The sequence below is a fragment of the Pelodiscus sinensis genome, chromosome 1 (assembly GCF_052426305.1).
Source record: "Pelodiscus sinensis isolate ZL-2025 chromosome 1, ASM5242630v1, whole genome shotgun sequence".
NCBI lineage: Eukaryota > Metazoa > Chordata > Testudines > Trionychidae > Pelodiscus > Pelodiscus sinensis.
The window spans coordinates 179,066,014-179,210,192 of NC_143052.1; positions in this window are offsets into that span (position 1 = coordinate 179,066,014).

The following is a 144,179-nucleotide window of genomic DNA, read 5'->3' on the forward strand; positions in this document are numbered from 1 at the left end:
TTGGAAGATAATAGTGCTCATGTTGAACTCCTTGAAGTATCTTATTGTATAATGAAAATTCCCAAATGTGACTGAGTCAAAGTTATTTTGAAAAGCAAAATAATCATGGAAAATAGTGTTTTGTGAGATATTTCCCCTAAGTTACTTATCCCCAGATATATGTCACACAAATGCAAAGAAGTTCCTTTGTTGAGGTCTTTTTAGTTTGGCACTTAAGCTGAATTTTATTAGAGGCTATCATGATGAAGGAGATAGGGAGATAATATTTTTGTTAAGCATAGCAAAGTACTTCTTTGAGAAAGCAATAAAAATAAACTACACAGATTCTTGCTTCCATTTTCTTCTTAAAGAGCACTAATAATCTAATTGCTCTTTGGAAAAGGTTTGCAGCACACAGAATAGGAAAGATACTGTTGAGAGAAATATTACAATATTTTTGGAATAACTCTTTAATATGTAAACCATGATCTGGAATGTTTTCTTTCTTTAACTGTTAATAATTTAGTATAACAAAGGACATTATTTTAAACTATAACGGACTCAAATTAAATGGAAATAAAAATCTTAATGTTATTTAAATGTTCTAAAGAAAATGTATTAAAGTTTATGCATTTCACAGACCAATGTGATTACAGTGCACCATTTATTTAAAAAAATAAATAAATTCTTTTGAGATATGAGAAAGAGGGAAGTTACATAAATCAAAATTTGAAAAATGCAGAAGCCAATTGGTTCCATTCATGCTCATCTTGCATTCTTTGGACATGGAAATCAGCAGGAATTTTGGTAGCAGAAAGAGTGCACTCTGGATGACTACATTATGCAAGAAAAATCAGTATTGCAAACAGTACCAAGCATAGTGCTGATGCACATTATTAGATCCAGGGGAGGACTTCCACAGAAGTACTCAGGAATGTTTATTGTTATTATTTATACTGTGATAGCTACCCAGAGGCTCCCATGGAGATCACGGCACCCATTGAAGTAAGCATTGAAAAAACTGTGTTAAGAGAGAGCCTCTGTTCTTAAGAGCTGACCATTTATACAAGAGACAGATAAAGGATGGGAAAAATCAAAAGGCAGAGAGGTGAAGTAACTTCACACAACAGGTCAATGGCAAAGCCAGGATTAGAATCCAGGTCCCTTTACTTTTAGTCCAATGCCCCTACACACTCAACTACCCTACTTCTCTAGGAAGCACCATGCTCATGTTCCATCTTACCAGTGAGAGTCTAATCATATTTATTTTTCAAAGTTTAGGATCAGGGCAAATAAGGCTAATTTGGGGCTAATTAAGGAGTACTGGCATATAAGAACAGGTTGGTAGTCTAGGAAACTTCTTCAGCCTTCTCTGACCAGACAGTTCTTAGCTCTAATGAGCACCATGCACAGGAAATTGGTCGCATAGCCTCCTAAAGTGTTTCATACATTTAAGTTCAGCACTGTGTGTGTGGAGGGCAGGGGATGGAAGGCTTGAATCTGTACTGAAAATGAACTGGCCATAGAATGAGATGGAAGAAAGGCTGCAGCAGAAGGAATGAGCTGATTCAATATAATGTTCTCCCAGTTTCCATTTCCTTACCTTGTTGAGACAACAGGTTTGCAGATTACCTCTTCACCCTTCTGCTACCCCTACGCCCCCCATGAATGTGGGCAGGAGACCTGTGGGATTTAATCTATCAGGATACGTTCCATGAGTCATGTCAAAAGTTATCTGCACCACCATGTTTCTTGCTTGTGAATATTTCCTTCCCCAGTCCCATGACCAATATTACAATCCAGCTTCTGCCTTTATTTGTGCCAGTGCAGCTTCTGCAGTGTTCTGCCCATCTGTCTGCCCTCTGTTAGTCCATTCTCTGACATTACCAGCATTCCCTGCCCCCTCTCCCACATAACCCTTCACCCACATCTCTAAACGCAGACCCTGACACCACTAATTCTTCACCCAGAATCAAGTCATTCTCAGGTATTTCCTGGTTCATACTCATACCTCTCAAAGCTTCCCATCTAGTCATTGCCTGTTTATTTTCCCCATCTTTGATTCCTGAAATCAATTTTCTAGTCTCCAATCCATTCTCTAAGCTGTTCTCATCCTCTTCCACAAAAATTGAGAAAATATAGATGACGCCCCCTTGTTCCTCAAAAGTCAGTTTTAACAGACACTGAAGACAAAACGGAAGACCTGAAACAGGAGGAAAGAGATTCAAAAGGAACACTTGTCCAAAAGGAACACTTCACTTTGAGTCATTCAATGGCAGGAGAAGAGGAAGTCATAAGCTCTTTGATGAGGATAGGTAGAAAAAATAGCAAGATTTTTTAGGTCTCAAAGGACACTTACAGAGGCATTCCATCAGCCTAAAAGTGACAGTGACAGTGGTTAGTTGTCTGAGACCAAGACCACAGAAAAGTTCATTGTTAAGAATCAAGCCTTATGGGAATCATGACAAAAGGAAACCAGATTTCAGCATAACTATGACATTGATCCAGGAGAGTGGAAAGGTCTACTGTGTCAAAGGCTATACTTAAATCAAACAGACTGAGAATGTGCTTTTATCAGCAGAAGGGAAAAAGTTATGAACTATACAGAAAGGAGTGCCATGAATACCAGGGAAAAAGGACAAAGTTCTTATTACTAATGACTAGCAAGAGTGCTTCGCTAATGTGACCAGAAAAAGGAGAGAAACTTTCCTGAACACATTCCTAAGGGAAGGCTGAGAGAGAATTTGGGAATTAGAATTATCAATAGTAATGAAAGTTTTTTATGGTTTGTATATCAGAATGTTCTTATATTAGTGGGACTTTGCTTGCTTTACATGGCCATACGAATGACTAAAATGCAATTAAGTTGGTTGCTTTCCCCACCCAAGTATGAATAAAAAAGAAAAAAGACTATTGATTTGAAGATAGAAAATGTATTAAGGTTTATTCCAGCTATTTATTTTAGGTGCTCATATGGGGATACTATCTGAACATGCCACAATCTATTGTATTTATCCTTCCAATATCCCGGTGAGGCAGGGAAGTACTATTATTTTTTCCTATCTCACAGAAAGGGAAGTGAGACACAAAGAGGCTAAGAGAAAGGCCTACAGCAGAGCAAGGGCCTAACCTCTGGGCTCTTGAGTCACCTAGGCTAATGCTCCAACCATTGGACCATCTTTCTGCCTCATAAGGTGTCTGACCAAGTTTTAGAAAATATAATGTGAAGTTAACAAAGTCAATAGGCACAATAGGGCTGCCAATGTGGGGTAGGGAGACAGGCAAAAGCGGGAGCTGGTCTAGGACCTGGTGATTGAAAAGGACCCGGGGCTCCCGGACTACACTGATGCTATAGCAGGAGCAGCCAAAGCCCCGGGTGTTTAAATCACCACCAGAGCCTCAGGTGGTGCAGGAAGGGACTCCGTCCCTTCTGAAGGCCCATCTGTGCAGGGGCCTGGCAATTCTGTCAGCATCCCTATTTAGGTGTAAGCATTCAGAGTTTTAGGGTTAGTTCATTTTTCTCTCACTCATTTTTGACTTTTCAAAGACAAAAATAAACCAGGTTGCAATTCATAACCCATTTGATAATATATATCTTTCCAAAAAGTGTTTAGTTTTATGCCATATCAGTTATCACTACCATGACTCCCAGTTGCAAAAATGGGGCACAAAAGATCATTGAAAAAAACATTAAAATCAAATCAAGAAGTTACACTGAACAAAAACAAAATGGCAAAAGGATAATGAAGAATATAGATATATTAGTTCTAACTGAATTTAAAAAAAAACCTCAAGAAAGCCACTTCATTTTATTTAAAAAATGAATAATGCATTTGGTTCTGGGGTGAAGGCTTGTGAAAAATATTCAATAGTCAATAAACTGATTTTCAACTTTAGCCTCCCATGTTTACAGAGTCCTGTGGAGATAAGCAGATAATTCAGCAATGCAACAAATCCGTGAAAATATGTATCTCAATTCCAGTTCATCTGCATTCAAAACTGCACTCATTACTGAACTTACAGAATGTCCTTCATAATATATCAGACATTAATATTACCGTGTTTCTGTTGTATGTGATATTCCTGCTACATGTCCTTCCTGAAGTAGCTTAACTGTTTTGTAGGAATCCTAACTAATACTGATTTTCCTTAATATATACAGGCAATTAATTAACCTTGAATCTTATATTCCCATGGTATTTAACCCCACCCCTTTTTTCAGATTTAGGATGAAATCAAGGTGCCTATAAATTGAAGGCAAACTTTACTGCACTAAGACTTAATTAGGTATTAATAAGTGTAAAGTGGATCCAGTCAATAGCACTGAAAAAGGCCAGTTTTCATCACTCATTAATATATTCATAGCTCTAAAAATATTCGCTGACAGAACAGGCAACATTAATCTGTTTATACTTGATGTTCAGCGGGATAAGTGAAGAACCTTATCTTGCAGTTTGCAGGTAAAAAGTTCACCTCCCCCATCCCCAATCCCTATCCTTCACAGCATGAAGAGTTTTAAAAGTGAAGAGAGTGCATAAGATGAATGGTAATCACTACAAATCATGTATAAAAGTGGGGAGAATAGCAAATACTCAAAGGACTAAACAGTGTTCTTTCTGAATAAATATCTGATTACTATTTGCCGTGGTAGACCAGTTATATAAAATATGATTAGGTCTAATGCTTTATTGATATATTGTAGGCTAAGAGAAAGTTAATGGTATAGTTAGCCTGGGCCTCCCTGCCTTTCTTTTCTCATTTTCTAAGTTGAAGTGTAGCATAGCCTTTAGACAATATAGCAACTCCCTACTGAGCATGCATTAAACTGAACAGATGAATGGCAGATTTTAAAGCAGATTTGATAACCTAGACATGGTTGTGGGTTTCAAAGAGGCCACATCAGATAAAAAGAACTAGTGGACACTTGAGAGCTGACATTCGTCTAAAAAGAAAAGATGTTGAGAAATCAAATGGGCCACAGCGAATAGTCAAAAAAGATCAAGTAGTGTAAAAGTGTTTTCCATTTCACTGAAGAAACATGATATGTTTAGAGGAAACACACTCACTTGCTAAGACATATCTAGTATTTTTATAGCACTCCTTTTATACAGAAATAAATGTTCTATAGCTAATACAGTGGTCTAAAAAAATAATGACTTAATGATTCACCATAAAACTGTAGGCAGAAAGTAAGCTTCAAACCCTTAAAATAAAATTAGCGGACTTACCATTTCCTCAAATTATAAGCTAACACAATTTCTTTTATGTATGCATAGTAGGACAAGTTTTATCCTAGACCTAGAATTGATGGGAACTGCACAAGAAAGCATAGTAAATACTGTTGGTACTCAAATATAACACAGTGATTTGCATATTTTGGCTGGGCAGGAGGAATGGGTGTGTTTTAAAGAAAGGAATGTCATTCTCTAATATCATTTTGTCATATGTGACAATTCTAAAGTGTCTGTGCCTGCCTTTGCATTCTTCACATATGGAATAAACTTAAAATAACATTTAATGATACAGACTGATAATTAAATGAGCACTTATGATAGACACACACTTTGGCTTGGTGAGATTAAACAAATCTATTGACATTTAAGCTTGTTAAATCTAAAGAGGAAAAAAACAGATTGTACGTGTATTTATCAGAATACCTTAGAGCAGAATCTGGTTGTTGCTCTATTGAATATTGGAGGCTGCTGCTTTCAAGGTGAAAATTCTTCCACGTAGCATAAGTCTTGCATATAAATGGCCTGATGCTGCCCCTGGGTATAGAGGGTATAGGAGGGTAATTGGAAGTGGGGAGGAAAACAGCCTATAAAAACCCAGGGCAATGATGTCATTAAATAGAGCAGCTAACCAGACGTTTCCTAAGCCATCCTGATGTTTTCCAGGTAACCTGGAACCATTAAGATGCCCAATAGTTAAACTACATAATTACAAGGGTATTTTTTATTATAATCCTTGCCCTCCAGACCCAATCTCCTTCAGTACTGAATGCTTGTCATTAGATTGTTAGTTTTTTGGGCAGGCACAGGCTGTTTCTTCATACATGTTTATAAAAACATAAATTCAATGGGGTATATAATCCTGATGGCAGACATTAGGTTTGCAGTAGTAAGTAATGATAATTATTGTCTTGGTCATAGAAGAAAGGATGGTTGGATAGTTGAGTACCACAATGCAGCTCTTCTTAGTGCTTCTCTTTGAAGCATCAATGTGACCCCCTCCTCCACACACACACACTCTCTCTTTCTTTCTGCTTGAAGGGAGAACTCTATAAACACAGACTATACTCCCAGTTGAGAGCCCCCTCTTGGGACTATGAAGTACTAATGGGGATATTCTGTACATGTATACTGAGGCAATGGGGCATGGGAAAGAGGATGCCAACATTCTCCACATACTTTTTTTTAGCAAACCAGGACAGAATCTTGATTTTAGGGTCACAATGCTAATTAGACAATCTCAAAATATCTTAACCAAGCCTAAAGCTAGATAATATTTCAAACAAAACTAGACATGAAGACAACTGAAGTCAAATACAATCAGAGAGACTCTATTTCCTATGGGTAAAGTTATCTGAGACATTGTGTTGGATAGTTAACATATTGAAGTATTGTCACCTGGTGTTAATTCACCTGCACAAAGGACATTTTAAAATGCATACATCGGTATGAAAGTGAAAAGAAATACATATTTCAGAAAAAACTGATTGTTTAATGACTTTTCTGGATGCTGCTAAAGCTGATAGTCCCATATTAAAATGGCTCAGAGTTGTATATAATCAGTTTGGAACTGCTGGAATATCTTTGAAGGGTTATTATTTGTATAGTTTTCTCCACTGCAGAAAAGTTCTGAGGCACTATTTTTTCCCATAATGAAATGCAACATTTTTAGTGCAGTTTGCACAATGCGGCATGACATTTCACACAGCCCCTATGACATAACATAAGATCTTGTTTAATGTGTAAGTTGTTTTCTTTAGAAATTATTTTACTGCCATTTGCTTTTCCTTCTCTATTTTGTTTCTATTGTTCTTCATCTGCATATCTCCATCTTTTATCTCTTTTACATAGGATTTGATTCCCAAAGGCATACAAACTTTTGTTTATTATACTTGAGAGGGATTCCTATAGTCTTTTGGTTTCTCAGTCAAAACAAATAGGGATTTCTGGGTAATTTAGTTATGTGAATAGTTTTTTTTAAGCCAATGAACAGTTTTATATCAACTGAAATAAAGATAAATGGATAACCAGCTAGCTAACTTCTAAAGGAAATTTTGTGCTTATAGGGCCTAAATATCAAAAACAGAATAATTAACTATCATCTATATTTAAAACTATTCTGCATGAAATGTACATATTAAACATTAAGGTATTCTGGGCACAGATGATCTATTCTGCCTCCATCTTCACACATTACATTCACAAAAAGGAAACAAATCAGTTCCAGTATATAAAGCTTCCTGACCTTTTGGAAGTCATTATACAGTCAGTTTGAGAAACCAGAAATGGGCTTCAACAATTTCAAGGAACTCCTCTCGATCCTTTTCTGTATAAAAAACAGTGAAGATAGCAGCTGTAGAGTTACAAGAACTAAAGAACAAGCACCAGGTGATACCATCTGAACTTTTTAGATCAGCACACACATATCCCACTTGTGAAAAGAAGCACATCTCTCTGCATGTTGCAACTAATGTGTGGAACAACACTATCTTGATTGCAACTAGGGAAGTAAATACATGAAAGAAAAACAGAAGGGAAAAGTTGTACTTTTCAAATCCTTTTCACTCTTTGCAAACATAGCACCTAATTTTTTTTTAGATCAAAAAGGAAAAAACAAAAAAACAAAAACAAAAACCAACACCTTACAAGTTAAACACTCATGCAGTAACTTGGGGGGAAAAGTAATCCTGTAAAACAATTGTTGAAATATGTGGCTACTACAGATATTTGTCCCCAGTAGGTATTTTATAAAGTTAGTGAACAAGGCTTCAAAAGACATTTGGATTCTCTCTCTCTCTTTTAAGATCAAACGTTTATTGAATTAATACATGGAAAGAGTCAATGGTGAGGAATACTGTAGGCAGTAAACAAAGAGAACTAGATAGGAAATATTGATTTTAAAACCTTTGAACTTATTTCATAATCCTTCTTGAAACTTAAATGTGCTTTTTACAAGAAGTTATTTAAGTTAAATAAGCACTTATTTTATGCTAAATCTACTTCAATAACAGTGAGCCAAAGCAATATTTATACAGCATATTTAATTTTAGGAAACTGAACATGTTCCTGACCATCTTATTGCTTTTTCCCTTGACTTTTAGAACTTCCTTTGGAACTCTGAACACTTCTGTATACTTCTTTGGATTTTGCCTCACCTTCCAATTGGACTGCTTATTCCCTGAAGTCTACTAAAGTACACTTCTTTTTCCTTAGAGGGAAAAGCTTTCCTTTGTCCAAGATATTTAGAAATGCCCACATTGAAGTGGATATTTTACCATTAATTTGAAGTTGAACAAATTCAGACTGGAAATAAAGGAGTAAGTAAAAAAATCAACAATGAACAGTGTTAACCACTGGCACAATTTACGAAGAGCTCTCGTAGATTATCTGTTATTGACTGCTTTTAGGAGATGTTCTATGGCATGTCTTATTCAGAAGGTCAGACTAGGTAATCTTCTGGACTTAGAATATATGGGCATGTTTGCTATTAGACACCCATGGCTGACTTGGTCTGACTTGGGTTCATGAAGTTCATGCTAAGGGAATTTTAATGGCAGTGTAGACATTCGGGCTCAGGCTGTACAAGTTGATATCTTTAAATATATAAAATAATGATTTTGGTAAAAATAAAATAAATCTCAATATTCTCAATGAAGTATTTGTATTGAGGTACTGTTTAAAACACTGTCATTGAGGTTGAACTTTTGATAAAAATCACTAGAAAAAAAGTTTACTGTATTTATAATCATCTTCACTGGAGATGTGGATTTTAGCACCAGGACTTCATTTGAAAGCACAGTGTTTCATGTCTTCATTGGAAAACTCAATGTCCCTAAAGGGAAGTTCTAATACACCAACCAAAATCTTTTTAATGTTACTATTCTTTGATCTGAATATTGGCTACTAGAGAGAAACAGGTTGGCTTTTTCAGGAGTTGACACCATAGCAGCAAACTGGAAGAAAAAGTATAATTTTTAAGATACAGGATAGCAAATTTTGAATGAAAAAATGTTGATAAGAAAACAACCCAGATGAAAAGATGGGAAAAGGATTTGAAAGAAATTGACCTTCTTGGTGAGTGGGTCTCTATATTGTAAAAGAGATATACAAATTTAAGATATAAAATGTTTGCATTATACAAATTATTAAACAGAAGACATTTGATTCTAGTTAAGAACCATAATATTTTTGCTACTAGAGAGGCACTCTGTTGGATTAATTGTGGAGAAGTGCGAATATACTTGCACATCCAGCGGTTGTGGTCAGATATTAGAAAAGAAAAAGAAAAGAGGCATTTTATAACAAAATTTCACCTTTCCAGTGATCCTGTGGCCTGCTTACTTAATGATCCAATAAAGTTTTAAGACAAGATGCACTCATCCCTTTCTTCCCCCATGGTATCTCTGCCTGGACATCCTGGGAATTAGCTCTGTCCTCATGTGGGGCATTTTCCTCTGATGGAATTCCACTGTCATCACTTCATCTCCGGGCCAGTGTCAAGGCCATGCCCTCTGGCCATGATGTGCTCTATTATTTCTCCCCTCTTCTTGGGGAGTAGCAGTTCTCTATCCTACCACTTGCCTCAGTAGCCCAGTTCAGTCATCAGTCTAGGCCCTTGCTCCAGGGACAAGCACACTTATTTGTCCACTCTCAGTCTTGGCAAGGGTGGACATATAGGCAAGCTCCATCCCAGTGAGCCTCTACTAGCAATCTCCCTCTACTTTCCTCCAACTTTCATCAATTTCCTGCATCCTGAGGCCACTACCCTGTCATATCTCCATAGTACCTTTCTCTAGCAGCCCCCTAAAGGTGGGTCTACACAGCAGGACTTAACTCAAAATAAGCTATGCAAATTGAGCTACATCACTTGTGTAGCTTATTTCAAAACAGCTAATTTCTACACAGAAATTATTTTGAAGTAGAGTACTCTTCCTCCAACTTCCCTTACTCCTCATACAATGAGGGTTACAGTAGTCAGAGTAAGAAGTCTTCCAGCTTGACAGTATTTCAACATTATTTTGAAATAACTGCCTGCTGTGTAGATCCAGACTAAGTTATTTTGAAATAATGTTGCTGTGTAGACGTACCCTAACTGTCCAGCACTGCACTCTCCAGGGTTCTGATGGGCCCAGTATTCTTCTCCTTGGGCTCCCCTGAGGGAACTGAACTTCTCCATCTCTCAGCTCCTTTTATACAGGGCTTGCTCGGTTCTGATTGGTTGTTTTTCAATCCCTCTTTCTATCAGCTGTTTTCTGATCCATCCTCATATTGGCTGTTTGCAATGATTAAAGGCAGGCCCACGAAGGCTGAACCACAGAGGGCCAATGTAGGACCAGCATCCTGTCACAAGAATCTACTCTTTAAAAAGATTGACAAGTCAATGCCTTTTTGTACAGAAAATTATTGGAAAAATGTGACCTCTTACTGAACTGTAGTATATTAAAATATGAACTGCCCTTGTAATGGCAATGCTTTCCACAGAAGAAGCACCAAAAGGACGATAAGGTCTTTTGAAGATTCTTGACTCTTCCTCTTTTATGTACTTCTTCCAGTCTGTTATTACATCTACTTATGGCCCAGTATCTATTTTGGATGTCATGCAAGTGCCATTTATGCATATTTTTATTAGCTAATCTTTTCAGTTTTTAACCTTCTCCATTATTGATCTTATGAATAACCCTCAGTCAGTAAGCCAGAATCTTTATCCAGGTTCCAAATATTAAAAAGATCTAGAACAGTGTTTTTCAACATGAGGTCTGCAAACCATATGTAAGTGGTCCACAAAAGGTCTGTGGACTATGTCTAAGATTCCCAAAGGTATCTAAATTGTGACACTATGCACCCATGTTGTATGAAATATGTTTTGACTATGAATATGAATCACTTGAATATGCTTAATGAAAACTGAAGAATATAACCTGCATTGAAAAGCTTGTAATCCCTTGAACGTGTATATTTGTGTGCATGTATCATTCTCATATCTGAAGTTAAAAACATGAAATATAAACCTGCTTGTGAATGTATTTCTTCTAGTGAAAGCCATTAGTGATACTTAAGGACCTTACTGGCCCAGCGCTCAAGGCAAAGATCTGTGAATAATCTTGTTTTTCTAGTAAGCCTGGATTGTGGTTGGTCCTACAAAGTCAGGTGACCATGTCATCTGCTGCTGGAATCCATCTTGAATTGTGTACTCTTCCAGAGGGGTGGAGAATTTAACAAAGGATTCCGGCCTTGGGGAAATTCTATTTAAGGGATGGGAATTAATAATGACTGTCTTCATCTGGCTTCACAGATTGCTCCCCGTCACAAGAAGACATATAAAGATACCCAGAAACACAGAACTCTAATGGGTGAAGGAGAAATAGCTGGGACCAGGTCAGAAAAAAAGCCTACCTCGGGCCTGAAGAACTTTATCGGAAATAAAGAGTAGAATGAGAAATTACAAGTTGTAAAAATTTATCTCAGTGCATTAGGATTAGCTGAAGTGTTTTGTTTATTTTATATTAGTAATTTACTTTGATCTGTCTGACACCATTTGCAACCATTTAAATCCTACTTTTCATACTTAATAAAATCACTTTTGTTTATTATTAAACTCAGTGTACATAATTGTGATCTGCGGGGTGGGGACAACAGCTGTGCACATCTTTCTCTGATAAAGGGAGAGATTTTTATGAGCTTTCGCTGTGTAAAATTTTATAGAGAGTAAGGGCATTTCTACATTGGGGAGTTATTTTGAAATTTCATAATGATAAGGCAAGTGTCCATACTACCAAGCCTGTTATTTTGAAATAAGGGGCTTGTTATTTTGAAATAATAACTCCTACTTGTGAAGAGGAATAAGCTTATTTCAAAACAGTTATTTTAGGAGTTATCATTTTGAAATAATTTATTTCAAAATAACCTGGTAGTGTAGACATAGCCCATTTGGGATTTTAGTCCTTTTGGAGAGCTGTGCTCCTGGGTGCTGTGTCATGTCACTATAGCTGAGCCCTCCCAAAGCTAAGCTGTTCTCGTTGTCTGTTACTCTGCTGGGGGGCTGTAACCCCAATTCTGTCCCTTGGCTGTGGGAGACCAGAGCTTCTTTCCCAGAAGGATAGAATGGAATGGTATTCCCATTGGGCAGCTTGGCAGGCTCAGTGGCATGATCAGCACATCAGATAACAGTCTTAACCCTGTGACAGACACCATAACTTTATATTCAGTCACATGGCACATATCCCATTATGGGTATCCAGAAGCATGATTAAATACATTTAGGGGCAGATCATATCATGCTGTGTGGAAATCAATGGAGCAAAGAGAGCAGGCCACAGAAGGGAAGGAATAGATCCACAGATGAATATGGGCAATGATCCCTCAATGTGCCCTTGTAGATATTAGCTAGTCAAAAGACATCAGGAATGGATAGGGCGAGATTACATTAGGTATGTGATGCATATACATTGCTCATTGCAAAGGGTCAGATCAAACATTCCATGAAATTGCCAAGTAACCCCAAATAGAATCTATTTGGATCTCTTTCTGAAAGCAAAGCACCCTGCATGCCCTTCAGTGTGTTCTCGATTGCAAAAGTCAGTATCTTGCCTATAATCTGCATTTTGTAAAATAAAAGTATTAAATAAAAAAGAATGGGGAGCATGCATGCGTAACCCACACAGCTTCTGAGGGTGGTCCCATGTAGTGGCACTTATACTAGGTATAGAGAGAGAGTGTGAATGTGTGTGCTCTATAGACTTATCAGAGCCAGCTGGCTTTTAGCTCATGCATTATGCTCCAGAGATCCCAGGTTCAGTTCTTCCTGTTGATATTACACATTCATGCAAGGTTTGTAGTTTATCAGCCATTAAAAACCTTTCAGTGGAAAGATACAGAGTTCCTCACAGTAATAAAGAAAACAATCTTTATAGATTTTTGAGGTCCAATAGAGCCATGTTTCCTATCATCCTTTAAGATGCATTCATAGTTTAAAGTAATCCTTAGACTATAGTAAAGCAGAAAAGACACTTTCAGGTCTTGAACAGCGGTTATGGTAAGAATTTTAATGGCACTTTCTTCTGATTTATTGCTGCCTTTAGACTTGGATATTTGATTACTCTTTGTCTTTCCCTTACAGCTTGAATATTGCATATTTCTTCCTTCTTCCTTATTACATACACAGCTTAAAAAGTTGCAAGTGTTAAAGTGAAGTACTGAAATTCCTGAGACAATACCATTTCTTGAGTGTGGTACAATGTCAATTTTAATGATAGTATAGTGAAATAATACAATACATACTATTTTTATTGTGCAATGTCATAACAAGCTGACGTGTTCTTGTCCTCTCATAATCCTTGCTCAGAAGGGCTACAGAAATAATGAACTCTTGGTTTAACTTTTCTACCTTGAGTCAGAATCAAATCTAGTAGAATGGAACCAAAGCTAATAGCTTTCCAATTGAGCTCTAAAGAAACAAAGTGAGATAAAAAACAAAAATAAAAACTTTATGTCCTTCACAGATTAGATTATCAAAAGTTAATAGTGTAAAAAATGGATTTTTTTTTACCAGTTTGATGATTTATACACACTTCAGTCAGTTTAGATAATAAAATCCATTTCACTTTCTAGTTTTATTTTCTCCTTTCCTTTGATCTGTGAAGTACCTTAAGGGATTATTCTATAAATTTAAATATACCCCAGAAGCAGTGTTTTCTTTTCTCTGTTGCTTATGGGTTACTATTACAAAAAGAATTTATCCTTTCTGTAACTCCATGTGCCTCCAGGATGCTGATTCCTGCCTGTCTGTCTAAATTTCCAGTACTGTTAGGATGAGGAGGCATTAGTTGCATCTATTCCTCTTCGCGGGCATCCTTTTTAGTGTCAGGTGTGGTACTTCACTAATCCTGAGGAGAATCTCCCTCAGACTTCCACTCAGACTGGTGTCTGAGCTACAGCATCCTATGCAGTTCTTACACTGCAGGTCTGACAGAGATCGGGCACCTCTGGGTCCTCTATTCAAGCATTTATGACAGTGGTGAATATAGTGAGCAGACAGTCTTCTTACAACTGAAAGACTGTTTAATTAACAGTGGGAACAAAGCATTAAAGAGGATTTTTAAACATGTAGGTTTTGCTATTTCCTGTAGGTAATCTAAACAGGTCAGGGTGGATTTTTGTGGAGGTATTTTATGGGTCCTCAGTTACAACCACATTTGTAGACTGTCTGGAGAACAAAGAATAAAAGTGATCCATTCTGTTACTGTGCTTGTCACAGGGTGATTCCTTGAGAGTCTTTTCGTACTTCAGTTACTGGCCACCACAGGTCGAGGTGTTCTTAACCACCTCTGTGATTTATTAGATCCCTTCAGCAGGCCACAACCTGAAGTCTTATTTACAACTGATATCCAGTCCCCCACTCTTGCTTTTGGAGCATAGTATTTGGAGTATTATTACTAGCAGCAGCAGCAGTCATTGGCAATCCTACTTCATTCCCTCACTCCTGCTTGCCTTCAGCACTTCTTTTTCAGCACCATATGTCTCCCAGGTGCTGGGTTTACTTCTACCCAATTGGCCTCTCAGCTGTATCTCCACTCTGTTAATTGGCACCCTCTGCCTATTTATCTTTTCAAACAGGCCCCAGTCAGTGACTATTGATGAGGGCGTCCTGTCTCAGCAGACCCTGTATCAAAGCTTTGGTTGTTTAAGTGTCATTTGATAGGTGACTATCTGGAGCCAACTCAGGCAGTCATGCTGCGTCAATGGATTATTACAGGACTGTTCCAAATCCAACACAATTGGAATAAAGAGAGAATTATTGGTTACCATATAAAAACACTAGTACCTGAAAATGGATGATGAGATGGAGTTCTCAGTAGCTTGGAAGCTATTTTGCAAAACTGAAGAGCTTATCTAAACAAAGGATTAGTTTTAATGGTCTTAATGAAATGCATAAAATATTTGTTAGGAAATAGGATGCTGTGCTACTGTGAAATATTTTTTGAATTAAGGATTACTCTGCAAATGGTGATTATTTAAAAGGTTTCTCTGTTTTTACAGTTGCACATATTGACATAGCTCTGTGACATTTCTAGTAGCTGACAAAACTTTTCCAAATGTTTTACATACATACCATATTTTATAAATATTTCCAGCAAAAAACATGGCACAGTTGATTTCAAGACAGATTTAACTATATACTAATTTCAAAAGCTAAACCAGTATTGGACAACTAACTAGTATTAGGGCAGCAACAGAAGAGGGGGGGAAACCCAACAGCAAACAAAAAAAGCTGAATTGAATATACACAATGAAATCTATACATTTTTAGTTTGGAATGTAATTCTTCAGACTATTCCAATCACATTAGATGATTAATAGAATAGAAAAAAAGTATGAATGCTGTTGATTATATCTAAAAGTGAAATTTAAATCTTTCTTCATAAAATAGGTGTTAATTCTTCATTGCTTACTTCTCAATCCTTATTCATTAAATGTTGATGGAGAAAGAATTGCTGGCTCTTAGCTCTTAGACATTCTGGAAAATGATAATATTCAAACAAAGCTTAGAATAAGATGTACATACATGCACAATATGCAAGTTCTCAGTGTCCAATCAATTAAAGGATTTTGTGGGCAGTGACAGCCTGTTTGTAGTGGGATAATGAAAATCAGCAATGAATTTTTATTTACAATATTCATCAGCTAGAAGATCTCTACGTGACAAAGTCTTATTTTAGTGATGAAAGGATGGAACTTTAAATTAAGGCCTGTGATCTTAGTCACAGTTCTATGTGATGTTTTATCCTTAGCATTAATGTAAGGGAGCAGGGTTAGCAAGAACCACCAACTTTTGAATTATCATTGGGACTGAGCAAATTACAGATCCAGGTGTGTGGGGGTGGGGAGAGAGAGGGAGTAAGATGAAGCAGAAGATGAGTGCCTTCATGAGTGAGTAAAGAATTCATGGAACCAGGACACCACTGTACTCTACATATTAGCTAGCAGAGCTGAACAAGCATTAGCAGGGAGAAGATATGTGACTCCCCCTGAAAAGGAGTAAAAACTTCCTTCCCATGCCTACAGATGAAGGGGAAAGAGGATACCAACTGTACCTCAGGGTATGTCTAAATTACAGCTAGGAAGGTACCTCCCATCCCAGGTGGACAGGCTTACACTAGCAGGACTTGAGCTAGCATAATGAAAATAGCAGTATGGATGCTGCACCTCAGGGCCAGTACAGGCAGTCCCCGGGTTACATGGATCTGACTTACATCGGATCCCTACTTACAAATGGGGTGAGGCAACCCCGCACTAGCTGCTTCCCCCCAGCAGACCAGGGAGACGCGAAGCTAGCACCCTCCCCCCCCCCCCCCCGCCCCAGCAGACCAGGGAGACGCGGAGCGGCTTTTCTCAGCAGACACCTCAGCTTGAGAATAAAGGACTGAAGGAAGTGAGGTGTGGGAGAATAAAACTGAGCTCTGGAGAAATGTTTGGCTAGAGTTTCCCCTACAATATGTACCAGTTCTGACTTACATACAAATTCAACTTAAGAACAAACCTACAGTCCCTATCTTGTACGTAACCCGGGGACTGCCTGTACTTTTCTGCAGTCTCCTCCTGAGGCAGCACAGCTACATGCTATCCACTACATCAGGCTGAACATACAAGCACAGTCTAACCCATGCTATCTTCCTGACCTCACTATCTCTTTGATAGGCTAATGCCCCACACCAGCCTGGTGAAAGTGAGTGAGGATGGGGACAAAAGGGGATATAGTGAACAGAGTGAGGCCTTGGAGAAGGGGTGGAGCACTGTCCATGGAGACAGTGTAACATTCCATTGCACCTCTCTATTAAACTTGCCATGGTCCATCTTCAGAATAGCTTAGTTCAGAAGGCGAGAAAATTCATCAGAAGAGAAATTAAATTTTTAGCATTTGGGATTACCTTTGTTTTAACTTTCTTCATCAGGGAAGTTTAAAAATGTGTGTGATTTTAGGTTTTCAGAGTCTTAGCAGACTTTGGGTATGTCTACACTTCACCATTTTTCCAGAATAATGGCCATTATTCTGGAAAAACAATACTACCATTCACACAGAAATTGTATTATTTTGAAAGAAAATCAAAATAACAGAGGGCTTTTTCCAGTGTTGGCAAACCTCATCCCATGAGGAATGACACCTGAACTGAAAAAGTTTTTTGGAAGAGGGTGTGTGTGGATGCTCCACTACTGCTATGTCGAAATAGCTCCTCATCAGGGCCATTCTAAAGTTATTCCTCCTCAGTGCCTCCTGGTGCTCTAAGTCGAGATTTTGAGGTTTCCCTGTAGTGTGGATGCTTTATTTCGAAATAAGCTTTTCTGGAAGATATTCCAGAAAAGCTTATTCCAAAAGAAGCTTGCAGTGTAAATGTACCCTTAGTAATAACATCTTAGGCACATTCTGTTGAAATAAAAAACTATTTTTTTCCTGGGAATTGTATCTTTGGAGAATATCAGGTTTCCAAAAGCCTGGAATTAAAAATAAACACGAGCTATTTTGTTCATAACAATAGAATGATCTACTTTAAATGTTTATGGACAATGTTTCTAAAACATAGGTAGGGAAAAATATATAGGAGGTGGTTGGCAGAGTAGACAGCTATAGTGTCTACTAAAACTTATCTTCTGACCCATTAAATAGAATCTTGTTTACCAGTGGGTTATTTTGAAATTTTAAGGGACTGATCCTAGAAATCACCTTGGCAATTCAATCACAGAGATGTGCATGCCAAATTAAAATGAAACTTGGGGTGAGTCTCATTCTTCTAAGGAGTTAATCTGCTCAATAAATATATTACCCTACAGCAGAGGCCTACTGTAGAATTAATCTGTGCACATTACTGAAAGCTCCAAAGGCGAACATCAGTTCTTCAGGCTTAAAACAGGGAAAGAAATTAAGCTGACACCATCACCTTCAGCATTTTTCCTTGTTTGAATATCAATGAGTACATTCTTGAAGTCACATTTTCCCTTGACAGAACTTTCACTACCATTTGTACACAAGTAATTTTTCTTTCTATACATCCCAATATCATTTGGTTCAAAACACATTTATCATTATGGAATGTGATACAGGAAGAGCAAATAGCAAGTGATACTCATCAGCCGAGTCTTTATGAAATGACTGCATATGAAAGATGGCTAGCGTGTGAAACTGAGAAAGTTATTTTACAATATTTTGCTATTGCTATGGGCCTACACATATCAAACTGGAGCTTAGTCACGTGATATGCCTTATATTAATCTTATACTGTGAAACATCTGCTGGAGGTGAGGTGTTGAACTGAAAATTATAGTTTAGATGCTATAGCTAACATTTCATTATGAATATTCCGACATGTAGTGCTGTATATCAACTAATAAAGTGCTTCCAAAGAAGTTCTATTTTCTAATATAACCTGGAACTTTAGTAAATATTAGCAAGCTGTAAGTGCAACCTGATTTTATCAAATAAACACCAATAAAGCACCCTGATACAGGTGGATAAATGAAACTGGAATCTATCCAATAAATATTGTAAATGATTACTTGCTTCTTAGGGTTTATCTATATGGAGCAGTAAAGCTGACTACAAAGGTGTGATTTCTAAAGCACACTAATGTGTTACTCATTAGTTAATCTGTGTGGACCCTTTTGATGCACACTAAAGTTTCTCTAGTGCAATTTGTTATACTGCCATTTGAAACAAAACTACCTTAAGTTCACAAGAGAATATTAGAAAGAGATTGCTTATCACAACCGCACATCCGATAATGATAATGCATAATATATAAGTTATTAAAGTGTACACAAAAAGCCCTGAGCCCCTCCCCCACATTTTTTTATCTACAAAAACTACATGTAACTCTCCTTGTGAACCTGTACACTAGTGTAAGAATATCTTTTTTCAAGTTAGCTTATGTTTCTTTGGAATAATTTTAAATTAAGTTATGGAAAAATACCTTCTTATTTCATAAGAGCATACGCATGAGGAATGTGTAGTAGTGTACCTATAGTGGTTTAATTATATCAGGAGTATGACTGAAAAACTCATACCATAAGATCACTCAAGCTCATAACATCACAATTATGAAGCATGGCTGATGTACTGCAAAGTGAAGCATCACCTGCCACCACCATACAACTCTTTGCATAGCTGGAGAAGCTCCAGTCTTCCCAACTGAATTATGTGCAGGCACCACTGAGAAAACTTCTGGTTCTACAGCACGTACACCATAGACAAAACAAATAGGTGACTCAATGCAGAGATTATAAGCAGAGATGAGTGAATATTAATTCAAACAATGTTTAGAAATCCAAACAAATGTCCATTGTCAACCTTATTTCCATCAAACTCCCCACAACCTCAAACAGAAATAAAATCTACAATTGTTCAGGCAAAATGTTTTATTTTTCAGATTTGCGATTTTTAAAAATGAAAAACAACTACATTTTGTATTGTGATTTCAATGAAAAATATTTGTCAATGTTTTCTACATAATTTTTTTTTAAAATCGAACAATACTTCCTGAGCAGCAATAATTACAGGCTAAAATACTGAAATGCATGCAGGACTATGGGGCTAAGTGGGATCACATGCACAATCTCCCTCCAACTCTCTGCTGTTTTTCCAGGCTCAGCAATAAAGTAATGGGAAGAGGGCTTATGGACCTGGAAATGTTGAAAGGGTTAGGTCCAGAGCTTAAGTGTGTGGATCTGGCAGTTAAATAGGAAGCACAGGGAATGAGGGCTTAGACATATTTGAGTTACTAGGGGTCATATTTCAGTGAGCTAATGGGGTGGATTAAATTAGCAAAGCTGAGGAGATGGAAAACGAGGTCAGTAGGTGAATGAGGGTGAGAAATAGTGTTGAGTGTGTGGAGATGAGATGGTAGGGTCAGTGTTTAGATGGAGAAGCTGGAGTCACAGGAAGATAGTAAAACAGACACATAGAAACAAACACTCTCATATCCCATCTCAAAGTAAAGAGACCCAGCCCTCTGTCTGAAAGCATGATGGACCTGAGGGGGGACAGTGAGTGGTAAAAATTACTAACATCAACTGGCCATTTATTTTCGGTACTTTCTGTCAATTCACAGCCACAGGGACCATAGCTGTTGGTCTGTGGTAAAATAAATAAATATTAAAATCTCCTTTAATATGTATAAACCTATTAATTGTTGAAAGCAGAATAAACACACATTCCAGAACTAGCTATTGTAGTGTGCTTAATTCACAAGTTAAATTTTTTTAAATACGATTAATACATGTTAGAGTATAAAGACTGGAAAAACATGAACAGACAGGAAGAAAAAAACCCCCAAAGAACAATTTCAAAGAACAAGGAACTATGTGGGCAAAAGACCCATGCAATGTTGAGTATCTATGAGGCAGCAGTGAAGCCAGAATCTTGACTCAGTGAAATATAATAAATTAATTTTTATTTCTGCTGCCTTCTATTCGTTAATTAAGCATCAAAAATTAAGTCAAAATGACAAAGGTGGTTTGTTTGTTTGTTTGTTTATTACTAATCACTGTGTAATCAGTACTGTGCAAAGAAATAACCAAGGTTGAGGACTTGTAAGCATGGGTACTCTTCTGGTAAAGTCCAGGATAAATGCCTTGTGTGTCTGTTGGATGCTAGGGTGAACCTAAATTCAGAAACCCATGAGACTGAGATGGTCTCTTAACTTATACAATGTAAATAAAAAGATAATTCAGGAACACACTTTCCCCTCATCCTCAAAGAGCATTATTATTTGTACTCTTTTTTAAATAAACAATTTAGTACACAAATATGTAAATACTGTTTATACAAATAAACATTGTTGGTATTGTTCTCACAGGAAATACATATATTTAAAAGTGACATAACATAATTTAATGTTATGATGTATTTTTCGTCCAGATTTGTCTATCTTCATTTATACATCACCAATATGATGTGGCCAAGAACTTGTTTTTTCTTAAGACTGTAATTTCTGTAGTTTTATGCTAATAGACCTTTATACATCTCTGTTCTTGAAAGAAATGTTAACACAGGAGGTCTCTGGGGTGAGGAGGGCACAGTGTCAGAGTTCATTCACTATATAAATCTTAGATCAGTCTTTCCTTAAACTAAAAGGCATTAATTCCTATGGTTGCGATCAGCTACACCTGTTAGAGCAAAGGGTAAACACAGGTCGGCATCACTCCGGAAAAAGCGCAATGAAGCTCTCTCTGAAATGTGTCCTGTAGCTGTAGCCCACCAGCATGCTGGAGGAATGTATGAATTTCTACAGGCCTCATGTGCTGATCCTACTTCATGCACCTAGAGGAATATGTAGCCACTTGTTTCATATTCACGCCATGAGTCCCAAGTGGAGTGGGGATGGAGCAATTTCTGAATACCCCAGGGCATGGCAATTGCAATTCTCATCTTCATCAGTAGGAAAAACTATTTAAGACACCCTGGAATCTTATAGGATCAATAGTACCATCTGGAAGAATCAGGATTCGTGCCTATTCCATACCTACTGATTACCAGAGAAGCACATAAGGAGCAAGGTATGTGGAAGGTGAGGAATGACAAAAATATATATAACTTGGAGCTCAAATGTATGGAAAAATGCTGTATTTCCTCCCTTTCTTTAGGCAAGATGTTCGACTTTTTTTCTGCTGATTTGAAGGGTTTTTTCTGCTCAGCTTCAAGGCCCATTCACTCACTGTGGGTATTCATTCACACTGCACACTGGCTATCCTTTTTCTGATAGTTTTTTTTCTACTTTCTTCATTCAATCAACTGCCAGGAATGCCAAGCACATTGGCAAGGTAGACAAGCTCCTCATTTCATAGCTCATGGCATTTTCACTTGATAACAGAAGGAGCTCTTTCATTGGTTCAATCTCTACCCTCCTTCAGAAGCTATGCACATTGTTTCATGATTCATAGCATCCACTTGGTACAGAGGACAAGATGGATATTTGCCTTAGTTAATCTTGTCTGAGAAAGATGATCATATGGCTAACTCAAAGGGGAATTGAAATCTATGAAATGTCCATAAAATATTCAATTATAAGCTAATGATGAGTGGAATATTAAAAAAAGATGTATGGATATTCCAAGTCACATTTAACTCCAAGACAACTAAACAAAAAGACCCGTGACAGTTTTTACTTGTGCTGAAGAAAGAGCTTAATTGATCCATGCAAGTTGGTTATATTATTGAAAGGTCAACAAAAGACAGGGACTGGTTTTCATTCTTTTACAAATGCAAAATATCAATGTCATTTGAGTACTATGTTACTAAAAATGTTACTACAAAATTCTGTTTTGACAATTTGATAGTTAAATGTACACTTTTAAATTATTCTGTTGTGAACATTTATTTTAAGATACCTTTTTAGTCATATTCAAAGGATAAGAATGGTCATAAAAACCATGATAAATTGCTCTTCAGACTGAAATTGTACAGGTATCCGATAGATTCAATGAATGCTTTATGTTCTACTTTAATTGCCCAGAAATTTCAATTTATTCTGTAATAATATTATATGGTCAACTAAATCTCATTACTTAGCAATTATAAATAAACATATTGAGCTGTTTACTGGATTAGACTCTAATTGTTACCCTAATGGTCCTACATTACAGATGACACTTTTATTGGATAATAATATGAATGCTAATGGCATTCTGCAAGGAACATGTTAAGCCGAATGCATTGCACTTTTAGAGTATTCATTATCTAATTATATTTCATTTATTTGAATTTTAAATTGTTATCAAGGTGATGAGCCATTGTGATATGCAGTACCTGTGTTATTTACACTTTAAAACAGGAAGAGATTAACTTTATACATTAGGAGATTATAATTAGATATTTATGCAAACTAATCTTGAAAGCATTGCAGCTGAGTACCAGAATTTCTTAACTTTTTAAGAAAGTCAAGTAGGCTGCTCAAAAAAAAAAAAGAAAAAAAGCTATTCCACCACAAGATAAATGGCACATATGAATTTCCCTATTCTGGGTGTCCCTAATCTGGGAACATCCGTGGTGCAGACCCTGGCAGGAGGAGGAAGCAGGTCTGCATGCTGCCACAAGCCCCCTGCCAATGAGGGAAATGGCACTGTAGTGATGCATTTCCAATGAAGCTTTTCCCCAGAGGTGGAAAGTAATTACCGGTAAGTAGAAATACTTCGTTACACTACTCAAGTACATTTTTTCAGTATTTGTACTTTATTCAAGTAATTCATTTTTGTGATACTTAGACTTTTACTCAAGTAGGGTTTCTTTTAGAAAATATCATACATTTTACTACACTACAATTTCTGGAAACACTTAGTTATTCACTACTTTGAATAATATCATGTGACCTTACCTGGGGCCAGCCAGCTACATAGAGGGGAAACCCAACAGTCACCTCAGCCAATATCAGGGAGGACAGAGGCACTTACTTGTGTCAGGTAACTCCTCTGTTCTGGTGGGAGCAGCAGCAGGGTGGGTTCCCAGGGCAGGGAGGGCCCCCCCTAGAAGTCCTAGGCAAGAGGGTGGGGCAGGTTATGCTGGAAGAGGCTAGGGGTGGGCAGCTGAGTTTGGTGGAGATTGAAGAATTGTGTTTGTGTGCACAACTTCCCTCTGTGCGCTGTCTGGCTGGGATTTGGAGCAACCCTGCTATCTGGGTATGTGCCAGTGTGGAGCAGGTGTGGGTCACCCCTCCTTTTTCCCCTTTCCCCCTAAGAGTCCCATAGGGCAACTGAAGAGAACTGGGCTACTGGCTTTGGAGGGGGGTATAACACTTGAGTTGTTGGGGTGGAGACCTTTAAATTGCTCTCCCATGAGCAGTTGGTCTTGTCCTTCTGCTTCCCTGGCTGGCTCAGAAGTTTTGCTCACTTTTTTGGGGTGGATGGGGGAGGGGAGGAGTTGCTGCTGCTGCTGCTGCTTCCCCAATGTGAGGCAGGTGGGTGCAGAGGAGATGAGTGTTACTGAAATCAGCTCTCCCATGTGCCCCCTAGGGAAATGAGTCACAGTGGGTGATGTCTGGTGGGATGGCTGAAACACATTTACCTTCCATTCAATTCTTAATGATCTATCCACAGCCTCAGGTTTTGTTTATGTTTTCACTACAAGTTGTATTTATCAATACACTGAAATTTCTCAGGTCAGGGGGCCTTGTTGAAGCTGTTTCTGAGCAGTGTTGTTCTTTCATTAAGGTTAAGAATAAGGAAATTTTCTTTGCTCCCATCTTAACCTGAAAAACTTCTTCATGCCCTGGAAGTCATTGGGGTTCCTAGTGTGAGAATCTGAAGATAGGCTGTGATTGTTGTGACTTGCAGTTTCAATGAGGCACTTAAACTCAGAGGAACTCAGTGAGAACATAGGCTCTTTCCCATCCTCCCATCTCCTGTGCAATGCTCCACCCCTGCTGCTCTGGCTTATAAAAAGTCTTGGTGGAATGTACTCTTTATGTTTTATAACTTTGTGAAACGTTTTAAGCTTTTCATCTTTTTATAATTATCAGTTATTGGAAAATTATAGAGATCCAATAATTTTGTAATGACAAAGTGGAGATGCAAAGAGTTCAATCTTTAAAGCTGTTAAAACCCAAACAAAGAGACAAGGTGGGTGAAGTAATATCTTTTTTTTTTAATTATTTTGGAACAGTTTTGGTTGGTGAGAGATTAGCCTCTTTGAGCTTCACAGAGCTGAAGAAGAGCTCTGAGGAGTTCCAAAGATTGTCTCTGTCACCAACCATATTCGGTCTAATTAAAAATATTACTTCACTCACCTTGTAACTCTCATCCAGGCACCAATATGTCTACAACAAAACAGCAAAAACCACCACATCACAGTTAGGATACATGTCCAGATATACAAAATAATTATCGTAACACCAGACATGATTTGTTGATTTAACTATTCATTCACTCATCCATTTGGGATGAGCCCAGTTCAGAAGTTTGTATAATTGAATTTTAACTCTAACAAGTGCTCAGGAAGCATTTTTCTTGCTTTCCCTATCTGTAAATAATTATTACTGATGGAAATATTTCAGGATTTCTGTGTAATTACAGTAATTATTACTGTAATTATTACTGATGGAAATATTTCTGATTTCTGTGAAATCAGCTAATTTCTAAGATATTTGCAAAGAAACAAACAAAACAAAATAATCACAAAACTCAAATCCCTACAGATTTCAGGTGCCTAAGTATCTTCTGGAATTGTTAAAGTTGCCTTCTCAAACCCCACCACAATCTGAACCGGCACCCCTGGCAAGTCAGGAGTGGCCAGAGGGCTTCAGGAGGGCCACATGCACAAGATGCAGCCCCCTACTGATAGCAGGGAGCTCGCCATGAGCTGGAGGCCAACCACCAGGCATAAAGGACAAGGGCTGTGCAGCAAGGGAGCTGCAAGTGCTTCTTCAGAGTAGCTCAAGGAAGAACCCACTGAAGGGCGAGTTACCCACGTAGGATTTTTTACCCACTATTTCATTTCACTGATATGATTCAAAATCAGCAGATGCTTTCTGTGTGTCATATCCGAGGGAAAATATTTAATCCAGGGCTGGGGAAACTTTTTTGGGTCAGGGGCCACCGACCCACAGAAAAATCAGTCGGGGGCCACACACAAGTGAGAAGGGAAAAAAACAACCCAGAACCCTCTCTGATGTGGCCCTCAGCTGAGAAGAAGAAAGACATTCCCCTCGCATACTAGAGCTTTGGGGAGCCCAGGCTTGAACATTTTGTGTGCTCCAGCCCCATGGGGGGATGGCAGAACGTTGGTGCAGAGGATCCCAGTCCTAGGGGTGGAGGGGGAGAGCGGAAGCCCTGAGCTTCAAGGACCAAATCCAGGCATGCCAGGGACCACATCCAGACCCCAGGCCTTAGGTCCTCCAACCCTGATTTAAGCTACAATAATCCATTCCCCATGTAGCTCTTAAAGGGAGGCTTGGTCAAGGACTATGACAACCTATGACACCTCCCTTTGCAAGGGGGAGAGACAATAGCCCTGTACTAAGGGGAGCAAGGGACTGAGCAGTTTCCAAGGGAAATGTGGGGGGCACCATGCCCAGGGTAGGGAAAGCCGGGGTGCCAAAATGCAAGTTTGCCTAGGATGCCATTTTCCCTAAGGCCAGCCCTGTACGCAGGAGTGGGGAACCCTGAGCCTCATGGGCTGGTTCCAGTGTGTGGGGGAGAAGAAGCACAAGGCCACGTGCTGCTTCTCAAGTTTCCCCCGGCTGGGGGAATGCGGCGCTGGAAACTGCTCGTGAGAGTTTCCCTGCTGCTCCTATTGGCCAGATTTCAGGGAATCAGTGAGGGGGTTTTGTTTGTTTTTGGGAGGCGTTGCCTCTCACTTGTGTGTGACCCCCACCTGATTTTTCTGTAGGTCAGTGGCTCCCAACCCAAAAAAGGTTTCCCCACTCCTAATCTACAGTTTTCCAGAAGGATCATTATCTTCATCAACAGCTATTCTTGTTTCACACACACACACACACACACACACACACACACACACACACACACACACACACACACACACACACACAAATATACATGCATATATATAAATGCACATTGTGTGTATGAAAAATAATGGTGCCTTATCATAACTCGGGTGGTTAACCATAGATTTCCATAGGATGGCTATTTTTTACTTCTGGATACTTGGGTACTATTAAAATACAATACTTTTGTACTTTTACTCAAGTAGTTTTCCAAAAGGATACTGTCACGATATGTCCCCCTGTCACGGTATGTCCCCCACCCCTTTTTCCTTTCGTGTACCCCTTCGGGCAGTTTGTCCAGTACTTAGAGCCCACCGGGGCGGAGTGAGGGGTCTGGGCCCACCTTCTCTCCGGACCCCGACCCAGGGCCCTAACGTCAGGAGTCGCACTCCTGATGGCAGCAGGCAGGGTGACAACCCCCAAACACACCTGCTCTTGGGTTCCGTGGCCCGCCCTGGGTCGCTTCCACTCCGCCGGTCGATTACCAGCCTACACCCGCCCACCAGGCTTCCTCCTCCGTACCTGGCTCTCCGTCTCTCCTCCCCCCTCCTTCCGCTGGCTCGTCTTTTTTATCCTCCGGCTCCCCGCAGACGCTCGCTTCCCCCCTCACTTCCGGGTGCCCCTCCCCCTTGCACCCGCACATGCCGGTGACATCATCGTCCATTCCGGGCGCGTTCTGATGATGAGCCCGGGCTCCGTCTCCCTGCCGTGCCAGTGCAGCCCTGCCCAAGGCAGCGGATTCCCCACCGCCGCCCGTGGCTTGCGGCACTGAACTGGGATGGGGTTGCTTCACCTCGTCCCCCCTGGTAGCGGCAACGGTTTCCCCGCCGGTGCCCGCGGCTTGCGGCGCTGGCCAGGGACGGGGTTGCTTCACCCCGTCACAGATACTTTGACTTTTACTTAGTTACATTTTTTTTCAAAGTAGCAGTACTTTAACTCAAGTAACTTTTTGGGGTACTGTATCCACCATTGCTTTTTCCTGCCACTCCCATAGTGATGAGAGACGGTGCCTGGGAGTGGCTGGGAACATGCAGCCACATGTGCCCTCAGGAGGGGGGTGCTGGATAAGCTCATGTCCCCCTCATGCCTAGACCCAACAGCATCCTCTGTGGCATGGCAAATTCTTTAATCTGACATACCCTGTTTCCTAGGTTGCTGAATTAAAGGGGTTCAAGTGTATAAAGTATACTATTCTTGGAGGCAGTGCAAATTCAGGCTAATTCCACAACAGCAACAAAAAACTAAAACAACCCATTAAAATAAAATTTAATTATAACCTATTTAGCTTGAAACATGTTCTGATTTCCAGCTTCTAAAAAATAATAAGCAAAAAGAACCAACTGTGTACTCATTCTTGCAGGAAGATGACATGGGACAGTTTAGTTCTGCTGATATACAAGATGACAGCAAAGTAAACTTGTCTTCATGTTAAATGTATATATATCTGTTTGTGTTCAAGCAACACAGCTAAGAGACAGAGGTGAAGATGCTATAAGATAACAATGTAAGAGTCACTGGAAATTGTAACCAGCATGTATGACAGTCCTGATATAGCACTGTAGAAGTAAATATGTGAAGTGGAAGTAATATCTAGAGGTCAACTGGAAAAAATATGACTTGTTATTTATAATATTTAATTCTAAAATGCAATCTTTTTTTTTTTTTTTTACTGGCACAGAATGTGGCAAACTGATAAATACTATCAATAAAAAAGAAAACATAAATGGGTATAACACTTCTCTACCTCACAAGAAGGTTGCGAGAATAAATACATCTGAGATTGCGAAGCTCAAGATAGTAGGTAATCGTATGATTACTTTGGATAGAAATATTCTGCAAAGATATAAAATATCATCTCTGTTGTATACCTTAAATGACTAGAGTTTTTACATGTGGAGGTCATATGACTTATGGGAACAAAATCAGCCCATCAGGCTTTGTATACAATTCATAATGCCACTAGCTCTTAGCTTAGAAGACTGAAAGGAAATTTATGATTTCAGAAGCCTATAGTCATCTCTGCAGATTATTCAAAGGTGTTTAAATAAGATTATATTCCTTGGTTAGGCAAATGACAAAATGAAAGAGACTGAGCATGCCTGCATCTAATCAGAATGATGTAGTTAACATGCTCCACAACTTTGCCAATATCCAATTAAGAACACAGTACAGGTTGAACCTCCCAAATCCAGGAATCTCTGGTTCAGCAACATCCATGGTCCAGAAGGAAGGACCATGGATGTTGCTGGACAAGAGAGCCATGGAAGCAAGGTTCATGAGTCAGCTGGGAGTCCTACAGGTGCTGGGGAGACCCAGCTTGGCTGGCAGGTGCTGTTCCTGTGGTGGGTGGGGAGTTTAGCATTGGAGAGCCCTAGGCCAGGGAGCCCCTGTGGCAGCTGAAAGGAATCCCCAGTCCTGGCCAGGAACCCTGGCGGTAGCGGGGCCAGTGCCATCTGGGAGGAATCCTTGGTCCAGGCTGGGAAACCAGGTGACATCTGAGCCAGCAGTGGGTGCAGGGAATCTTCAGCCAGAACCCCAGCAGAAGTAGGCAGTGGTGGCTGGCAGGAAGATCCCTGGCTGAAGCAGGACCAGTGGTGGCCAGAGGAAAGGGTACAGAGAAGAGCGACAAGAATGATTAAAGGTCTAGAGAACATGACCTATGAAGCCAGGCTTCATGAACTGGGCTTGTTTAGTTTGGAAAAAAGAAGATTAAGGGGGGACATGATAGCGGTTTTCAAATATCTAAAAGGGTGTCACAAGGAGGAAGGCGAAAATTTGTTCCTCTTGGTTTCTGAGGACAGGACAAGGAGTAATGGGCTTAAAGTGCAGCAGGGGAGGTTTAGATTGGACATTAGGAAAAAATTCCTAACTGTCAGGGTGGTCAAATATTGGAATAAATTGCCAAGGGAGGTGGTAGAATCTCCCTCTCTGGAGATATTTAAGAACAGGTTAGATAGACATCTGTCAGGGATGGTGTAGACGGAGCTTGATCCTGCCTTGAGGGCGGGGGGCTGGACTCGATGACCTCTCGAGGTCCCTTCCAGTCCTATTATTCTATGATTCTATGAAAGCCCTGGCCCCAGGTCAGAACCCCAGCAGCAGCAGATCTAGTGGGAAGCCCTGGCTTGACTAGCAACCTTGGCAAAGAGGGATCAGAGGCGAGTGGAGGGAATCCCAGCCCAAGGAGGCTGACCCATGGGGCCAGCAGTGGGGAGGAAAGCCCATGCCCCAGAGACTCCATACCTGAGAGAGGAGCCTTGACCTCCCCATTGTCCAGCGAACTCCATAGTTCATGACCACTCAGGTCCCAAGAGCGCCTCACCAACCTGTATTTGTCAGTTGGCAACTCCCATTCCCTTCAATGATGGTAGGATCTGGTCACTAAAATTACACTGATTGGAGCTGAGTTTGTGAAGTTTTCTCAGGTTTAAAAAGAAAAAGAGTGGCATAAATCTAATTTGAGCTAAAATAACTGAAATCAATCTACACTAATATACCTTGTAGTACTTTTTCTTCTATTTTTAAGTTATATGGCAGATGCTAGTGTTGAAGGGGAAAATATTACATATTAGAAAGAGGAACAATGAATTAAGTTTTAGATTTAAAATATAATTAACTAGCATATTTACCTAGCATTGCTTGGGTCTTTAAATCAAGGTTTTTGTTTGTTTGTTTGTTTGTTTTTGTTTTTAAATACAAGGAATATATACATGCTTTATTTACATAATTGTATTTTTCAAAAAAAGTGTTATTTTGATTAATTTAATTTTTATTTAGCATTTTTTTTAAAACGTATGTTAAAATTTTTATTTATTTTTAGTAAAATTTTTATATGGGAATTCCATCAAGTATATCTTTTTATTTCATACCTATAAACCCATTGTAATATTATATATATAAAAAAGGGCTAGAGTCAATTTGGTTTCCAATAACATTTTCTTCTAGTTTTCAAACCTTAAGCATTGATTTAGCTGTGCCAAAATAGAGCACTACTCAACATTGCTCTGTTCTATCTCTTTTCTGTAAAGTTATTGAGAAGCAATACTATTCCAGGTTCATCCTATTTTTTTGGTTCATTTTGCTTCAGTCTCTTTCAACATTCACTGAGGGCATGTCTACACTACAAAGTTAATTCGAACTAATGGATCCAGACTAAAAAACTAGTTCGAATTAGCATTTTGCTAATTCGAACTAGCATGTCCACATTAAGTGGACCCTGAACCGGGCTTAAGGATGGCCGGAAGCAAGGCCGGAAGGGCATCAGAGGAGGACTTAGAGTGTGGAGCTGCTGTCTCAAGCTAGCCGAGGGCTGTTCTTAAAGGGTCCCGACCCCCACCCCGGACAGACAGTTCTCAGGGGTGCCCCGCTTGCAAAGCAGCCCTGGCTTGGAGTGCCCAGAGTGCCCACACTGGGCACATCACAGCACTCGGCTATCAGCCCGGCTGCACTGGGGAGAGGGGACAATTGGGGGGCTGCAGGAGAGCTTCCACCCCCAGAAGCCTGCAGAGCCAGCCCAGTCCTCCCCATCGGGGGCTTGTGCCCCATTCCTCCCTCACCTCCTTCCACTTACCCTTCCCTAGCCCCTCTTCTTGATGTACAAAATAAAAGACAATTGTGTTCAAAAATGGAATCTGTCTTTATTGAACAAAACTGGGGGAGACTGGGAAAAGGAGAAGGGAGAGGGGAAGAGAGAGCCTGGGAGAGGGGAGGGCAACTAAAATGATCAGGGGTTGGGAACAGGTCCGATATGAACAGAGGCTAAAGAGACTGGGACTTTTCAGCTTAGAAAAGAGGAGACCGAGGGGGGACAGAATAGAGGTCTCTAAAAGCAGGAGTTGGGTGGAGAGGGTGCATACAGAAAAGTTCTTCAGTAGTTCCCATAAAGAAGGACTAGAGGACACCAAAGGAAAGGAACGGGTAGCAGGCTTCAAACTAGTAACAGAAAGTTCTTCTTCACAAAGCAAAGAGTCAACCTGTGGAACTCCTTGCTGCAGGAGTCTGTGAAGGCGACAACTAGAACAGAGTTTAAAGGGAAGTGAGATCAAGTCATGGAGGTTGGGTCCATGGAGTGGTATTAGCCAGGGGGAAGGAGTGGTGTCCCTGCCAAAGGTTTGTGGAAGGCTGGAGACGGATGGCACGAGACAAATGGCTTGGTCACTGTCTTCGGTCCATCCCCTCCAGGGTACCTAGGGTTGGCCACTGTCGGCAGACAGGCTACTGGGCTAGATGGACCTTTGGTCTGACCCAGTACGGCCATTCTAAGCTCAGGGTCGGGGGTCTCAGTGGACCCCCTTGATTCTCTTGCACACCTGCTCCTGAGTGGCCAGGCTGGCAGCTCTTCTGCCCTAGCCGGCCACTTTCCTGTGCCTAGTGCGGAGGTCGTGAACAACGTCCACGATGTCCACACTAGACCAGGCGGGTGCCCGCCTCTTGCAGTCCCGGGCAAGCTCCCAGGAGCCGCCAGCCTGGTCCCGGGAAGAGGGAAAGGGCTGGAGGGCATCGGGTGGCTGGCTCGAGCCATGCCAGGTGCAGGGTCTGCTAGCTGGGTGCTGGCAGGCTTGCACCGGGCACGGGCATCGTAGCCAGCCCGTCCCCTTTAAGGGGTCCAGGGCCGGGAGGGGGGCAATAGAGTTTCCCTGGTGTTGGCCAGAGTGGCCACCAGGGAAAGCTGGGGAGGGCTAGCCTCCCACTAGTTCAAATTAAGGGGCTACACACCCCTTAATTCGAACTAGTAAGTTCGAACTAGGCTCAGTCCTCGTAGAATGAGGTTTACCTAGTTCGAACTAAGCACTCCGCTAGTTCGAATTAAGTTCGAACTAGCGGAGCGCTAGTGTAGCACCTATGAAAGTTAATTCGAACTAACGTCCATTAGTTCAAATTAACTTTGTAGTGTAGACATACCCTGAGTTATCCCATTTTGAGAACAATACTTGATTTGGTGATTGTCTCTTTTCTGTTTGTTTTATGAAGAGCAATCCCATTTTCCTGGCACAACCAAACCCTTAATTGCTTTAAATCATGATAAAGAGCTAAATCTAGTTAGAGACATAAGGAGTAACAAGAATATGTTCTATAAGTATATTTGGAGCAAGAGGAAGACCAAAGACAGGGTAGGCCCATATGCTCAGTGAAGAGGGAGAAACAATAACAGGAAATTTGGAAATGGCAGAGGTGCTTGATGACTTCTTTGTTTAGGTTTCTGTCAAGAAGGATGGCGGCAGGATGCCTAACATAGTGAATGCTAGTGGAAATAGGGTAGGTTTAGAAGTTAAAATAAAAGAACAAGTTAAAAATTACTTAGAAAAGTTAGATGTCTGCAAGTCACCAGGGACTGATTAAATGCATCCTAGAATTCTCAAGGGCTGTGTCTAAACTGGCATAGATTTCCGGAAATGCTTAAACCAGAATAGTTTTCGTTATAAGTATTTCCGGAAAAGGAGCGTCTACATTGGCAGGCTGCTTTTCCGGAAAAGCCCTTTTTCCGGAAAAGCGTCCATGGCCAATGTAGACGCGCTTTTCCGGAAAAGAGCCCCGAGTGTCATTTTTGTGATTGGGGCTTTTTTCCGGAAAAGACTACTGGGCTGTCTACACTGGCCCTTTTCTGGAACAGTGTTCTGGAATAAGGACTTACGCCCGAGCGGGAGCAAAATAGTTTTTCCAGAATAGCGGCTGATTTTATACAGTAGAGCATCGTTGCTTTTCCGGAAATTTAAGGGCCAGTGTAGACAGCTCGCAGCTTATTCCAGAAAAGCGGCTGATTTTCCGGAATAAGTTGCCCAGTGTAGACACAGCCAAGGAGCTGATAGAAGAGGTATCTGAGCTTTTAGCTATCATCTTTGAAAAATCATGGAAGTCAAGAGAGATTCCAGAAGACTGGAAAAGGACCAACACAGTGCCCATCTATAAAAAAGGGAAATAAGAATAACCCAGGAAACTATAGACCAGTCAGTTTAACTTCTGTGCCAGGAAAGATAATGGAGCAAGTAATTAAGCAATTCATCTGCAAACATCTGGGATAAAATAAGGAGATAGGTAACAGCCAGCATAGATTTGTAAAGAACAGATCATATTAAACCAACTTGATAGCTTTCTTTAATAGGATAATAAGTCTTGTGAATAAGGGAGAAGCGGTGTACGGAGTAAACTTAGACTTTAGCAAGGCATTTGACACGGTCTCACATGATCTTCTTATCAATAAACTAGGGAAATATAATCTAGACGGGGCTACTATAAAGTGTGTGCATAACTGGCTGGATGACCATTCTCAGAGAGTAGTTATTATTAACAGTTCACAATCCTGCTGGAAGGGCATAACAAGTGGGGTTAAGCAGGGTTCTGTTTTGAGACCGTTTCTGTTCAATATTTTGTATGAAGGAGTACTGCTGAAAGATGTAAGGGTCACAGTGGACAACAAGTTAATCATGAGTTAACAGTGACATTCTTGCAAAAAAAGCAAACATGATTCTGGGATGCATTAATTGGGGTGTTGTGAGCAAGAGACGAGAAGTCATTCTTCCACTCTACTCAGCACTGATTAGGCCTCAGTTGGAGTATTGTGTCCAGTTCTGTGCACCACATTTCAAGAAAGATGTGGAGAAATTGAAGAAGGTCCAGAGAAGAGCAACAAAAATGATTAAAGGTCTTTAAAACATTAGCTATGAGGGAAAACTGAAAGAATTGGGCTCGTTTAGCTTAGAAAAGGGAAGACTGAGAGGGAACCTGATAACAGTTTTTAAGTGTTTGAAAGGGTACAGCAAGGAGGAGGGAGAAAAATTGTTCTCCTTGGCCTCTCAGGATAGAACAAGAAGCAATGGGCTTACATTGCTGCAAGAGAGGTTTAGTTCAGGTATCAGGAAAAACTGATAAGTGGTTAAGCACTGGAATAAATTGCCTAGGGAGTTGTGGAATCTCCATCACTGGAGATATTTTCAAGAGCAGGTTAGACAGACATGTATCAGGGATGAGCTAGACAGTGCTTGGTCCTGCCATGAGGACAGGGTGCTGGACTTGATGACCTCTTGAGTTCCCTTCCAGTTCTAGTGTTCTATGATAAGAAGAACTGAATACCAAATTTGGTATTCCTAGCGCTTACCATTTAGGAGTTCTTGATCAAACTGTAAATATCTCTAAAATGTATACAATATAACATTTGTATACTAAATGTTGCCTCCATTTCATGCTATTGGGCAAAAGATATAAAAATGCAGTAGTGACACCACAATAAGCTAAATGAGCACAATTTTTTTTACTGGGGGTGCCACACAGTAATGGTGGAATTTTTCTGGTGGATCTTCTCTTCTTATATTCATGATCCTGTAACATTCCATGAACAAGTATGATTGCAATACAGACATGGAAAACATGATTAGGAAAATAATGCCTTTTACCTATTAATGCAATTTATCCATGGAAAGAAGAAGAGAAGAATAAACTTTGAGCACTAATGAACTAGGTCATACCATCCCACATTAAAAGCTATAGGAGAGCCAAGGTTAGTTGACAACTTCTGTATCAGCTTCAATGAGCCCTCTGGAGTGGGCTTTGGCAGTAAGACATGGGGATAGACAATAAAGAAAGAAATGATGCTGTGGAAGTAGAAAAAATGTCAGAAAGAAAGTACTGGTCTCATCACTTTCTTTCATGGCTACATCTAATGGAAAGTATGAGGGAACATTGTAAATAATTTTAGGGTAAAAACTTCAGCAATGAATCAGAAATTATTCTTAATTTCAAATAGTAGCAGCATGTCTTAAAGTACATGAAAAGTACCTTCTAAGTGCATTGGTTTCAGTTAAAAAAAACAACAGTTTTTTCCATTTGCTTCTCTCCTCGACTTGTGTCAAACCTGGTGACTGGCAGCGAGACAAGTGCTTAGAATCATTTGTGGAAATAATACCATTATTGCAAATAAATATCCAGCACTCAAACTGTAAGGATATCAAGTTCACCCTATAGCATTTATTACATTCTGCCACCAGGAATCCATTCCTAACAAAACTGATCTGAAGATGAAAATGAGTGTAATATATTCTAAAGGAGTTGTAAAGGGAGCTGATTATAATAAGACCTCTGAAAAATTACATCCTTTTGATTTGAGGGTTGATAGTTTTCAGTGTTCACTAACACCAATCAATAAAATGTCCACTTTTCCCTCACAACAAATGTTTTACACTTTCGACATAATTATCACTATATGTTTTTTCTGAACGTGAACTTCAGGTTCCTTTATTTCTTTATGGCTTGAACCGTAAACACTGAGTCAGTTGTAGTTTTACTTAGATGCTATACAAGCTCATTGTAGCTAAGAGTCTTTACCACAGCGGATTTAAAAAAGGTAGCAATGATGGTCTTCTCTAATCTCTTAATGTGTTTTATGTAGGGGTCTTTCATCATGACTCTCAAACTATCTGCCTAATAGAATACATCATCATCAGTCACTTGAAAGTGCTCTTGCATGTATTACACTTTTATTTTCTTCAGCTGGCAAATGAGAGAGGATAATTTGGTTGAGCTCATCAGCCTGATTACTCTCAAAGCAACTGATGATTTCCTTTTAACTAGCAGCCCATAAGAGATTGAGTACCTTATAATTTCTCTCCTCATGGATATACCTCCTGTATTCTGACCAGAAGGCCAACCTAATGCATAATTCTTGGTGTTTGAGGGAGTCAATATATGCTGACCTCAATGCTTAATTTCAGAAGTTTGGTTTTTTATTTTATGCAACTGTACACACTTTTGTTTTGCACTAGGGCTATTCATATTTATCTCAAATGTCACTTGATTGTCTTTTCCTTTGTGGCTTTTTGGGGTACTGCAGTTAGCAAGGAAAGAAGCATCTTGAAAAAAAATGAGAGGTAGCCAGTTAACTTCAGTCACGCACTAAGCATCCAGGACAGTGGATGATCACAGGAAACAAAATAGAGAGATTTAACATAACTAAGGAAAGAAGAACTTTTAAGCATTGGTGCTGCAAGAAAGCATCCCTCATAGTTTTCCTGTAACTACCAACACTTGGAAAGCAAATTAACTTGTTGCTGGAGAAGGAGCTGCAAAAAAACTCCAATACATTTAATAGAAATTACAATCTTGTAAGTCACAGCGATGACACATTAAAACTCATGAGGAAGCCTGTGGGATGGGATGATTGATCTAACAACTTGTGCTGTCTGGAATCTGAATTGCATTTTTCTTGCTAGTCCTGCTGGAAAGTGGAAATGAGATGAATTGGAGGAGGATGAGAAGTTGGAGAGTGTGAATGAAACATTATCTTAGTGGAAGGGGGAAGACAAGGAATCGAACAAGAGTTACAGTATCTATTCTAGTACTATTGACAGAACAGAGAACAAAAAGAAAGGAGAAGCAATTATACCTTTTCCTTTAGATATACTGTAAGAGGAGACTTTCTAGTGACTGAAAGAAGATTTCAGCTGTCAGAGAAATGCCAGAATACTCACTCCTTTCAATACTCAGAGTGAAGAAATGCTTTTGTTATGCTTTTAATTATTAAAACTGTCTTTATTCATCTTGCACGGAAAATCAAATCACATATTAGTGATTGATGCAAATGGACTCTGTTCTTAAAGCCAAACACTGAATGGTCAGTATCCACTGTAAGTCACAATAATGCTTTCCCAAAACTTTTGAAGAAATGGAGAAATTTCAGATTTTGGATATGAATGCTATGTAGTGAGATAGACTTGGCAACGAGAGTATTTTAGGAACATGGACCAGAAATATACCACTGTCTACAGGAAGGTGGTTGTCACTCTTTTACAGGCTATTCAGTGCTCCAATTTCAATGAACATCGAGGAAATACCAGCACAAATGCATTTGCTGATGAAAGATAATTGGTTTGTATCAGGCAAAAAAAATTAAAGAACAGAATGAAAAAAATCCCACTATTTAATATGTATCAGTATTGCCTCAGCTATTTTACTGCCACAGTGAACAGCAAACATATGGTGACAGCACAGTTTATTTCTGTGGGAAGCCATTTTGGTGCTCAATGTATTTACATTGAAAATTATGAGGTCTTGAAGCACATTAACTAAATTAACAGCAGTGGAAATTGCAGTGGAATACATCCAACAATACCAATGCCCCCCAAACCTCCTTCCACATACAAATTTGTGTTCATGTTCAAGAAGCAATATGTTCAGGAGTAGACACTTCCAGGCTGTAGAATAAATGTGAAAGTAAAAAAAAATGGTAATCTAAACTTAGTTAAGGAAATATATCCATTTGTAAAGAAAGGCCCTGACCATCAAGAAGGAAGACCTCAAAAGAATGAGCTATAAGACCAAAAGCAATGGCCTTGGGAGGATCCAAGCCCCTAATAGGGAGTGTCATGGATAGTTTTAAATAAGACTACAAATCTGGTTTAAAAAGAGTCAGCATGAATCTCTCCATCCCATACCAGAATTACCTAAAAAATAAAGCTTATATGAACATAGGCCCAAAGGAAAATGTGTTAGTCAGTGTGAAGGAAGGAAGGATAGGCCTTGGGAAGAATGGAGATGGTAAATCTTATCTGAATAAAGACTGGAAATAAGAGTGAACTGTCTCAAATACATTCAGTATTTGACAATAAAATTACTTTTTTGTTAAAGGGTAGAAGTAGTAAATTCTTATAGGGTTTTAGCCAGTTAATAAAGGGTTTTAGCCCATTTCCAAGTTTCTCAATCAAATGCTTAAATATGCTTTGTTACTCTGACAGTAGTGAAGTGAAGCTTCAGAGGGTAGCCAAGTTAGTCTGTATAGAATAAACTTAAAAAACAACAAAAGGTCTGGTAGCACTTTATAGACTAACAAAACATGTAGATGGTATAATGAGCTTTCGTGGGCACAGTCCACTTCTTCAGATGACCAGAGTTATGAGTTTAGGATATGCACGCCCAAAATAAATAGGGGAGAAGGGAGAGAAGGGAAGGAAAAAGAGAAGGGGTCGGCAAACAAGGAACAGAAAGAATGAAAATATCAAAAGGTATATCTGTACTACAGTGCTACAGTAAACTTCCGATAATCCAGCACCTTTAGGACCCAGGGGGTGCCGGATTATCAGCTATGCTGGACTATCAGAAGGGGCGCTATGAGGGGGTCTAGGGTGGGGTGCCACCCCAGACCTCTCATAGCCCCCCTTCCGATAGTCTGGCTCTGCCCCAGGCGTCCCCGATTCAGCCGCTGCTGGTCAGTTGCATCAGCGGCTGAATCGGGGACACCTGGGGCAGAGCAGCTGGGGTGCTGCCTGGTTGGTCCAGTAGTGCCGCCCTTTGGCACTGCGAGACCAACCCAGCAGCACCCCAGCTGCTCTTGGGGATGCCTAGGACAGAGCAGCTGGGGTACTGCCAGGTTGTTCCTGCAGCACCAAGGAGGGCGCTATGGGACCAACCCGGCAGCACCCCAGCTACTCTGCCCCAGGCGTCCCTGATTTAGCCGCTGCTGAAACTGATCAGTGGCTGACTGCAGGAAGCCCGGGGCAGAGCTGGGCTGCTGCTGGCAGGGCATCAGGTTAGGACTTAGTGTGTGGGGCTGCTGCCTGAGGCTAACTGAGCTCTGTGCTTAAAGGGACTCTAAACCCACCCTGGACAGACAGTTCTCAGCGTTCCCCGCTTGCTTGTCTACCTCAATGAGGGACAGCAAAGCAGTCCTGTCTTGGAGTGCCCGGAGTGCCCACACTCAGGATACCACAGCACTCGGACACATGGAGCCAGAACTGCCCCTGGGCATGCCAATGCATCTCATGGGGTTGTTGCCATCAGCCCAGCTGCACTTGCTGCAGGCTGCCATCCGGGGGATCTATTGGGGGGCTGTCAGGATCCAGGAGGCCCTGAGGGAAATCGTCCACCCTGAGGAGCCCTCAGAGCTTCCCCAGTCCTCCCCACTGGGGACTCGTGCCCCATTCCTCCCTCACATCCTTCCACTTGCCCCTCCTTAGCCCCACTTCCTGATGTTAAATAAAAGACATGTATGTTCAAAAATAGAAACTGGGTTTATTAAACCAAACTGGGGGGGGGGGTCCTCTGAGGAGACTGGGAAAAGGAGGTGGGAGAGGAGAAGAGAGGGTGGGAGAGGGTAGGGGGAAACCGGGGAGGAGGGAGCTGGAAGGGGGAAGCAAGGAGAAGAAGGGGGAGGGGAGGGGAAGCTCAGGATTGGGGCTTGCCAGACCAACTTGACTTTCATGCTAACCTGCTCCTGGGTTCGCGTGTGACCTTTGGTGACCAGTCTGGTGGAGGGCTGGCTGCCAGTGGCTTGCTGGCTCATGTTTTGGGCCCCTGAGTAGGGGCCCCAGTGGCCGATGCTGGCTCTGGGCTGGCACTGTGGCCAGGGTCTACCCCTTTAATGGCTCTGGGGCTGGGGGAGAGGAGAATAAGTTTTCCTGGTTGTGCCCAGAGTGGCCACCAGGGCTCCCTGGGAACCGCTGGAGGCCCCCTATTTCGAATTAAGTGTCTACACAGCACTTAATTCAAAATAGCTATTTCAAATTTGGTGTTACTCCTCGTAGAATGAGGTTTACCAAATTTGAAATAAGGGCTCCACTATTTTGAATTTAATTCAAAATAGTGGTTTGCCTGTGTAGACGCTATTAAAGTTAATTCGAAATAACTGCTGCTATTTCAAATTAACTTTGTAATGTAGACATACCCAAAGGGAAAAACAAGTAGGCAGAGCTAGGGTATGTCTACACTACAGCATTATTTCGAATTAACTTATTTCAAATTAGTTAATTCGAAATAAGCTAATTCAAAATAAAGCATCTAGACCCAAAAACTAATTCAAAATAGTGTTTTCTAATTCAAAATAGCACGTCCACACTGAGTGGACCCTGAATCTAAGGTAAGGCTGGCCAGAACCAGGGCCAAAAGGGCATCAGGGTTGGACTTAGTGTTGGGGCTGTTGCCTCAGACTAGCCAAGGTCTGTGCTTAAAGGGGCCCGACCCCCCATTCCCGACAGACAGTTCTCAGGTTTCTATGCTTTCTGGTCTACCTCACTAAGGGATAGCAAAGCATTTGTGTCTCTGAGTCACTTGGGACACCATGGCACTCTGCAACATGGAACCAGACCTGCCCCCGGGGACTGTTCTGCATCTCATGGACACGTTGCCAGCAGCCTGGCTGCACTGTCTGGAGGCTGCCATCTGGGAGGACCATTGAGGGGCTGTCAGGATCCAGGAGGCCCTGCAGAAGAGCGTCCACCCCGAGGAGCCCTCAGAGCCACACCAGTCCTCCCCACCGGGGGCTCGTGCCCCATTCCTCCCTCTCATCCTTCCACTTACCCTTCCCTAGCCCCCCCTTCCTGATGTCAAATAAAAGACACATTTTCAAAAATATAAACTGGGTTTATTTAACACAACTGGGGAGGGGGAATGAAACTCTGGGGAGATGGGGGAAAGGAGGCGGGAGAGGGCAGGAGAGAGGATGGGAGAGCGGAGGGGGGAAAATGGAAGGAGGGAGCTGGAAGGGGGAAGCAAGGGGGAGGGGAAGCTCAGGGCTCAGGAGTGGATGACTCGCTGGGCCTACAGCCTCCAAGCACGGCAGGGGAGGGGGCCTCAGCATCCCTAGGGGGATGGGGAGGAGGGTGCGGAGGATGAGGTGGGGTGTGTGGACATTGAGGAGAAGGGTGTGGAGGTTGAGGAGGAAGCAGTGGGAGCAGGGACAGTAGTTGGGGTGGCAGAGGGTGCAGGACTGGCACGAGGCACCATGCTCTGCAGGTTCGAGTTCAGCGCTCGGTCCTGAGCAAGCTGCTTCTGGTGGAGCTGCAGGTCCTCCAGCATCCAGGCCTGGATGGTGTGGTGCAGGCTCACAGGGCCCTCAGGTGCCGGTCCCAGTACTCCTGCTGCATGCTGGTGGTCCGGAGCAGGCCGCTGGTGCGGGAGCATGTCTCAGGCGGGGTAGTGCACCCTGCACGAGCAGCTGGTACAGCTATAGGGAAAGAAGAGAAGTGGTCAGTTCTCCCTGGGGATGCAGTGGATGATGCCCAGCTCCCTCCCTCCCCCCTCCTCGGCGTGAGGGCAACCATGCCCTGCACTGTCAGAGCCGATGTGTTTGCACAGAGGTCATGGTCAGGATGTCTGGCTCTCCCCAGGACTGTGAGCTGCCCCAAGACCACACCCATGCCCCTGTGCTGTGTATAGTGTGGCTGGGGCAGGGGGAGATGTCCTCTGCCTCTGTGTAGAGGGGGCATGTGAAGGGAGAGCGTTCTGCTGGGTCCCACCCCGGGGTCGGGAGTGTGTCAGGTCTCTTCACACCTGCATGTGTCTATTGGGCCACGTCCCCTGGGTGTCACGTAGCTGAAGCCACCTGCCCAAGGGTGGCATGGCACATGCTCGCACATGCACAGGTGGCTGCATGATCTGTGGGAGGCATGCGCGCGGTCCCTGGTCTCCCTCCTCGACTCCCCGCCGGGCAGGAGACAGTTCTGGCACTTAGCCGGTATGGTCTCCCTGGACGACTCTGCTGACTCCGGAGCCAGAACAGCTGGCGTTGGCCCCTCTGGTGCACCCAAGTCGGGGCCCTCCGGGGCTCTCTGCCTCCCAGGCTGGCGTGGACCACCCCATCCCCCAGGAGTTGGTTGAGAACGGGGAAGTAGGAGCAGGTGGCAGCCCCTGCTGCGGTGCCACCCCTGGTGGCCCTGGTGTACCCTGCCACAGCTCTTTGTCTTTCAGTCACACCTGCTCCTGGGTGCGCCTGTGTTCCTTTTGGGCAATGGTGGCCGCTATGCAGCCGTAGATGGCCTCTTTCCTCTACCGAGTGCAAAAATCATGGATGTTGGGGGCCTCCCCCCAAACCTCAATGAGGTCCATGATCTCCGCACTAGTCCACGAGGGCGCGTGCTGTCTATGGCCCCTGGCTGGCCCCTGGGTGCTGGGAGACTGGGCGGGGGAGAGCTGGCTGCCACTGGTTGCCTGGCTCATCCTGGGGCCACTGGGTCAGGGACAGAGACTGCTGGCAGGCCTGGCTCTGACAAGTGCCCTCTGGCCAGAGTCTACCCCTTTAAGAGCCCCGGGGCTTGGGGAGAGGAGAGGAGTTTTCCTGGTTTGGCCCAGAGTGGCTACCAAGGGGGACTGGGAAGAGCTGGAGGACCCCTAATTCAAAATAAGTGTCTACACAGCACTTATTTCGAATTAGATATTTAGAATTAGGCATTATTCCTCGTAGAATGAGGTTTACCTAATTCAAAATAAGGGCTCTGCTGTTTCGAATTTATTTCAAAATAGCGGTTTGTATGTAGACAGCTATTATAGTTAACTCGAAATAACGTCTGTTATTTTGAATTAACTCTGTAGTGTAGACATACCTCTAGTGCCTATAAGCATTGGATAGTTAAAAGGAAGCAGATAAGGATCAAAGGGAACTGACACAAGTATCCACACAGAGAGCTGTTGGCACTTTCATTGAATGCTAAGTTGGTAATGTCCCAGCCAGCCACTGTCCCATTGAGGAGATGATGATCAGTGTAAGAATTGAATTTGTGGATGAATTGTAATTCCAACACCTTTCTGTGTATCTGGCTTGTAGAATTGGTTTGTGACAAGTCAGCCACCTGGAGATCTTTTAAAGAGTTATTAGGTAGATTTCAGTGTTCCCCACAGGTTTCTGTATGTTCCCATTACGGATATCTGATTTGTGTCCATTGATTCTTTCCTATAGGGACTGTCCAGTTTGTCTAATTTATATAGCAGTAAGGCATTGCTGGCATTTGATGGCAGAGATCAAATTACTGGATTTGCACTTGAATGATCTCCTGATTTGGTAGCTTATGTTGTTGGCTCCAGTAATGAATTCACTTGTATAGATATGTGGGCAGAGTTGGCACCGCGGCTGAATGCAGGGCTGGGTTCCTTCATGCTTATGTTGTGGTTGTGTAGCATAGTTACCGGAAAGAATTTGTTTCAGGTTGGGAACTTGTCTGTAAGCAAAAATAGGCTTTTCCCCCACAGCCTCTGAGAGTGAGGCATCATTATCCAAGATGGGATGCACATTGTGTATAATGCATTGGAGGGGTTTGAGTTGTGGACTATATGTAATAAGTGGAATTCTGTTATTTTCTCTTTTGGGTCTGTCTTGAAGTAGTTCATGTCTGGGTACTTTTTTGGCTCTGATAATCTGTTTTTTCACTTCTCCAGGTGGGTATTTCAGTTTTAGGAATTCTCTAAATGATCCTGTAGGTGTTTGTTCTTTGTGGGATCAGAGCAAATCTGATTGTATTTTAGGGGTTGGCTGTATACAATAGATTGAGAAATGTGTCTGGGATAGAAGCTGGAGGCATGAAGCTAGGTGTAGTGGTCGGTGGGTTTCCAGTATAGGGCGGTAGAAATGTTTCCATTATTTAATTGTACTGTAGTGTTCAGGAAGTGGATTTCTTATGTGGACTAGTCCAGGCTGAGGTTGATGGTGGAGTGGAAGTTGTTAAAATCTTTGTGAAATTCTTCAAAAGTCCCTTTTCCGTGAGTTCATATGATGAAGATGCCCATATGATGTAGCATAAGTAAAGTAGGGGAGTTAGGGAGCCACAACTGAGGAAACATTATTCAATGTCAGCCATAAAGATGTTGGCATATTGTGGTGCCATGCGGGTGCCCAGGGCTGTGCTGCTGACTTGGGAGATACAAATTGTTTTCAAAATGGAAGTAGTTGTGGGTGAGGACAAAGTCGCAGAGTTCTGCAATCAGGTTTGCAGTGCTTTTATCAGGGATGGTGTTCCTGATAGCCTGTAATACATCTTCATGTGGAATGTTGGTGTAAAGGGCTTCTACATCTATATTGGCCAGGATGATATTTACAGGTAGATTATTGATGCTTTGAAATTTCCTCAGGAAGTCAGTGGTGTCGTGGAGGTAGCTGAGGGTGCTGGTAGTATAGGGTCTAAGGAAAGAGTCAACATAACCAAATAAGCCTGTGGTAAGTGTACCAATGCTTGAGCTGATGGGCCGTCTGGGATTTCCAGGTTTGTGTATTTTGGGTAGCAGATAGAAAGATCCTGATCAAGATTGGGGGGGGGGCGGGGGGTTAGTGTAAATTTGTTCCTGGGCAGCATCAGGGAGCTTCATGAACAGTTTTTTCAGTGTTTTTTTGTTATTCCTTAGTGGGGCCATAGGAGAGAGGCTTGTAGAACCTGGTATTGTTGAGTTGTCTGTTTGTCTCCTGTTCATAATCTGTCCTGTTCATGATGATTACAGCGTCTTCTTTGTAGGCTTCTTTGATTATGATGTCAGGATTGTTTTTGAGGCTGTGTATAGCATTGCGTTCTGCATGACTGAGGTTGTGTGTTATATGGTGTTATTTGCTGACAATACCAGCTCAAGCACGTTTGCGGAAGCAGTCGATGTAGAAATCAAGACTTCCGTTATGGCCAGTAGTGGGGGGTCCATATAGAAGCCTTCCTTTTGTAGGATTGGCGTGGGGGAACAGTAAGGTCAGTGTTTTGTATATCAGTGTGTTGGAAGTATTCCTTCAGGCGGAGGCAGCGAAAATAGGATTCCAGATCCCCACAGAACTGGATCATATTAGTGGGGGTAATAGGGCAGAAGGAGAGTCCATGGGATAGGACAGAATCCTCTGCTGGGCTAAGAGAGTGTTTAGATAGGTTGATGATGTTGTTGGGTGGGTTGAAAGTATCTGGAATGAGAGATCCTGAGGCATGTAGCAGTTTGGATAGTTTATTGTCCTGCAGCTTGCTTTTTCGAAAGTACTGCTTGCAGTCTAGATGCTCTTTTTTCGAAAGAGGCTTGCAGTCTAGACATAGCCAAAGGGAACTAATAGAGTCTGCAATGTGTCCCAAATATTTAGTTTCTTATTTTTAGTAGCAGAAACAGAGACTGATCAAAATTGGTGGGCTTTAGATTCTTGTAGCTTATTAAAACTGTACTCTCAGTCTTAAATGAGGTGATATTTTAAAAATGTAATGATCTCTAGCATTTTTAGTTAATTATTTTTGTAGCCCATCACAATTCACTGACTTTGAATTTAAAGTCTGATTCTTCTGGTAGAGAGACTAGATGAAAGATAGATTTCTTGAAGTTATTTGGATGGCTACAGTTGATGTGATTAAAATATATGCTGGCTATGGAAGGCTGGAAGCTAATAGTCTTTTTGCAGCTGGGAGCTGTCATATTGCATTGAGACCTCAAAGAGAGATGAATGATTTTGAAAACAGATCTCTATACTTGTTATGAAATTTAATAGAAACCATGAAGTCACTACAACTCTAATAACCTGCTAGTGGTTTTGAGAAAAAAACGAGTCTTAGAATCACGGATATTACAGCAGACTGAAAAACAGGTTGGGTGAACTAGACTCACTTTGATAATTCTAACCTTGAATCGCTCAAATCTGTTTAAGTATGCAGCAATTCCTCAAGCCATCCCTGACTTCCCTCTACCACGGCAACAGCAAAAGCAAACCTTTTGGTTCATTTGTCAGATAAAATTCAAATGTAGGCTTCTTGGAGGCTGAATTGTCACATGCTGTTGCTTTAATTAAGGGACAAACTTCAAATGCTTCTCTAGTTCCAGGTGATTTGGAATCACAAAACCCCTGCAGGCAGCTTTTTTAACTGTTATCTCTCTTTCTCACTATGCTGATATCTACTCTATCACACAAATGTTCCTTTTCCTTTCTGCAGTGGATTAAAATTTATCTCTGTTCAATAACGGTAGAGGATCACTTAAGCAGTCTGACATGCTCTTCTCGCCTCCGCTCCCCCTCCCCCAAAAGGGACAGACACACAAATTTGTCACCATGGATCTAAAAATGATAATTATAGATTCAGCAGATAATCATCACTGATTAATACAGGAGAAAGCTACTTTAAAGGCAAATTTGGGGTCTGGTGAAAACAGCAAATACAAGTAAATACAGAATTGAAATAACTTCAGGACTATTCATTGCTTTTTAAGTTATCAGGCATGCTTTGCTCATCTAGTCAGCCAGACGTGCAGAAATGTAGGGGTCTAAGATAAGCAAGCAGCCACAAGGAATGAGGAACTTCATGGAAAATTAAGGGGAAACTAGGAACATTCACAATATTTTTTTTTCCTTCTGATGGTTTATTCAGGTGTTCTGAGATAAGTTTACATTGTGGTATACATGGATATAGGCATCTAACTCATATAGATTCTGCTAAATAGTGAATTCATGCATACCATTCATGTCAAAATGTCTCTGGAAAAGTTATTTTAATGTAGTTTCTTTCAGTTGACTATCTAGGACGTTGATCATTTTAAAGCAGTAAAGATCTCTTACAAATTTGTTCTATAGGAAAATCGTCTAGGTTCCAACATGATAATTTTACATTGGCCTCAGATACCATCTCTACATTCTTTACTTTCATGCATTGCTACACTTGCAGGAAACTGTTCCACCCCATCAAAGCTAATATTACTGTTAGCCATGCTTTCAGAGCCACATAATCACTCTCTTGTGATACCACATCTCTAATCTAATTTTATAACTGAATTTATTGACCTTTTTATACTACTGCTAAATGATGAAATCAGTATGTGATGCTGTCCTATAACATATAGAAAATGACAAACCCTTCATTTAAATGACAGGTATCAGACCATTACATTGGCTTCTCTTCCTGTAATGAGAAGCACAGGAAGATTCCTCCATCATGATAGAAAATGTTTCTCACCAGAAAGACTTGGGTCTACCAAGACATTTCCTGGATGTGTTAAACCCACCCACTTGTTTCAGTCAAACACATTTCTGAGTCAAAATGTTTCATTCTGATATTTTCAAAATAAAACATTTCATTTTTTTTTGATTCACAAAGAACTTTGGGGGTTGAATTGTGCCTCACTATTTTAAACTTTAAAAAAAAATAAACATAATATTTTAAGTTGAACAAAATATTCAATTTGACCCCACTTTTTTCGTTCAAAACCATCCACCAAACCAATCAAATCAGTTCTTTTGCACATCTTGGCTCCAAAGCTTTCCTGGAGGCTCACTGAAGTCACCAGTTCTCTGTGTAAGGATTCCCCTGTATGGAGTCCATGAAAGGACAAGGATCTGAATAAACTCTTTGAAAGAGTTTTGATCTGTCAAGGAACAAAATGAATGATAAGAGCTCAGGCTGTTATATTTAGGACTGATTCAACTACACACTTAGGGTATGTCTACACTACCACCCTACTTCGAACTAGGGTGGTAATGTAGTCAACCGGAGTTGCAAATGAAGCCCGGGATTTGAATTTCCCTGGCTTCATTTGCATGTTGCCGGGCGCCACCATTTTTAAATGTCCGCTAGTTCGGACTCCGTGCCCCGCGGCTACATGCGGCATGAACTAGGTAGTTCGGACTAGGCTTTCTATTCCGAACTATCTGTACTCCTCATGGAACGTGGAACGAGGAGTACAGGTAGTTCGGAATAGAAAGCCTAGTCCGAACTACCTAGTTCGTGCCGCGTGTAGCCGCGGGCACGGAGTCTGAACTAGCGGACATTTAAAAATGGCAGCGCCCAGCAACATGCAAATGAAGCCTGGGAAATTCAAATCCCGGGCTTCATTTGCAACTCCGGTTGACTACATTACCACCCTAGTTCGAACTAGGGTGGTAGTGTAGACATACCCTTAGTTGTGTGATATGGGGTTGGCTCACAAACCCACACATACTTTTAACAGCACTTCTAGCCAGCCACTGCCCATGCTATACTGGCTGCAATATTATTTTTAGCACATTATCTTGATGAAACCTAATGCCAGCTCATGTATATGGATACATCCACACAGCACCTTAAACTTGAAATAAGATATGCAATTTGCGCTACACAAATTGTGTATCTTATTTTGAATCTATTTCAAAATGGCTTATTTTGAAATTTGGCACCTCTACTCAGCACCAAATTTTGAAATAACGCTCTATTTCAAGCCATCCTTATCCCTCGTACAACAAGATTTACTGGGATGGCGAAATAGCACATCTGTTATTTAAAAAAATACTTCAAAATACTGGGAGGCTTGTGTAGGTACAGTGTAGCTATTTCAAGATACCGCCACTATCCCAAAATAGCTGTGCAGTGTAGATGTACCGATAGACCCAGTTGCTATTATACCTCTAATATCAACTATAGGTGTAGCCGAAAGTGGACCTTTGTTTCTGTGTTCACCTCAGCTGCACAACGATCCAACCAAACTGAAGACCGACAATGGACTTTTGATATTATCTCACTGAAATATTAGACATCTGATTAAAATATGGCAGATGGCTAGAAAAGTTTAACCAGCACAGAGGCTGAATGACCCGGGGTCCCCTTTTAAAGACATGTTGGGAAGGTATGTAAATGATAGTTGGACTGTTAAGTTAGGTGAGAATAGAACTTTGAAATGCAAACTTGTATTGTTAGAGCAGTATTTGGGATGAGCTTCGAAATAGTTATTGACCTAGAAGGTAATATCTCTGATCCTTTGGGGTTGATAGGACTGTCTGACTTGGTTGTCTGGGTGGAATCCTCTTCAGCTGTGCAAAAAGCTCCAGTCAAGTCAATCATTAGCTGCATTTTAAGATCTGAGCCTGATACCGTTTCTAAGTGTACGTATACACTTGCACCCTAGTTCAAACTAGGGATGCAAATGTAGGTGACCAAAATTGCTAATGAAGTGGGGATTTAAATATCCCGCACTTCATTAGCATGATCTTGCCGGCACGTTACTCCGCTCGTGCCAGGATGCGTTAGTTCGAACCAAACCCCTTTGTTCGAACTGATGTTACTCCTCATTTTTTGAGGATTTGGTTCACACTAATGCATTCCGGTGAGCACTTTCACTTTCGAAACAGCTGCATACGGAGTAACGCACTGGCAAGATCATGCTAATGAAGCACGGGATATTTAAATTGCCGCTTCATTAGCAATTTTGGTCATCTACAATTGCATCCCTAGTTCAAATTAGGGTGCACGTGTAGATGTACCCTTTGAGATTAGTTCTTCTTAGTGTATGCAAATAGACAATACTGACCCCAAAAGTGACTACAACATAGGATTTACCCTTCTATAAGAATTTATTTTATTTTTCAGATATTAAAATGCAAGTTTCACAAATCAGTACAGGAGACATCCTCAGCAATCCAAATGCTAAAAGCACAAGAAGAGAAAAGAGATTTTTTTGAAATACATTCAAGTGGCTAAAAGCCAAACCTAAGACAGATCAAGATTTTTCAGATTATGATCCCTTGCCCAGAAGCCACACTTGTACAATGGAACAGTTTCCATAACCCACCAATCCCAACTCCAACCTGCAAAAAACACACCCCTTCGACTATTCATTCATTTTCAGGAGCCCTCCCTTTGTCCCACTCTAAGGTAAATTGACTCCCCTCAATCTTTGGTCTTCAAGTCATTCCTAAGAGGAGCCACACCCATTGGTTTCTTCCAATAGAGGAAGCAGAAAACAAATCAGGGATAGAGACAGCTGCTCTTCCCCCACACAAGAAAGCACTCAGGTTTGACATTTGTTTTCCCCCCATAGTGCAAAGTCTTATTCATGGAAATGATCTTCTGTGAAGTTGGGTTGAATGGCCACAGCATTGTGAATATTTTCCCCAAACACATCAAGACTATCATATCAACATGGATTTTTTTTGTAAAATATATGCATTTAAATACTAATTGCTCCTACACTTGGATTTAGACTCCTACAGATGGACTTATACAATGAACCTAAAACAAAACAAGTCAGGGAAGAATTATTTTTCAATTAAAGTCAGCACAAAATAATCTGAGATATTAGCAGATTTGGTGCATTAAGTAAAGCTTACTAGTACTATTGTTAAAATGGGGGGAGACAGCTTAATTGTTTCTCATGAATAATTAGTTTACCTTTTAAAAAATAATTTAAAAAAGTGAACAGCACTTATTTTCACTCCAGAAAGTAGGGTTATGTAATTCGCTAAGGGTAAGTCTACACAGCAAATTTATTTCAAAATAACAGCTGTAAATTTATTCGAAATAGCGGAGGGCTTATTTTGAAATTGGTAAACCTCATTCCACGAGGAATAATGCCAATCTTGAAATTGCTATTTCAAAATAAGCGCTGTGTAGATGCTTATTTCAAAATAGAGGGCCTCCAGCCCTTCCCAGGATGCCCTGCTGACCACTTTGGCCTCAATCAAGAAAACTCCTCTCCCTCCCACCGTCCTCAGAGTCCTTAAAGGGGTATAGTCTGACTACAGTGCCTGTGCCAGTGCCAAACATGAAAGCCCGACAAACAGTCTGTCCTGCCCCTGACCCTGTGGCCCCAATATGAGCCAGCAAGCCACCGGCAGCCAGACCTCCATCACTCACCAGGAGCAGTCTGCCAGCTCCCAGGAGCCTGCCAGGGCCCAGAAAAGGTGGGCACCTTCCTGGTCCAGTGCGGAGATCATGGACCTCATTTAGGTTTGGGGGAATCCTCCAATGTCCATGATCTCCACACTAGATGGAGGAATGCAGCTATCTATGACAGAATAGCTGCCAGCGTGGCCAGCAAAGGCCACATCCGCACCCACGAGCAGGTGCGGATGAAAATAAAAAAGCTTCGGCAGGCATATGCCAGGGCCACAGAGGGCAGCTCCCAACCAGGGGCACACACACCAAGATGCCCCTATGTCAATGCCCTGGACCTCATCCTGGGGGGCGGGATGGTCTGTACCCCCCAGGTGGTCATCAACCGTGGGGCAGAGGGCCCTGACCAGGGCATCGAGGAGGAGGAGGAAGAGAGCCAGGAGCCTCAGCCGACCAGACGGAGCGTGCTGAGCAACCAGGATCCCCGAGCCACCCCAGTGGACCTGTCCTCGGTGTCATCCGAAGCCAGGGAGGCAACAAAAGGTGAATGCCATCACTGTCCCCTTATGCAGGGAGAGGAGGGGGATGGAAACCAGGGACTGCACACGTGGACCTTGCTGTCCATGGACCATGCAACAACCTGTGCATGTGCGAGCATGTGCCATGCCACCCCTGGTCATGTGGGCCCAGCTGGCTGCCACACAGGGGCCTTATCCTATTAGCCACATGTGTGTGTGTGTGTGAAGTCGCATAACATTCTCCTGAATTCTGGGTGAGACACAGCAAGATGCCCTCCCTCCACAAGGCCACTCTACACAGAGGCAGGGGAAATCTCCCCTCTACCTCACCCACACTATATACAGCAAAGGGGCAAGGGTGCAGTCTCAGGGCAGTTCACACTCCTGGGGATAGAAGGACATTCTGAACATGGCCTCTGTGCAAGCACATCAGCTCTGATGTGCAGTGAATGGTCATCCTCACCTTGCAGAGGGGGGCTGGGCTTCACCCACTGTGTCCCCAAGAATAACTGACCACTTCTCTTGTTTCTCCACAGCTGCACCAGCTGTGCATACAGAGCACACCACATCACTCTAGACATGCTCCTGCACCTTAAGACTCCACACGACCACCCGTGCAGTGGAGGGGTACCGACAGCAGCACCTGGGGACACTGCGAGCCCTGCACTGCACCCTCCAGCACTGGGTGCAAGAAGACCTGAAGCTCTGGTAGGAGCAGCTTGCCCAGGGCCGTGCCATCTGCCAACACCTGCAGACCCTGGTGCAGGGTGTGCTGCCTCCTGCCACTCCAGCGCCTGCTGCCTCCCCAGCTACTGCTCCTCTTCCCACTCCTTCTCCCCTTCCAATTTCTCCCTCCACATCCTCCATACCTTCTGTCCCCTCCCCTCCCTTCATTCTCTCCCCATCCCCCTGGGGATGCCGAGGCCCCCATACCCGCGGTGCTGGGAGACAGTTGGCCCGGTGAGACCCTCAACCCTGAGCCCTGAGCTTCCCCTCCCACTTCTTCCCCTTGCTTCCCCCTTCTAGCTCCCTCTTCCCAGGTTTCCTCCTCCCCTCTCCCACCCTTTCTCCTCTCTTCTCCAGCCTACTATCCCCAGTCTCACCAGACTCATTCCCCCCCCCCCATGTTGTTAAATAGAGTTTATGCTCATGAAAATACATGTATTTTATTTGACATCAGGAAGGGGGGTTAGGGAGGGGTAAGTGGAAGGATGTGAAGAAAGAATGAGGCACAAGCCCCCAGTGGGGCAGATCAGGGAGACTGTTAGTGCTCCTCAAGGTGGGAGCTCTCCCACAGGGCCCCCTGGATACTGACAGCCCCCTGATGGACCTCCCAGATGGCAGCCTGCAGAAAGTGCAGCCAGGCTCGCAGCAACATGTACAAGAGAAGCACCAGAGTGCCCAGGGGCAGCTCAGGCTCCGTGTTGAAGAGTGCTGTGAAGTCCCAAGTGAGGACAACCAGAGCACCCAAGTGAGGACAACCAGAGCACACAGAGACAAAAATGCTTTACTCTCCCTCATCAAGGTAGGCAAACAAGCATGGAAAACTGAGAACCAGCTGTCTGGGGGTGAGGCGGGGGAGGGGCACAGGCCTCAGATAGCCTCAGGCAGCAGCCATACAAAATAACTCCTGACCCAATGCCCTGCCGGACCTGGTTCCGGCCGGCCTTAAATGCGATTCAGCATCCACTCAGTGGACTAGTTCGAAATGCATTTTGTGTGTAGATGCATTATTTCAAAATATCTTATTTCAAATTAATTATTTCGAAATAAGATATTTTGAAATAACACTGTAGTGTAGACGTACCTTCAATTAGCACAAATCCTGTGAGGCACTGAACATACTCAATTCCCATTCACTTCATTAAGAGCTGAAGGCATGAAATACCCTAGTGGGATCAAAATCACTGCCAGCTTCATTGTCCACTTCTAAGTGTCTGATTCTAAGAGGGGAAATTTTCCAGTATAGAAAATTAGCTAAGTGCCTAATTCCTATTGACTTTGAACAGATGTTAAAGATTTATATTACAGTAACACCTGAAGATCACAGCCACGATGAGCCCCTTTGCACTAGGCAGTGTGTAAATGCATAATTAACTATTTCTGCTCCAAAAAACTCTCAGTCTAAAACACAAGACACGATACAGACAAGCTGACATCCAGGCGATAGGCTAACCAATCTAATAGGATGTGCATTTAACAGTCATTTAACTTTTGAGAACACCCTCCACCACCACCACCATCACCACCAGCTGCCTTCATGATTCAAACTTCTTTATGGGTCTTTTTTTAACACTACCCCTTCATATAGACTTTTTCTATCTTGCACTATAAACGGGAAGTGGGAGTAGGTGTTTTATACAGATTTAGATTAGTTAGCCCACAAGAGAGCCTACTAACCTTAGACTCTTCTGCTTAGAGAGATCCTCTCACAATCACCTTCCATATTTAGGGAAAGTGAAAAGGGCTGAGCCTATTAGAGAAATCTGTGTGGCTATGTCTATACAGCAGCATTATTTCAGAATAACTGATGTCATTGCAAAATAACATAGTCCACGTCTACACAGCAAGCAGTTATTTCAACATAATGTTGAGATAATGTTGAGTGGGAGGACTTCTTAGTCTGACTCCTGTAACTCTCATTTAATGAGGAGTAGGGGAAGTTGGAGGAAGAGTGATCTACCTTGGACTTCCTGCTGTGCAGACAGCACCAAAAGCCAAAATAAGCTGTTTCGACTTTAACTACGCAACTGATGTAACTCAAGTTGCGTAGCTTATTTTGGCTTTAGCTCTGCTGTGTAGATGTGCCCTGTAGACCAATTATCACTTGCCATTAGACTGCCAGCACCTATAACAGATGAACAGGTGTAGGAAAGGAAACTCTAGATTTAGGAAGTGGGTTATTCAGCCTCCTCTGTGTGGGAAAATGGAATGCTGTTTGCAAAAATATGCCATCAGAAAAGAAGGGAGATGTTTTTTTCTCTCCCCAAGCATCAAAGAGCTGGGGAGTTTGCATTGTTGTTGGTAAGTTGTATATGGAGAAGGTTCCTAAAAAGTTCAAATATGTTGGGTAAATATCAGATCATAGCTGAATGCTTGACATCTTATATAAACTGAAAATCTACATCTATTCAGGTTTTTCCATTGCTCTCTATTATAAAAAGTAGTGGGCAATTTTGTTTCTACAAAAGAATATGCAGACAGGCTCAAAAGCTTCATCTGTGCTTGTGTTATTGCTCATAAGTCTGATAATAGGTAGTCAATATCAAGAAAAAAAATCTGTTCCATTTTAACTTGGTATGGGAAAGGAAAGACAGGAGTGCAATTATCATTTCAGAAGTATAGCTGACAATCATGAAAGCAAAATATGTACTAGTTAAGGAGATAGGTTAGCCATGTGTTTGTTAAGCAGTGGCATCCTCTTTCAAACACATGAAGACACAGATCACTGGACAAATATAGTTCAACTATTTCCTTAAAGTGTTATTTTCCTTCTCATCAACTCAGTTAAACAAGTATGTGACACCCTTTAAACTTTGTATTTATGTCCCCATAGTTCCTTGTTCTTTTTTTTATGCTCAGTTGGACGGGCAAATGCTGGTGATAAAAATCCTGGTTGTTCCTGGGGTATTTTCTAGGTCTTTTTCTGAAGGCTAAGCAGTTGCAGCTACAGAATAATTCCAGGGTAATTTTTTTTATATAAATAAGTATATATACCCCCACCTACTGACAATTAGCTATGAATTGTGTGTCTATTACTTGGCAATATGTATAGAAAGATACCATAATAAACAAAATATGACTGATATACTCTGAGAGAAATATTATAACTCCCCTCAAAACTATTCTGTGGCATTATGTAATATTGAATTCTCATGGTAAACCACATCTTAAAACAACTACCTTCTCCAACTAGTAATATTTTTGTGAGATCTTTGCTTGTGAATACAATCAAGTCTTGTAAATTGCTCTGGTTTTATTCCTTTGAGGCAGCCACATACTTTGAGACAAATAGTAAACACCATCTTTCCATATTGTATCAACTTATTTTTCTGCAATGTGAGATCTCTAAAAACCAATACGTGAAATGAATCATATATATTAAAGTGATTCATTTCCCACAGTCTCATGAAGTGATTGTGTTGCTGCTGAATTATGAAGCTGTGGATGCTAACATCATTTTGTTATTTCAGAAATACTTTGCTTCATAGAATCTTATCAGCATTAAAAGAGAAAAGCACATTAAGAGGAAAACAACTGCATTTTACCAAATAAATAAATACATAAAATAAAAAGGATACAGATAGATTAAAGTCATGGAATTAGTGACAGAATATGTACAAATATAAACATCAAAAGACAGGGATCTCTATTTTAAAAGACTGATCAAGGGCTTTTGCATATTCACCAAGGCTATGTCTAGACTGGCAAGTTTTTCCACAAAATCATCTGATTTTGCGGAAAAACTTGCCAGCTGTCTACACTGGCTGCTTGAATTTCCGGAAAAGCACTGATGATCTCATGTAAGATCGTCAGTGATTTTCCGGAAATACTATGCTGCTCCCATTTGGGCAAAAGTCTTTTTCCGAAAGACTTATGCGCAAAAAGGCCAGTGTAAACAGCACAGTAGTGTTTTCTGCAAAAAAACCCCAATCGCGAAAATGGTTATCGGGGTTTTTTTGCGGAAAACCACGTCTAGATTGGCCATGGACGCTTTTCTGCAAAAAGTGCTTTTGTGGAAAAGCATCCTGCCAATCTAGATGTGCTTTTCCGAAAATGCTTTTAACGGAAAAGTTTTCCATTAAAAGCATTTTCAGAAAATCAAGCCAGTGTAGACGTAGCCCAAAAGAAAAAGGTTGGGTTAATGGTGATAAGTCACTAGGCTTCCATTTGTAGAGGAGTGTAAGGCAAAGATGCCCTCTCTCAACTTTTCTGATTGTCTCTTCAGGAAAATGATCTGCTAGAAGCCCTGATATCACTTGCAGTCTCCTCAGCTGATGGTGTTGACAATCGTGTTGCCATGCATATAAGGGACCAAGTGCCCTTTGCTTCCACAGGGATCAGTTCTGGGATTGGTTCTGTTCAATATCTTCATCAACAATTTAGATGATGGCATAGAGAGTATGCTCATAAAGTTTGCAGATGATACAAAGCTGGGAGGGTTTGCAAGAGGATAGGGTCATAATTCAAAATGATCTGGACAAACTGGAGAAATGATCTGAGTTAAATAGGATGAAGTTTGATATGGGCAAACCAAATACAAAGTATTCTACTTAAGGAGGAACAATCGGTTTCAACGTCAGGAGTGGCCTGAGGCCTGCTGCGGCAGCTGGCGTCCCAGGTGGAACATGGGATCGGTGCTCCTGCCTGCAGGGCTGTCAATGGTCTGACATCATCAGTGGGTGCCCTGCTTGCCCCAGTGATGTCATCATCAGGCAACCCGGGCAGCAGCGCCCTAGACGGCGGCCGAGTCCGCCTCTAGCCACGGGCCACCCCTATTCAACATACAGAATGAGAAATGAGTGTCTATGAAGAACCTTAAAAAATGAATGGTCCTGCAGCACCTTATAGATTAACAAAAAATGTAAATGGTCTCTAAGATGCTGCAAGATCATTCATTGTTTTTTAAGTTTTTTAAGTTTATGGCATGTCTACACAGCAGGGCAAAACTCAAATTAAGCTATGCAACTTCAGCTATGTTAATTGTGTATCTGAAGTTGAAAGAGCTTAATTTGGCATTTGGCTCGATCTACGCAGCAGGAAGTCGAAGGAAGAGCACTCTTCCTTTGACTTCCCTTACTCCTCATAAAATGAGGGTTACAGAAGTCAGAGTAAGAAATCCTCCAGCTCACAATAATTTCAAAATAATAGCTTGCAGTGTAGACATGCTCTTTATTTGTAGACGTGCTGCCGGGAGTTTCCCTCCTCGGGCATCCTTCTCTTTGGTTGTCTCCTCCTCTCCCGAGCGTCCTACTCCCAGGTTGCCTCTTCCTCCCCCGGGCATCCTACTCCCGGGTTTAAAATACCGTGCCGGCATCCCCTCGGTGTGACGTCACCGACTGCCCACATCACAGCCAGTGTGTAGCTCCTCCCTCTCTCGGGGTGCCGGCCGGTGTGTCTCTCTGGCCCCTGCCCTCCCGCCTCTCAGCTGAGTGGTGGCGGCAGTACAGGGGCCACATGCCGCCCGCACTTCCCGGTCTTCCCCCAGGAGCACAAGCACGACTACGGGGTCAGTGCTGTGTAGAAATACCCTTACAGACTAACACGGCTCCCCTCTGTGTCTAGGAAGAAATATTGCAGAAAGGAATCTAGGGTCCCAATACATTGGGGAGCTCAGGAAATCATTGTGCCTTCCTGAGGATAGATGCCTCTTGTTGCTTTCTGAGGGGTTGCTGACAGGAATTTGCAATTTGCATTGTTTAGAGATTCTCAAACTTTATTGCACTGTGACCCCCTTCCAACAGCAAAATTACTATATGACCCAGGTGTGGTGTGCTGGAGCCTAAGCCCTAGTCCTACTGCCCCAAGTGATGGGAGAATGGGTCAGAACCCAAGTCTAGGCTCCCAAGGTAGGGTTGGAGCTTTGGCTTCCATTTCAGCCTCAGGTCCCAACAAGTCTAATGCTGACTCTGGCAGCTCCATGAAAAGGGAGTCACAATCTACTTCAGGGTCCAACACATAGTTTAAGAATTGCTGGTAGCTTGAAGAGGACGTGCCCCAGTAGTGTATTTTTCCTGCCAGAATCATTGCCGGCATGTCTCTGGGGTTATTCCCAGTTGGTCCAATATGGCCTCTTTTACTTTGAAATAATGTAGGGCGTCATGCTGATCTAAGCTCCAATAGGCCAACTGAGCTGGGTCCGTAAGATAAGGAGCCAGAAGTGTGACCCAGTGTTGTTCTGGCCACCTAACAGCGGTGGCCACCCTTTCAAAGGTGATCAAAACAGCTCCTGAAGGCCCCGTCTTGTCTAGTCACAGCGGCAACTGAGCCAGGGGCCCCCCTTCAGCCGCCTCCCCTCCCAGCGTCAAGGACTGCCCCCGTCCCAGGGTTCCCCACTGTGTCACCCATCGCTCCTGCTGCACCTGGTACTGCTCCGATAGGTCCTTCAGGAGCTGTCTCTGCTGGTCCTGCTGCTGGGTGGACAGCTGCTGCAGGAGGGCCATTTGCTGTTGCTGCTGCTGCCGTTGGTTCTCGGTCAGCCACTTGAACACGTCCGCGACCTCCATTGTCTGGTGTGTTCGCTCCTCACACCTTTCTGGGGTATCGGCCCTGGCCGGCTCCCCCTTTGTGAGCCTCTTTTTCCTCCTCTTTTCCAAGTTTCTTTTTTTTAACACCCCCTTGAGTTCTTAGGGGTTTGGGGTCATGCCCACATTCTCTACCACCTGTAGGAGTGGGGTTCCAGCCCGCCCCAGTCAGATGCATGCTTAGCCTCCCCCTTACGTTTCCCTACCTAGGGTCAGTCCTCGGTACTCTTCATTTGCTCTCCCCTGGCACCTGACACTTGGTTTGGCTGTTATCGCCAGGACGTGGGGGTAGAGGGGCCTGAACCCACCCTCTCTCACGGGCACCAGCAGTAGCCAGACATGAACCCCATCTTGTTCCTTCCCCCCTCCCCCCAGAGAGCAAGAGAAAGGCAGTCAACCTTTGATGCCCTGGGAACGCAGGTCCCTGCCTGTCCCTGACTCTACCATAAACAGAAACCAGACAGTAAATGGGCTAGCTGACGACTCGGGGCCTCCCGCCATCCTGATGGCTAGTACCAGTAATTGACACGCCTGCACTGTCCCAGTAGAGGAATCTTCGCCCATCACATATCAGAGGTGCCCATTGTCTGTATTTTCCCAGGTGTGAATAATGCTTTGCACCCTTCGTGGGAAACTTGGCATTCAAAACCATTTTTCCTAATTGGCTACTTGAGACCAGAAAGAAGCCTACATGACCCAAGGGGTATAAAGAGGGGTTTAGTAGCCCACCCCATTTGAGCTCCAGTCATCTACATCTGCTGGCAGATATTGATTGTCTCCCGAGGTCTTTGGGATGCCCAATCTTGTCCTACTTCTTCCCGGGGGATTGAGAGAAAGACGCTGGCCACGCAAAGTCTGGAACACAGGGGTGAGAATATATACCTGCTAGGTGTCTATTTTACATGCATTTAATAAGAGCTCAGAGAACCAAAAGGGTTTCATGGTACCTGTAAGTGACTTATCAGTGTAATTTCTGTCCTGTCCTTTGTAGTGGCTGTGTTATCTGTAACACAGTAGTAGCATTTAACAGCTAAGTTTACCCTGTAACAATAAAATAGTAACTGTTTAAGCTTTAACCTGACTCCTTCAGTTGCTGTAACAGAACCAAGCACAATTTAAAAGAACTTCAGCTGGTCATAAGGGACAGGTATAGGAAGAGCTTGGGCATTTTGGATCATGTCACTCCCAGGTGACAGATCCATTGGGGCATCTCTCAGTCTTCCCTAGACTGCCCGCTGCGAAGGGATCCTGTATCTTAGAATCTGAAATCTGAGATGTAATAAGCTCTCCCTGTAAACTTCTTGGGGTGCCCGTCAACCTTCTCCGGGTTGCCCGCTGCGAAAGGACCCCGGTCTCAGCAGTTGAAGTCTCGGGTGTATAAAACACACACACACCACTCACTGCCCTGACCGTCAGCTGACACCAGCCTAGGGCCCTAAGGACAGGCTCACTAGGTCCTGTCCAGTCGGCAGGGCTACTGCCCGAAACACACTGGCTCACCAGCTCCAAGCCCCACCCTGGGCTACTTCCTACGCCCGAGTCCTCCTCTGGTCGTGCTGCTGTTCCAGTGGGACTGGCTCCCCCTGGGCGACTTCCCTCCCGGGAGTTTCCCTCCTTGGGCTTCCTACTCCCGGGTTGCCTCCTTCTCCTTCGGGCATCCTACTCTCGAGTTTAAAATCCCACGCCAGCATACCCCTGGCGTGACGTCACTGGCTGCCCACATCACAGCCGGCGCATAGCTCCACCCTCTCTCGGGGCGCCAGCCGGCACGTCTCTCTGGCTCCCGCCTCTCAGCTGAGCAGTAGAGGCAGTACAGGGGCCGCCCGCCGCCCGCACTTACTGGTCTGCTCCCAGGAGCACAAGCGCGACCGCGGGGCCAGTGCGGGGCGGGTCTGCCTCTGCGGGGTGGAGGCCGCCCATCCCGTCACAATCCCCAACAATACCAAAAAATTTTCTACCAATGTTTTGACAACTTGTGCATCAGAAGTACACAATGAAGTTATAAATCCAGGAAAATAAAGGTTTCTAGAGAAAATGCATGCAACTACAATATTAAATGTGGTGTTGCAAGTGTAATAGTAATGTGATTCATTTTATTAGCAGTCGAACAGAAATTATGCTTAGTATGTCAAAAATAGCATTAGTCTTAGCTCTCATCTTTTAAGTGCTGTTTTCCTTCACTCAGCTTTCTTATAACTTCGTTGAGTCTTCCATATTCTATTTTGAGTCTACGTTGTCTGAATTGTTTGGGGGCATGAATTTCATAGGCTATCAGCTCTAAGCTAGGATGAAACTTGTATATCACACTTAGCTCTAGCTATACATCTCATTCTAGACCTCAGTATTGCAGGCATTCCTCCCTTGAGCATTTTCAAGTAAAAAAATCTTACTTGGATTTGTAGTATTTGAAGAAATGGCCCCTAGGAACTAAGGGACTCAACCAAATCCAGCTGAAGTCAATGGGCATCTTTCTGTTGTTTTTACTGGAAAATGAATCAGGTCCTAGGTTAAAATCAACAACTTGCTTGTGTTAGTTATTTATAGAACAATAAGGAGAGGTCTCCTGACTATCCCATTTAGTATGTAACCCCTGTTGTTTACATAAATATTTTGGACTAAGAACCTAGTCTTGCAACTGGATTCACACTGGTGCCTTCTGTCTCTGACTGGAACCAATTATTGGATCAGGATCATAGACGCTGAGCTTACAGTCCAAACTACACCAGAGTGAAACAACAGGAGTGTGGTTTCCATGAACAGAACCATAGTGTCAGAAGACAGAGAGAATTCCATTTTCTAAAATGAATTATACTTTCCTTTCACCAGAATTACTGTCATTATTAAGTTATTTTTGTTTGTCTTTGCATTTTTGAAGTCCTATTCATAATATTCATTAACCCCAAACACTCAGCTTTTGTAGCTCAGTTTTGTATTATTTCCAAAACTTACACAAAATCTTCTGACATGACTGCTTTCCTGTGATTGAACTGTTAAGTTTCAGTAGTATGTGAAAATCACTGGATTTTTATTTTGTTTCCCATTTATTTTCAATAAATAAATATTTTTTATCTCAATATTGTATAGAATGTTCTATACTGAATATTCTTCTGATCTTCTACTCTTGTGACTTAAAATATGTTAATAAAAAAAAGACTGAATTAAGGAAATCTCCATGGGCTTTTTGACTCCTTCCCACTTATACTTGGATTCCCCAACTGGATCTTGGATTATGCAAGAGCAGAAGAGTGGAAGAGAAAGTAGTGAAAAGGCCAAACTTCTACCATGCTGCAGGGGAATGTTACATTGAGGTTACATGGATGCAGGATTCTTTCCTCACTCAAGACAATCTTAGTACAGAAGGGTATGGATGAGACTGTCAGCAAGAGTACGTCGAGACTGTGAGGATCTATCAGAAAAAGATACAAAAATGTGCTCTGCATTTTGCATATCTTTTTCCGATATTTTTGTTGGAAGAGGCTTTTCCAAAATTTGGCCTGTCTAGACTGGCCGAAAAAAACCCTCTTTTGAAAGCCCCCTTCTTCCTTGGGGAACGAGGAATACAGGGGCTTCTGAAAGAGTGCATTTTTTCTTCCGCAAAATAAAGTGGAAAAGCATACACATTCCCTGGACAGTGTGGAGTGTTTTGGGGATATTTCCATTATCCCCCCAAAAAAACACACTCTAGCCATACCTCTAGATACTTATGAATCCTTGTTTCCATAGAAGCAGCTGTGGAATGGCTTCTGAAATTCTCTGTTCTGGGAAGAAGCATTTTTTCTTCCATCCCCACTCCCCCATAGCCACTGTGATCCACTTTGCAAAGCCAAATTGCTCAGGCTTTGAGCAGGGGTCCAGTGTTTGATTCTGAATGTTGAAGTCTCTGATTTTTTATACCAACAAAGTGAACACTTAACTGAATGGATTGCTGGGCTGCAAAATGAAAGGCATTCTGGACTAGAATAGAAAATAGAAAAAAAAGTGACCTTAACCCATGGTTCCCCACCCCCTTCAGGCTGGAGAAAAAAACCTGTCATCTTCTTTTATGCTTTTATGTGATAAAAATTATTTATAGACACACTTTTTATTTAAAATGGTGCTTGAAGAAGGTACCAGAGTGAAGTATTCTACTAAACCATTTATACAACACTGGTAATGGGAGTGCAAAATTAATATCTTCTTCCCCCTTCACTCTCCCACATGCAAATACACCACTGACCAACATTCCCTAACTCTGGACTGTGGAAATGTAACCACTATGGGACAGATTTGAACCTGGAGCTTAATGTAGGAGCTTCTACTGCTTAAGCTATAAAGCCAGCTGGCCCCGAGCTTAGCCTGTAGAGCTCCCCTGTTGTTATTGCTTGCTGTCAGTGATCTAAGTGCCATGAACCACAGTAGGGGAGTGTCTACACTGCAGGGCTTAACCTGAAATAAGCTATGCAAATTGACCTACGTCAATTGTGTATCTTATTTTGAAATAACCTATTTCAAAATAGGGAGCTTCTACACATCATTTATTTTTAAATAGAGTACTCTTCCTCCAACTTCCCTTATTCCTTGTACAATGAAGGTTATAGGAGTTGGAGTAAGAAGTCCTCCAGCTTGACTATAGTTTGATACTATTTCGAAATAACTACCTTCTGTGTAGATATGGACTAAGTTATTTTGGAATTGTGCTAGTTATTTTGAAAGAGTGTTTCAGTGTGCAGGTACCCTAGGTGCGTGAGTTAAGACACACTTACACAAGCTTACCTCCAGTTTCTGTGCTCAATATGGGACTGCTGCATTATTGAAATCAATGAATCCCTCATGGAAGAGTACTGCAAGATAAAGTTAGGGTTGAAATTAAGCTTTCTTCTACCATTACTCCATTTTGTGATGCCAATGTCTATATTTCTCATATTCGTTATGTCCAAAATGTTAAAACTTGAATGCCTAAAATTAGGAACATACGACCATTACTGTGTGCAAGCCAACTCGTTAATCTACAATATACGGTACCAGCTTACCACACAATCAATTCCCATGTTGATAATACTACATGAAAGTAAGTCCTAGAGAGAAAGCAGCTTAGCACAGTAGACAGTGGACTCTGGGGATTTCATTGTGCTGTATCAGTGTCCATCAGGGGTGCTTCTTCACGACAAGATGGTACACTGTTTCTTGACACCCTGGTTCATTGTACAATAAAGTACCATTATAGATAAGCCCTAAAAGCATATTTTGCATGGAAAGCACATTCCAATTTTCAGAAGCACACCTGCAATTTCTCAGCAATTTGTAATGTAACTTACAATTTTCCCCATTTCAGTTTTTTAAGGGCTATCCAAAGAAATATATTTTGAGCTAAAATGTCTTCTTCTTGATGTTTGTACAAAAGCAAATGTTTTGCGACATTTCAACAAGTTCTCTTTAAATGTTTTTGGGTTAACTGTATGTTAACCCTGCTCCCTACAAAAGCGTTATCCATCCTACATATTGTGAGGATCCATTTTATGAGAGCATAGCTGATATAATTTTGTGCATATATGAGGGGTATGCTAGATCTCAATGTGACCTATGAAACCAGGTAAGTTTAAAGGCAATTGCTTCCACAGTGTGGGTACATCTACACTAGCTCGTTAGTTTGAGTTAGGTAGGGTAATTAGGGCAAGCGGAGTTGCAAATGTAGCCCGGAATTTAAATATCCCAGGCTTCATTTGCATGTTCCTGGGCACCGCCATTTTTAAATCCCCTTTAGTCTTAACTCTGTGCCCATGGCTACACACGGCATGGAGTAAGTAGTTCGAATTAAAGATCCTAATTCAAACAACCTACTCCATGCCATGTGTAGCCGCAGGCACGGAGTTCGGACTAAGGGGGATTTAAAAATGGCGGAGCCCAGGAACATACAAATGAAGCCTGGGATATTTAAATCCTGGGCTTCATTTGCAACTCCGCTTTCCCTAATTACCCCACCTAGCTCGAACTAACAAGCTAGTATAGACATACCCTGTATGATTAATGGTCACTGAAAAGTCTCCAGGGAATGCAAAATGGGAAATGCTGCTATATTTCTTTGTTCAAATTACATTTTAGAACAATGAGTGTACAATGAACAGAGCTATTTGTTTCTTCTACTAACAGCAGAGTGGTCCTGAAGTAATTTGAAATTAATCTAAAATTTGCCAGTTCATTTAAAGGCTAATGAAATATAAATATTTTAAAAATATGGGAAACAAAAAAGTGGGCAAGGACAGTAAGACATTACTGTCGAAGAAGGTATATTGATTAGAGGAATGAACAGCAAGCAAGAACCCCTGAACCTTTTCATTCTAGTTTCTGTAAATAAAGATTGTAGGATCTTAAGGCAATGTGCATGAGTTGAAGATGTCCATATTTAATTCACCTTAATTAAATACACACACTTTAAGTGAGGATTGAATCATAAGAAGAAATATATGAGTGTGTGAAGATTTATACTATTTGTATGGAATTTTCAGGTGGAAAGATTTTGGCAAAGTGCACTTTTTTCCCCCATTTTTTTACATTTTTCATTTAGTACCTCTCTTTAAAAACTCACACCATTCAGAATTTAGGTGAAAATAAGACCACTAAAATCATTTTAAGGTTGAATATTTGAAAAGAATTTTATAGATAGGAAGTAGTACTGACTAATATTGCATTTAATCTATACCTTGTTAAAATGCATATTTAACATCCTAAATATACAATCAAATTTCTTGCAGATAATTTGGCTGACCAGAAATAAATCCGTGCATAAGCCCCATTATAGTATAAAAATTTTGTCCACTATGTAAGTCATTGTAAAGAACTGATGCGTGTCAGCTCTAGAATACTTGTCAGGCAGCAAAATCCAGATGTTATCTACTTCTGTTGCTGGCTCTGGTTTTTCTGGAATAGAGAATATGTGCCTGATAGAATTTGGTTCATGCTTGTCCAACATGTAGATCTAGCAGCTGTTAAATGTGAATATTTTGAATGTTCTTCCAACATACAGTATGCTGTGAACATTTATGTAATGTTGAATATAGAAAAAGCAATATTTAACGGAGATTTGAGGGGTTTATGTAGATTGTCCTTGATTGACTAACATCCGGAATGCATTTTTATAAAATTTTAATAATTGTAGATGGATGAATGTGCAAGAGCAACTGATTTATATACCTACCCATATTTTAATATTAATGATGATATTTAACATGAAAATATATTTTCTACCTTTGAAACTTGCCTTATTTTTCCCAAGAGAAGTAATTTTCTTGAAATAGATTCAATAACATAAATTTAGCCCACTGGGGCACCAATTACTTGGAAAATAAATCCTGTATGTTCACTTCCAATTTTCTTGAGAAGCAAACTAAAAGCAAAATAAAATAAGAGAAAAAAGTGAACCAGTAGAAAGGTCAGACACTTCCTGCAGACAATTCCCATTTGGAGGAGAGAATTTTTTATTTTGAACTACTGAAAATAAGTTTTCTGATGGAAATTATGTATGTGTGTTTTCTGAATGTGTGTGTTCCTCCTCTCTACATGTTTTTAGCTGGGTGTGTCCCTCTGAGGTCTCATATTTTAAATTCTCATATTTTAAATTTTTATATATATTTGTATTTTTGTGTTTGTTTGTTCTTATAAGCCACCTTGAATATTTTAAATAGAAAGGCGGGGTAAAAATATTTAAATGAATAAATAAATAAAATAATAAATAAAGTATGGATTTGATTCTGATCTCACATACACTGCTGAAAATATTAACTCATTAACAGTCAGCTGAGACCTTAGTGTACACATTGTGCCTTCCTCACCTGCGCATTGATCTAAGTTCTAAGCTATGCTAGTTCCGTCAACATACTTACTATAGTGTTTTCCATGTGGCAAGGTCAGTGGGGGCTTCTCTCCTATCAACTGTAAATAATTTTCTTGTTCTGGTGGAGAACCAAAGTCAACAGGAGAGCACCTGGAAGTTAATTTATTGCATCTAAATGATAAATTGACCGCCTGTGGAGCAAATGCTGCAGCTTCACTCCACCATGCAGTGAAGACAAGCCCTGAGATACACTCGTGTACATCTAGTATAGGTTAAATCAGAATTGGACCCTCTGAGATCTTAAATTCAGAAAGCACATTCAGTCAATCGGTGTGTCTAGACTGTCAAGATTTTTTGCAAAAGCAGTTGCTTTTGCACAAAAACTTGCCAGCTGTCTACACTGGCTGCTTGAATTTGCGCAAGAGCACTGACTTTGTAATGTACAAAATCAGTGCTTCTTGCGCAAATACTTTCATGCTCCCGCTTGGGGAAAAGTCCTCTTGAGCAAGAATTCTTGCGCAAGAGGGCCAGTGGCTAAATTGGCGATCAGGGCTGTCTTGCGCAAAATCGTGTCTAGACTGGCCACAGATGCTTTTGCGCAAAAGCACTTTTTGCACAAAAGCATCCGTGCCAATCTAGATGCGCTTTTGCGGAAATACTTTTAACGGAAAAATTTTTCAGTTAAAAGTATTTCCTCAAAATCATGCCAGTCTAGACGCAGCCAATGGGAGTAAGCATCATAAGGTTAAAAAAGAATGACTTTTGAGCTGTAACTTCAGTTCTCGGAGTATAATACGTTTGCAGTCACACGCTTAGGAATATGCTACCTTTGCATTCCAAATCCTGAAATCATTTGAATAGCAATGACCATTGTTGGAAGAAGTGAATTGTGCCCATGAAAGCTCATGATACCATCTACAAGTTTTGTTAGGCTTTAAGGCTCTGCAAGACTATTAGTTTTGTTTTGGGTTTTTTTTTGAAGTTTTTCCAGTTATTGACTAACTCGGCTAGCCCTCTGAAGCATATGCCCTCTGTTAGGTCTGCATACTGGATAGAAAGCCTTGTAACAGTTGGCTGCACTTGCCTTCTATCCCATTCCATCACTGAGTGTACGTCTACACTTGCTTTCACTTTAGAAAGAAGATATGCAAATTTGGCACACATTTGCATAACTTCTGTCTAAAGAAAAAACAAGTCTAGAAAGCAGGAAAAAAAGAGTTACTGCAAGTGACTCCGCAGAAGACTTTTATTCTGACAATGTCAGTTGGTGATGAGTAACTTCACATACAATTTCTTATATAAGTGATTTATGGGGCACATTTGATGCAGGTGAGGCTAGAATATCCCGGTTGAATATCTCCAAATCAAAACAGGAGAATCCATGTTAGATATTCTTCTTTCTACCTCTCATTTAAGGTACATTGGTTCTTTTCCTGACTAGTATGACCCACGTCTTATTATTGGATTTTTATGGCTTTTTCTTTTGGGTTGCTATAGCAACTTGATCCACCTATGGAAGTTCAGAAGTCATTTTACATTTTTGATGTTGTAGAACTCTGCTCATCCAGTAATCCCAGGAGAAAACCTGTAGAACTAAATGGGAGACCTATTGCAGTTACTACTGTGGTGTAAGAGGAGATCTTGAACAATGGTCAGAACTGTAGCAGTGAAATCAAGGAATTAAACTGTTTCCTTCATATTCTTATGAATACTAACATTGTACAAATGACATGTGTAGTGACAATCTCATAAATCTTCAGAAGTGAGGAAGAGATCAGATACCACTGACACAGAATTTTGAAATGATTCTCTTGTGCTTATCTAAGATGATGCAGCCATCTGCCAAATTGACTGCTTGTGTTAATATTGTAGCTATCTCTTTGTCCCAGGTCAGAACATGTACTTTGCTTTTTGCTCCTCATCTGTTGATTTTACTGTTCAAAGACTTGTATGTTAGTGATAAGCCCTTTTGTGTTAACTTGTATTGTTTATTTAAAATTTAAAGATATCAGGTTTACAGTCTGTTGCAGCAAAAGTGGTTGACGACCTCTGATTTGTTTGGGATGGTTTTAATCAAGTATAATTATCTGTATTAGTATCTCTTATCTTATCTCTTATCTCTTAGACCATATGTTGCACTGCAATTCCTTTAGTATTAGGCATGCCTTTTGGGGAGGTCACTAATGCTTTTCTTCAAGATAACTATGTTTGTTGATTTGCAAACTTTATGTTGTAAAAACTATAGCTATTTAAACAAATTATTGTGAGGTTTTGGCTTTCAGCTTATGTCTACAATGCTTATGTCTACGTCTAATAGCAATAGCAATGAAGCGCAAGTGGTAGTGTAGACTAGTCACTTCAGTACAAACCTAGGGTTTCAGATAGACTTGTGTACCCTGTGCAGCCACAGCTTCATTACTATTGTGTACCACAGTCATATCTCTGACTACAGTGTAGACATGCACTGAGGTTAAGTCCTGGTCTATACATAAAGTCTCACTAGTTAGACTAAGGCACATTTTCTAATTCTAAAAGACATGTCCAGCATGCCCCCAAAGAGGGTTGACACATCCTCTTTAGAGAGGCGTAGCCCACCTGCTTCTTATAAGAATATAAAAATAGCCATATTGGGTCAGACTAGTGGCAAGTGCCAGGTGCCCCAGAGGGAATGAACAGAACAGATAATTATCACCTATTTCTATCCCTGACAAAACGGAGGCTAAGGAAACCATTCTTGCCCATTCTAGCTAATAGATATTGACGGACCTATCCTCCATGAATTTATTCTAGTTGGTTTATAACCCTGTTAAAGTCCAGGCCTTCACATCCTCTTGTTCATACTTCCTTTTGTTTGTTTTAAACCTGCTGCCAGTTAATTTCATTTGGTGACCCCTAGTTTTTGTGTTATGGGAAGGAGTAAATAAGTTTTCCTAACTTTATCCACACCGTTCATAACTTTATACACCTCTACCATGTCCCCTTAGTCATCTCTTTTCCAAGATGAAAAGTCCATGTCTTATTAACCCCTTCTTATATGGCAGCTGTAATCATTTTTGTAGTCCTTTTCTGAAGCATTTCCAATTCCAATGTATCTTTGAGATGAGGCCACAAATATTCAAGATGTGGGTGTATGAAGAATTTATATACAGGTAATATGGTATTTCCTCTATTATTATCTATCCCTTTCTTAATGATTCCAAACATTCTATTTGTTTTTATGACTGACACTGTACAGTGAGTAGATGTTGTCAGAGAAATATCCACAATGACTCCAAGATCTCTCTCTCTCTCTCTCTCTCATGGTATCAGCTAATTTAGATTTCATCATTTTATATGTGCAGTTGGGGTTATGTTTTCTGGTGTGCATAACTTTTAATTTATCAACAATGAATTTCATCTGCCATTTTGTCACCCAGTCACACCGTTTTATGAAATCCTTTTGAACGTCTTCACAGTCTGCTGTAGCCTTTACTATCCTGAGCAATTCTTTATCATCTGCAAATTTTACCACCTCATTGATTACCTCTTTCTCCAGATCATTTGGATATATGTTAGATAAGTTTGGTCACAAAAGAGACCCCAATACGGACCAATACAGTCTGCCCTCACCCTCAGATAACGATTACCCTCAAGGAGATGTCATCTACATACTTGAAGTGTGGTCAAAGCACAGTGTAAGCAGAGGTTCATGTTGCTTTTTTCACACCAATACAGACTCCTTTGTATAATTTTACTCTATGAAAGCACCAATCAGTAAGAGTAGGACTTTGCCCTAAGCTTTTTATATACAATTGAATTAAAAATGAAATGCTAATACTTTTGAGTATTCCTCAATGCATATCTGTGACATGCTCAATAAATATCTAATGCCAAAAATTAATAGAGCTAACCCCCAAACCCTAAAATATGGGGTTACTTCATAACGGATCTGAACTTTGTACCTCAGGCCCATCTTTATAATAAAGCAATAACTTATATTATAGGAAATCATTAATAAGCAAAACCAATCTACTTTAAAAGTTTTTTTTCTGAACAGACAATTAAAAAAATACCAAATGAGAAGTATAATAACAATTGCAATATAAACAAAGTTCTGTATATATCAAGTCCTAGAGAGAAGTGTTAAGAACTTGAATGTATATGGATGAATTCATTTTTTCATTTAATTATTTCTTTTCTTTTTCTGCGTGTGAATTGCCTAACAAATGGTAATTGTTTAAAATAATTTGTTAAAGGTAGAAATAGCAAACAATGTCAAACATCATCAAACAACATGTGGCATTTAGTTTGTTCATTAGCTATTTACTGTGAATCCTCAACTTTCTAAATTCATCTGTTAACCCACGTTACATGATATATTCTGTTTTCTGACTGTATGGATATAATTCAAAGAATCAGGCCTGCCAGCAGGAATATTCAGAATTAAGAAAATGAAATTCACTTTTCAACAATATTACTATTTTTGTTTGTTTATTTCAGAGATGGTATAATAAATAGCACCTGTTGGGAAATATATCCATGGAATAAAAAGGGTAGAAAACCAATTACATCAAATTAATTTTGATATTTGAAAGAATATTCATGAATTTGCTTCTATACCACTTGACCAGTTGTACAAGTATCTTTCATATCAAATTATCTTTAACATAAAATTCAGTGATCATATTGCCTCCATATTATGAATTTAATATTAAGATTTTAAAATGAATATTTTGGTAGACAGTCTTGCTAAAACATTTTGAATTACAAATATGACATCAGCAGAGTGATAGAAGGTATTCTGTTTATTCAAAGATGTTTTGTGTTACACTTGTTTCTATTTCTCAGTGTACTAAACTTATCAGGGAAATGCTCGTGGTACTATTTGCCATTACAAAAAAAAAAAAGCAAAATAAAAGAATTCTCAAGCAATTATCTACTAGTGAACCATTTGGATTTTTTTAACTACAAAGTTTACCAAAAGAAAAAAATATGGAAGTCAAACTTACTGACATTAATATGTAATATTTCCCTTACATTAATATGACTATATATTAGAAGACCACTAAAGTTTACTACAGGCAGTCCCCGGGTTACATGGATCCGACTTACATCTGATCCCTACTTACAAATGTGGTGAGATAACCCCGCACTAGCTGCTTCCCCCCAGCAGACCAGGGAGACGCGAAGCTAGCGCCCCCCCCAGCAGACCAGGTAGATGCAGAGCGGCTTTTCTCAGCAGACACCTCAGCTTGAGAATAAAGCACTGAGGGAAGTGAGGTGTGGGGGAATAAAACTGAGCTCTGGAGAAATGTTTGGCTAGAGTTTCCCCTACAATATGTACCAGTTCCGACTTACATACAAATTCAACTTAAGAACAAACCTACAGTCCCTATCTTGTACGTAACCCGGGGACTGCCTGTATTGCTTTAATGAATTCAACTTTTTAAAGAAGCTGCACTCAGGACTGGGTACAATAAGTAATCAGACTCTTCAATGTCCAATTTTAAGCCTCTTGAGAATCATAAGAATTCAAAAGTTAGAGTGGAGCCTTACAATAAATGGAGAGGGATGGATGCCTGGAATGAGATCCACAAAAGCCTCATTGCCCAGTGGAATGACTTCAACAAAAGAGATCAAGGAAGACACAGATCATAATGTCCCCTAATCTAGTTGTCAGGGCACTTACCTGTGCAGTGGGAAACCCCAGTTCAATTCCCTTCTCATCAGGCATACAGGGAAATTGAACACCCATATCCAGTGTGAATTCCCTAACCACAACGTGAAAGGGCAGTCATTTACCTCTTTCTGCACCCAGGAGTTTGGTCATGCTTTGAGAACATATACCAGATCATGCCCTGTAGTGAAGACAGATGGAGGAAAACCCATCTTCCCCTAGAATGAGCATTATGCTGGATGTGAGTGCAGGAATAAAGGGGGTCTCAGTGCTGGATCTGGCCTACAGGGAGCTGAAAGCAGGATCTAGGCATAAGAGCCTGCCTTCATAATTCTCTGCAGAAACCCATCTTGGAAGCAAGACGACCCTCAGCTGCATGGGGAAGGGGGCTTTGTGTAACAGGAAAAAGGGCAATACAAGGATTGCCTCAGGAGCAGAGTCCTCTCATAAATTAAGCCACAAAGTTCCCTAATTTGGGGCCTTACCATAAATTAGGCCATCCAGTTACCCAATATGCTGCCAGTAAAATAAGGCTTCAAAATGCACCATATAAGGAATCAATAGGTAGGGTCCGGGGAAATGTAGCCTCACCATATTAGGAAACAAAAGGATGATTTGGAAAGAAAGGGATAGGGCGGGTACCAAGAGAAGGGTAGGGATAAAAGATGTTGTAACCATAACTCAGGGCTCACTTTGTTGGTCATGAGGTGGAGGGGAATGAGTGGTCTGGATGCTGTAACCAAATAAATCACCTCTTACCACTCCACCAGCTTCATCCATCATTCGGCCCTGCAACACTGGGGACTAAGTATGATATAGGTATCCAGATGCTTAGAGTGAGGTAGCATCGCACATGCTCAGAGACAGACACTTAGGCACCAAATGAGTTCAGGAACCCTCAGGATTAGATATCAAGGTTAGGGTTAAGGTTAGGGTTAGAGTATGGCTTCTGAGGAACACAATGGTATCCAAACCCGGGATGTCAGCACAGTAAAGTACACAAGGGTAAACATGGATAAGCATTGTTAATTCAGTTCTCATTTTGGGCATACAGTGTTTACTCATTTGTCATTTAAAGAATAAAGCTTTTGGACACTCCTGGCTGCATGACCACTACAAGTGCAATGCACAAGATATATTAGTTGATTATGCTCAACAAGAATGATCAGTCATGGAAATTGTGGCCTGAATAAACCACAATGAGCCATTCCATGCTACTGACTATGTAGATTGATACATTTGTGGACAATTCAAAGAATATGACATTCATTACAACTTTACATTATGCACATTCATTTGGTAGAAAATGAAGCTTCAGCAATCACACATGCTTTTATTCTGGGGGAAGAAACAAAATATTTCGTCAACAAATCTGAGTTTGGTATCTGAAGGTGAGCAATTCCCATGCACAGTGTTGCTTGTCTTCACAGGTTACTATAATTACAAATTAACCACTTTTTAACAGATAGCACATATCCTGCATGCCTATCATGCCTGGCCCTGGCCTAAAACATCAGTAAGATAAGTTTAACTGCTTTTGCTGACCACTACACAACTGCACACTTCAATTTGGGTGCAAGTGTGGTCCCTTTGTGGATTTGGATCTCTCAGTGATCAATATCTGAAACTACACAAAGTACTAGCATTTTAGAAAAAAAGGAACTGTTGTTAATCTACAGTACCTCCTTAATTTGCAAAAGATATTTCCAATTATGCAAATTTTTGCATAACATTTTTGCAAAAGATATTCCAATTATGCATAAGAGGAAATGAAACCAGTAATTTATCTTCTTTGCTCAGAATTAAAAAAAAGTCACATAGTAATCAGTAGAAGCTATCCCACTGTCATGGCATCCCTTATGGTTATTTTGAATGCCTAAAGTAAACAAATATACAGGATGAATCTACTGTCAAATTAGTAATCTTCAAAGAAAGAAGTTGTGTGGTACATTGGTGACAATTTATTCCAAGGATAGCATACTGAAATAGAAATATGCAGAAACTTTAAAAACATGTAGAGTGAAGATGATTTATAACCCTGAAATGCTTTTTAAGTATGCAGTGTGTGTTGGAATGGAGTCTTTAGAATTTTGTTTTAAGTGATAAATCAAACATTGATGAACTTGGAAAAGGACAAAGAGTTTATGGATATGATATGAAATGTATGAAGTTTAACATTGGGCTGAAGGTTGCAGAACCTGGTGCTATTAATCAATTAAGACTTGTGATGATCAAGAAGTTTAAAGAATAAGGCTTTAAATAATTGAGTTAAGAAGACAAAGAACATGGCACAGGATAGATGTGAAAATAATCTTCTTAATGTTCTTTATTAGAAAAGAGGTATCTGGGACTATGGCCTGATACACTTCAGTCCTGCAAACACTTAGGCACCTGCTTAATTTGAATCAGGTGGCTACTGCCATTGATTTCAAAGGGTACTTAAAGTTAAGAACATCTACTATATATCTGAGTCTGTATTTATATCCATCTAACTGTGAATCCATTGTTCAAGAACTCTTCCTAAATGGTAAGAGCTAGGACAACCAAATGTGGCATGGAGCTTCTTCTTATCCTAATTTAAAGCAAGGTCAAGGGTTTGGTAGTTCCAGGACAGTGGGATGTGCATAGAATGTGATCATTTCTCATCAAACAGAAAGGGAGAGGTATGATAGCAGAGACAGTTATATTCATGAATGACTACAGGGGGCAGCAAGCACAGGAAATAGTCATACACCAGCATGACCACAGTGGGGCTTCAAGTACTCCAGCCCCAGGGAGCAGCTGCTGGCTGGCAGTATGGCCCCAACACTCTAGCCTACCACAGGAAGCAGCCACGACCTAGGCAGCATGTCCTTTGCCACACTGGGGCATCCCTCAGGGTGGAGCTGCTTCCTGGGTCAGATGGCCCAGAAAGAAGCTGGTGGGTGGACAGTGTGGCACCCGCTGGTCCCAGGACATCCCTGGGAAGAAGTCAGTGAGCAGGTTGCAGAGTCCCCATCACGCCAGCCTGTCTCAAGGAACAGTTCCAGGTGAGGGAAAAATCAGCAGGCAAGCTGCGCAGACACCACCACTCTGGGCCAGCCCTTCCCCCTGTCCTGAGTCCGGGACTTAAATTGCAGCAAGAGTAGTTTAGGTTGGACATTAGGAAAAACTTCCTAGCTGCCAGGGTGGTTAAGAACTGAAATAAATTGCCTAGGAAGTTAGTGGAATTTTTATCACTGGGGATATTTAAGAGTAAATTTAGATAAACATCTATCAGGGATGACCTAGATGGCTCTTGGTCCTGTGGTAAGTGTAGAGGACTGGACCTAAATCTCTTGAGGTCCCTACCAGTTCTTTGATTCTATGAAAGTACAAAAAAGTGTACCTATAATGGCCCATTTTTCACGTAATAAATAAAAATGATTAACATTGATTTGAATAAACCTGAGATGGTATGAGCACAAGCAATGCTTTGAAAATATAAAATGCAGTGCACTTATTTGTTAACAAATATTTTTTTCTAACATAGAGGGTGTGTCTTAATTGCCTTTCATTACTTTATCCTATTTATGACACACTTTCATTGATTGTTTCTCCTTCGCCATTATCCCCTTAAATTTTTGGTTATTTTTCTAGGTTTTCCTTTATCTATTCATGTCTTTATCCTTTCTGTGTCTCTCATCCTGTTCTAATTCCCTTTCCTCCTACAGTTGTCTTCCATTCCTGGTCCCTTTTGCTTCTGTGAAGCAATGGCACCATTCTGGGAAAGCGGATGGAAAAAGGGGAAGAGCAGCATACATGCATACTTCAATGTGGCTTGCTTTTCTTCTCATTCCCCTGACTATCAGGGAGCGAGGGGAAAATACTTGGATTCCATGAATTTCTCCTCTGCCCCCTCCCTTCACCAGCCAGGAGTAAGAGGCATGCACGGAATCCAAGTACTTTCCCCTCCTCTCTGAGGGAGAGAAAGGAGAGGGGAGGCAAAGAAAGCAGTTGCCTTGTGATTCTGGGCCTTTTAAATTCACCACCAGAGCCCCATACTGTGTAGTACTGAACTACCTCAAATCCTAACCTTCTGCCTGAGGCCTTATCCTTTCCAGGGGACCTGGATCTGAGCCCCCCACCACCGTCCAGGACCCAGCAAAATCTGTTGCCAACCCTGTCCTCAACACACTAAGATTGGTCTACACAGAAAGTCGTTACTGCATAGTTTGTTCATTTTGACACAGACTGTGAGCAGCGAAAAGGAAACAGAATAGGAATCAATATATTAAAAAAAATCTATTAAAACATAGTCATGTTAAGATTACTGGGTCACAGTAAGAGCAGTCAGCTCACAATTCTCCAGGAGTCATTGGTGATGGTCAGCTAAAAGCAGTCAGTGAAACAACCCTCAGTTTTTAGTCTTGAGAACTACAATTCTCAGGCCACCTTTGTAAAGTTATTTGAAATAAATAAGAACAAATGCAAAGTACTATGCTTATAAGGAATAACCAATTGCACAAATACAAAATGGGAAACGGCAGCCTAGAAAGGAGCCCTGCAGAAAAGGATCTGAGGGTCACATTGAATCACAAACTAAATTCGAGTCAACAGTGTAAAACTGTCGCTAAAAAGCAAACCATATTCTGGGATGTATTGATAGAAGAATTATAAGTAAGAGACAAGTAGCAATTCTTCCATGCTACTCAGCACTAATAAGGCCTCAGACAGAGTATTATGGTCAGTTCTGAGCACCACACTTCGGGAAAGATGTAGACAAATTAGAGGAAGTCCAGACAAGAGTAACAAAAATGATGAAAGATGCCCCATTAGGAAAGACTGAAAACACCGGGTTTGTTTAATCTGGAGAAGAGAAAACTGAGCAGGGTCAAAATAACTGTCTTCAAATATGTAAAAGGTTAATAGAAAGACAAAGGTAATACATTATTCTCCTTAACCATGGAGGATGGGACAAGACATAATGGGTTTAAATTGCAGCAATGGAGATTTAGGGAAGAAATTAGGGGGAAAAAAGCTTTCTAACTGTAAGGGTAGCCAAGCACTGGAACAAATTACCCAGGGAATCTGTGGTATCTCCCTCACTGGGGCTTTTTAAGAATAGGTTAGACAAACACCTGTCAGGGATGGTGTAGATAATACTTAATCCTGCCTTCCTGCCTCAGTACAGGAGACTGGACTAGCTGACTTACTGAGGCTCCTTCCAATTGTACATTTCTATGATGTATGAATGAAAAAAGAATTACAATGTGATAGCTATTGTCAGCTATTATAAGATTTCTGTATAAATATCTATTTTCTCTTACAGCGAATTTCAAGTCACTTGACATTCGTTGTAAGAATCTACAGTCAGTATCAAGTAAGATACTCTAGATCAAGTAGATTTGGAGACATTAACACCCTTTCTTTTAAGATTATATGGAAATTTCCTTTCCAAGCTACATATCGTTACACTCACTATTACATTTCATGTTTGATAAAGAATGTGGGCATCATTTCAGAAAAAAGGGATAGTGGACAGAAAGGCTAATGTCAGGACTTGCTTTGGAAATGTAATACAAATTAATGGACTTGTATCAGATATCACTGGTCATGGATCAACGGTATTTAATTTAAAAACCAATATCATCAGCTACAAATCCAAGGATATCATGAAATGGCTTTTTAAAATTAAAACTTAGAAGCATTATATTACCAAGATGTAGCTGTTCTATAAAGATTATCAGAAAGAACATGTATAATAACAGATATTCCTCTTTGTGCAGATACAGACTAATCACAACTAAACTAATTATTCTAAATGCCATATTTTTTTTCTATTTTTCCCAGTAGCCCTTAACGGCTCTTTGTGAACCACAACAGCTATGTCAGTGGAACAGAACAGCTTCCAAACAACACAGAAATAAACAAAACATGTACCTGTCTGCCATGCTCATCTCTCACTAGGCAAACAAAGGGAAAGTTTTTGTTTTGCTTTCAAAACTATTTCTCCCACTAGGCTCCCATCAATCTTCCTTAAAGAATTCATTTTATTGTGGTAAGGCAAACTGAGGGGGAAAAGGAGGAAAAACAGAACTGTTAATGAAACAACGCATGAAGTCCTCAGGTGTATGATTATTATTATTTGATAAACTCCACCAGTGAACTGGAGCATTTCACAGCAAATAAAGAAACATAGCAGAAATCAAATCAGAGTTTCTGCAGTTCTCATTTGTTGTTCTATGATTCAGAAAGACCATTAATACTGAAGGCCAAACTCTGCCACGTATCAGAGGGGTAGTCGCGTTAGTCTGAATCTGCAAAAGCGGCGAGGAGTCCTGTGGCACCTTATAGACTAACTGAAGTGTTGGAGCATAAGCTTTCGTGCGCTGCATCTGACGAAGTGAGTCTTTGCCCATGAAATCTTATGCTCTAACACTTCAGTTAGTCTATAAGGTGCCACAGGACTCCTCGCCGCTTTTGTAAACTTTACCATGTGATGCTTATACAGCTTAATTTTAAAATTTGGTACATTTTGATGCTGACTTCCTTCTCTTTCCAGATTTCCTGACAATCTTTTCAGTTCTGATGTCAGCTCAGCATTCTGATGTAAGATAGAAAGGACAACTTCATTTTCTCAGTAGAAATGTTGCCGTTGGCTTGTTTTGAAAGCCAGTGCCAATCCTGGACTTTTAATTCTTTCCTGCTCCCTTCTGTTTGTAGCATTTTTTTAACCTGTTAAATGAAGGGAAAACAACAACAAAGCTCCCATTTTTCCTTTCTTATGCCTTCACCTCTTAAGAGCTTTAAAAAGGAGTGTATCATTGGGTGAAAGAAGTGAAGAGCTGAACTTGCAAAACAGTGGAGGCAGGCTATAAATCACCCTTGTGCTTCCTGGTTCTGGATCGCACTTGGGGCTGAAGAGAACCCTGGCATGATTTAGACAGTCCTAGGGATCTAAGTTACTGAAATCTCAGCAGGCTAAGACTGCCTTATAGGTATAGTGTTGTCTGAAACCTCTGCAGTGTTGTGAGATGTATCCCCACTTTGAAATGCCCCTACCTCAACAGAATTTAATGGGACAAAAAATAGGGAACTTCATAGCCTGTCTGTTATCCTTTTGCTGAGCAACAAATATATGTTGAAAAATATTGTGAGTGTCTCAAAGAAAAGGAGTGAGAATCCTTTATAATAAAAAGTAGGGTCATTACCAGCTCCCTCTGTAATACTATGTTATGTATTTACTCATAACACTCAGTTTCATTGAAATGGTTATCAATTTAGTTTTGTTCCATTTTAGTCCTGACAATTATGTTATCAATGTAATTCTGGTGTAAGTAGAAGTACTTCAATGCTATTATTTGTGGCTAGCTTTACGCAATGTCTCACCTTTACATATTTGTACATTCAGACATGCTGTTATGACTATAATTGCTTTAGGAATGCTATAAAACTAGATGTTGCTGCAATGACAATAATAAGAAAATATCAAGAAATAGTGCTAAATCCTTTCAGAGCAATGAATTATTTCATTCTACTATTCTGGTTAGAAGCAAAGGTTTATATCTCATTGTTCTGATCTGCTAACATACTTGAAATTATCCTTGATTTCAGTTCAGTTTCAGCCATGAGCCAGAAGGGTTTGTTTTTTTTTCTCCCCCTTAAATTTCATTTTTCCTTCAGGGTATGTCTACAGCCATTTTTCTGACAAAACTTGAGGAATGTAAAGCACTGCCATTGCATTATTCCACAAGAAAATCGAAAGAATAGAGGGGGTTTTCCAGCATTGGTAATCCTCATTCCAGGAGGAAGAGGCCTTTTTGAGAAAGAGCTCTTTCGGAAAAAGGCATTTGTGGATGGGGAAGAGGGAGTACTTTTGGAAAAAGAGGGAAGAGGAAAAAGCACAGGTGCCCTGGTGGCCATTCCATCCATAGAAATCTCAGCTTACACTGCTCTACAGCCAAAATGCTTCTGAAATAAATGTAGTCAAACTTTACTAATTCTGGGTCACTGAGAATGAAAATGATGCTTAAAATTGTCGATTGGCTCTAGTTTTCAAGATATGCTATTGGGACAGTATATGCGACCCTCGACTTGTGAATGGCAGAGGATAAAGGGAAGGGATCTCAATTTAAACCAGAAATGACTAAAATACATCTTTGACTGGATCTATGAATAAATCTATGACTGGGTTTGGCCGGTACTTGCTTTTTAGGCAAAACAATGAATGATGCAATCTGAAGCTGGTATTGCCTCATACATGATATGAATTGCATCATGTTATTCCTAGAGGTCATGGATGTTTTGCTGCATAATGACAATGTTTTGCCATCAATTCAAGTTGGTCATGCAGTCCATATGAAGGAAACCTGAAACAACTTTTGAGGTGCATAAACTATGACCAACACCAGTGGCAGCTTTGTGGCAATTTGTAGGTTGTTGCTCTCTTGCTTGGTCTGCAGACTGGATACACAAAGTACTGCTGTTTTCTCTGCAAATGGGATAGTCATGCAAGAGATTCCCACTACATATAGATTGGCCACTCCGACAGTCATTGGAGCCTGGGAGGAAAAGTGTTCAGCATCCACCACTTGTTGAATCAAGGAAGATTTTGTTCCCACCCTTACACATCAAGCTGGGTCTGATGAAGAACTTTGTCAAGGCCATGGACAAAACACAAGCAGCTTTCAAGTACCTCCATGGAAAATTTCCAAGGTTAAGTGAAGCTAAGATAAAGAAAGGTGTCTTTGTTGGTCCTCAGATTTGTGAACTTCTCCGAGATGATGCATTTGACCATGCACTGCGTGGCAAGGAAAAGCCTTCCAGTTAGTGGCAATACATTTTCTCAGAAACAACCAGGCAGACAACAACAGGTTGTTGGTGGAAAACCTCCTCAAGGCATACAAAAGCCTTGGTTGCAACATGTCACTAAAGATACATTTTTTGCACTCTCATCTAGATTTTTTTCCACTGAACTGTGGAGCAGTGAGTGATGAGCATGGCGAGCGATTTCACCAGGACATTGCAACAATGGAGAAGCTCTATCAGGGCAAATGGAGCCCATCAATGCTTGCAGACTATTGCTGGACAGTGACAAGAAATGCTCCATTTAATGAATACAAGAGACAAGCCAAGAAGCACCGAGAAGACACTGAATAGGACTAAACTATGTACAGAATAGTTTTTTACCTTTTGTTTCATAATAAATTTTATTTATATAACCCTTTTGCTGATTTTTAAAGTGTTACATAAACAGGACAGGTAAAATATTATCAAGTAAAACAACCATAAACACATGAAAAGACCTAGGTTTACAATTTATGATTAAAACTCTACTATCTACACAATATACATAGACCTAAAATGTAAAAACTTAAATATCTTGGAAACAGTAGCCAATCAGTTGTTTTAATTGTCATATTTGAATTCTGCACATCAAAATACATAATAAGTAGCACATTTTATCTCTGAAGCAGATGACATCAAAAAATTGTAGATCAGTGTTACATGCGAGAGAGTGTCCATTCAGTCTGGATACTCTGTTTCAAAAAAGCAGATTGCGTTTCTGATGCACTTTTGCAGTGTGGACACTCTCTTTCGGAAGAAGTTTCTTCCGAAGGAAGCCTGTCATCTAGACATAGCCTCGCAGAGAAATCTGAGTATCTAAACTCTATCTAAACTCTCTGATCAATCTGGGGTAAAACAAGCAAATAGAAAATCATTTTAATCTAGCTCCAATGTCTCCTTTGGATTTCTATCCTATGTGTCACACAACATACAGCGTTTGGGCAGATCTATACTTCCAGGAAGTAAGAGAAGTTGAAGAGAGAGTTTCTCTCATTGACCTCTATCTGTAGGGCCACCCCAGAAAATAAATGCAAGATACTTCGACTCCAGTGACACAATTTATGTAGCTGGATTTGGGTATCTTGCATTGAATTTTTCTGCCCTATAGACCTAGTCTTAGTGTCCAAAATCATAGAGTCAGACCATTAGATCAGAATCACCGTGATCCTCTCCTCTGATCATCTACTACCTATCATAGGCTATATAACATCCCTATGTTAGTTATTTTTGGAACTACAGCATATCTTTTAGAAAAAAAAAAACCTTTTCTGAAGTTTATTTTATTGGAAATTGAATAAAACCACCCCAATATAAATCTCATGCTAGTGGTCCTTTCTAAGCTTAGTCATTCCAAGGGTGTCTTCTACATAATTTTCTCTATCATATCTTCCTTATTTCCTATCACTCCAACGAGTTTCTTTCACTTCCTTTTAATTTTAAATACAAATATTGAACTGCACCTCCCACAGTATGCCAGTAGGTGCTTAATTGTTGGTTTGAGCAAATGAAAACAAAGTTGGTCAGCAGAAGAACACTGACACTTTCTTGCACACACAGTAACCTAGTCATTGGGAACTATTGTTATTGTATGTGGTGGATCATATATTCTTTAGGGCTGTCAAATGATTACAAATAATCATTATTAATCACAAGACTAAACATAGTTGTGATTAATCGCAGTTTTAAGTGCTTGTAGTGTAGCCGTGGACTATGTTATTTAGGAATAACATCAGTTATTCTGAAATAGCACTGCTGTTTAGACGTACCCTTAGAGACTAACAAAAATATATGTTTTGGTGGGCAGAACTCACCTGACGAAGTGCTACAGGACTACTCATTGTTTTTAAAGTTACAGACTATCAAGGCTATCCCTCTTAGTATTGTAAATTAGAAGTAAGAAGCATTAGCTCTGGTAAATGCAAACAAGCTAGCTTGTCTTCTTGTGTGTCTAAAGAAGTAGGCCTGAGAGGACCTCTAGGTTCTAAATTTTCACTCTATTTTGTTTAAGTGCCATTATGTAATAAAAAAATCTATATTTGTACATGGCATTTTTACAATAAAGAGATTTCTCTGTCCTATTTGTATGAGGTGAACTTCTTTAGAGTGCAAATATATGTAATAAAAATAATAAAAGCAGTGTATAATTTCTAGTCTATGTTGTAATTAACATCAAAATATCTGAAAATATAGAAAAACATCCCCAAATATTTAAAATAAATGTAACGTGCTATTCTATTATTCACGGTGCAAGTAAACATGTGATTAACTGCAACTTTTAAAATCTGGTTAATTTGATTTTTGTTAAATGCTTGAGATAAATGTGATTTATTGAAAGCCTTAATAAAAATTATAGCCCAAATTTACTATATGAACCATTTCCTTCCTTTCTGAATTCTGTTGCCACATTAAGGTTGAGGCATAGTCCTACTTTTGGTTCTGATGAACCAATGGAGAAATTTGAAATGGTACATTAGTCAGACACAGAACCTCACATGAGAAACTCAGTAAGAGTTGGCCAATGTAAAAACTGGTCTGGTATGAGGGGCTGTTTTTGTTTTTGTTGATAATGCATAGGGAGAGCTTTATCAGCCTTTTTTTGTAGAATCTTCAGCAACATGAGGTGGATTTAATTGTTAATAACCCCTAAAAGCAGGTAAATTTCACATTTCTCCACAGTTTTTCCAAACAATGTTCAATACCCATGGTTCTGAAATAATCATGTAAGATTTTACAACCACAGCTAATTAGCTTCAGCATATTAAGTAGTGTACCTTAATCTTGAAACCCAATCATTACTAGATATTTTACCGTATAAAATCATATTAAATGCAACTAATAATATATTAACACTCTACTTAAATAGTTAAAGGAACTAGATAGTTATTTTTTTGTTATAGAATAAAGCTTTATTAAGTAAGTGACATGATTTATAAGGAATTCTGTAATCAATACAACATTAAGCATTAAGTAGCTCATCCATTGATCTAACTAAAAACATACCTAGAACCAGTGATAAACATTTAGGATGTGTCTAGACTACAGGGGTTTTTTTGAAAAAAAAATGGCCTTTTTTGGAAAAACCTTCCCCTACATCTAGACTGCCACCAAGTTCTTTCAAAATTAAATTGAAAGAACACAGTGGTTTTTTCAACCGTGGTAAATCTCATTTTATGAGGAAGAACACCTTTTTTTGAAAGTGCTCTTTCGAAAAAAGGTATTCTTGAATGCAAATAGGGCTTTCTCAAAAGAGAGCATCCAGACTGCCTGGGTGCTCTCTTTCAAAAAAGCGAATTGCTTTTTCAAAAGTATTGGTTGTAGTCTAGATGCTCTTTTTTGAAAGAGGCTTTTTTTAAAGTATCTTTCAAAAAAGCCTCTTTTGAAAGAGGCTTGCAGTCTATACGTAGCCTTAGAGACAAGTACTGACTCTTCTCTTGAGGAAAGTGTACAGCAGCTGCAAAAACAGATACAATGTAAGCATTTAGAGCACTGCTATGCCTAAATTCTAGGTAGACCTCACAAGAAGATGCATAGCTTCAGCGGGGTAGCCGAGTTAGTCTGTAGCAGGAAAAACTTTAAAAACAACAACAAATAGTCTAGTAGCACTTTAAAGACTAACAAAACATGTGGATGGTATCATGAGCTTTCGTGGGCACAGACCACCTCTTCAGATGACAGAAGTATTATCATACATTGATGGACTCATAGACTCATAGACTTTAAGGTCAGAAGGGACCATTATGATCATCTAGTCTGACCCCCCTGCACCATGCAGGCCACAGAATCTCACCCACCCACTCCTGGAGTCTTGGAAGCTAAAAGTGCTAACAGTTTATGCTGCTCTCAAGAAACATATGGCAAGTGAAAGTTAATAATACAGCCTGAACCCCTCTAATCCGCCAACATGCATAGTCTGGAATGATTTCAGTTCTGTCTCTGAGAGTATGTCTACACTACCACCCTAGTTCGAACTAGGGTGGTAATGTAGGCAACCGGAATTGCAAATGAAGCCCGGGATTTGAATTTCCCGGGCTTCATTTACATCTCTCCGGGCGCCGCCATTTTTAAATGTCCGCTAGTGCGGACTCCGTGCCACGTGTAGCCGCGCGGCATGGAGTCCGCAGTAGCGGACATTTAAAAATGGCAGCGCCGGCGAGATGCAAATGAAGGCTGGGAAATTCAAATCCCGGGCTTCATTTGCAACTCCGGTTGCCTACATTACCACCCTAGTTCGAACTAGGGTGGTAGTGTAGACATACCCTGAGTGTTCTATGCTGATATTTAGCTCTAATTTACCCCAAATATCTTTTAAGAGCCTACTAAGGAGAGGAAGTGTTTGTAATTCTGCTAGACATATTGACCTCCCGTATTTCAGCAAATTCTCTTGTTCAGCACCAGTCAGGTCCCAAAGGTGCCAGAATAGAGAGGTTCAACCTGTAGAAGTATGTGCAAGTGGTGCCTTATACACTAGATAAATGTACAGATGAAGACTACAGAGCTAACCAAGATGGTAGACTAATAAAATGTATACAGACACTTCAGGACTGTAACATATATATATAAGGGAATTGCAAGGACCATAAAATAACCATACATATGTCCATGTATTTTATGCACCTACTCTAGCTCAGAATATCACAATGGGTCAGAATGATGATGGTAAGTGCCAGCAGCAGATCTTCAGAGTTCACTGGAAATTCTAAGTAGAGCAAATCAGTAGCTCACACAATACTTGGTAGGTTTGAGCCCTTAGATATTTAGGTATAAATTATTTTGCCCCAACATCGCAGCTTGTTTATCCTCCCACACATTTACTATACAGCATGTCCACCAGACTGTGCCCTTTATTTCAGATTTGTGCAGGTTTGTTCAGGCTGCTAAATGTCCTGTTGCTAGAGCTGACTTTTCTTTATTTTTCTACATAGTGTTTTTTTAGATCAACTTCTTTTTCCCTTCCCAAATGGTGTCCAGTTTATCACTTGGGCTATGTCTAGACTGCAAGCCTCTTTTGAAAGAGGCTTTTTCGAAAGATACTTTTGAAAAAGCCTCTTTCGAAAAAGAGCGTCTAGACTGCAAGCGGTACTTTCGAAATCTGCTTTTTCCAAAGAGAGCACCCAGGCAGTCTGGATGTTCTCTGTCAAAAAAGCCCTGTTTGCATTCAAGAACACCTTTTTTCGAAAGAGCACTTTCGAAAAAAGGTGTTCTTCCTCGTGAAATGAGGAGTACCGCCGTCAAAAGAAAAGCCACGTTCTTTTGATTTAATTTCAAAAGAACGCGGCTGTAGTCTAGACGCAGGTGAAGTTTTTTTGAAAAAAGGCTACTTGTGTCTGTAGTCTAGACACAGCCTTGATGTGGCATCCTTAAAGCAGTCTTAATATATAGAAGATCATCTTTCTAGTACATTTGGTATTCTCAATTGGATTTTCTCTACTTAGAATTTCCAGTGAACTCTGAATATCTGCTGCTGGCACTTGCCATCCTAGATTTCCATCATTCTGCTCCATAAAGGGGCATTGTGGAATATCAATAATATGCCAATCTGTTTCAAACAAGGTTTTTTTCTTTAATTTTTCCCAACGGTAAAGAAATAATTTACAATACATAGAGCCTATGCCATTTGACATAAACCATTCCTACTTTGCAGTGCTCATTGTCCATAGTTTCTGGTCCTGGGAGAAGAAGAAGGAATAGTTGAGAAATACTACAGCAAGTTGTGCAAAGTTCCAACAAATGTTTAGAGCTATAAAAAGGGCTTTTTAGGCCACATCAAACTTCAAGAGGTATTGCCAGGGTTGTTCTCCACTCAGAGTGCAGAAGATGGGGGCCCACAAGAGACCTTAAATACCTTGCTTCCATAGACTCTTTACAAAAATTTCCCTGAGTCACAGACGCACTAGCTCTTAGAAAAACAAAGTGATTTAAGCCTTAAAAAACCAGGCAGGAACACTTGAATTCCTTCCGCAGGGGTACCCAGGCTCTTTCATCAAGAGAGCTTGAAAAATCAAAGAGAAAATAAACTGCAGTCTCTGGTAGCTCACTTCTTTGTCTGAGGCATGCATACACACATGCAAACACACACACACAGACACAAGACTTTCAAGGACACAAGACTCGAATCATTGCCTTAAAAAGATGATTTCATTAACAAAAAGATATACTTGATAAAGCACACTTAGTTGCTAAGTGTTGCAGAGCAACTGAGTAAAACAAAACACAGAGAGTATGTCTGGGTAAGCTCTTAGCTAGTGAATGGTGGAGAGAAGGTGTAGATTCACACAGAGAAGTTTAACCAAACAACCAAAACAAAGAAAAATACCTCAATTGTGACTAAATACACCTTTTCCCTTTACTCACAATCTATGCTGATCTGTACTTCAAGGCTCAGTTCACTCCTATGTCCAATAATTCTTATAGTCATGGTAATTCTGCTTACTGCAGCTACTCTCTTCAGCCCTTAACTTAGAATTCTTTTTCAAAGAGAGCAAGCAAGGCTTCTAAATAAAATTCGAATTTCAGCAGTGTATCCCCATTGGTTCTTCAGCTACCTCTTGCGGCCCCAGGAAGGCTCCTGGGAGCTGCCAGCCTGGTCCTGGGAAGAGGCGGAGGGCTGGGTGGCAGTGGGTGGCTGGTTCATGCCGTGCCAGGTGCAGGGTCTGCTGCCTGGGTGCTGGCAGGCTTACAACTAGCACAGGCACTGTAGCCAGATTGTGCCCCTTTAAGGGTTCCGGGGCCGGGAGGGGGGCAGAAAAGTTTCCCTGGTTTGGACCAGAGTGGCCACCAGGGTAACCTAGGAAGGGCTAGCCTCCAACTAGTTCAAATTAAGTGGCTACATAGCCCTTAATTCGAACTAATTAATTCGAACTAAGCGTTAGTCCTTGTAGAATGAGGTTTACCTAATTCGAATTAAGCGCTCCGCTAGTTCAAATTAAATTTGAATTAGTGGTTTGCATGTGTAACCGCTATTAAAGTTAATTCGAACTAAAGGCTGTTAGTTCGAATTAACTTTGTAGTGTAGACATACCCCAAATGTTTTTCAACAAAATGCAAGCTGAAAACTGAGCATTCTGTACAATGAATGATTACTGACTACATCTATTTTCTGACAGCCATTTGTCCTTCAATTCAGATTTTGTTCTTTACAACATTTGCTGAAACACTTCAACACTCCCTTGCCTTCATAGCTTAATTTCCTTCCCAAACAAATTAACATCATGGCAGGCTAACATGTCATGTAATGATTTTAATAACATTTATTCATAAGATTGTTACTCCTCCCAGCTTCTGCCTCAGGGTCTGCTAGAATATCATGTAGTTCATTAGCAGACACACTGAGAAGTCAATGAGGCAGATACAATGTGTAACTAACAAAACATTAAGTTTAACTCATCTCTAACCTTTGCAAGTCATTTGTAGGCTTATTCATTACTAATCTTCAATAATAATTCGTGCTGTTTTACATTATAAGTAAGAACAACGTAATTTAAATATCTTGTATCACATACAAAGTAATCATGGCATTTTGGTAATTTAGCCAAGAAGGAAAAAAGAAATTTCAGAGAAAATCAGGTGAATTTCTTTCCTAAAAGCTCATAATGTGCTTCTTAAGATTTATCTAGGTTAATGTAAAATATATACAATGGAAAATTATAGATCTTAAATATAATTGTTTTCTGAAATATAAACATTATACAGACTTTACAAAAATCTCCGTTGCTCCCATTATAGATAGTAGACTTGATAGGACTGTGGTTCATTTTATAATTTGCTAGATCGTAGTAAATATACAGATTGACAAAAAAATTAAATGTATAGTGGGAATTAATTTGCATTGTCGGCCATGTGGAGAAAACAAATCCCCAGGCTTAGAAGTAAGAATAAACCCCAATGTTTATATGGGTGTGTTAAATCGATATACACTATACTACAGAAGAAATGCAGTTTGACTCAACAGCAAAATAAAATACAGCCCGTTAAAAAAATTGATTCTAAATGGGATTCTGTTATTATCTTAATGACCCAGACATCTCATCCTGCCAACATTGTTCTCCAGCCCATTCCAATGATTTCTTCTACATATGCTCAACATTTGTTACTATACCTAGAATAAAACATTTCAATATTCCATCCAGTTTTCCCCTACACTATTCCCAAGACATGTTGTCAGGAAAAAAGGTCTCATACATCTAAATGGTGACCTGCAGTTTAATAGCAAACCTTCAGTTAGGATGTGAACTCATCCCTCATAATAACTACATTTACTAGAAACCTGTTGGGGAACACTTTAATCTTCCTAATCACTGTTTAAAAGATCTTAAAGTGGCTGTGTTGTCACAAACCAATTCTACTAGCCAGATGCAGATAGAAGCATTGAAATTAGAATTCATCCACAAATTCAATTCTCATGGTAATGGATTCAATTGTGATGAAGGATGGTGTGGACACTATCTACCTAACAGTCAATGAAGGTGCAAACAGCTCTTTATGTAGATTCATATGTCAGGAAGGATACTATCAATTGACTTTGAGTCTTATCTGCTTCGTTTTAACTACCCAGTCTTCACATACTTACTGACTCTCAGCTCTACCTTCCTGTTTTTCCCTTTCATTTTCCATACCCTCTGCTCCTTGTCTCTCCCCCCCCTCATTTTTTTCCTCCCCCCTGCTCCTATTTATTTTGGGTCTGCGCATCCTAAACTCACAACTCTGGTCATCTGAAGAAGTGGGCTGTGCCTACGAAAGCTCATGATCCCATCTACATGTTTTGTTAGTCTATGTAGTGCTATCAGACCATTTGGGTTTTTTTTATGGCAGAATAGTTTTTGGTTTTCCAGTCCCATGAATGATTTTTTTCTAAGAATTCTGTAAAGCAACATATATATATATTTTCAAAACACTACTGTTTAGACTTTTCCTCTAATAAGGTTTGTGGTTACTTAGAAAAAAAAAATGCTCTGGATCTGTTAATCAGAAAGAAGGCTCCTGCATTCACATGGAGGGTTCCCCATCTATATGGGAGAGAAGTAACCTGTTTGACTGTGGTACATTAAGAGTCGTGTTGAAATGAGCAGTAGCACGTGGGGAGAGAGAGTTTTTAGTCCTGCCTTTTCTTCTGAGCTAGGATCCTGTAGCAAAGCATGTGATATGAGTCAGTGTAGAGGTGGGAAAACAGTTTAAAGAAAAAATAAGATGAGTTGTACCTTGCTGACTTAGGCAGTAATCTATTGTCACCTTCTGTTGGAGGTTCTTGTGTGTTATTTTTCTGAATAATAAGACAGTTGCAAGCTTCCAGTAAGAGTATTTTTTTTAATTGCCTGTGTGTATATACCGTAACCATCTACAGGCAGGCTTTTCATCACACAGGAATGTTAAAGAAAAAGGGAATCTTCATCCCAAGAGCTTGAGAAAGTCCTGGCTACGATGATTTAATTGGGATTGGTCCTGCTTTTAGTAGGTGGTAGGACTTGATGCCCTCCTGAGGTCTCTTCAAACTCTATGATTCTATGATTTCCCTGTACACAACAAGAAAAATCAGAACTGTTCCCTCTTGTTCCTAGGCTTCACTGAGGGAAATGAAGAACTAGCTGGCAATTATCAGAAACTCATATGTCATCATCTGAGGACATTTCAGACCCATGTCACAACTCTTTCTGCACTAACTCACACAGGAGAAAGAGATGCTGACTCAGCAGCACCAATTAGGCAGTTGTAAACAAAGTAAGCCAGTAGGAAGCTGGCTCTCAGTTTGAGCTCAGCCATCAGTCCCTTTTCATCTCTTGTCCTGGAACAACCCTCATTCCTGGGCATGTTCAATGTTCCCTGCAGGAGCTGAACTCACTTCCAATGTCCTTTCTAAGTCTAATTACTACTTGTCTTTAGCATTTCTCCTCAAGTCCAACTGTAGGGCACTGACAGGGAGCCGACATCCAAAGCCCATATCAGGGGCTGCAGTGTGTTTGCCCTAAACAAGGTGGTAGGGAGGGGAGGCAAGGCTAATCACTGCCTCAGGCTTTACTGGGCTCCCTTCCCATCTCTAGCACCATCTTCTCTTGGACAGACTCACTAACTCACTCTGTGGCCAACTTCATCTATTTAAGTTCCTTGTTTTCAGGTTCAAGACAAGTCTGCAAGTACCTTTCCTTAGCAATGAACTCACTTGATTTTGGTTGTCTGTTAACAGGAGTTATAGTTAATGCATCTTTGAAAATTGTCAGCCTATTTTGTCCTCTTGTCTCTGAGTCAGGTAAATCTTCAACAATGTCATTTGTAGCGGGTGGCTCTCGTCGCCACGTCGCCTTTTAGGTCACTTCCCTCCGGCAGTGACAACCGTAGCCTCTAAGCTTTCCCCTTCCGGGGGATGGACGGGTTTGTGATAGGCCGGTAGGCCCTCAGGAGGCGGCTCCTCAGCCTCCAGCGCAGCAGGAGACGCGCCTGCCTCCCTGTGTTACTGCGCCTTAATTTAATAGGCGAGTCTCTCCCGGCCTTCCTTCAGGTCCGGGCCATAGTCAGTCTATTATTGCACAGGTCAGGGCCTGGTACCCAGTCTAGTCCGGCCCCTTTAACGGGTCTCGCCTGACACACGGTCGGTCTCAGACATACCGTAGGTAAACCCACGCCCTCAAGCAGGGCGGGCCCAAGCACAGTCCATTAGGCCAGGCCCTCAAGCCGGGCGGCCCAACCAACCCCACATTCGTAGGGGCTCCTCATTCAGGAACGGGCCCGGTAGGGCATCGGCAGCCGCGGTGAGGGGGAAGAGGGGGGCACAGGCCCACCCACCTCACTGCGCCCCGGCCCAGGGGCCCTGAATGCAGCTGGGCAGCTGCGACTGGCTCAGCAGGGCTCCGGCCCGTAACTTGCTGGCCGTGGGCAGCTCCCCGCCCGGCTACCCCCTGGGCCACTACTCGTCCCCCCCTTCCCCGGTACCTGTAGTTCCAGCAGGTCCGTCGTGGAGTCGAGGTCGGTGTGGTCCCATCAGGGTCCAGGTGGCCCAATCCAGGGGTCGAGGGGTCGGAGCTCTGTAGCGTCCCGTGGGCTCGTCCGGCTCCGGCGTTCCAGTACCCAGCGAGGGTCCAGCCGGTCTAGTGGTTTGGGCCAGTCCTCTGGGTCCTCGGGTTGTTCTTCTGGCTGGCGTGGCAAGGCCTCAGTAGTCCCGGCAGGGAAGCCTTGGCGGGCCTCCAGGGAGGTGGCTGAGAACGGCCTAGCCCAGGTCTTAGCCTCCCGAGGCAGGAGCTCTGGACCGGCCTCCGGCTCCCTTGGAGGCTGGGCCCTGACTGAGCTCCCAGGCAGCCTTCTTATAGTCCTAGTCCCGCCCTTTGACTTCCGGTCAGGTGAGGGGGCGGGGTTAGGCTGGGCCCAAAATGGCTCCCAGAGGGGTTCCTCCACCTCCGGCTCAGTGGGTGGCCATTCCACCCCACTACACATTACAAATAAATCCTTTTCCATCCTTCCTTCTTTCTCTCCTTATCTGCCTTTTCCCCAACAATCTTCTTCATCTCCTTCATTTGCTATTCTTACTTGCTTGCCCCTCCATTTTCTACAAGGCCCAGATGGTTGCTATAGGATAAAGAAAAACAAATCACCCACAATTAAAGTAACATTTGACAGCCAGTCATCCACTCTTATGTCGAGCTTTCAGTCTGCTCTTACGTTGCATGGCTTTCTCTCACCCTTAGCCTGTTGTGTCCATGTAGACAGCAACCTTTTCAGGGCAGAGGCAATCTCTTACCTTGTCCTTGCAGTGTGTGGCACAAAAAGGCCTTGATCTTGATAGAAATATTGATTCCCTGGCAGAGCGAGGGGAGGGAAGGAGAGTTCTGCTGACTTAGGTGCTCAAAAATGTCAGCAAAGTAGGCTAATAAGTCATCCTACAAGAATTACTGAAGGCAAAAGCAAGGAGAAATTGCTGATCATTCATGAAAATCTGTACTCCAACTCTTAATATGAAGAGCTGTCTAGGAAGGAGTATGTCAGAAAGGAATCTAGGGGTTATAGTGGACCACAAGCTAAATATGAGTCAACAGTGTGATGCTGTTGCAAAAAAAGCAAACATGATTCTGGGATGCATTAACAAGTGTGTTGTGAGCAAGACACAAGAAGTCATTCTTCCGCTCTACTCTGCGCTGGTTAGGCCTCAGTTGGAGTATTGTGTCCAGTTCTGGGCACCGCATTTCAAGAAAGATGTGGAGAAATTGGAGAGGGTCCAGAGAAGAGCAACAAGAATGATTAAAGGTCTAGAGAACATGACCTGTGAAGGAAGGCTGAAAGAATTGGGTTTGTTTAGTTTAGAAAAGAGAAGATTGAGGGGGAACATGATAGCAGTTTTCAGGTATCTAAAAGGGTGTCTTAAGGAGGAGGGAGAAAACTTGTTCATCTTGGCCTCGGCCTCTGAGGATAGAACAAGAAGCAATGGACTTAAACTGCAGCAAGGGAGGTTTAGGTTGGATGTTAAGAAAAAGTTCATAACTGTCAGGGTGGTTAAACACTGGAATAAATTGCCCACGGAGGTTGTGGAATCTCCATCTGTGGAGATATTTAAGAGTAGGTTAGATAAATGTTTATCAGGGATGGTCTAGACAGTATTTGGTCCTGCCATGAGAGCAGGGGACTAAACTCGATGACCTCTGAAGGTCCCTTCTAGTCCTAGTATTCTATGATTCTATGAAGTAGAGTTAGAATATATGTCATGTGAGCTACCATAGCAAAACAAAACAACAACAAAAATCACAGGATGGTCTTTTATGAAGTTCACTATCAGAACAGATTCATAAAGGACAAGTTCTGGGTTGCCAAGAATTTTCAAGGTAGCAAGGGATTGGAGACATCTATCAGTGCTTTAGGTCTCCATCACCAGACATATCATTCATTAACTTGGCAATTGATGTGTAGTTCACAGTTATCCACTGTCAAAGAAGGTGGAAATCTGACTGTTCCCTGGTATGTCTCAAAGAAGCATTCCTCTGTTGTGCTTCCTGGCAGAGTTTTACAAAATAGAAATTCTTCGGTGGAACAATCAGAGACCTACATAAAATACTAGATACTATGCATCACCAGATATGTCAGTTGAGTTAATAAGTAATAAATTTTCCTGAATTTTGAAAGATGATACTCTCGATAAATTTTATCCACATGGAAAATCTAGTGCACAGCATAGACCCTATCCCCACCTTGCCCCCAAATTTGGTAGTAGTTTCTAATCCTACAATTTAGGAAACTGTCATACTTTGAAAGATTTTTTTGCATCACTATGCACCGTCTATTGTTTTGTGATTCACTGAGTTAACCTACAAAAGCCCTAAAGGACCTTCAAGTCGACATTACAAGTCTTGTTGATTTGTCAATTGTTCCCTGAAAAAGTCCTCACTTTTCATTCAGTGACAGATGTTTGGTCAAATGCCACAAGAAATTCAAAGGCTTCAGACCCTCATCAGACAGTACCCCATGACATGCTGCAAGCTGTGGTTTTGAATTAAACTGATGAAAAAGCATATGTCATGTTTTCTATCGTACTATATCATATTTCCTTTTCTTCTTTCAGACACAGAATGGAAAGAAAATGCCACTTTTCTTCTCAAGGAACAATCCATCTTTCCAACTCATATTTAGACTAATGCATAATTGCACATGGTGTCATATGTAGGAATCTTTTGTGTGGGGATTGCTCAGTTTTGTATAAGGTCAATTCAGCTCTCATTTTGTTTATATTCCAGGAAAACAGGTCACTTCTACTTAAGAGCTTTATGGATTTAGGATCCTAACTTTAGGCAAGCAGGTCTGAGAATTGTAGCCTTTATTGATCGTAGCTCTTATATCTTGCCCATCACTCAGGTACGTCATATTCTTCTGTGGCAGGGCCTGCAAAGGAGGACAAAGATCCCATGGTTGTGGAAGTTTTCCTTTCAGCATTTTTAACTGATGCTTCCATTTGGTGGAGGACGTGGAAGTACATACATTATTTCTGCTTTTGATGCAAAAAACCAACAACATTTTGATATATATTGTACCATAAGTTTCTGTTGCATATGTATAATGGTACATAAGAACATAAGAACAGCTGTACTGGGTCAGACCAAAGGTCCATCTAGCCCAGTAGCCTGTCTGCCGACAGTGGCCAGCACCAGGTGCCCCAGAGAGGGTGGACTGAAGACAATGATCAGTGATTGGTCTCCTGCCATCCTTCTCCAGCCTCTGACAAAGGCCAGGGACACCACTTTAATCCCCTGGCTAATAGCTTTTATGGACCCAACCTCCATGAAATTATCTAGCTTCTCTTTAAACTCTGTTAGAGTCCTAGCCTTCAAACCCTTCACAGGTTGACTATACGCTGTGTGAAGAAGAACTTTCTTTTATTAGTTCTAAACCTGCTACCCATTAATTTCATTTGGTGTCCTCTAGTTCTTCTATTATGGGAATTAATAAATAACTTTTCTTTATCTGCCCTCTCCACACCACTCATGATTTTATATACCTCTATCATATCCCCCTCAGTCTCCTCTTTTCTAAACTGAAAAGTCCTAGTCGCTTTAACCTCTCTTCATATGGGACCCGTTCTAAATCACTAATCATTGTAGTTGCCCTTTTCTGAACCCTTTCCAAGGCTAAAATATCTTTTTTGAGGTGAGGAGACCACATCTGTACACAGTATTCAAGATGTGGGCGTACCATAGTTTTATACAGGGGCAGTAAGATATTCTGTCTTATTTTCTATCCCTTTCTTAATAATTCCTAGCATCCTATTTGCCTTTTTGACCACCGCTGCACACTATGTGGAAGTTTTCAGAGAATTATCCACGATAACTCCAAGATCTCTTTCCTGATTTGTCATAAACAAATTAGCCCCCATCATACTGTACGTATAGTTGGGGTTATTTTTCCCGCTGTGCATTACTTTACACTTATCCACATTAAATTTCATTTGCCATTTTGTTGCCCAATCACTCAGTCCCTCACAGTCTGCTTCTGTTTTGACTATCCTAAATAGTTTGGTATCATCCGCAAACTTTGCCACCTCACTGCTTACCCCTTTCTCCAGATCATTTAAGAATAAGTTGAAGCATAAGTCCCAGGACTGACCCTTGGGGTACACCACTAGTTACCCCTCTCCAATCTGAAAATTTACCATTTATTCCTACTCTTTGTTTCCTGTCTTTTAAGCAGTTCTTAATCCAAGAAAAGACCTTCTCTCTTATCCCATGACCATGTAATTTACACAAGAGCCTTTGGTGAGGGACCTTGTCAAAAGCTTTCTGACTATCTAAGTATACTATATCTACTGGATCCCCCTTGTCTGCATGTTTGTTAAGCCCTTCAAAAAACTCTAAGGGTATGTCTACACTACCACCCTAGTTCGAACTAGGGTGGTAATGTAGGCATACCGCACTTGCAAATGAAGCCCGGGATTTGAATTTCCCGGGCTTCATTTGCAAGTGCGGTATGCCTACATTACCCCGCTAGTTTGAACTAGCGGGGTAGTGTAGACATACCCTAATAGATTAGTAAGACATGATTTCCCTTTACAGAAACCATGTTGACTTGTGTCCAACAAATTATGTTCTTCTACATGCCTCACAATTTTATTCTTTACTATTGTTTCAACTAATTTGCCTGGTACTGAAGTTAGACTTACCGGTCTGTAATTGCCAGGATCGCCTCTAGAGCCCTTTTTAAATATTGGTGTCATGTTGGCTACCTTCCAGTCATTAGGTACAGAAGCTGATTTAAAGGAAAAGTTACGAACCACAGATAATAGTTCAGTAATTTCCCATTTGAGTTCTTTTAGAACCCTTGGATGAATGCCATCCAGTCCCAGAGATTTGTTAACATTAAGTTTTTCTATTTGTTCCAAAACCTCCTCTAATGACACTTCAATCCGGGACAGTTCCTCAGATTCATCACCCCCAAACGACAGTGCTGATTTGGGAATCTCCCTAACATCCTCAGCCGTGAAGACTGAAGCAAAGAAATCATTTAGTTTCTCCTCAATGGCTTTATGGTCCTTAATTGCTCCTTTTATAACTTGATTGTCTAGGGGACCCACAGGTTTTTTAGCAGGCTTCCTGCTTCTAATGTACTTAAAAAACATTTTGTTATTTCTTTTTGAGTTTTTGGCTAGCTGTTCCTCAAAACCTTTTTTTGCTTTTCTTATTACATTTTTACACTTGATTTGACAGTGTTTATGTTCCTTTCTATTTATCTCACTAGGATTGGATTTCCACTTGTTAGCATCTATGGGCACCAACTGAGATCTTGACAGCACTGTGCTAGGCACTGTACAAAAGAGAGTAAAAACAATCCCTTTCCCCAGACAAATTACAATCTAAACAGACAGGAAGTGAGATGTGAAACAGGGACAGAGAGGTGAGATGAGTCATCCAAAGTCAGCCAGCAGTTCAGTGGCAGTACTTGAAACAGAATCCACTACCATGAATAGGTGCTACTTATCTGATACAATAGCATGGTCCAAGCCCTATTGGTTCCCTGTACAATTTAAAATGCTTGTCATTTAGATTAATATATAGGTCTCATCAGGAGGTTTTTTAGTTTCCTAATATTCCCTTCTGTATTAACCCTTTCTCAGAAGATCCATCTTCTCAGCATGGATGATAATAATAGTAACTACATTACACATCAAAGCAAGAGCATACTCATGATGCAAACATTGAACTCTGGGTTCAAGATGCGGAGTTTGTTGTGCTCTCTAGGAAAAAGGGATACTCATGTAGCTTAAACTCATGGGCTGTGTCCAGACTCAAGGGCTTTTTCGAAAAAAGTAGCTTTTTTTCGAAAAAACTTCACCTGCGTCTAGACTACAGCCGCGTTCTTTCAAAATTAAATCGAAAGAACGCGGATTTTCTTTCGACGGCGATAAACCTCATTTCATGAGGAAGAACGTCTTTTTTCGAAAGTGCTCTTTTGAAAAAAGGCATTCTTGAATGCCAACAGGGCTTTTTAGAAAGAGAGCATCCAGACTCACTCGCTGCTTTCTTTCAAAAAAGCAGCTTGCTTTTTCGAAAGTACTACTTGCAGTCTAGATGCTCTTTTTCGAAAGAGGCTTTTTCGAAAGATACTTTTGAAAAAGCCTCTTTCAAAAGAGGCTTGCAGTTTAGACATAGACATGGAAGGAAAGAAGTCTGAGCCACTTCAACTAAAGAGCACCTGGGTGAGACACAACTGTCTTACAACTTTCTTGAAACACATAGGCTGTGTCTACATTGGCACCCCTTTCCAGAAAAGGGATGCTAATGAGACACTTCGGAATTGCAAATTCCGCGGGGGATTTAAATATCCCTTGCGGCATTTGCATGAACATGGCTGCCGCTTTTTTCCAGCTCGGGGTTTTGCCGGAGAAAAGCGCCAGTCTAGATGGGATCTTGCGGAAAATAAGCCCTTTTCTGGAAGATCCCTTATTCCTACTTTCAATAGCTTATTTCAAAATTTGGCGCTGTCTACACAGCACTTATTTTGAAATAAAGTGCTCTTCCAAAATGTCCCTTACTCTTCGTGGAATGAGGTTTACAGGGATGTCAGAATAGCAAGCCCATTATATTTTAAAATAACAGGCATGCTCAAAAGAGGCAGAATAGCTATTTTGAGATACCTCCACTGCAGTGTAGATGTAGCCACAGGTGTGCTGCTACAAGCCAGCTACAACTTAGCTCTTATCAGTCTTGATTATGATGAAGGATGGCCCTAATACACTCTCTAATATTAGATTTTCCCCCAGAAATGTATGTCTTATGATGCTGAGCCCTCTCTCAGCCAATACATGTTAATGTAAAGTCCATTATCTTTCTCAGGGTACAGCTACACAGCAGTGTAATTTCAGAATGACTGACGATATTCTGAAATAACAGTCCATGTCTACACTACAAGCAGTTATTTTGACATTATGTCAAAATAATGTTGAGCTAGAGAACTTCTTACATTGAGTCCTGTAACCCTCCTTTTACAAGGAGTAAGGGAAGTCAGAAGAAGAGTGCTTTTTTTTGGACTTTCTGTTGTGTAGACAACAGCAAAAGCCTAAATAAGCTATTTTGAATTAAGCTACAGAATTGACGTAGTTCATGTTGCGTAGCTTACTTTGGCTTTAGCCCTGCTGTGTAGGCATGCCCTCAGTGAATGCAAGTAAAGAGGCATAAGAGTCAGAAATAGAAGAAAAATAGAGAAGAAACTCAACTGTTTCCCAACTTACCAAACTATATCAGATTTAAGGAAAGTTTCTCACTGTATGCTTTCAGCAGTCTTGTTGACCAAACCTTCTAGTCAGGACCCCTTCTCCCCAAATCCAATGCATGTTTGCTTTGTAGTATTAGCTGCTGTGAATGCAATGGGTAGAGGAAGAGAGAGCATTTGTCCTCGTTATTATCATTTCAGTTCCCCTCTTGAAATAATTTCTAGATGGATACCAGAAGACAAAAGCCTTATGACAAAGAATATTCCTGTTGCTTGTTTCAAGAATGTTGTTTCTCACCTCTTTGAGTTCTTTTCCTCCCCTTTCCAGCTTGATGACTTTGTTTACTGTTTAAATGCAAATTAAGCAGAACACACATTCTCTTGTTTAAGATTGACTTGTTATGCCATCTTCTGATTGGGTAGGGTTGTGTTAATAACATCATACGTGGAAATCTTAAAACTTCACATACAATGTTTTACCAGGACAATACTGATCAACAAATTATTAGTTTTCCAATGATGTATTACAAGGTATACATTATGCAATGCTTATTAAAGTGGTGTGTATGGTATTGACATGGGTACATTCTGTCACAACCTCCTATCACCTGCCATCTTCACCTGTAACTTTGTATCATATTTATACTGATCCATTCAATGCTGATTTTACAAAAGTGTTTATGATCTGTGCTGTAAAATGAAGAAGATGGAGGCATAAATCTACTGTTAAGAAAAAAAACAAAGAGTGACAGATGAAGGATAGAACCACTCAGTATTACTTATTATATTATGTAGATATGGCTGCAGAAGACATATTTGCCATTCTTAATAATATTGGAGATAATGATGGTGACTATAGAAAAGTCCTTAGCAATCAAGGTGAATATTTTTCACAGTATATAAATGTTCCTCATGTTTAAGTAAATGAATGAAGATGAAATTAAATAGATCAATTTATTTCTCTCTCAAAAGAGAAAACTTAAAACAGTTCTCTAAGGGTGTGTCTAGACTACCTAGTTTTGTCGACAAAAGTGGACTTTTGTCGACAAAACTATACCAGCGTCTACACTACCGCTGAGTTCTGTCGACATAACGTCGACAGAACTCAGCAGTTTTGTCGACGCTGGTAAACCTCATTTTACGAGGCATAACGTCGTTGTCGACAGAGTTCTGTCGACAAAAGGGTAGTCTGGACGCAGGGGTTTCTTTTGTCGACAGAAGGAGACCTCCAGGGAAGCCCCCTGCTGGAGAGTCCTTCTTTAGGAAAAACCTCTTCTTGGTCCTGTCTGTAGCCATGTTTTAAAGGCACAGACATCCCTGGCAGGCATTGTGGCAGGAAGCTGGCCACAGAGAGACCCTGTCAGCCCAGAGCTCTCCCAGCATCACCTGCACATAGCCATGTGCGCAGCTCCAGCGCCACGAGGCCCCCAAGGACCTTCGAGGGAGCCAGCCCTGGTGACCACAGGCGACAAAAGGAGAGCCCCAGCCTGGTCAGGGACAGAGGTCCTGACCCTGCTTGAACTGTGGGGGGAGGAAGAAGCGGTGCAGGCCCTGCACACCCGGCGCAGGAACGCCAGCATCTATGGCCGCATGGCTAAGGGGCTGGCCAATAAAGGGCACCACCCACGGACACTCCAGCAAGTCCGTGCAAAAGTTAAGGAACTTCGCCAGGGATATATGAAGGCGCGAGCGCAGAGCTCGGCATCAGGTGCAGCCCCGGTGCACTGCACCTACTTTCAAGAGCTGGACCGCATCCTGGGAGGCCAGGAACAAATGTCTGCATCGGTGCTTGTGCAAACAGGCTTGCACACACCGGTGCAGCATAGCCAGCAGGAGGTCCCCATGGAAGACGTGGAGGAGGAGGAGGAGGCACAGGATCAGACAGAGGACACCCTGACCCTGAGTCTGCAGCCTGTCCCAGATTCAGGGGAAGCCTCGCAGGCACCGTCTGACGCAGAAGAAGGAACATCAGGTGAGTGCAGACACAGAACAGGGGAGGTGGGAGCAGAGAGGATGCAGAGCAGTGTTCACATCTTGGTCCTCCCTCCTGGACAGCTTGCATCTCTCTGTGCATGTACAAGCAGGCGGGCAGGTGGTGGGTATGTGGGTGGGGGCATGGGAGACCCAAGGTGCAGCAGGCCCCTGTCCTACTGTGGCTGCACACTTATCTGGCCTGGACAGCCACAGTGGAGGGCGGGAGTATCCAGGGGGTGGAGGTGGACATTGTCCTAGCCACAACGGGTCCCCTGTGCAGCCAAGGCGGCTGGCAAGGCCAGACGTGGCCTACCAGTAACAACATTCCCATCCCTTGTTGTATGGACTTGTGTGTGAATTGCTAACACTCATCGGTTCTCCCTCTTCTTCTCCACAGCCGGACCTGCTGCTGCTGTCCGCCGCTCAACCCCTGTGCCACCACCCACCCGGTCCCACAGCACCCGCAGGCACTGGAGGACGTACAATGACCTCCTCAAGCGGCATGTGGTGGCCATGGAAAAAATGGAAAGGACCATGGCCAACATCCAGGAAACCATGGCAGAAAGAGCAAGGGAGGAGGCTCGGTGGCATACTTCCCTGCTGCAGGACTTCCTCCCAGAGTGGCGGAGTATGTGTGCCACTGTCCGGGAGTCCTTGGCTGTGCCAGGTCCTCTCCCCCTGGGGACTCCTCCTGGCCATCCAGCTCCAGCCCCCTCTGACCCCTCGTCCTCCCTCCCTGCCCCCTCTGACCCCCCTTCCTCTCCCTCCGCCCCTGCCACCCCTTCCTCTCCCTCAGCCCCTGCCACCCCTTCCTCTCCCTCAGCCCCTGCCACCCCTCCAGCCCTGCCCCTCCCCCCCACTGCAAGGGAACAGTCATTATCAGCCCCCACGCGAGCCCGAGGACGGCTGGGTCCACGGACCAGGGGTGGCAAAGCCTTGCGACCCAGGCAAGGCCGCCATTAACCTGAAGGTGTCTGCCCTCCCTCCCTCCCTCCAGGTTGGAAATCCATCCTCCCTCTCTCCCTCCCTCCCTCCCTCCAGGTTGGAAATCCATCCTCCCTCTCTCCCTCCCTCCCTCCCTCCCTCCAGGTTGGAAATCCATCCTCCCTCTCTCCCTCCCTCCCTCACTCCAGGTTGAAATCCCCCCTACTACCTCAGTAATAAACACATGGTATTAGTTAAACAAAGAACTTTATTTTTCACTGTTGTCGAAGATTTATATTTTGTATTACAGATATAATTTCTAACGTTACTTGTTTATAAACATATTTTTGAAGTTTAACATGGTGTGTGCGCCTTAACTTTTCAGAGGATGATGCAGGTATGGATTGTGGGAGGGAAGGTTTTGTGATGGGTGGGAAGGCCCACAGACCCCATTGGGGATACCTTGGGGAGTCATACGGCTCCAGGTGAGAAGTGCTCACGCAGAGCCTCCCGGATGCGAACCCCCGCCTGATGGGCTTGGCGAACAGCAGCTGTCCGAGGCTGCGCAAACCGCCTGCCCTCCACTTCAGCCATTGGCCCCCAACCTGGGAGGAAGGCCTCCCCTTTGCTCTCCACCAGGTTGTGGAGGATGCAACATGCTGCCACCACCTCTGGGATATTGTGTTCCCCCATGTCAAGGCGAGTTAGCAGACACCTAAACCTTCCCTTCAACCGGCCAAATGCGCATTCTACCTGTAAACGGGCGCGTGTCAGGTGCGCATTAAACACTTCCTTGCTCGGGGTCAGATGCCCTGTGTATGGCTTCATAAGCCAGGGCATGAGGGGGTACGCCGCATCGGCCACAATGCAGACCGGCATCTCTACATCCCCAATAGCAGAGGTTCGCTGGGGGAAGAAGGTTCCTGTCTGCAGCCTTTCGTACAGATGTGAATTGCGGAAGATCCGAGCATCATGTGCCCGGCCCGACCACCCCACACACAGGTCTGTAAATAGTCCACGGTGGTCAACCAGGGCCTGCAGCACAATGGAAAAGTACCCTTTTCTGTTGATAAACCGGGCGGCTTGATGGGGTGGTGCACGGATGGGAATGTGGGTTCCATCGAGCGCTCCTCCGCAGTTTGGGAATCCCAGCCCTGCAAAACCAGCCATGATCGTGTCTAGGTCTCCGAGGCAGACAATCCGATTCAGCAGCTCTGAGTTGATGGCCCTCACCACCTGCAAAAATAGACACATACAAACAAACACAGAGTATGAAGTAAGAGGGGTTGCCTAAGTCCTTTGCCGACCCCCCCGCCCCCAGTGATTGCTCCTAGTACTATGATGGTGTAAGGCACAGGAGCCCTCCACCACCTCCCCTCCATTGCCCCCCACCCACCCTTTTTGGTTACAGTCCCCTTACGGACTGCCCTCCCCCCATCCCCAAGGGACTTACCTCCATCAACACAGCACCAACAGTTGATCTCCCCACACCAAACTGGTGTCCCACTGACCGGTAGCTATCAGGAGTGGCCAGCTTCCAGAGGGCAATAGCTACCCTCTTCTCCAGCGGGATGGCAGGGCGCAGGTGGGTGTCCTCTCGTTGCAGCGTGGGGGCAAGCCAGTTGCAAAGCTCCAGGAAGGTGGACTTCCGCATCCTAAAGTTTTGGAGCCAAGCCTGATCATCCCACTGCTCCATTACGAGACGGTCCCACCAGTCCGTACTTGTTTCCCTCCTCCAACATCGCCTGTCCGGGAAAAAGTTTGGAGGCAGGAACAGTGCTGCTGCATCCTGAAGGAGCGGCTCCAGTCTGGGCTCAGATTCCGGACCAGGCATTAACAGCATGATCATCTCATGCAGTTTCAGCAGCATTTGAAGCACCGTGGAGTGGGGCCAGCGCCTGCCCAGGGGAAGCTCTCGCTCCATGGTAAACGAAGCTTAGGAAAAACCTTCCAACAAAAAACACACACTGCTGTGCTGTGCCAGGAAGCAGGGCACTCCACACAGGCACTGCAGAACCTTTGCTATCCCCGCAGGCAGCTGCAGCAGCAGAGCAATGGCTAGTCGGGGGGGGTGCCCCTTTTAGCATGCGTCTCTGCAAAGTTCAGGCAGCTGCACCAGGAAGTACATGCTGCCCCTGTGACCTGGCAAAGGAGTTCCGGGTACATTCTTCTGTCGACAGAGCGTCCTGCAGTCTGGACGCTCTCTGTCGACAAAGCAAAAACTTTTGTCTATAGTTTTGTCTATAGCTTCCGTAGTCTGGACGCTCTTTGTCGACAGAAGTTTTGTCGACAGTATCTGTCGACAAAACTTCTGTCGACAAAGCGCGGTAGTCTAGACGTACCCTAATAGTCATTGTAGGTGCACATATAAGCTGGGAAGGATTTGACAAATGAAAATTGGCATGGTAGCATATGAAATTATTGAAATCCTGAGAATGCATACCACACTCAAGTGCTGCTGTTGTTGCTGCCATTTGTATCTGAGACTGCAACATTTTTTTCTACATAAGTGGAAAATATTTCTAAAGTTAGAGAGAGCAGTTCTGGAAGGGAGTGAAAAATCAAACAAATTGAAAAACAACACTTGCTTTTGCTGAAACAACACATGATATTATTGTTATTGTTGAGGAAGAAAAAGCCCAGGCACAGCTCAATTGGTTAATACAGTAGCAATGGCTTTTGTTAAACCTCTGAATTCAGGCCAAGTCATTCAAAAGGAAAAATGTTTTTTTCCCCTGAAACTTGATACATAAGACAGCGATGAAATAAAAAGCAATTTTCCACTTTCCCCAACAAAATCCCTCTGTAGGGTATAACACTTTTTGAAAGCCACACAATTAATAAGAGATACATAAGAGCTGGAGTATTTCAAATGAGGATCCTTTGTACATTTACCCCAAAAAGAGATTTGATTTAATGGCATTTGACAATGGAACTAATCTTAACAAAATCCAGTGGCAGAGCATACAAGTTAACACAGACATGCTAAAGTGGGAAATCCATTCAGAGTCTAGCTGTTTCCCACAGATCTGATTCAAGATCATTGACTGAATGACAGTGACTACTGTTTAATGAAGATGATCCTCATTAGCACACTTAATGGGAAGCCATCAGATGTTGTAATGGAGTTTTGCTCTTCATTTCTTTGAAGTTGCCTGTCTACTCTTCAAATACTTTTTAGCCCCTCCATAGCACAGACACATGGAATAAGAGCATCAACTCATATTGCTTCACTGCTTAGTGTAATTTTGCCTTCTATGCCAGCTTCACATGCTGGGCTGCCATAATGAGCATCGTCCTCACCTCTTACTGATTCTGCCCAGGCAGCCACCTAGAGTGAAGACAGTGCTTTGAACATAAGTATTAGTTATCCTCATTAGCTAGATAAGATTCCTGACTTCAAGTTTGTATTGTTTGTGTCTGATCTCACTACTCCTCTAAATTCAGTGACGTTGTGCCATTATAAAATTGGTGAGAGAGGAGTATTAGAACCACAACATTTAGTCCATTATTTCATGGTATTTTGCAGTTTCATTTATCTCAAGGAGCTTTGAAAATATTAATTTAGCCTAATGTAACCAAAACTATTGTCTTTGCTTTGTAGAGGGGGAACTGAGACAGGGAGCCTTTAATTTGTCTATGGTCACCTGCTGTGGTCTCATCAGTCTCACAGTTCTGTGCTTGTTTCATTGTAGACCTGATAGACTCTAGTCCTCAGTAGGTGGAATTGAACCTAGGACCTTAGGGTCTAAATCCATAAGAATTAATCCCATGAACTAAGCCAACAACCTCTTAGCTAAAGCTGTAGAGCAGACTTCACTTTCTTTTCTCAGTGCTCTCAGTGATTCTGGGTTACACCAAGTTTATTGTTCAAGGTGAATATGTGTAATGATTTTCTTCCTTCATTTGATCATTTCCTTCTCTGTCTTGTTACCTTGCATTTACTTTGATTTATAAAATGCAAAATGGTTCCACATCAGAAAGCTCTGGGTCATGTGATGGAGTGTTGCCCTGCACACTAGCCTAGTGTGAATGAGGCTACATGGGGTCATTAAACTGGCTCTGTCTCAGCTGCGGGCAATTAGATGACCCAATGACTGCTTGAAAAATGATGGAGCCCAACTGAGAAGAACAGGTGCGGATAGTATAAAGCCAAGTAGCTGATTACAGATGAGGGTTACAGTAACAGAGCCTGTAGCAACTCTTAAACATCAAAAAGGGAAACACAAGCAAACATAATGAGTAGAGGCTATAATAAGAGATTCAGGGAAAAGGCAGCTGTTCAGAAGATCCCTGAGCTGGAGTTTGGAGTAGAGAATGGATGGCCCAGGGTACCCACACTAATCAGTGGGGAAGTTCCCCAGACTGGGCAGTGAATATGAAGACAATACAATCCAATATGTATGGAGAAACTTTGATGCTCTGGAAGGGAGAAAACACATTATGACCTGGCTTGGAGGGTCAAGCTATGAGTGTGAGCAGAAAGTATATGAAGAAAGTATAATGAGTTTGAGAGTGGGATACGCATGTGGCAATGTATGTGAATGAGCAACAGAAGGGTGGATTCAATTTGGAAGGAGCTCATTGCTAGACCAGAAATGAGAAGGGATCTCATGGATGTGTGACCCTGTGACAAATGTCCATGATAAAAACTAGATTTTACAATGTGCATAAGGAAATGAAAGTCAATGGGTGTTAATGTATAATCCCATTGGATGCCTTCAAAAATTCCATGTAATAACATACTCAGTTCTCAAACGTGTCTATTCCCTCCTGTCCTAATAATTGCTCAGAAAACAAATGGTTCCCTGGGTAACCAGCAGGACTCTGAGTTACGTTACTTTCTGATTCCAGTGTGAGGGTATCTTACTTGTGCTTAGCTGAGCATCAGCTCCCTTCAGTCTGTTAATCAATGAAGCATTCTTTTCTGAGCTATGCCAGATGTTACCTTGTCTGGCAGGATAAAAATGGGTGCACCTCAGCACCTGTGTTCCCTTAAAGTTTTCCTTGGTGATATACAGCCTCCCCCTAAACTGACTGCTCACTGAAATAGCCAATTTTTTTTCCAAAAAGGTACAGTGCACACCAGATTGTAAACTTCAACTCAGGACTAGCTCTTGGCTTAATATCACACCAATTAGATATTTGTAGTAAAAACAAGAATATGTTTCTAATCAGATTCAAGTAGTAGTGAGAAAAGGGTACTGGAAACAAACAGTTACCTATAAAAACAAAAGCATAATATGCTTCCTAGAGACTAAAATTAGCTAGTGTAATAAAGTTTAAAAAGTGCTGAAAACTAGCCTATGCATAAAATATATTCAGTCATGCCTATATTTAAAAGGGTTGTAGTTATGAAGAAGAATTTAGACTACAGAACAATTTTTGAAATGTCTCAGTTTTTATTCAGTCAAAACTCTCATTGCCTTCAGCTGTAGAATATAATCTGAATATAGATGCCAGATTGTCTCTATACAATGATTTCCTTCCAGTCTCAATTGACATTAAGATGAATAAAGTAGGTAGCATAGGCACAGATTAGACAAGAATGCAAAACCTCTCATGTTTTGAATGCATATCTAGTGTTTGAAAGAAGGGCTATTTATTTATATGAAGGCATTAAGAATTCCAGTGAAGCAATGATTAGAAAAAAAAACTTGATGAATTACAGCAATCTAGTCATTAAATGTGACTTTCAGTGGTGTCACTTCTAGACATCAAATTGGCTAATCTGCAAAATATATTGCTATGAGACGTGAAGAGGCATTAATACCTTAATTTGTAAAAGAATGATACACGAACACAGATTTGTTTAAAACTCATAAACCTCAGATATCCAGCAGAAGATATCCAGAAAAGAACAACATGGATTCTTTTCTCTGTTGCTGTAACTGGGGTGAAAAGATCTTGATGGTAGCGGAGCACTACTCCCATTTAAACCAGTTTAAACTCCTTCCATGCTAGAACAAGTTTGTGTGTGCATGCGCACCCACACCTCTATCACTTTTTCAATGGTCCAAAGACACTGGAGTGCCTTCAAGCAATGTCACCTGCTTATGATATCCAAAGTACTAGATTAAAGTAGTAGTATATTACAAAAAAGTTTTGAGGGGAAGGGGAAAAACATACCAGCAGCACAACATGCTAAAACTTTGGTGAACCAGTCAAGGAAAGTCAGTTAGCTAGTTTTCATTCACTGAGATTAGCAAATTTTGAGAGCACACCTTTTTCCTCCCAGGCAAAGCAGCAGATTTCAATTTTATTATTATATTATCATTGACATCCATGGGACTATTTGCCTTAGAGAATGTAACATGTCTCCTTCTTTCCTGTGATCAGTTAGATTTTCTATTTTTGTGATGCTGAGAGAGCAGTAGCAGCAGTCTAATTTTATTTCATGAAAATTCACCAGCAGGCTTAGTAAAAAATATTCTGTTTAATCTTGTTTTGGGGACATATTTTAGGCACTAAGAAGGAAAGTAGGCTTGCCCAAGAAGAAGGAGAAAATAAAACAACAAACATGGTATAATAGGAATAAATAAAACTTGTATAGACTAAACTTGTCATTATTTGAAAAACAGTTCTCAAAAGAATGGGCTAGCAAGCTGCAGGTAAATACAATGTAATGAAATTATCAGTAGGAACTGGTATCATTATTGTATCCCATTAATTAAATCAACAAAAAGTAAATGTCAGTTCCTAGAATTCAATTACTCACATATTCTTCTAGCAGAATGAAATCACAAAAAGCATAGCCTCAGGCTAGACTCAGACTCCTGCAGTCTCAATTGGATAAAACACACTACAAGTCTGAAGAGCCATAGAACACAAGGAAGATGGAATTCGAGTTCTCACAGATAGGATGTACAGTACAGAAAAAGCAGAGTAGACAGATATGGGAATAGTTACTGAACAAAATGATCAGTCAAGTAAGATCATAAGATCTTCAAGGGAGAAACCTAGTCTACCTTTATATTTGTGCAGTACCTGCACACAAGTCCTTAGAGTCAGGGTACTATGTTATGGTAGTATCTATTACTATTAATCATTACTACATGATAATACAGTATATTAAATATTCATTTTGTTTTTTGTTAATAACCTGCAGCTTCTTTCAATATCCCCATTCATTCTTGCACTGTCTTTACTACTGATTTTCATGTCATCAGCACTATTTTTTTAAGTGGGTGCAGAATGGGGCATATCTTCCATGTGTAACAAGGGCCATTAGTCAATTGAGGCAAAAAGTGTCAGGCAGGCCAAACTATAAACGTTAACTAGCACCTAACAGGAAACACATCCAATGTGATCCCCTCTGATATCAAGTAGGGATATTCATTGCTCCTATTTATTATTACAGTCCAGATGACAGGGTGAAACTGACTATTTTGTAGAGATCCACAGGTCTTATGAAAATGCAATTCAGCAACAGAAGATGATATTAAATTGATAAAGGACACGGACATTTCTTAGGAGCTCATGGCAAAGCTCAGCCAATGAGTCGCATAGACCTGCAATTTACTGAAAATGACATTCTGACTAAACTTTTAAGCTTCCAAACATGATTCTGCTGGTAAACATTACAAAGGCTCCAAATCCATGGGATTTACTATTTATTAGGTTTCACGTTATAAAAATGTGCCATTATAGTTCACTAAATATGTGCTTTTTTTTACAACAATTGATTAACAAATAGGACTCAACATCACAAAATGTGGACCAGTGTCAATCTTCAGAATTCAAGATTCCAGAACAAACACCTGTTTGTCTCCCTTTCCCTTTGTGAGAACCTGGAAGAATAGACAGAAGTGCTATTATGATCTGATGGTCAATAAATCTGGGGTCTGAGAATCCAGTAGGGAAAAGAAAGTTCCCAATGGAAGACTACGTGCTGAAAACATTCTGCCTCCAGCTCCTCATAATTAGGGCTCTACCAATTTCATGGCTGCAAAAAAACATGTCATGGAAAGTGAAATTAGTCCTGCTTTGTGAAATCTGATCTCCCAGATATCAGCTGAGCTGGAGAGAGGCAGAACTTCTCTTTACCCTGCTCGGCTGCCACATCCTCAGGCAGCACACTATCCTGCAGCAGCCCCAAAGCTGGGCTTTGGGCTTCTTCATAGGCTTGGGGCACCTGGACTGGGGGTTGGTGCCATGCATGGAATTCCAGGCTGCTCCCTCTTCCCCATCAGCTCCTGCAGGTGCTGGGACTTCTGGGCTCCAGCCAGGGCTTGGGATGGCCACACCTCCCTCCCCTGCAGCTCTAACTCCTGCAGCTTCTGACCCAGTTCGGGACTCCTCTCCAGGACTGGGGACTCCAGCCCTGGGATTGCTGTCATTTTTTCCCTCTGCTCTCCCCTGCAGTTTCTGCTTGAGCTCTGGGCACTCTAGACTTCTGTTCCCTCCTCGCTTATAGTTCCTGCTCCAGCTTATGATGATTTGGTTTACTGCTACCTCCTTTCCTCTCTTCCCTCAAGTTTCTGCTGGAGCTCAAGGCTTCTGTTTCTTCCTCAACTCATGGCTCCTGCTCAGGATACCTGGGCTTTGAGGGTGTGACTAGACTACAGGGTTTTGTCAACAAACGTGGACTTTTGTCGACAAAACTATACCTGCGTCTACACTACCGTCGAGTTCTGTCGACATAATGTTGACAGAACTTGGTAGTTTTGTCGACAGTGGAAAACCCCATTCTACGAGGAATAATGCCTTTTGTCGACAGAGTTCTGTCAACAGAAGGCGTTATTGCATCTACACTGTCCTTTGCATCTACACTCTCATGTTGACAAAGCGGCTTGCTTTGTTGCCAGAACTGGATGTAGGTTAGATGCTCTTTGTCGACAGAAGCTTTGTCGACAGTATTTGTCGACAAAGCCTCTGTTTACAAAAGCCTATAGTCTAGACATACCCTGAGATAGCTGCTGCTACTGTCGCCTTCCTCTCCATCCCCTCTTCCCTGTGGTTCCTGCCTGTTCCCTGGAAGCCTGAGCTCTGGATTTGCTGCTGCTGCCGCCCTCCCTCTACCCTACTGCAGTTTATGCCCAGGCTCTGGGCATCTAGGCTCTGGCCTGCTGTCCCCTCTCAGCAGCTTCTGCTGGGGTTGGGGATGCCTGGGCGGCAGCTGGGACTCAGGACTTCTACTCCATGAAGCTCCTAGCTGGGTTGAGAGGGGCTGCCGCCTGCTGGGGCTTTTGCCTTCTCCCCTCCTGATCCTGACTGAACTCCAGGCTTCTACTCTGTCTTTGCCTCCTATGGCTCCAGCTGGGGTTTGGGGTGCCCAGGCTCAGGACTTCAGCCCTCTTCCCCCATATATTAAGTTGTCCTGGGCACTTGAACACAACCCCACTAGGCCCTTGTGTTAATCCTCAACTTGCCCTGAGACTGACTAGTAGTTAGGAGCCCCTGTTTCAAGCCTTCCCAGCAGCACTGGGGAGATCACACCTATCTCCTCCTTTAGGAGCCTCCTCCAGATGCAGAAAACTCTGCAGCTTCTACCTTCAGAATTGGGCTCTGCAGACAACATAGAAGTGAGTCAGGCAATCCTGCAAACCTCCCAACAGACCTTATACAAACCACTATAGTATTAGGATCCCCACAGTTACTATGCTGTGATATTTCAGATGTAAAAGTCTGAAATTGTGAAAATGACCAATTTTAAGACCATGTGGCTGTGAAATTGACCAAAATGAACTGGGAATTTGACAGGGTTCTACTCATTACAAACAAGAAGGCTGTTAGTTTGAACATTTCAGATTTCAGCTGGTCTAGTGTAAGTCAGAGGAGGTCTTGGAGCAACTGGGATTGAGCCATTGACATTTTTGTAGGTTTAAAATTGACACCGTAAATTGCAAGTATCGGAAAACAGGAAGCTAGTGCAGATTGAGAGGTGTGTTCTTTGTGACAGATATCTTTTAATAGATGGGTAACACAGTCTCATACAGAAATGGTCACCATTTTGGTCAAAAAAAATTTCCTATGGAAAATGCCTTTTTCATTAAAAAATCTTCATTTTAATCAACATTTTTTGATTTTTTTCACTGAAAAATGGTTGAAACAAAATTCTATAGTATAGGAAAAAAACAATTTTTTCACATGCTAATTAACAACAGACATTGTGGTGAGTTTTCTCAGAGAGACAAAATAAATATTTTAATGGCAAAAATATACACATAAAAGGAAAACTTAGAACAGCAAATAACCTTTTCATGAAAAATCTAACACATTAAATATACTTAGTTGTTTCAATGAGCTTTAATTTCTGCGTGTGTTCCCAAGTGCTCTTCTCAGAGGACAAGAATCAATATCCTATTTATATGACCTATCTCTGATAATTGACATCAAACACGTATACTTTGTTACAATGCCATCCTACAAAGCCCTAATCAGATACAATACTTAAGCATATGTTCAACTTTTAAGCACATCAGTAAAATCCACTGAAGCTCAAGTATTTTGTTTGATAGGGGCTATACTAATTAATTATGGTAATGGATGGTAAAACTGATACTTTATTATTAAAAAATAAGACGGTTTCGCAGCTATGTAGAGCAGATTCACCCCCATAAACAAGTAGATCTCATTAAAGAAAACAATCACATTAAAATGAATGTTTGCAGGTCAGCATTATTTGTTAACTACAATTATAAAATATTGTTTTACTACTGGTAACAAAGGTCCTTCAAGCATATAGAACACAGATGGAGATAATCCTTCTGTGCCTTTTATATACTGAAAAAAAATCCCTAATAATTAGCCAGGGACACCTTTCCAAAAAGGGAAGCACATTGAATCCTTTGTATGTTTTGTTATGTTGTTTTGGGTTTTTTTGGTTCTATGAATGATATGGATATAGTGTTTACAACTGATCAAGAGGCAAAAACGGACTAGACGGTGCTTCTGGAACTTATTTTCATTTATATTACAGTCACTTGATACCCAGCTAGTGTGGTAAATGGTCTTTGAAGTAGGTATAAACAATATTTATATTCTCTTCAACATCTATTTATCCAGCAAAAGAGGTGCAAAATAGACTTAACATAAAGGAGAATCGGGCTCTGATATTACAGACACTGCAAAGGAGACACGAGGCTGCAGAGAGAGGCTGTCATCTTAAAGATTAATTTAGTAAAATTGGAGCTTACTTTCCCATATTTTTTTTCCTGCGAGGTTACATGTCATTTTGGTGAACAGGAAATATATCTTTACTGATCCTGATGAGGCAAGTAATTTCCTGTCCTCCAGGAGTTTTGATTGCTGCAGCCACAATTGAACACAAGAAAGAGCTTCAAGATGATTTAGAATTGACTGAAAACTCATCTTCTTACATTTTATTAGAATAGTTTTTTGGATGTTCCTACTGATTATAAGGCTTTTATATATATGTTAAGAAACTGAAAAGATGATCCCAAAGTGGAACTACATAGAGATCTCTTATTCTGATTTCATCTACAGTCTGATCCACTCTGTGGCATCTCCTCCTACTTCTCATGTTAAATTTTATTTGATCACATTTGCTAGACCTTTTAGACTAATATTTTAACATTTGGATATCCAAGTATACTCTTACAATTTTCATGCCATGGACAGATATGAACTGGCCAGCTAGTATGTATCAAAACTCAGTATGTTTTCTTTATCTGTATCTTAAATTACGTTGGATGTTTCAGAGAAAGGGGAACATTTACCATAATGCACATAACCATATTTCTGCTGCTGTATAAGAAACAGTATATTTTTAAGGAAAAGGAGCGTTCTTCCTGACTCCTGCTGTTCTCCTTAATATACCTTAAAAAATGAGAGTCAATAAACCTTTGTTATTCTTATTCTATCCATTTTTTTTACTACAAATGTTGTTCTCATTCATATTCTGTCTCTCACGTTTTTAACAATCTCGGTAGGCTATTTGCTTCAAAAATATCCTTTTATGAGATTTTCACAGTTTAATTATACAGTTCTTTAGAAAGTGTTTTTATTCATTTTCAATTGTTTGCCTTTTAATATCAACAAATGTCCTTGTGCTCATTTTGTGAGGCAACCTGAACTGTATTTTCTAGAATAATAATTATAATATTTTTCCTCTTCCTCCAAGACAAAATTAAATAATCTGAAGTTTCTGATTTAGCGCCTGACCCTGCAGTCAGCTCAGTGCAGGTGGATCTTAGATTTCGGTATGCATCAGTCCATGCAAGGTGTTGCAAGATTACTCTGAACAAATGATCACCACCACTTCTTGTACCATGAATATTTTGTCTATATAATATCATAGTTTACATGCTATTACTTGCTATACTAGACTGTTTTTGTTTTTAATTTAACCACAGGTTTCAGGTGGTACAGCTTAGAGTCTTTTGTTATGATTAATTTAATATACTTTGAGGTTTTATACATTCCTCGTTTTCACACATCTTTAACCTTTTTGGTCATTTAACCAGAGGGGTGCTTGTTAGGAAAAGACTGATTTCTATAATAAGGCACAGATCAAATTTTTGCTTAAAATTCAGATGCAGAATGAAGCATAGTTTATACTTTTGAAAACACTTGCTTATATATTTTTCCATGCCTTGTCTCATGTAGTTTCACTCTTAGTATGCACTTACCTATAATATTATCAGTGTTTATTTATGGCTGAAAATAAAAAAGTGCACACTAGTGTTGATTACATATAATTAATTTTGCATGCAATACTTATTTTAAAATGTCAATAGTTATCCTTAGTTGTCAGGCTAAGTAAAATAAATCAAGGTCACCAACTTCCTACTATGAAATTTCAGGTTGGAGCTGAACAATAAATAAATTACAACTTTGTAATGAAAGTACAGATTAAGCTTTTACAACTGCTAAGGCTGAGTTCTTCTGTTTTTAGAGATATGGAGTAAGCTTGAAAACTTTGTTTTGATGACAAAGGATAGCACTAAAGAATGAAGTGGCTGAAACTACTGTGATGGCCCACATTTGAATGGAATAGGGTGACAGAAGGGGGAACCAATTGAATAAATGAACTGGATAAATAAGGAGCTTAGTCTTGATAAGGAACATGGAGGGGAAAGGATTTTTAATAGTGGACAAATAAGAAGAACCTTCAGGCAGTTCACAGGGATACCAATATATCAATCCATGAACGCTTTCAGTCATAGATCAAATATAATAAAATACCTGCATGATAACACAAGAAGCATGAAGGACAAACAAGGGGAAACTGGAAGCTATGACTAACATTGAAAAATGATAATGGAAAGTTGACAGAAATTTGATGGGAAGAGGTACTTGACTAGCTAGTAAACATGGAGATTTTGACTTCAGCAATAACAGGAATCAGGTAGAAAAGAAGAAAACATATGGCTAGATTTAATATAGCAATCTGGGAAATTATGAATGGATAATCCAGCTGTAAAAAGACAACTAAAATAGGATGCTAGAGGCAAAAGCTTTTACGGATGTTCCTAATTAAATAAAAGGAAATTTAGCAATGATGGAATTAAGCACAGCTGCTATGCAGGGAATTAGTGTCCAGAATTTTAGAACCAATTCTTAATACAATTAGTAAAGAGATAGCAGACAATAGTGGTCTTTACAATATGAAAGTGATTAAAAACATATTGTATAATACCATATACATTACAGTTAATACAAAGGAAGGTGGGAGGATTACCTACATCTGAATTTAATTACTATGGCCTGAATAAGACACATAGTTGGGCATGTAAATAGCCCAGCTGTGGTCAATGACTGGGAAACTCACACAATTAAAGTATAAGCTTTACTACCTTACTGAGTTAGAATCTGACTTTTTATTAAAGAGAAACATAATTGTCAACAGTGCAAATTATTTTCGTGTATAACTATTAAGAGCAAAGGGGATGTATACAGAGATCAGAGAGCATAAACAATATACAACAGTAGGGATGCTTCTTGTTATTATGAAAAGTATATTTTAATTAGTCAATTCCATTGGATTTCATTCAGCAAATAGTTCAGTGCATAATCTAATATTGACATAAGGACCTGCTTTCAAAAGGTTGGGGGGAAAAGTACTAGATAATGTAGCTAATATGTTAAACTGATCAAAATATCCTACTGTGGTGTATGAAGGCACGGACTCCGGCCGGTGCAAGCACGAAATCGTTTTATTGCAAGATTACAACTATCTTTATACCCTCTCAAACTTCCCAAAAGTCCACATCCTGCTTTTCATAAACTGTGCTTCTTCACAGTCCCAAACACAGCATTCTCGAAGGTCGTTGACTCAGGCAGATGTTGTTATTGTTGGCTCAGGACTCTTGCTTGGTTTCGTCCTTGGGATGCCCTGTCACACGGCCAAAGCACTATATTTGTTGATTCTCTACATCTCCCCCTCTTTTATACAAAGCAATACCATTAATAAGTAACATTGTCATTACACGAGCCTCAACTTTCTGAGCAGAACGAATACAAGAAAAAAGTAAAGAAAGAATTATAAAAAGCACAATAAGAAGCCCACTTGCAAGTCCAATAAACACCCACATGTGCAAATTTAATCCAGAAAACCACTTCCTTGGTAGGATTATGCCAAGATAAGTCAGATTGCAAAGTAGCAAAAACCTTTTGTGTGGTTAATTCTTGCAATTGCTGAATTTGGTTCTTTAATTGAGCATGCAAAGAATTAACATGAGAACGTAAAGTAACATCAAAGGCACCCTGTAAATGGTGTTTAACAAGGTTCCAATCATGAACTGATGAATTCCAGAGGAGGGATGTCACACAGAGACCTCTAGCAGTGTGCTCCCAATCACAATGCAGAGACAACCTAGTCTTTAAGGCTGCATGCCTATCACCAAGCCAAATGACTGCGGCTTCTAGGGCCTCAAGCTGCGCCAATATCTCTTCATCAATGGTCTCCTGCATTTGGAACTCCCGTGTAATGTTTATTAGAATTTCCCCTACCATTTTTGCAGTCTTAGCCGACTGAGTTAAAGAGGCAATAGCAGCAGTGGCAGAAGCAAGAATAATAATTGCCGACATGAGAGCAAAAATCAGCCACCCCAAAAATCGCTTTGTACATCTACGAGTGTTAGTAATCTCTTCTTGCAGCAACCTTGTAAAATGACCAAAGCCACTATCTCCTTCCCAGTCTCGTGTGAGATTAACAGGAATCCATAACTCAGGGCATCGTAGAAGAGGGAACACAAAGGTTACATTATCATTCATGGAAATGCAGGTCTTGTATCGCACCTCAGACAACATAACAGAATAACAAAAATGGGAAAATTTACATCTCCTAAAACTTGCATTTTGTGCCAAGGCAAAAACATATGGATGCGAAGTACAAACCATAACACTATTATCTTGCTGCTTAATATAGTTAGATGTATAATTCTCTAAAATCAAACTCCCTAAACTATAACCCATAAATGCTAACCCTATCCGCCACACCCCCTTTTGTAACGTGGAGGCTGTGGCGTTATCCCCATTAGTAATAAATTGTAACACAGGACTGGCAGAGCCTCCCCCATGCCACGAAAGGCTATGATTATACCATCCGAAGGGGACAGTGCGATTGTCCACTTTATCCTACAGCATACCGTGAGGGCCCCAATCCACAACCGTGCGGAATTCACCCCCGAGTACCAGGGGGCTGCATCCATAACATGCCTGCCAAACCGGTGCTGCATCCGCTGATATCCTCTTTATCATGCAGCGGGGCAAATCAGGGGCGTATGGCTCCCAAGAGTCATTACCGCTTCCATGCATCCCGGGAATGCTCAGTAAGGTATAGTTAACCCTTCCGTCGTGCTCCCGCACCACTAGGTGCAACTGTGGCTGCACGGGCACACAACCTGAGTCATAAAGGGTAGAAAAGCAAAGCGGTGGGAGGTCAGTGACAAAGGTGACATTGGTAACATTAACGACCTCGGTTTCTTGTTCCATTGTAGGGGGTATCCACACCCCTCCCACCCAATCGGTACCATTGTTACTGATGGGCGGTGAGGGATCCCAGCACATCACAGGCCTGAATACGGGGGGATCAATGATGTGTGCCCAATACAAATGTGCTGTCGCAGTAAGCACACAGAAACTGCTCCACAGGAACCACAAAAATTCAGCGGTGACCGTCATGGATTTGTCGCTACGGATCGGCAGCAGTCCCTTAATTCTCGAGTTGAATCTCTTGCGCTGATGGCGTACCAATCCTGGCTGGCTTAACAAATCGCACAGGAAGCCAATAGGGACCTGATGGAAGAGAAATACAGGCATCCCCGCATCCCCACGTGATTAATGGAACGGGACCTTGCCACTGTCCGGATTGCAGGTGTCTGTAGTAAACCTGTGGCCGCTCTGGCCACGCAGAGTCTCAGTTTTAACAGAAACTGGAACACCTCTGACAGCAAAACAATGTAACCAATGCCGAACAACATCACGAGCCTTTTCAGCTGCTGTGCCAGCGTCGATGCTAACATTTCAGCTTTATGTTGTTAAGACCCAACATTTTGACATGCCTTGATCAGTTCTGAAAGAGTTTTCACCTTGTTACGCAGGGGGTCCAAAGCCTTCCTGCAGTCTATATTAGCGTTTTCAATAGCCAATTGAAACAGCAACAGGTTTCTGTTTGTTGAGCTATTTGTTGATTCTCTACATCCTACTAGTAGGGAGGCAGCAGCTAAAAGAATGTGATCTAATGTAGTGGCTTTCAAATTGTGGGACAGAACCCCAAAGTGGATCATGGCCCCATTTTAATGAGGTTCCCAGGGTCAGCATTAGATTTGATGGGACCCAGGGCTGAAACTGAAGTAAGAGTTCCACCACAACCCGGCCCACAGGGCTTGTGTTGCAGTCCCCTCTCTTTCCATATGAGGCAGTAGGGTTTGACCTGTGGCCCCCATTTCCCCATCTGGGGCATCAGGTCTTGGGCTCCAATCCTCCCTGCTCCCTGCTCCCCCCACCCTCCCCAGAGTCATGTAGTAATTTGATTGTCAGAAGGGGGACTGCAGTACAATGGAGTTTGAGAGCCCCTCATCTAATGATGTTCTCATTATTAGAGATAGTCTTTTCCAGGTCTAAACAACAAATGTTTTCATGGGTTGAAACTGTTACCCACATTAGGTTACAAATATCAGTTATTCATGTGGTTAGAGTGATGATGTGTCTGTGTAACCCATACATTTAGTGTGGTTCACTGTCCCATGCAGTGGCACCTAGACCACAGCAATAGATAAAAACAAGAGACCTCTACAGCATGGGTTGAGGGGCTATGGGCGTTTAGCTCAAAGGGTAGCAGCTTCTACACTAAGCTTCAGAGATCCTAGGTTCAAATTCAGCTGGTGGCAGTTACACCTGTTTCTAGGAAAAGAATACAAACTTGGACAAAAGCAATAAAATTTAACAATAGGAGCAAAGATGGGATCACTGTGTAACTTTTCCAAATGTTTCCAACTTCAGAAGAATTAGAGAAGAGAAAAAGTATTTTCCCACCTAACATTTCAAAATGTGACTTTTTGAAGTGACAGAAAGTTTCACTTTTATCTATTCCTATGTTATAAAAGCTTTAAAAATAAGCATTCTGTTGGATTTTCTTGCAAAAAAGCAAGGAAACACACAATATATGTCAAACAAAATTAAAACATGGAAAATTAAACTGAAATGAAACTTTTTAAAGTTTATTAAAACTTATATTTCTCTAGGGAAATTTCTGATAATTTTTTAATCTAAAAAAAAATGGACTCGTTCTACTCTTTTTGCAACCAGATGGATACTGCTACTAAAACTCTACAGTGGAGGTAATCCTGATACTGGAACATTTCCCTGAAAGTGTGTGTCTACATTTCAATTAAAAACCTGTGCTTCGTCCATGCCAGTGGACTGTGGCTCAGGCTGAGGAACTGTTTAATTGCAAGGTAAATGTTTGAACTTGGGCTGGAGCTTCGTCTCTAGGAGCCTGCGAGGTGGGAAAGTCCCAGAGTTCTGACTACAGTCAGAGTCCAAACAGCTACAATACAATTAAACTGCCCCACAGCAAGTGCCCATTAGTTCAAGTTCATTGGCATGAGCCAGCAGTGCAATGTAGACATATTCAAAATGGCTACTGAGTGCTGATTACTGCACATGTATCCCTAGCTGAGGACCAATGCTTTATAATCATGGAAAAGCAAGTTGATGCCATCTCAAATGTCAAGGTCCTCTAACTTGAAGCATAAAATACAATTAGAATTGAGATATGACCTTCAGTTGAACTTGCTTATGCTTATGAAAAATAAGCTTTAACTTACTGTTTCATATGTTATCATTTGATTTTAACATCTGCTATTATATTTCCCGGTATTTATCGTGCAACTTTTGTCTAAAAATGATCTTATTTCCATGCTGATACACAACATATTTTCTTCATTCTAGTGTTTCTATAATAAAGTTTTAAGAAAACATACTTTTTAAAAATTGTGTAACTAGGAACATATGGTTTTGAACCATCTATGAAGTTTTTCTCTCTTTTTGTAATGAAATCATCCTGAAATTATTATGATTTTTTATAATGAAAAAGAAAGGTAACAAATTTAAAGCTTTTAATATGAATTATTATTTTTACAGAGTGCAAATTAGGTTGTAGAATTCATAACCTTAATGCCATCGGGTAACAATGAGTTTATTAAGATTCACATGAGACTGAGATATTTATATTATATTAAAATATAGAGCTATAATAAAGCCTCATGCTTCAAAATATAAACCCACAACTAACTAATGGAAGTTAGGAAGACACCTCATATAAATTGCTCTTTATTGAAACAATCATACTGTTTTTTCCACTGAAAACTTTTGCAAATGCTCCTGAGATTGCATTATACCAATGCTATATTCAGTAGTCCTCATCAGAAGGAAATGGGACACTTCACAGTACTTTGGTTTTCCTCCTGATGGACATACTCTGATCTCAATTACAATGGTATAAGCCTAGTGTATCTCCATTGACATGAGAATCTGGTCCTAAAGATGAATGCATGCTAGAGTCTTTGAAATTGTGAAGGTTGTAGGGCTTAGGTTGGTTCAGAATCCACTCTTACAGTTTTGGTTCCAGACGGGATCCCAAACCAAAGAGACCTGTATAGTTTTTTGCTTAGATATGGTCATAATGTCATGTCATACAAACAATATATTGTATAATATTTTGTATATGCTTACAGATCACTGATCAAGTGAACTTAAAACCTAGCTTTAGTTCTGCCTCAAAATTCTACGGGAACCTATCCCTCATTCTTGACCCAAGTGCTTACTCTATGATTCAATTATTCCTAGCAAATGACCAAACATGCTTATTCTGTTTAGCTGAGAAGGATGTTTTTGATCTCCTATTTTAAAATGGAAAATTCAGTTTAGTCAGTTAAAATGTCCCATAGGAAATTTTGATGTCATTTTTTAAAAACTATCCATCGGGGAAATTAAAATAAAATATTTCAGTTTCTGGAACTGATACAAAATGTATAATTTTGAACCAGTTCACCAGTAAATTACATTTCCCTCAGATGATACATTGTCTCATGGGAAGTGTGGTTTAAAGACTATTGCCTCAATTCTCTCATGTAAGTTGGACAACTGTATTTTCCATGACGCAACAATATCTACTCTGTGACAGAGAGGTGTTTTGCATCATGGGAGATTTATTTTAGTCAAGGACCCTGGTCCTCAGTTCCCATAACACAAGATGACACCAAAATGAAATACAGTTTAAATGTTCAACTGACTCATTTTCAGTCAGCTGAAAAAAATGAAATGAAATGTTTGGAATTGGGAATATCAGCATATTTGATTTCGTTTGAAAATGCCAAAATGAAAAGTTTCATAATTTCTGAATTTTTTTTTTTTTGGAACTTTAGGTCTCAGAATTCAGTATTTCAACTTAACAACAATAACATATTAGAATTTCCATCCCTAAAGGATGGAAAATGGTATTTTCCATTCAGCTCTAATTGTTGAAAGTAAGTCCTCAATTCTTAATTCGAGACAGTAGGGGTAAGGGCTTGTCATCAGTAGAATTTTTGTGTTTGTTTTGGTTGTTTTATAGAGCACGTATGAACTATTATGTACTAATTAATGACATGGTGTGAAGACTGTTCCCTGCTCTGGCACTCCGGCTGTGTCTAGACTGCATCCCTCTGCTGACAGAGGAATGCAAATCAAGCACTTCAGAAGTGCAAATGAGGAGCACAGGATCTGCAGAAAAATCCTTCGCTGTCAGTAGAAATGCTGCAGAAATGAGGCTACACTTTACTTTCACTTTCGACACTGAGCCTGATCAGCACAGCCTTGGAAGGTAAGTATGCAAATGAAGCCCAGGATATTTAATTCCCGGGCTCATTTGCACTTCCAAAGTGCTTGATTTGCATCCCTCTGTCAGCAGAGGGATGCAGTCTAGACGTAGCCTCTGAGTGCAGAAGTTGGGGGCCTGCAAGATACCTTAAAAATATCTTGTCTAGATAGGCTTCTGATTAAAAGCTTCACAGGTCATGGATTCCCTGGCCTTGGGAGCTGCTACCACCCAAGTGAGAGAAAAAAAAACACTTTCTTCCTGAAGCTACGAAAAAAGCACTTGGGAACTTCTTCCAGAGGGGTGCCTCAAGCTCTTTTACCACAAGCAAGCCTGAAAAAACAAACTATAATCTCTGATAACTGACCTCTCAGTTTTAGGCATGAATACACAGACTTCCTGCACCCTTCCAGGACACAACAATCAGATCATAGCCTTAAAAAGGTGATTTTATTAATAAAGCAAAATTATATACTTGGTAAAGCATACTTGGTTGCGAGGTGTTATAGAGAACTGAGAAACCAGATTAAAGCACAGATAATTTCTTCCCTGGGACTCAGTTTTAAAGTTACAATATATGGGGGATGAGACATGGATTTAGCACAGAGGAGTTTAATCAAATAACAAAATAAAGAAAATAATCTGATTTAGTCCTAAGTGGAACACAAGATCTGGTCAAAGGGGTAAATAAAACTGGACTGCTTGACAAAAAGAGACCATCGTGTAATAAAATGTAACATCCCTGTGGAGGGAAAAACACTTCAGCAGCCCAACACTGGCATTTAATTTCAGAAAGGGAAACTACACAAAAAGGAGGAGGTTAGTTAAATAGAAATTAAAAAGTACAGTGACAAAAGCAAAATCTCAGCAAGCTGCATGGAAATTTTTCAAAAACCCCATAATAGAGACCTAACTTAAACATACACCCCAGATTAAAACCACAGTAAGAGAACAAAAAAGCACCACCAGCTAAACAACAAAGTAAAAGAAACAGTGAAAGATAAAAAGGCATTGTTTAAAAAGTACACGTTAATTTCCTAGTGAGGAAAATAGAATGGACAATAAAGTCCATCTAATTAAGTGTAAAAATATAATAAGGAAAGCCAAAAAGGAGTTTGAAGAACAGCTCATCAAAAATTTTAAAAGTACTAGCAAAATGTTTTTAAGTATATCAGAAGTAGGAAGCCTGCTACACAACCAGAGGGGCCTCAGGACAATTGAGAAGCCAAAGGATGCACAGTGCCAAATTTCAAAATAAAGCACGATTCCAAAATTTCTCTTAATCCTCATGAAATGATGTTTGCAGCTTCATTGGAATAGCGAGCATGTTATATTTTGATAGAATGGGATTGCTCTTAACACACAATAGTCATTTTGGGATACTGGAGGTACCCCAAAATAGTTCCTCAGTGTAGATGTAGCTCTGGAACTCTTTGAGGGGGGGCCAACAAACATGTGGACAAGGGGGATCCAGTGAATATAGTGTACTTAGATTTCCAGAAAGCCTTTGGAAAGGTCCCTCACCAAAGGTTCTTAAGTAAAGATAGTTGTAATGGGATAAGAGGGCAGGTTCCCTCATAGATTGACAACTGGATAAAACACAGGAAACAAAGGGTAAGAATAAATGATAAGTTTTCAGAATGGAGAGAAGTAACTAGTAGTGTCTCCAAAGGGTCAATACTGGGACCAATCCTGTTCAACCTAAGTTTAAATGATGTGGAGAAAGAGGAAAACAGTGAGGTAGCAAAATCTGCAGATGATACCAAACTGCTCAAGATAGTTAAGACCAAAGCAGACTGTGGAGAGCTTCAAAAAGATCTTACCAAACTAAGTGATTGGGGAACAAAATGGTAAATGAAATTTAATGTTGATAAATGTAAAGTAATGCATACTGGAAAAAAATCCAAACTATACATACAATATGGGTATGTCTACACTACAGCGCTAATTCGAACTAACTTAGTTAATTCGAACAAAGCTACTTCGAATTAGTGCATCTAGACCTAAAAACTAGTTCGAATTAGCGTTTTGCTAATTCGAACTAGCATGTCCACATTGAGTGGACCCTGAACAGAGGTTAAGGATGGCTGGAAGCAGTGCCGGCAGGGCATCAGAGTAGGACTTAGAGCGTGGAGCTGCTGTCTCAGGCTAGCCGAGGGCTGTGCTTAAAGGGACCCGACCCCCACCCCCGACAGACAGTTCTCAGGGGTTCCCTGCTTGCAAAGCAGTCCTGGCTTGGAGTGCCCTGAGTGCCCATACTCGGAACATCACAGCACTCGGCAATCAGACCTGCTGCACTTGCCGCAGGCTGCCATCCGGGGGGGAGGGGACAATCGGGGGGCTGCAGGAGAACTTCCACCCCAAGCAGCCCGCAGAGCCAGCCCAGTCCTCCCCATCGGGGGCTCGTACCCCATTCCTCCCTCACCTCCTTCCACTTACCCTTCCCTAGCCTCCCTTCCTGATGTACAAAATAAAGATAACGTGTGGTCAAAAATAGAAACTGCCTTTATTGAACAAAACTTGGGGAGACTGGGAAAAGGAGGTGGGAGAGAGGAAGAGAGAGGGTGGGAGAGGGGAGGGCAACTAAAATGATCAGAGGTTGGGAAGAGATCCCATATGAAGAGAGGCAAAAGACACTGGGACTTTTCAGTTTAGAAAAGGAGAGACTGAGGCGGGATAGGATAGAGGTCTATAAAAGCATGAGTGGGGTGGAGAGGGTGCATCAAGAAAAGTTCTTCATTAGTTCCCATAATAGAAGGACTAGAGGACACCAAAGGAAAGGAATGGGTAGCAGGCTTCAAACTAGTAACAGAAAGATGTTTTTCACAAAGCAAAGAGTCAACCTGTGGAACTCCTTGCTGCAGGAGGCCGTGAAGGCTAGAACTTGAACAGAGCTTAAAGAGAAGTGAGATAAAGTGATGGAGATTGGGTCCATGGAGTGCTATTAGCCAGGTGGTAGGAGTGGTGTCCCTGCCCAAAGTTTCTGGAAGGCTAGAGAGGGATGGCACGAGACAAATGGCTTGGTCACTGTCTTCAGTCCATCCCCTCCAGGGTACCTAGGGTTGGCTGCTGTCGGCAGACAGGCTACTGGGCTAGATGGACCTTTGGTCTGACCCAGTACGGCCATTGTAAGCTCAGGGCTCAGTGTCGGGGGTATCAGTGAACCACCCTGATTTTCATGCAAACCTGCTCCTGGGTGGCCAGGCTGGCAGCTCTCCTGCCCTAGACGGCCACTTTCCAGTGCCTAGTGCGGAGGTCGTGGACGAGGTCCACGATGTCTGCACTAGACCAGGTGGGTGCCCGCCTCTTGCGGTCCTGGGCAGGCTCCCGAGAGCCACCAGCCTGGTCCCGGGAAGAGGCGGAGGGCTGGGGGGCATCGGGTGGTTGGCTCGAGCCATGCCAGGTGCAGGGTCTGCTGGCTGGGTGCTGGCAGGCTTGCACCTGGCACGGGCACCGTAGCCAGCCCGTGCCCCTTTAATGTCTCCGGGGCCGGGAGGAGGGCATACGAGTTTCCCTGGTGGTGCCCAGAGTAGCCACCAGGGAAAACTGGGGAGGGCTAGCCTCCCACTAGTTCAAATTAAGGGGCTACACAGCCCTTATTTCGAACTACGTAGTTCGAACTAGGCTTAGTCCTTATGGAATGAGGTTTACCTAATTCGAACTAAGCACTCCGCTAGTTCGAATTAAGTTCGAACTAGCGGAGCGCTAATGTAGCGCCTATCAAAGTTAATTCGAACTAACATCTGTTAGTTCGAATTAACTTTGTGGTGTAGACATATCCTATGATGGGGACTAATTTAGCCACAACTACTCACGAGAGAGATCTTGGAGTCAATGTGGATAGTTCTCTGAAATCATCTGCTCAGTGTTCAGTGACAGTAAAAAAAAAGCCAACAAAATGATAGGAATAATTTAAAAAGTGACAGAGAATTAGACATAGAACATCTTATTGCCTCTATATAAAATCATGGTACACCCACATCTTGAATACTGTGTGCAGATATGGTCTCATCATCTCAAAAAAGATATACAGTATTGGCATTGGAAAAGGTTTAGAAAAGTTCAATAACATTATTAGGGATTTGGAACGGGTCCCATATGAAGACAGATTAAAAAAACTTGGACTTTTCAGCTTAGAAAAGAGAAGACTAAGTGGCTGGGATATGATAGAGGACTATAAAATCATAACTGGCGTGGAAATGTGAATAAGGAAAGTTATTTACTTGTTCCTATAACATAAGAACTAGGAGCCCCCACATGAAATTAATAAGTAGCAGGTTTAAAACAAACAAAAGGAAGTTTTTCTTCATGCAGCACATAGTCAGCCTGTGGAAATCCTTGCCAGAGGGTGTTGTGGAGACCAGGACTTTAACAGAGTTCAAGAAAGAACTAGATTAATTCATGGAGGCTAGGTCCATCAATGCTATTAGCTAGGATGGGTAGGAATGGTGTCCCTAGCCTCTGTCAGAGACTAGGAATATGTGATGGGAGAGGGATTGCTTGATGATTCGCTATTCTGTTCATTCCATTTGGGGCATCTGGCATTGGCCACAGTCAGCAGACAGGATACTGGGCTAGATGGGCCTTTGGTCTGACTCAGTATGGCCATTCTTATGTTCTTACGTTCACATTTACAATCCCTAGAGTTTTGATCAGGAGCTATAAGTAAAATTATGAGTAGACGAGTCATGCATTCATATATTCTATAGCCAAGCAGAAGTGTACTAGGGATGGATGGCTTTTTACTTCACCACATCTTCCTACTGTACTTTCCAATCTGTATTTTAATAATAGGAATTATAGTTATATCTGGATCAGACATTGGTGAGATTATGGTAGAAGAGAAATATGACCAAATAGCTGTTTGTCTGAGTGGTTGTGGGACAATCCCTATCTCTTTTAGTGTATTTTAGTCCCCGTGAGCCTTCTCGCCCATGAAACATTTTCTATCCCTCTCATGACCTCCTGTATAACCATTGTTGCTGCAGCTCTTTTTCCGCCTCAATTTCAAATGCTTCAACATAGGTTCAAAGACTGTGCTCAAATCATTCCATTTTACATGTTATCACTGGTCACCTGACCATTCTCCTGATCAGATTATACCATCTGCTAATTCCACCTGCCTCCCTGGTGTCTTTGTTCCCCTCTTCTAGTAGGGTTTTTTTTTAACTGCACTGATTACTGTGCTTAGAATACCCTCCTTGGTCTTGTATACTGCACAGCCTCCCTTCTCCTATTCTCTCTTCAAGACCTTAACTCCCCTCTATTATCCTTTATTTAGTCCATTATTAGAAAGACTACAGTCAGCCACTAAAGACCTGATCATGTACCACTGATGTCAATGGCAGTCCTTCCCTTTATCGAAGTGAAAACTGTGTTGAGGCCTAACTTATGCACTATGTTGACATAAAAAACAGTACAAACTTACACCATGAATTCCTTCCTCATACCCCCAAATATCATTGTCCCAAGCACTCTGTATTGTTGGGGTCAACATAGATTAGTCTTCAGAGTTTTCATCTTTTGGCTTTTGATTCTATATAAAATATTCTTAAACACTTCACAGGGCTGGAGGCCAGAAAAGTATGGGAGTGGAAGGCTGTTTTGTTGAGAAGGCATGAAGCTCTTTTTTTTTTCTTTTTTTGCAATATGTGAGGTGTCTCAGAACTTCTTCCTATAGGAATCCAGCACCTCTCCCCTTCATAAAAGTTGGACAGGCTGGTTTTATCTTTCTTATCTCCAAATAATACCTCAGCCATTCTCTTGGAGAGAGAGAGCTTTTGCCCTTGAAGTGAGCTTCACAGCCAGCATGAAGGAGCCATAGCTTTGGTCTGTACCTATTTCTGATGCTATGACAACAGGTTGGAATAGCAGTGATTTCTCTGAAGGGGAGCAGAAAAATATTGGAAGCTATCATGGGAAATTTCTATTAAAAAGGAATTCCAGATCTATTTCAAATTATCCCCTTTCCTTTCCTTTTCCTGCTAAGGTTTCTCTGCTTCAAAGACATACCAGTTAGACACAGTTGCAGAAGATGCCTTCTTGAGTGAATCACTGAGTGACTTAGGGATTGAGCCTCAGACACTGAGAAGGGCATCCCAGAGTTGGAAGAAAGTCATAAATAGTGATCAATTGTTATCCTTCCTGTCAGAGTGAGGTGATACCCGATGTCTACTCTGTTCCAGACTGAACCAGAGAAAACATCTCTCTGTTCAAAAGAAACATATAAATTGTACCCAATAATTGAAACAACCTTACACTGCTGAATACAATCCACATAGTAATGAAAATATATTAAATTCACTTCTATGAAGACAATTTAATGAGGATTTGTTCTCCCCTATGCTTTCTAAAACTACAACATAATTTGAAAGGGAATTTAAGCTTCTAATTGATTTACTGGTATTGCAGCTCTACAAGAGATAATAGTCATTTTACTGATGGAACACCTATGGTTGTAACATTATTTATGAGTTACTGGGACTAGTTGAAAACAAGCAGCTATATCAGTATTTTCTTGGACACTAAAGCCAGTTTTATTGATGTTCCTGAACTTGATGTATTACCTTATAGGGGCACTGAAAATGGAGTTCTTATAAATATACAATTTATTACAAAAAGAATACTGTTGATAAAAGTATCATAGTGTAGCAGACAAGTCATTATTAACTATGGTTACAGCTAATCAAAATTCAAAACCATTCCTATGTCTTTTTATTGCCTTCACGCTACTTCCGTGGCTTTTTCCTCTAGTAATCTAGAAACGAGCAGTTGTGGCTGGACATCTTTTCAGAATCTACTCTCTGAGTATTAAATTTAATTAAATTTAATACTCAGACACTAATACCACAGAGAAAAATACTATTGTTTTGCAATAATGTTATAAATATTTCAGAATTTTTATAGATGTTTCATTGGAGACGGTGTAATTCTACTCAGTGTTTAAGATTATTTTTATTTTCACTGAATCCATGTATGTGTTTGTGCACAGTATATACAGACACCCTGAGGGTTATGCACTTCACAATAAAGATTGTCAACTTGAGCTGTATTCTAATTTTGTCTGTGATGGACACCTCTCTACAGCCTTGGGCAAGTCATTAAGCCTCCTTACTTCCATTTTCCCATAGTAAAGTGAGGAAAATACTACCTCAAGGGTGCATTTTCAGACTGAATTACTATATAAAGCACTTTGTAAATGTAAAGAACTATAGTGTTAAATATTGTTATTGCAGCTTTCTTCTAAAGCCATGATATTTTCTTTGTCTGATATAAAAAGCAGTATAAAATATGAGATAGTGAGCTGGGGCAAATTTTTCAAAAGCACTTATGAGACTTAGGAACCTAAGTTCACAAGTCACTTAGGGTATGTCTACACTACCCCCCTAGTTCGAAGTAGGGGGGTAATGTAGTCATACAGAGTTGCAAATGAAGCCCGGGATTTGAATTTCCCGGGCTTCATTTGCATAAAGCCGGCCGGCGCCATTTTTAAATGCCGGCTAGGTCGGACCCCGTGCCACGTGTAGCCGCGTGGCACGGGGTCCAACCTAGCCGGCATTTAAAAATGGCGCCGGCTGGCTTCATTTCCAACTCCGTATGACTACATTACCCCCCCTAGTTCGAACTAGGGGGGTAGTGTAGACATACCCTTAGGTACTTTTGAAAGAAATATTTATCATCTATCTACAGGAACTAGCTTCCATGGAGTTTGGTTATTGTTTAAGGTAAAAAAAAATATATTTTCCAAATATAATTCCAAAAATATCAGATTTTGACAAAGAAACAGAATATGTTAAAGACAACTTCTCTCTGTGTACATTTAATACAGAAATATTGATGTACAGCATTAAATTCCTCAAGTGGTGTGTTTGTTGCTAACACCTTTCTCATTTAAACACATTCCCACATGCATACATTTCCAGTAATGCAGTTGGGAACTGAAAAACTGGAAAACATAGTTGTGAGATTTACATTTTTCACTTTCCTTACAAAAATTTCGCCTCCCTAACGGGACGTCTACACTAGCTTGTTAGTTCGAGCTAAGTAAGGTAATTAGGGCAAGTGGAGTTGCAAATGAAGCCCAGGATTTAAATATCCCGGGCTTCATTTGCATGTTCCCGGGTACCGCCATTTTTAAATCCCCCTTAATCCGAGCTCTGTGCCCGCAGCTACACACGGTACGAAGTAGGTAGTTCAAATTAGGATCTTTAATTCGAACTACCTACTTCATGCCGTGTGTAGCCGTGGGCACGGAGTTCGGACTAAGGGGGATTTAAAAATGGCGGCACCCGGGAACATGCAAATGAAGCCCGGGATATTTAAATCCCGGGCTTCATTTGCAACTCAGCTTGCCCTAATTACCCTACCTAGCTCGAACTAACGAGCTAGTGTAGATGTTCCCTCACAGAAACAGGATTAATAATGCAGCCTGATGAAAACAGTTAACCAAATTCACCTCTGAAGTGTGTGGTGACAACTCTATTTAAGTCAACTGAGCTGCATCCCATTCACTGAGGTAGAATTATTTAGGCCACTGTGAATGGCATTTTATAGATTTAATAATGCAGCATCTTGATTTTTGCTAGCCATTGTTAATGTTTTTTCCCTCAAATGACCTTGGGCATAGAAAGTTAGCTTTCTCGGACACTAATGACAGTATGTTGTATAACCCAGCTGATAAAGAAGATTTTGTCTTTTCACTTTGGATATTTATACAAGCTCTTAAAAAAACAACAACAAAACTTAAGACCATCCATCACCTAAGCTAGAATTTATCAACAAAAGAATGAGACAAGATATAAAGTGGTAATTAGCTTCTGTTTGTCTCCTCTGTCCCTGTAGCTTCACATATACCTTTTTCTTTGATATTATTTTGTTTTATCAATACATAGTTGGATATGGGCCTTATGAGTTAATCATAAGAAGAGTTGATATGAGTTCTTTGTCATTCCTATTCCTGAGCACTAACACTAAAAATTGAACAATTCACTGTGTTGTGTTAAAACAAAGGATATTTACACACTCACAATGAATGCCATATTGCTTGGATTCATTTCTGAAGTTCTGAACATGTAGTTAAATTCTGCCCTGGTTATACCCTTTGCAATCCAACTGCGAGCAGTAAATATGCTTGGGCCAGATTATAAGTCAAAATAGATCTTGATCCATAGATGTAAGAAATGCCATTAAACAGAAGATGCTCAATTATAGCACAATTGGAGTTATTACAATATATTTATCAAAAATAAATATTACTAAGCAAAAAAGGCAATTGTTTGCATGTAGAACATTTGCTACTTTTTATCCTCTCAAATGTACTTTTAGAATCACAAATAAAAGTATTAAATTTCTCATACTGACCCAATAAATAATGGGAAAAACCACCCTTCACAGGATAAACATAAATTTAGCTTCCATATTATCACAGTCTATGAGCTCTTCCAAGTATTCAGGCCACTAACTATGTTAAAGCATATGCAGCAAATGATTATGGTATGAGATATTGTTTTTACTGAACTGAATTTTCAATGTACTTTCAGAGAGGTGACTTTAGGTTCTTCATTATGTTTTATCATCTTTTTGCATAAATCTTAGTAATTTGGTTCATTGGATGAAGATACGGTAGTTTTTTATTTATTTAAATAGGTATGCATAAGAGAACTCTAGCTCCTGTTAAACTGATATTGGGTGAAATACCATGGATTCTGACAAAAGTGCTGTGTGTGTGGAAGCCCTTAGTTGCAATTCTAGGCCTGCCACTGATTGACAATATGATCTTCAGATGTCTCTTAACCTGGCAATGGGTTAATTTCTTTTTTCTCTGAAATGGGGATTATAGGACAGTCCATGAAGAAACTGTAGAGAGGATTAAAGTTCTCAGCAGGCTATATAAATGACAGGGACAAAGGTGCTAGATATTAAGTCAAAATGTTTTGTTGTAACTTCCCTCTACTTCAAATGTCCTCCAGTCCTTATCAAATATCTCCTCCTTCCCCTTTGCTCTTGTTCCTCAGGAAACCTCTCACACAATATCTCTGTTCCTTCTTCTCTCCACAACCTGCTACTCAATTTTGAGTGCAATCCTCCACTGAGTTCCATCCTGACCATTCTCCTGCCTTTTCAGCTCTGCTGGAAACTCAAGGGGCTCATGATGTTGTTGCCTTTTGTGAGCTGGGAGATCTTTCATTCATTGGTTCCTATTTCCTCCTTTTTCCCACCCTAGGACACAAATTCCAAAAGAGGATGAGAACTACAAAGAAATTCTGAGCCTAGATCACTGTGCTGAGCTCTCATGAGCTACCCTCTCACTGGAGCTCTGACTTTATATGATTTTTGAGGATTCTAACATTATTGTGGAAGACTGTATTCATCAGGCAGAATCACAAATAATTACAATAACTGAGAGAACCAAAATTATATTTTTAATAAATCCTTAGCAAATTCAACATCAGTCAACAACCTTCAGAGACAGCAATTCCAAACATAAGCTGACCCAGCAATTTATTCATGGCAGAAGTATCTCCAAAATTAACAACAATAACAAAAAGGTGTGCTTTCTTTACTATTGTAGATTTCTAAAAGGTAGCCTTGACACTCAGCTCAGCAAAGCTAGGTGCTCTGCAGTGGAAAGTGTTAGCATTTGTCAGAAGTAATATATGGCACAGAAGGTCAAAACAGAATAGTCTGGCTACTTCAAAATCATAAGCAGAGCGTACTTGCTGTACTATCCACAAATGCAATCAAACATCATCACTTAAAAAAAAACATGCAGGAGGCAGATAGTTGGAAGAATTTCATTCTTCATTGTTTGAAGAGGAGATAAAAATTCTATTTTACTTTTTGCCTATATCATTGTCAGCATCTAGATAGGAAGTAAATTAACCAAAGATGGAATAATAAACAATGTTGATGGGTAATATATTGTGAATTTGTGGTTAATTTCTCTTGTTGTTCTTTCATAGATTAATTTAGGCAAGAGGTAATTGATCAGCCACGGATGTCTACATAGTGTTTTTAAATCATAACAATCTTTCAATTTATCTGAAGGAGAGAACTAATACTTTAGGATATGAAAATATCTCCCTCCCCAACCATAGCTGTAACCTAGTAAATAGAGCAAAACAGCTTAGAAGATTCTGCTATAATTCACAGAGACAAGATATACTGAAAAAGAACTCATTTACTATATAGGCCTGAAATGACAATCGCATGTCTACTCAATATGTTCCTGGATAATACATTTTTATTAAGAGATCATTTTAAAATATAATAAGAGTGTTCTGTGGATTTTTTAGAACTGTTGGATGCATAACAAAAATGTTTACTTACTATTCGGTAAAGATCCTTTTTTATTATACAGTCAACACTAACTTGAATTTCAGAAGACTAGCTAGGGTGCGTCTACACTGCACCCGTAGCTCGAAATAAGCTAGGCAATGTGAGCTATGCAAATTATGTAGCTTATTTTGGGTTAATTTCAATATTTTGAAATAGAGCGCTATTCCTTAACATCCCTTACTCTTCATGGAATGTGGTTTACAGGGATGTCAGAGTAGTGATCTCGTAATATTTCAAAATAATGGGTTTGCTCAAATGATGAGGAATAGCTATTCCAGGATACCAGAAGCATCCTGAAACAGCTCCACAATGTAGACATAGCCTAGGAGAGTGAATGGATTGGGATCCAAAGTGTCACACATTTTAGGCTGTTGAAAGCTGAAACCTGATTCTCATAGTTCACAATGACTTTCAGAAATTGGCGAAAAGTCTACTCCTCACAAAAATACTTGTTGTCCTGGTATATTCTGGAAAAAGGCTACAGGCAGAATGAATCAGACAAAATTTGCCGCTTTACCATCCTCTCCTGGAGAGACAAAGAAAGGGAAGAGAGTGAACTGTATTTCCTTGAGTGGGATGGGAAGTGAGGGTGGGAAATGTGAAAGGTGGTTCTCCCCTTTTCACTGGAAAGATGCTCACTCATTTCTCTCACACATTGTTGTAATCAGTGAATATAGAGGTGTGGGAACAGAATGCCTTTTCTCCTACCAACAAAGCAGGAAAAAAAAGGAGGTCTCCCACTGCTTACCTTTTAAAAGAGGGAAATAAACCCACAGTGAGGCAAAACTCCTTCAATGAGGTATCCAGACATTACCGTGGAGACGGGCATCTAAGTGCCTAGACAGATAGAATCCATGAGTGAAATCTTGGCTTCACTGGAGTCATAATTTCATCTTTTTCCTTTATGAGTTAGGAAATAACCACCATATGGGTACAGTATAAGTTAGAAAGCACAAGAAAAGCATACAAAGTAAAAGTTTGCTACTTTGGTTGACAGACAAAGGACTTGATGCTGACAAAAACAAATGGTGTCCTATTGTAAAATAGGCAAAGGGAAATTGTAGCTTTGAAAGCAAGCAAAGAAGCCTACATAAAATATGATTTATCCGTAGATTTGTATTCTGACCACTTTATAGATTTAAAAAAAAAAACAAGTGTGAAAAACACAGGAATATTTTTCTCTCCTACCTCATAAGCAGTCTGGGAGAAATGTTTGGAAAAGTTTATTGATCCTGAAAACATTTGTACTGGCCTGCAAGCAAAACAGCTTTGCAGTCCTTTTCCCACATGGATTTTTAACAGCCAATATCTCATGAACACTAGAGTTAGAGATTAATATTTTATGTCACTTGAAAGCTAGAATTCCAAGCTTACAGATTTTGTTTCTAGGTCTGGCAGCTCACAAGATAACAGACCTCAGCACTATGTCAGGTCTTTGTCAATTCCTAGGTCTAGCTGTGCTTCTCTGGCATCAGTTCTTGAAAAAGAAGCTACCAAAAATGAGGCCAGAATGGAGAGGGAAGAACAGGGAGAGGGAAACAAATAAAGATTATAATCAGAAAGGTCTTTAAAACATCTATCTTTACCCCTAATGTTAAATATAAAGGTTTTCTATCATTTCAAGCTAGGAATCAAAGCTTCAATGGCAAGTTGTATTTGTTTGTAGGTCTTGCAATTCAGAGGATACTAGATCTTTACAAGTTTGTCAGTCCAAATTTAATTACTTATCCTAGCAGGGTTTTCCCCTCTCCTTCTTCCCAGAACTATTCCAGGAAAATACACAGGGATGGCATGTCCCAGAATTTTGGAACAGTGTAGTTTTCTATTCCTCCAGTTATTAAAAAATTAAAAAGAAACATTAATTGAAAATAACCTGTGTATTTCTTTTTGAAATTACATACTACTTCTTGCCTGTATGAAGATAGGTGGATCAACCTTCCACAGTCCCATGTTACACTGAACTCTGAAGAAAATGTAAATCTGACACCCTTCAGGTCAATCTGCCCTCAAAATATAACAATGAGCTTGTTACAGTGATAAGCAGTGAAATCAGGGACTAGGAAGGCGGGAGATCTTGTTTGCTAACAGTTGGCAAGATCCCATTCTGGCTCAGTGCAAAAGGCTAATAAGGTAATTTATAAATTGTCATTTTTCATTCATGTGGGTGGTAGCTGTATTGCTCCTTCCAAAAACAAAGTGACATTTCTTGTTTATCTTTATATATGATGGGCAAATGCATCAAAATTGGATTTGTCCTGCAAGAGAGGGTAAAATACTTTACAATGTTTATTGATAAGGCAGTTCCCCATAGATATGGATCCCCTGCTCCGCTCCTGATACTCTGTCAAGACACTTATTTGCATCAACCTATGTAATTGGGAGACTCTCAAACATTTCTGCTGTGCTGCCTGCAGCATCAACCCAAGCCTTACTGTGAAATTTAACTGGTGCAGAATTTTGCACTCCCACCCCACATCACTTGTGAATTTCACCCAATACATTCATTAACCATCACTTGGTCAATAACCCAAACTCTGAATTTGTTGGACCAAGTGCCAAACTTCAAACCCAAAGCGGAACCCAAACCAATAACCTGAATTTGTTCCCAGAAAAAGTGGGTAGTTCCTGCAGTCCATACATTATTTATTTTATTAATCAATTTTATATTAGTGGCTTTAGAGCTAACCAGAGCCAAAATGCACTAGGCTCTGCAAAAATACGGAGCAAGAGTGGGTCCTGAAAAATGATTTCAAGGAAGATGGTGTTCCAAGGAAAAGCACTGAAGGAAGTCCAAAAATATATGTTGGAAAGGCAAAGAAATGGGTGATGGAGACTGACAATGATGGAGCAGAGGCAACTGTGTGTGGGGGGTGGAGGAGTGACATGATAAAATACAGAAGCAGGTAAGAATAAGGAAGGACACCGTTGTGAAGGTTCCTAAAGGTGGTGGCTAAAAGCTGTATTTGATGTGATCGTGAAAGTGAACCAGTAATGGAAGTCAAAGGAGAGCATCATAGTTAGAATAATGGACCAGGAAAAATATCATTTCAGAAAGATTTTGAACAGCTTTGGTGAGAGTGAGGTGTGTTTCAATAAAACAAACAAAAGAGAGGTTGTGACTGTCATGAGAGAAGGTGAGTAGGGTCTGGACAATAATTATAGTGCAAGGGCTAGAAATGTAAATCCAGATGTTGCAGATTTTGTGGAGGAAGAAGTGGTAGGACTTGAGTTTTTATTACCTGATGTAGAGTGTGAAGTCAAGATGACACCCATCTTTACAGGCCTGAATAAGAGGAAAGATAGAGATGGCATCCACAGTGATGGAGGAATGGAAAGGGAAGGCAGTTTGATTCAGTTTTGAACACAGCAAATGTAAGTTGATGATGAAACATCTTGGAAGAGATATGGGACAGGCAGCCAAGTTGTAGGATTATATGGGGGGGGACAGGTCAGGAGCAGAGAGGCAGGTTAATGCATCAATAGAGATGGTAGGTGAAGACATTTCAATGGATAGAAAGGGAAAACATGGACAAGATAAGCATAACAACTGGAATTTTAAAGATATTCCAGGGAGGGAGTAAACTGCATTGAGTCTATAGCCAGTGTGAGCTACATAACGCACTGATGTAATTATGCCACTGAAAACACTGCAGGGCAGAGCCAAGAGTCTGACCAATCCCCAACTATTCTTGTCCATGGTACAAACAGGGGACACAATGGCATCCCAGAGCCCATTTGTCTTTCCACAATGTTTCCAGAGATGGAGGTAAGCAGGTACATCAGAGGTGGTCTGCCACAGCACCCCCCCAAGGACTATGTCAGGCTCTGAATTCACCCAACCGCTGGTCTTTGATATTGTTGGCAACAATAAAGCTTCCCTTGTGAGAGACTCAGCCTTCTGAATGAGCCTGCAAAAGTCCATCCCCTTCCAGGGTAGTCAAAGTTCTAAAGGACAGTTAAACTCAATTGAAGTCGTCTAAGTTTGTATGGCAGGATGCTTCTCTTCCAGGGAGCTTCAGTACCCACAAGTAAATCTCAGCTACTAGTCTCAAAGTGCACATTCAGCATCAGTATTCTCCCTTCTCCAAGAGTGTCAGATGGGCAGGTATCACCCTAGAAGTTCTTGCCTTTCCTTAGGTCCTCCATAAGACCTAAGCATTGAAGGCCTGCTCTCTTCCCAGTCTGCTGCCAACTCAGTTGCTCCTCTCCTTCCAGGCCTGACATGCTCTGAAGGTATAATGGTAGGCATCTTTAGCTCAGAGTATTTATTTAATGGTCACCTGTCCCATGGAGTTACCACTCCCTGTCACTTGAGTGCTGGGGGGAGGGTGGAAATGAGGGTTCAGCAATTCAAAGGGGCCCGGTTCTCCCAGCCACCCTTGCTGCTACTGCAGCAGATAGCCGCTGGAGCTCCAAGCTCTTTAAATAATCAGCAGAGTGCCATACTGCATGCTCCATGTGGCTTTGAGGGAAGGGCAGGGAGGGAGGCAGCGCCAGACTGGCTGCCCCAGCTCTCCCCCTTTTCCCTGAGAGCTCTCCGCATCTGGGAGTGTGGAGCAGCTCCTCCTCGCACCCCCCAATTTGCCCACGGGCATGAGGAGGCTGTCATCTCTGGTAAAGAAGCTGAAAAAGTGCCTTATACCCCTACACTGCTATACTAGCTATGCCATACCACGATTCAAACTTCAATTGTAATTATAATGTAGTGGCTTGAAAATAGCAAATAATTATTAATACATAGGTTTTATTTATGAACAATTTTAAAATATAGTCACTAGAGCAAAATGAATATATCTCTGATGTCTAAGGAATCATAATCCTTGTTTTTCACAGCTGATTTTGAAAGACAGAAAAAAATAAGTGTGTCTATTTTTTAGTTCTTTCATTGTTCCTGTTGGCTGCCTCAGTAGGGAGTTAACCTGTCAGCTGCAGCCTTATATAGTTTGTCTCTTGGGGTATCTAGACTAATCGACTAAGGTCTTGGATAATCCATGGACTGCAGCTCTGCTCTACTCGGCAACTAACATGACTGAAATGAGAGAAAGGAAACTAAGCCCAAATTGCTTAAATGGCCTTGTCAGTAATGGCACATTGAACTATTTAAATGAGATTTTAAGTAATTTTGTTGTTAAAATAAACCTCAATTAAAAAGAACACGACAAATGAAATAGAACAAAATTAAAGGAAAATTTTTTTTTGCCCGAGCTATAGAAAATACTTTATATAAGCTTCTCTCAAGAACATTCAGGTTGATTTTTTTCTTGTGTGGGCACATTATAGCATTTGGCTTTGAAACATAACACATTATGTTATTCCCATACAAAATGTTGTGCCCACTGACATGTAGGGCTAGATGATTTTTTTTTGAACTTTTGACAGAAAATTGGATTTCAAATAAAAAGTTTCTTTTTCCAAAAAGTGACTGCTACCTGTGGGAAAAAAAATGATTTTCTGGAAAAAAATACAAAATGGTCAATCCCGCAAATGTTTCAATTCATAAGTGACACAGAGGTCCCCCATTAGAGGTTCAGATCATTTGCCTCTTGTCCCCATTCACTTCCATGGTCTGGTTTTCCTAGCTGTGCTATGTTTCCTATGGTATATCATAGTCATGTACTTACAATATCACCCCAGAGTTTCTTTAGCCTAATTCTGAGAGATGTCTTGACCACATTGAGCCAGAGATAGGGCCCCTGAAGAATTTGCTATGTGCCCCAGCTCTGAACGAATCCCAAGTAACACCTGGAATGTGAAACTTTGGCCTTAGCTACACTACACAGGTTTGTTGACAAAAGTCAGCTTTCATCGACAAAACAGTAAAGGTGTACACTGAAAATGCTCCTCCCACTGATGCAGCTCCCTTACTATGCTGATAATATAAAACCACCTCAACAAGAGGCACAAAGGTTTTTGCAATGTAGATAGAGTGATTCAGCATTGATATAAACACTGCACATGCCCATCAAGACAACTTGGTCAATATTTTGAACTCCACTGCCCTGCAGGTACACAGGCATGCACCCCTTCCCATTTAAATGTCCTGGAAATTTTGAAATTTCTCTTACTCTTTGCTTGGCATAGACTATTCACATAACATCTTCCCAGCCAACTATGCCAGCTTTCCATAACCGACCCAATCCTTCCTGGCCAGTGGAGTCAACCTAGGGAATGAATTGGTGGATGAGAAGGCAGTTGGAACAAGATATGGAACTAATAGGGTCATGCAATGGTATGATAATTCAGGACCTATTTTTGATTCCAGCGGCGGGGGGGGGGGCGGGGAGGGGGGAAGAGGAGAAATCTATTCAGTTCAAAGCACCTTTGCAGTAGAGGCAACCTATGGTATGTCATTTTGCTTTAATAATGCAGAATCAGGAGATTGAGGTCTCATTTAATTTGTTATATGGTAGAGAATGGATAAAGGATTGAAATTAGTAACAGAACATAGCTAGCTATGTGATGAGGATCCAGTGGATAAGTTTGTTAATGTACACCAGAATGTCCTGGGAATCTATAGGAAACTTTAGTGAAGTTATTCTGCAATGATCTGCTGAAGGTTACTTGGCAGAGATGCTTTGTTTCTCCTTCTGCTATAGGAAACTTTGCCATGCCAAGTGGAAATTATTTCTGTGGGGAACAAAGCAGCTTAAAGGCTAGCAGCATACAGACCCAGTCTGAAATTGTAAACATGTAGGAGATGAATCCTTGAATTCTGAGTTACCCTCAGGAGTGAGATATTAGAATTGATTATCCCAGCCTGTGCAAAAAGGATGCCAATATTCAAACTCTTAGACACTCTCCCCAGGCAGTTATAGGACCATCTTTGCAAGCCACTCAGCCCTTTCTTGCCCATTCTCTCTTCTTAACTCTTCCCCCACAATGAAATCCACTTAACTGGGACTCTTACCATTTTGTGTGGTAGCCAAGGAATGGTGAGAAAAAGGTGCATGTGACTTATGTGATTCACAGCTTTAAGTTCACTCATAATGCTGTCTCTGCCCATTGTTTCTTTGGATTCTGAAGATGTACCCTTGAGGATCAGACATTGCACATTGGTGGTGAACTCCTATCAGATGCAGAAGCAAACCAGGAAGAGTAAGGAGGATATGTCTAGGGAAGCACTTCAATCAACAGAAATAGCAGACAGTGAAACAACAGTATGGGAGAAGATAGATAGTAGGAAAAACTCAAGCTGGATATCCCAGAAAGGAAACAAGGGCTGGAGCAGATGGACAGGAACAGATGACAAAACTACTGTGGGACCATATAGAGATGCTCATGTGCTTTGTATCACTGCAGTGCAACCATTTCCATTCATAATCCCTGCAGCCAATGCAGAACACTGATCTATGCCCTCCTCCAACACATTCCTTGAATGTTCCTATTCTGTCATTATATCTCTTGCATTCCATCCCAAAAGATTAGTTTCATGAGGAAAACTGTAATTACACACAGCTGTGAGAGTCTTCACTGAGAGACCATTTCTCATTGCCGTGTCCCTGGTTTACAAAAAAAATAAAAGTTTTATCTTTTAATGTAAGTATAGTCTATGACACAAAATGAGTCTATTTCTTTTATGCACACAGTAGTTGCTGCTAATATTCAAGGACAGTGACTATAGACAGGAACATTTGCTCAGTACAATTAAAGCTCAGTGAAGCAAGCATTATAGGGGTCTTTCAAGGTGGCAAGTAAACATTACCTGGCCAAATGCATCACACAAAGACACGTTACTAGGGCTCATTGTCAAAATGCTTCTTTCAGAGCCTCCGTGATTTGAATAGTCCCTCCCACTGAATATTTCTAATTGCCCTACTATCTGGCTATTCAAAACTTGCAACCAGCTGATCAACCTCAGCACTGTACCCTAAGGAAACATTTCCACCACTCCACATCACAAACGTTATGCAGAGCACAGAAGGCTGTTATGAGCATCTGAATATTTCCCTGATTGAGGGATAACTGGCTAAAAGTGAAACAACAGTGACATTTTAATCTGCCAAAGGCACATTCAGTAGTCACTCTGCACTTACAGAGCCTATTGTTACAGGGCTTTTTGCTGCTGCTTAGGTTCCTAGTGCAAGGCTGTATGTCGACAGAAGGATGCAAATCAAGCACAGTGGTAGGTGGGTCTCCTAGAATCACTATGGACATTTACATACCTTGCATTGGAATATTCTGGTCTGGAAGAAAGCCCTAATCATTCTGATGTTCCTGTACCTCGGGAGAGGAGTGAGCATTGCACACAGTTCCAGAAAGGGGACTTGCACATCCAAAAGTTCTGCACAAATTGCTAGTTATCCCACACCTGCATCATGATGTGATCTTATTGCTTATTGCTTATTTTCTGAGCCCAATACCAACAGTATGCCATGCACCGCTGCTCTATGAATGTCAGCAGCACTTTGTCTTTTCATTGCACACAATAGGGTGAACACCACAGATTCAATTTCTGTTTTGCAGCTCAGGAAATACCACAAGATCAGCCATGTTTTGTTCAATGCTCCTCATCAAACTGGTCAGCCATTCAGGATCCATACTTTCCGGCAGAAATGACTGGCAGACAGTTAACAGGGACTTCTCAAAACCAGCACAAAACGATGTCCCATGGAATGATGGGAGACAAAAAACTAAACCACAAAGTGATCCATTCCCAGATCTCCCCACAGCAGGGTGTAATGTTGTGCAGTGGGATCACTACCCATGCAACACTCTCTGTCTGGATGCAAGAGCACTGCGTGTGGTCATACTTGGCTGACAAAAGGAATGCTGTGTGAATGTGTGGGTAATTCAAGTGGCATCTGATTGTCAACATAACTTAAGTCAACTTAACTCTGCAGTATAGACAAGGTCGGTAACATATCCTTATTTTCTTCCTTCTCATCTTATTTCTTCTTTTTTCTGTGCCTATCTTTTTTTCCCCCTTCTGTCTAAAATGAATCTGGTTTCATTGGCCAGGACAATATATTTTGCAACACTGCTGTGACTCATCTTCTGTACTATTTCTAGCAGAGGAGGGTCCCACTGGGAGAGACTTTCCCCACTTTGTCCTTTCATCAGAACCTTTGGCACACACAGCCACACATTGCAGTGTGGACACACCTTGCTTTTCACAGACCCTATCCTCTATTGAGAGCTGTACAGACCCAGCCTGTCTCTCATACAAGGCCGCAAGGTCTTTTTTAACTTCTAAAAACTCTGTCTATCTTAAAGGGATCAAGGACATTTAATATTTTACATTTCTTTCAGATGCCTTAATTATTTTTCTCTCTTTTCTGCATTAAAAGGATTTTTAACTTCATCATACTAAGCAGGCTGAGATCTTTGTATACCAAACCCCTACTAATGCTGGACTGTTTCCAGATCATGTCTCTAGAGGTATGTCTACACTAGCCCCCTAGTTTGAACTAGGGAGGCTAAAGTAGGCATTCAAAGTTGCAAATCAAGCCCAGGATTTAAATATCCCACATTTGATTTGCATCTTCCCAGCCGGTCACCATTTTTTGAAATTTACAAGTCTGGACTAACTGCCCGCCTCTACACACAGCAGGGACCCAGTAGTTTGAAATAAAGCCCTAGTTCAAACTACCTGTTATACCTCCTGGAATGAGATTTAACAGGTAGTTCAATTTAGGGGCTTTAATTCAAAATACTGGGTCCCTGCTGTGTGTAGACGCAGGCAGTTAGTCCAGACTTGTAAATTTCAAAAATTTACGTCTAGACTGCATCCCTCTGTCGACAGAAGGATGCAAATCAAGCATATCGAAATTGCTAATGAAGCAGGGATTTAAATATCTCATGCTTCGCTAGCATAAACATGGCCGCTGCTTTTTTTAAACACAGAGCTTTTTCGAAAAAAAAGTCAGTCTAGACGGGGATCTGTCAAAAAATAAATCCTTTTTTGACAGATCCTGTATTCCTTAAAAACTAAGGTTTACAGAATCTGTTGAAAAAGGGTTTATTTTTGACAGCTCCGCATCTGGACTCCTGTTTTTTAGAAAAAGCTCAGTGTAGAAAAAAAGCGGTGGCCATGTTTATGCTAATGTAGCACGGGATATTTAAATCCCTGCTTCGTTAGCAATTTCTAAGTGGTTGATTTGCATCCCTCTGTTAACAGAGGGATGCAGTATAGACGAAGCCTGAGAGACTACATAAGATTATTTCATGCAGAGCTGTGTCTGGAACCCAGGTCTGTAATATGGCAAATTCCAGTGTTATGCGGAGTGCATTTTAGATGGAACATTATATACAAACCTATTTACTCACCTATTCCATCTGTAACCACTCAACAATGCTCCCTAGTAAGAGCTAGGAATAGATTTATGGTTCTTGGTCTCAAATATTCTTTTGCTGTTTACTCAACAACTGTGTAAACCACTTTTAAAATACATATTATGTTCCTGGCTAGCAGCTGGTCCATGGGGGAAAATAACAATTCCAGCTGTGGCTCAAGTAGTAGAAGTTTGTGATGTGACTATGTGGGTCCAGGAAATGATAATATCTGATATAACTCATTAGATGGTCT